The sequence below is a fragment of the Sinohyriopsis cumingii genome, chromosome 10, assembly GCF_028554795.1.
Source record: "Sinohyriopsis cumingii isolate HCF-2022 chromosome 10, ASM2855479v2, whole genome shotgun sequence".
NCBI classification, from domain to species: domain Eukaryota; kingdom Metazoa; phylum Mollusca; class Bivalvia; order Unionida; family Unionidae; genus Sinohyriopsis; species Sinohyriopsis cumingii.
The window spans coordinates 59,339,356-59,483,534 of record NC_142970.1 but is presented as its reverse complement, the minus strand read 5'-3'; the positions used below and the strand labels follow the sequence as shown (position 1 = coordinate 59,483,534).

General features: G+C 34.9%; 2 protein-coding genes across 4 annotated transcripts in view; both read left to right on the top strand.

Moving 5' to 3' along the window:
* LOC149790210 (uncharacterized) overlaps positions 1-9,461 on the top strand; it is a 17,675-nt gene extending 8,214 nt beyond the window's left edge. Inside the window, exon 2 of the mRNA XM_089972218.1 lies at positions 4,229-9,461. Coding sequence (XP_089828344.1) covers positions 4,229-5,254 — 1,026 coding nt within the window. The 3' untranslated portion in view covers positions 5,255-9,461. The remainder of the gene's footprint in view (positions 1-4,228) is intronic.
* Positions 9,462-55,012: 45,551 nt separating this feature from the next.
* On the top strand, positions 55,013-134,567 carry LOC149790209 (pleckstrin homology domain-containing family M member 2-like). 3 transcript variants are annotated; one of them, XM_089972215.1, is made up of 17 exons: positions 55,013-55,130; positions 59,225-59,334; positions 65,482-65,588; positions 71,931-72,040; positions 74,397-74,521; positions 75,216-75,278; positions 77,850-77,972; positions 78,254-79,881; positions 93,292-93,358; positions 96,404-96,559; positions 97,527-97,615; positions 99,774-99,903; positions 110,207-110,358; positions 118,179-118,410; positions 122,251-122,424; positions 130,314-130,433; positions 132,913-134,567. In XM_089972215.1, exons 2-17 carry the CDS (start codon positions 59,263-59,265, stop codon positions 133,015-133,017), a joined length of 3,453 nt encoding a protein of 1,150 aa, XP_089828341.1. In that variant the 5' UTR covers positions 55,013-55,130; positions 59,225-59,262; the 3' UTR covers positions 133,018-134,567. The 3 variants fall into 3 exon arrangements, with proteins under 3 accessions (XP_089828341.1, XP_089828343.1, XP_089828342.1); XM_089972216.1 differs by lacking the exon at positions 55,013-55,130 and adding an exon at positions 57,566-57,703; XM_089972217.1 differs by lacking the exons at positions 118,179-118,410; positions 130,314-130,433; positions 132,913-134,567.
* Positions 134,568-144,179: the final 9,612 nt, after the last annotated feature.

The following is a 144,179-nucleotide window of genomic DNA, read 5'->3' as shown; positions in this document are numbered from 1 at the left end:
ACAATGATTATTCAATGAATTTTTAAACTTTTCATTTACCTGCTCCAGACAATCCATAAAAATAATATCATAACGGAAGAAATTCAGCAGCAAAATTAAAAATGTATAAAAATAAACAGGCATGAATGCTTAAAAGTGCAATCTACTGTATGAGAATCCAACAGCTGTACAAAATAATTAGTCATTTTGCTTGATGCCACCTTGCAACGAAGTGCATTGTTTCAAAAAGGATGACATAATTTTTTTCAGCTACAATTAGCAGACATTGTGACCCAGGGTTAAGGCTCAATCCTTATGATATAGTGCATTTATATAAATATTTTGCGTAACGTGGCATTGAAGTAGTGACATTGTGGCTAAATAAAAATATGGAATCATATATTCACGATTCAATGATGAATGTCTGTTTCATTCCTTTAAAGTAACATTTCAAGATAATGCATTTTACTGTATTGAAATTACTATGTACAGAATAAAAACATATTGCCACCACGATGCCACCGACGAATGCTACATTCTTCTTGTGGTACTTGAAACAGACATTATGGGATTATTTGAGAAAGAACTGGATGAGATAATTTAGATGACTGCTTGATAATATCGAACACTATATCTACATAAGAATTCTTCTTGGAACCTAATAACTTATCTACAGCTATAAAGTTCACATAAAATTAGAGCAAAAGTAGTATTCCTTACCTGGGCATACTCGTCAAATTTTCTGGATCCCATATTTATACTGGTATTGTATTTACACAACCAACTAACACAAGTAAATACCCAAGATTTAAATGTTGTCTTGTAAAACATATAAAAATGAATATTATTTTTAATCTTGCCTAATGAGTAATAATGGGAAAATATGCACAATGACAGATATCGCAGAATTACAGCAGTATCAGTTTCAGACAAAACTACTTAGAGAACATTATCAGTCAAGGAATACCGACAGCAAAAGGAAAAAGTCCTATCAAGGTAGGTAAGCGTGAAATGATTAATCATCTTTCATTCGAATTCCTTTATTGACAACTTATAATCACGAAACACAAATATCTCCCCAATGGTTCGAACTTGTGAACATATAACTTGAGGTATTGATAACTAAAGAACGTTTTGGGAAAAAGAGCATTCTTGACATTAAGGTAATTTACAAATATGAAGATGAAAAAAAGTATAACCTGGTGTAACTAATTAATATTTACTTTATAGGAAGGGAGGCTCCGGAAACTTGATTAAGTTTTATGGAAATGTAAGATAATCAAAGTGTTATGTATATATAATTTGCATAGTTTGTTAGCTTTATATATATATATATATATATATATATATATATATATATATATATATATATATATATCTGTATTTTAGTCTAAAATCAAGCTAATGGTAAACCTAAAATTAATTTTGCAACAACACAATTCATAGCTAATAACTCTTTGTAATTATGGAAGAAATATTCAAATCATTATTATTGGAAGTAACACGTTTATTTGAATCTGAGTCTATGACATTAGTTTTCCTCTTCGAAATTCCTAAACTTGTTGACAGCTTTGAATGTTTTACAAAGCATTCTGACCTACATCCTAGCGCTGTTATTGTATCTTAGTTTTTTATATCAGTGTTGTTTAATTACAAACTTACTAATTCCTACCTTACAATCAGTAGTGGAACCAGTCTTTTCTTGTGATCAGTTCTTAGTTTGGGTGATTGATTTAAAATGTTCACTGGAATTACAAAGTGCGCATTAATACTTCTTGAACTAAATCATTCATTTGGAATTATAGTGAGTTCAGTCAATGACACTTTGGATTATAGTATTGTGATACATTAAAATATTGTTAACACATCGCCACATTCCAGGACATTGACACAGTATCACATTCAAGACTACAGGCACATCAACGCATTCAATATTGGAATTTATTTGGAATACCACTGGAATTCAATCAGAACTCTGTACATGTGGACTTTGATAAACTTTTATAACATATTGTACAGCACTTATAGTGAATAGGGTTCTGTCTAATATTTCGTTAGCTTTTTGGAACTATGAAGTGTTTTTAATGATTTCTTTACTCTTACAAATGTGTATTTGTATCTAAGTGATGTATTTAGCTGTTAGGAGATTGCTTATATCTCGCCCTATAAAGAGTGACATAATTGGCAAATAACGTATAATTGGCAAATAACGTTAATGTGTTCTTTTACAAAATTACTTTAAATGTAGTAGTTTACATCTCCCTGAAGAAAATCCATGATGGTAACAAGAAAGATATGAATGAATATATATATATATATATATATATATATATATATATATATATATATATATATATATATATATATATATATATATATATAAATCCTAGGTTTTCCTCATTGGTTAAAAGTACACAGCTTGGCCTTAGTTCTGATGTGCACCTATAATTAAAAAAAAAGTTTTTGCGCTGCATAGTCATTTTCTGGTTTCAGAGTTCAGTTTTGAAAAAAAATATCGGATAACTCGCCCACATTTTATATATTTTGTAATTCATTCATTGCATTTTCAAAAGCTAGTAGTGTCTAGTGTGGCAAAATTCATTTTAAGAACTGCTAATGATAGTATACTTTAGATTAATTCAAGCTGATCTTTTGCGCATATAAAGCACAGTCATTTCAGTTCGCTGTGTACTTAGATTATGTACAATTTCCACAAGTTCAATATCCAATTAAATTTCAACGACAGTACATGAAAGTAAAACGAAGGTATGCACATATTTTCTTCAATGTGCATGTTGGAATTAAAAACAAATTCACTTTACACCTGTCACTTTTTCTTAAGTTCATACTATACATAGAGCGCCCCCTATGTCATGTGTGGTTTTTGCGACGTGGCAATGTAAAGTAAAGTATGTGGCATAGACCAAGTAGGAAATATTGCGACGTAGAGCCGTAAGGTGTATATAAGGACGAAGACGTCTGAAAATAAATTCATTCCTACTTTCCTCTGTTTTTTGTTTTAATAGCAGACTACACATGTATGTAATGTTGTGTTCATATATAATTTGAGAGGAAACACTTGTTTTGATTATTCATTTGAAACTATAAAGTACTCATTGACTTTGGATGAAAATATTTTTTCTGGGACTTTAGTGAATTTATTCAAAACAGTTTGGGTCAATGCCTTTATAATATGTCAATTCCGATGCCATTCTGTATATTCAAGGCTCTTGGAACATAAACACATTCGGGACACTGAAATAATTCGGAACACTATTGATTAGGACTTGTGTTAAAAGCTTTAGAATTATTTTGGACTTATTTCATAATACTGTAAATTTTAATTTTATAACTTAGAAAATTCAAAATATTTGTTAAGTTCAATCAAATTTGTTGGTATTTCCTTTTGTGTTACTTAGTTTAGTACCATAGATTCGTAACAATATACCGACTATTGCGATTGCATTTGTTCATGGATGGGTTTTCCATTAACTCCTCTTTGTTTACAAAACAGTAAGTAGTTTGCAGCGATTACTGCATTTATTCCAAAGTGATTTGAACTGATGACAAACATTATCAAAACTGACAAGAGAGAGATATATACACCAGCAAATACACGTTGCTCATCTTGAAAAATCAAATATTTTATGTAATATTAATTCCTTGAGCTAGGTTAGCGTGTTAGGTTGATGCTAAACAGAAACTTACAAAAAGCGGGTGGAGGATACGTTGCTATGTTGCAAAATATTAGCTATCTTTCATTTTTTCCTTCAGATTATTCAAAACATAAATTGTAATAGGGACTATTCCTTCATTTATAATGGGACTATACATTTAGTTACAACTATCGGTTTTAGCACCTGAATCTGTGTCCAAATTGAGTTTGAATTCTGCCTTTTAGTTTCTATAAGAAAAATATCACGCGGCAGAGCAGAGTTCCTTTCAAAATAAATCTATGATTTAATTATATTATCAAGACACGAAAACATCTTTTCAACGCTTGACTGTTTTACAACCACCGGCAACTTGTAATATTATGAACAAAGAGTCAGTGATTCCATACATTTGTAATCGCTTTATAAAAAACCTTCCCCTATTCCATAAAACCACTTCTCGAGAGAAGTTTTGATGCTTACTACAGTTTGGTAACTAAAGCGTGTGGAACATAAAACTGATACATTTCATTCTGATTTATTCATTTAATCAAGTCAATTCGTTTTACTTTTACAATGTATAAATATCTTTTCAGATATTTATCATTGCTGATAGAATGATATCGCAGGTGAATTTGTACTACGAACAGATTAAAGAGAAGTTCTGTGAGACGGAGATGATCAGTTTAAATCTTGAAATTGACCCACAAATCCAGCACATCCTGGAGGAGACAGCTGATATTGGGAGCGTGGTATGCACAAAAGAACGTAGAATTCTCCATTTATCTACAGCAGAGAAACCATTAAGTGAACGTCAGGTTGATGCGGACAAGTACGTGGAGATAAAAGGACCTGATGATAAACCTCCCATGTATACAGGTGTTACGTTTATATCGGAGGGTCAAATAATGCTGGCGGACTGGAATAACAAGAGAGTTCTTCTGCTAGACTCCTCGTATCAATACATTGCCAGCTTAACACTACCAGGGGATCCATGGGATATATGTGTAGTGGATCATCACGAGGTAGCAGTCTCTTTACCGTATCAGAAGAAGCTTCAGTACATGTCTGTAACAAGTGGGATTATCCAACCCACCAGGAGTGTTCAAACCAGATTTGGCTTTTGGGGTATCGCCTATGCTGGGAAAGGGAAGATCGTTGCATGTGGTTCTTGTAATGATGAAGGCAAACATTACTGGGGTGTGGTGATGAACGATAGAGAGGGAAATTCCTGTCATAAGTTTGAGTGTCAGTGTAAACCATCATCGACTTATGCCGCTCTGAATGCATCCTTTACACGTGTCTACATAACAATATGGAATGCTAGTTCCCTTTACTGTTTTGCAATGGATGGCACGAGGATGTATGTATACAGTTCTGACAGTCTGAAGGGTCCTGAGGGTGTTTCGACAGACAGGGACGATAACGTCTATGTGGCGGGATGCTTGTCACACAACATTCATCAATTGGATTCGGACGGAACTCCGATTCGAATCATCACACACGGTATTCCTAGCCATCCAAGTGTCATTTGTTTTAACAATAGCTGTGACATGTTTGTTGTAGGGAGCTCTTATTCAGAGGCAAGACAAATCTACCAGCTAACATTTAGTCATGATTAAGTCTTTCTCATACTATATACTGGGAAGATGGAGAGATGCATTATTTTTATACATGGCATATCACATATTCTAAATGACCCAGCAAAATAAATTTATTTCATAGCAAGTTAGAACCTTTGCAAATTATGGAATGTGTAAACAGATAGTTCATAATTCGTATGTGTACACGTTTTTCCGCCGCTCCTCTCGTGGACATGTTTAAATCATTTCTGCGATATTTTTTCATAATTGTGTAGATATTTTATGTTGTGTTTTGCTAAAGTTACCCTTCATCATGATGTCAAGGCAATATGTATCCTAGTAAAACCCAACTTTCGTAAAAAGCGCCTTTTTTGAGGTCCTAGGAACGTAACCCTTACCTAGCTCGGGTAGTACCTATTTCTATATTGTGTGTATTATATTCACGAATATAGTTTGTAAGGATAATTTTGTTACTAATATTTTAAATGCTAATTGTCTTATTGAACACATTTTCGCTCTCTAAAAACGTGTAATTCTTGGATCAAGTGCATAAATTGATTTATAAAATTTCAACGTTTATTTGTGGCGGCATGCTTGTCACACAACATCCATCAATTGAAATTGGATGGAACTCCGATTCGTATCATCACACAGGGTATTCCTAGCCATCCAAGTGTCATTTGTTTTAACAATAGCTGTGACATGTTTGCTTATTAATCCTAAGTTAACATCAATTTCATCGTCGTGGTATAGTTTATATGTTCGTGTTGTAGCGTCTGGAAACAAGTGCTCATATTCACTTAATAACTGTTTTAATTCAGTATTTTCTTGTGGCATCAGATGCTAAAGTTTCTGGACTAGATTGTCCAATATTTCTGAATTTTGAAGATTGGTTACAGCAAAATCTCTGAAGTCCGATTTCATGTCATCGTTTAAATCCTCATTGGATGGGATAGCTACAAATAAATTGATTGAAAAATGTTAATTGCTAACTATATTTACATATTCTTTTGGCACATTTACGTGGCAAAGTTTGTTTCCTCCTTTCAGGTTTATTCATAACGTAGTTTAAGACACTTGCTTTTTTACTTTAACAGGACCATGATACCTAACCTAAAGAGGATCTGAACTGATTCCCTAACAGCAAACAACAACAAATGAACACACTCTTTCCAGTCTTTTCATGTGTGAAAGGAATACGACCCAATCATATTCTTTAATACGTTTGAAATCTTTCCAAAGCCCCTTGATGTTCAGGGTAATATACAGAAGGTTTGCACAGCTGGATGCCTAATTCACGCATAATTTCCTGGAAAACTTCAGATTTGACAGATTTGGGAAGGCCAAAAAACGTGTAAATCTTTATGAACATTTTTGATATGGTCCTGGTTGCTTAAAACTCCTCAAAGGAATAGCCTCTGAAAATCTTGTGGACGCAAAAATTATGTTCAAAAAGCATTGGTAACCTAACTTGGTCTTAGGTAATGGACCGACAAAATCTGCCGTTGTTTTACTAAATGGCTTGTCAAATGCAGGTATATTCTGATTGGATTTTCCTAACATTGGCAAGTGTGCCACGATCTACAGTATGTATAATTATCACTTTTAATTTTGGGTCAATAAAAGTGACAAGTCATACTGACTCTGAAATGACCAGACAACTACCTTTCAATAATTAGATGAAGTGTTTCCTGTCGATATGACATAGGAACAACAATGTGATATTGCACTTTCATTCATAACCAATTGGTACTTTAGGTGGCCTCCATTTCCCCATAAGGACCCCATTTTCACAAACAGGTTGGTACTCGTGTGGTTTCAGTTTCACTAATAGCCCTCTCAACGTAATAGAACTTTGAATCTTGTTCCTGTGAGGCAAATAATGATTCTCTTTTTATTGCGTAAAAAGAGTATCACTGTGATCGTTACTTCTTGATTGATCTGTACATGGAGCAACATCATTCTCAAGAGCTTTCTTTACCATAGCTTTAGCAACTTTACAAACATCATAAGACCCAGGGATTTCAATTTTAACAGGATCAATTCTTTGTTCCAAACAAGGCTTATCAGTTACAAGTGGATTTATCACAACCTTATCCCTGTTTAGGTCATTACCTTGTAACAAAAAACATATTCATGGGGCAAAGAAGTCACGAGTCTTGAAACTACGTCCGGTGACAAAAAAGGCACAATGGATAGGAATATTAACAAAAATCCGCACTCTACACTCTGAATAAGAAACACTTTCACTAGCAGAAAACTGATCAGAAAATGGCAAAGTACTTGACAATACACAACTCTGAAAAGCTCAACTTAGTAAGAATAGGCTTGGCATAATCACCAACAAGTGATCCAGAACCTTTCGACATAAATGGTTCATCATTCTCTCAAACAAAATTGAACTGGTTTTGCTAGATTAAACAAATGTATTTCTTTCAATACGTAACCGTGACCCTGACCTCTTAGAAACAAGAGCATTAGGAACAGCTGTCTTTATTATGTTGCCAAAATTTCAACCTGTAGCAATTACAAATTACCTGCGGTTTCTTATTACAATGTGTGCAAGTAGCAGCAGATAAGGATTTCTGATGAGACTTACCAGAAGTTGGATTCCTAATAGCTGCACCAGTTTGGAGGGAAAAAAGTACTCTCGTGAGACTCAATTTGTTTATAGCAAAAACCCGTGAGAGGAAGATTTATGAACAAATCATATGCTATTGTTTCAACCTTGTTCTCATCAAGGTAGGACTTAACGTTACTATGGACGCAATTCTTGACAACTTCAATCAATATGAGTTGTCTGTGTTTATCATAAACTTTGTCAACATTTTTGTATGTAGGCCATCTATTAAACGGTGGATCTTTTTCCCCAACACAAGTCTAACAAGTTCCTTTCCTACAATTTCTAAACTTTTCAAAAATGGAATCAGGCACCAACTCATAACCCTTCAACAGAATTCTTTGACGACATTATTATAAATATCCATTTGTTCTACCAAGAGTAAAGTGAAGACTTTACGAGCTTTGAAAATAAATGCATGTTATAATAACAATGTCCAATGCTCTATCTCATCATTAACATTTCTCTAATCTAATATTTTTCTCTGCATTTCATTTACCTCCTATATGGAGCTCTCTAAATTAGCTCAACTTCCATCTCGTTTTCAACTGCAATTCCCTTACTTTCATGTCCAAACCGGATAGATACCCTCTTATCAAACCTAATCATCAATACTACTCCTTTTCACCATATAAAGAATAAAAATATTCTTTACTTTTTGCTTTATTATAGAAGCCTTCGCTTCAGAAAGATCATAATATTTGGCACGCTCAAGCAACACATACTTTTCTAAAGAGTATAACCCTTCCTGAGTAGGCGCTTGGACAAAGTTCTATAACACTTCCTAGGTAGGTTCTGGAACAAAGTTTTATAACCTTTCCTGCATAGGATGTGGGACAAAATTCTCTATTTTTATGTCCTGGCGAAAGCTTATTAGTCCCACTGTACATTTTCCACTTGTGTGACATTAAAATACCAGAGAAAAAATATTCAAACCAAAAGTGGAAACTCAGTTTCAAAAACAATTGTAATATCTCTGCAATATTAAAATCAAACTCAAATCGCGGAACGAGCCACCCAAGTTCTTGTCTCGACACTATTGTACCATTAATCCGAAATGAACATCAAGCAACCTAACTTTAAGGCATGATTTCTGAACGGCCAGGCTGACCAAATTCCTGATTGGGTAGTGTAACCCACATGACCTGATTAGGTAGTGTAACTCACATGACCATGTTGACAGTCGAGATGATCTATTGCGAAATATTCTGTATTTAATATTTGTTATCTGTATAAGTGAATTATTACGATGAATTGGGCATTCAGCTTAGTACTACTAGCCTTGGAAATAATATTTAGAGGGTTAATATATATAATTATCATTCATTGGAATTACAGTGCTCTAACAGTCATTTGAAAACATTTTGATATTCACTAGCTGTTACTGAATTACTGTGAATTTATTTAAAAACATTTTGGGATCATGTCAATGTGATCATTTTCTACTGTTGCTCTGTCAGTACATTGCAGATCATATGGAATACTACTGGAACTCGTTTGGATTATTCAATAGCTTTATAATTGATAGAACATTTAACACTGTTACAGATTCCATTCACCATACTGTACGTTATTTGTACCTTTCCATTTTGTATTTCAGGGAAATAAATGTTGTTTTAAACTTTACCACACTTGTTTGGTTTTCGATCTTTTTTGTAACTTATTTTATGGCCGTATAATCGTAACACAATGTAAACTTGATACTGTTATCACAAATATATAACTAGTTAGACGAATTTAGTGTACTAAACTCACACTGAAAGGCTACTGCAAATTGAACAGAGATAAAACTAATTTCATGAAGATAACTGCCATTGGAAAGTCTACTTTGAATTTAATAGAAATAAAACTAGTTTGAAGAAGACAACTCATACTGTAGAATCTACAATGAATGGAATAAAACTCAAGCTTGCTAGTTAAAGATAACTCACACTGGAAGTTTATTGTGAATTAAGCTAAACTAACTTGCTGAAGGTCCTAGAAATTTCAACCCGAGGACATTTCGACGCCAAGACATTTTAACTCCAAAGATAATTCGGCCCGGACATTTTGACCCCAAGGATAATTCGGTCCGGACATTTCTACCCCAAAGACTATTCGGTCTGGACATTTCAACGCCAACAACAATTCGGCCCGGACATTTCGACCCCAAGGAAAATTCGGCCGGGACATTTCGACGCCAACGACAATTCGGCCTGGACATTTAGACCCCAAGGACAATTCAGCCTGGACATTTCGACCCCAAAGATGATTCCGTCTGAACATTTCGACGCCAGCGACAATTCGGCCCGGACATTTCGACCCCAAGGACAATTCGGCCCTGACATTTCGACCCCAAGGACAATGCGGCCCGAACATTTCGACCCCAAAACAATACGACCTCAACTTAATTTAATTTGTCCAATGTTTATGTGTGGGTCATATAATCGTGCAAAACGGTCTAAAAACGGGATAAACGAGATCAGCCAAATATATAGAAGACGACAGGGTCAGTCATTCACATTTTATGCACAAAAGAAACGTGTATATGTAAGGAATATTCGGAGAATTTAAAATGGAGCTAAATATCAACGATGTTAATGGTTAATAAACGAGTATGTTTTGTTTATCATATATAATTAAAAGATAATAATATGTTGCAGTTCTAGTACCAGGTAGACTATCAATCTTTGTAACAAAAATATAACTGTTAAAAAGATATACTACCTTTTGTATACATGGATGGTGTAAGACACATAATGGTATTTAATGGTTAGGAGCAAGCTGGACAAAACTATTTTCGATTGAAGAGAATAAAAACAAGCTTGTTGAAGATAGCTTACACTGGAAGGTCTATTGTGAACTGAACAAAGCTAAAACTAACTCGTTGAAAATAACTCAAGCTGGAAAGTATATGGTATACTAAATAGATATAGGACTAGTGTCTTGAACAAAACTTAAACTGGAGTCTTCTGTGAGTTGAATAGAACTCGTGTTTGTTGAGGTTAACTCAAACTAGACATTTCACTGTGAAGTTAATAGAACTTAGCTTAGCTTGTTGAAGAGAACTGACACTAGAAAGGTTAGGGACCGTCCATTTAGTACGTACGCACGGATGGGGGTAACCCAAATGCATACGCTCAAATAGCGGAGAACTCGCCCCATGGAGAACTCGCCCTGGGAGAACTCATCACAGGTGTCAGGAGAAGTCGCCCCATGGTGGTCGAAGAAGTCGCCCCACTTCGCCTGGAGAAGTCGCACCAAGGATCATATATAGTAACTCTGAGATGTTTTTTCTCAACTTAAAAACTTCTTAAATCTATAAAATTTGCAATTTTTCAATTTTTCCATTTGATCAACTCCGCTTCTGTACTTAACGAAAAATAAGTGTTATCTGTCCCTTTTGCTCTACTCTTCAAATCATTAGATGCATTTTATTTGGAAAAATAGAGAGGGTGTAAGCATTATGTGATGCCTGCAGTTTTATATATGAAAGAGTTCCAACCTAATAACCAAAGTCATCCTGAGATGACTTTATGGCATGGACCTCTATTACCAGAAGCCGACTGAATAGGCGATGACCGTCAATAAGCCAAAGGGTTATACTATCATCTCTCTAACTGAACAATTTAATCTGATTGTTCATTGAGATTTGCTAATTATTGACGAATGATACTTGAACTCGATAAAAAGCATCATTGACGTCTACTCAGGAAATGCGGTCGCTATCAAGTTCATCTTCATGTCTAATGCGCAGAATTCGGACGGTTTCTGAAAGATTCTTGTACTATGCCCATCGTTTGGTTTATTTCTTCTTTCTTTTTGTCAGTGTTCCTAATTTTATTATTTCTCAATGATAAACTATTTCAAGTTGAACAAGAAGTTTAAAAATATTTCACTACTAAATTACCGATGCAAAAACAAACAAGATTACGTTATTTTATTATATATAAAAACACCATGAACACGCGTACATATTGGTGGATATTAGTTTCCTTGATATGAATATTTGCAGAGATAGTGTTATCAATATTTTTTTAATTACATTTACAACTAAAAATTAAACATGCATACTAGATACGGTATAAGTAAATTTAATCGTTGGGTGAAAATGATGTAGGCAATCAATACATTTGTTCAGTTCTTCATTTGAATGCTTCCAGATCATAAATATGTCATCTAAAAATCTGAACCAAAGAGATGGGTTAAACTTTCCGTTTTGAAGAAAATCCTTTTCTAATTTATCCATGAAAGGGAAGAGTCTGAAGAAGCCATATTAATACCCATTTACGTACCCATTATTTGTATGTAATCGTATTATTCAATTGAAAATAATTATTTTCCAGGACTGAAATTATCAGATAGCTGTGGAATATACTTCAACTTTTTAATGAAAGTAGTCGTATCTTTAATGTATGAAGGAAGTGATTTCATTAAAGGTTGTAAAACACTATCAATAATTTTTGATAGGTTTTTAGTATATGAATTACAACCTGATATGATGGGTCGTCCTGGAAAATTTAAAGGTAAATTATGAGTTTTGGGTACTATGTAGAATTGAGGTGTACGTATGTTAAGAGAGAAATTATCAAATTCTCATATACGGAATTTTTTTTTTAGCGATCTCATTAATGCATGTTGAAATTTTTTATTTCATTTCTAATTGACGTTCAACTTCTTTAACATAATCTTCTTGATTCATAATAATAATAGTGTTTGATTTATCATCCTTTTTAATCACTATACTGTCGTCATTCATTAGATTATATAAAGACTTAATTTCGTCTTAGAAATATTACTATGATATTGCTTTTTATGATTACCAGTTAATATATCTTTGTAATCGCTTATATATAAAAATCTAAATATGAATCACGTAAAAGATGACTTAATTCTGTTATAAATAGGTTATTTGGGTGACATGTTTTGGGATGACTTCTCCAACCAATTGGGGCGACTTCTCCATATACGTTGGGGCGAGTTCTCCCAGGGGCGAGTTCTCCCAGGGCGAGTTCTCCGCATACCCATACGCTTGCTTATGGAGGTGGGTTGTTCCACTGATAATGTACCTACACATAGGAAATAGGTGGGGGGAGGGGACATCGATATTAATTTGTCCAATACGTAACCTGTTTGACTGGTTTCAGTCGGCGTTTGAATTTTAGCGGACACTAGACATACTTTTTAAAGTTGCACAGCTTATTTCTTTGATGCAGCCAGACATTTCATCGTCGGTGGACTATCTGTTTTATAAAACACGTTAATATTATTAATCCATGATCATTTACGCGTGGATTAATTATAGGCCGTTCTATATAATTGGGGGTGGGGGTGCGTCAAGCTTACTCACGCAGGTAGAGCGGGTGTAAAAAAGTACGCATGTGTACAGGGAGGGGCAGGGGTCAAGCTTTGCCAGATGTTTGCGTACATACTAAATGGCTGACCACTTACTGTGAAATGATTAGAACGAAAACTACTGGTTGAAAGAAACTTGTACTGGAAAGGTTTTTGTGAATTGATCAGAACAATAATTAGTTGCTGAAGAAAACTTAACTGGAATGTCTACTGTGAATTGATTAGAACTGAAATTAGCAGAGATGCTCCCAGACTTTATCTTACCTTACTTGTCAAATCAATATTTACATAACACTTCAATGTCCATCTCTCTTTCTTCCCTGTCCACTGTAAAACCTAAATTTAAATCAAAACTGTTAAAAGATGTTGCCATTAGTTGTAGAAGCATTAATGTGTATTGTTTCTGAGCGTAATATGTTCATTAACTGTGTATGAATATTGTTCTGCACTGAGAACCCCTTTCACAGTCTGCTGTCTGAAGAGGCATATACTGTACATAGCTAGCGTAGCCATCTGGAGCAAGTTTGAAAATTGTTTTTATCATTGTTATGAACAAGTTTCTACAGTTCAGACTATTGTATTCTTATGCATTAGATTTGTCGTTAAATGTATGCTATGGTTATATGGTTTTGTAGCACACGATCCTCCACGGCTACATTATGACGAGAAAAGAAACAAACATTGCACTCTACTTTTAAATTGAAATTTTGTTTGGCTTGTTTGTTGCCTTTTCTTCATGTAATTTTGAAATGCCGCTGATTTGAGGGGTTGACCAGCATGCTGTCTGTTTTCATCCATCTAACATGTACATTGGAGTCATATATAATACCATTTTCGTCGTTCAAAGTCACTCACTGGTATCTCCATTACCACTTTCTCAGCTCCAATAATCTGATATACTTCCTAACTTTAAAAATAAATTGCCTTCATCGCTATGATCAGCAAGTACTTGCCGAAAGAAATCGTCATCTTAAAATGAACCAGGCTGTCAATTAGACATTTTGGGTCTTCTAGACAGACCATATTATTAAACATGCATTTGTAAAAACTTCCTTGATGCAAGGTTCAAACTGTGACAGAGTGCATCTTAAGGGGCCCAATGGCCAATCGAATTTAGTTTAACTAAAAATCATGTCAGTCTGAAGAAAGCAGATGTGTAAACAGTTATGTGAAAATACACATCGCGACAAGCACTACACTATTTCTAACTGATTGACTTCTGTCAGGACAAGCACTTTAAGGATGAGATACAGGTTACAACTGTATACTGTGCATAGTGCATTTTCAGATGCACAACTTGACACTAATTGACAGGAGTTATCGCTCATCACCGTTTTCCACGTGGATGAATTCATACAAATTTTGTCTGAATCATGCGATTATGCCCTGAAGACATATCTGAACCAGTTAGTTAAAAGAACTAACACAAGAAAGGCTGCTGTGAATTGAACAGAACTAAAACTAGTTTCTTAAAGATAAATAGACCAATATTTTTCCAAAAGACTTTGAGAATCTTAAGTGTAAACCCATCCAACCAGAAAGTTTTATTATTTTGGCATGGATTTTAGGCTTGTAGTTGTTTCGGTTAAAGTTATAGGGCCATTCAAAGATTCTTTATGTGCACTGTCTAATTTAGGAATATCTCTATAATTAAAGAGACTCAAGATCAACTGGATCCATGTGATGATATGCATAGCGCTTCTTTCCAATTTTCTAACTGAGCATTAGTATATAGTCCACTGGATTTTAATAAATTATACATCATTTTACTTATGTAGTTTCTATTTCACAATCCTTCTCCAATCCATTTTGCGGGGCCCCGAGTGGCCGAGTGGTCTAAAGCGCTCTTCGTTACGGATCACTGCCATCTCACCTCTGTCTGCGGCGGTTCGAGTCAAAGATTCAGCCAATGTGGGCATGTGAGAAAGCTTGCCAGTAGCTTCTCGTGGGTCGGTGGTTCTTTCCGGGGTTTTCCGGGTTCTTCCTCCACCATTAATACTGGCCGCCATGTATAGCCTATCGTGCTGAAAAATGGCGTTAAACCCCACAACAACAACAACCAATCCATTTTGCCCTGGATTTTATTTTCATACCTTCCATTTTGTTTATTAAAACATTTTCTCAACTGACTCATTTTGTTTCATAAATTTGAAATTTACTAAAATTTCTTGAATTTGTTCTAAATAATAGATTTCATTAATAGGTTGCTATTCCAGTTGATGCTGTCTTTTTTAAAGGGTGAGTAGAAATGGTTTCCCTCCGATTTCTAACTTATAATTTCAAAGAAAAGTTGTTCACTTATAGTAAATAGTTGATTTCTTACAGTAAAGACTATCTCAGAAGCTGGAATTGAATTAGATGCTTCGTTAAAACAGACATATTGACATTTGCAATGATGAATTGTATTTTTAACAAGAAATATCTTATTTGAATCGCATAATAATGAGTTTCTAAATTTCCAATAAGTTTTGCATTTATCAGTTTTTTCGAAAGCCAGACTCATTTTTACAAGGGAAAGGTCCATTTTATAGCTAGGTTTAATCACATTTTCTTCAACCATAGTAAAAAGAGTTTCTAGCCTTACATAATTGGGTTGTTTTGTCTCCAGATGTATTGTGCTATGTCAATATTTCTCTTGCACCATCTGTCAATAACATTATGTTCTGTACATGTACCAACACTCTTGCCCTGGGCTTAGCATACTGGTGTTATAATTATATGTACCAAAGTATTAAAATCACCTCCAATAATTACATAATCAGTGAAGATTGTTCTGTCATTTTTGAATTAAGAATAGAACTTCAAATTATAACTTGTAACTGTTAGGACCGTATATATTAATCAGATTAGTTCTAGAAGTTTGTGTCGATATATCTAGAATTATTTTATTTTTAGTACCATCTTTCAATAATTGTCAAATATATATTTGACCCGTATCTCATGAATACTCATCATCCATTGAACGTAGTATCAATCGTCCAGATTTATATGACGTGGAACGGTATTTTCATAACTATAAAATCAACATTCCGAAGTTCTTAATGGTCAACCAGTCCACATTATGTACTTAGAATCTATAAATAAATTGCTACTCTGAAAACTGCCCAGGAGTTGTATCTGCTCAGGAGTTACCCCCTTTCGATGTGCATATGTGAGAGCGAGCTAATTAATAGTTTTAAACTTTGCAAATTTTATAATGCATGTGTGTGTGTGTCTGCGTGTGTGTGTGCGGGTGTGTGCGCGCGCGTGTGTGTGTGTGTGAGAGAGAGAGAGAGAGAGAGAGGGAGTGAGAGAAAAAGGAAGAATTATTGAAGGAAGAGTACAGTCAAGTGGATTCTATTAATCAAACCAAACTTCTTTTTTTGCACATATTTTGCTTGCTATGCTTACTTGGCAAGTTTTACTTCTTTTTTCATGACACTTACAAGTTGGTGAGTTTAGCCAAAAATTATGATTAGCAGTCTGAAATCAGCAGTTGTTTAAGAATTGTCAATGAAGCAAACTGGCCTGTTTAGGTCGAATATCAGGCTTCGTTTGTAAATGCACACAAGGACACACAAACACACACACACACACGAAAAGGTAGAAAAAAAAACTTCAGGTAAGATGAACAAATTCTAAACAGTCCTAAATGTTGAATCAGTTTCAAAAGTACAGAGTAATCCAATGAAATCCATTGTTATGCCCAATGATGTTCTGTAGAGAAGAACCACAATGAGTTAATCCTAAAATGTCTTTAAATGAATTTAGTCTTGTTAAATTGTAACAACTACTAAATATCTGAATGTCTTTAAATGACTGTTAGAGCACTGTAATTCCAGCAAATGATTAAATTAAGTAAATAAATCAATTCTCTCAATATCACTATTCCAAGATTTGCAATAATACTAGGAATACGACTTAATAATTCCCTTATATAGATTACTAAAATGCAATAAATAGTGCTGCATATTCATAATCTCAACTGTAAACAGGTTCAAGTAGATTACACTAGCTAATCAAGATTTAGGTCATCCCAGCCTTTAACAACATTCATGACCTTCATTAACATCATGTGATGTTTACTTTGATTTAACAGTACTACTCAACCTTGAAACCTATGAATGTATGTATGAACTATATAATATTGACTCATTTTTAAAGGGTGAAGTTATGATCGATAAGAAATTTAGTATTTAAACTATTATTAAAACTAAATAACCCTTGCAAACTATATTCATAACAATAATACAAAATAATAAAAAGATATACATAACATTACTGTTAGTGGCTTATACTAAGTAACAAGACAAGGTAAAACTCAACAACAATTCAATTTTCAAAAATACTTATCTCACTAAAATACGAAAGTGAAAGAATTAAAAATAACTTAGAGTATAAGAATTCCTAGAATATTATTCTAAATTGTACTGCCAATTTTGTATTAATCTGGAAATTATCAAAAGGGATTCTGAATGAAAGTTCTAATGTGCTTTGTGCTAACATGCTAGCATAACTGAATAATTCCAAACATTGTTTACTTCAAGGTATAATATCACTAAAGTCCTTGAAAGTTTCATGTAATCAACAGAAATGTATAAATATTCAAGTCCTTGAATAATTTCACATAAAAAATGTATTCACTCTGCTGGTCCAACATACCAGTATTATAAATAAATCACCATTTTTTTTCTCTCTTACAAAACTGACATATGAACTTAGCAATCCTAATGTGGTTCTTTAATTCTCTGACCTAGTCTCCATGTGTGTAATAAATCAATAAAAAGGGATTCTCTTTAATTCTCTGACCTAGTCTCTATGTGTGTAATAAATCAATAAAAAGGGATTCTCTTTAATTCTCTGATCTAGTCTCCATGTGTGTAATAAATCAATAAAAGGGATTCTCTTTAATTCTCTGACCTAGTCTCTATGTGTGTAATAAATCAATAAAAAGGGATTCTCTTTAATTCTCTGATCTAGTCTCCATGTGTGTAATAAATCAATAAAAAGGGATTCTCTTTCATTCTCTGACCTAGTCTCTATGTGTGTAATAAATCAATAGAAAGGGATTCTCTAACATTAAAATCATTAAATTGTGAAATACTTAACAATCATGTTCTGATCTTTCTCACATTAGTGAGCCAATCAAAAACTAGGGCATGCATAATATCTATATAGGACAAATGCATTCCTAGTATCATGTGATATTTTGGTCATATCATTCAAACTAATATATATATATATATATATATATATATATATATATATATATATATATATATATATATATATATGCGTGTGTGTGTGTGTGTCTCTAGGATTTTTTATGACAGCTGCATGTACAAATTAATCTTTTGACATCCATTGACTTCGTCCAGAAGAGACCCCTCAATATCTTAAGATTGTGACACAGACGAAGGTGTAACAATTAATGTTCAATGGAATCGTTCAGCGGTTCCATTCAATACTCCTATTACATTTGTTAGCAACTGTGTATGTTTTCAAATACACCAATTTTCATAGATGTTTGCTGCAAAACGTGAGAGTTAAATACACTGTTTTTTTAAAACTCATTCATTATTCACACCCAAAATGTAAATGTATCAGAGTTTTAAAGCTGCTATGAAATCTACAGATCATGCTAATATTATCAACAGGTTTGGAAATTGTCTTGAATAATTTAGGAGAATTTCTACATGCTGACTCATGAACATCAGGACATGAAACATCACAAAATCACTATGAATTTTTTGTTATAATTAGTGGTGTTAAATAACAATTTATAACAGTCTCATCACGCTAAATATGGTAGAAAAGATGACAATTCTACTTCCAGATGGTCAGTGATACCCATTTTAAGATTAAAAGTTTTGCAGCCAGATGGCTAGGATCTGATACAGACACACCCACAAATATATATATATATATATATATATATATATATATATATATATATATATATATATATATATATATATATATATATATATATATATATATATATAGGGGTGTATTAACCATTAAGCAGACTGAGCACGTGCTTAGGGCACCAGGGCCAAAGGGGGCACCACAAAGTTGAGAAAAGGGTGAAAAGAAAAAAAAACGAATGAAGATTTGTAAAAAAAATTAATAAAACTAGTGCAAATTGATCATAATGTTCTGTTTCTTGGTCATGGTGCACCCTAGGGTTATCTTCCCAGGTGTACGTGGAAAGGAGGGGGGCACCAAGATTTGTCAGTGCTTAGGGCACCAGTGAGCCTTAATCCGCCCCTGTATATATATATATATATATATATATATATATATATATATGTGTGTGTGTGTGTGTGTGTGTGTGTGTGTGTGTGTTGCTGTGCACATGAAGTAATTCTATGATTGATTCATGACATAACTTCATCATTAAATATAGTCAATGTTTTCCATAATTATTACACAGAAGATGAGAGCCATACATTGTGATTGTGGAAGTCAAGGTTCAAACATAGTTCATCAAAACATGAATAATGAAGTTCACACCCAATCAAATCATAATGAAATTATGGCTAAAATTAAGGAACTAAATCAACCTTTAACATGTGGAATTTCAGGACTGTGCAAAGGGACACTACATGGTAACTCAGGACTTTGCAATGGGACACAACTTGGTAACTCAGGATACTCAAGTCAAAGTTACTGATGACACCATATCACAGCCCCCATAAACTCTGTATGGAGCATTAGACAAGGCCTATTGTTGTAACCCCATAAACTCTGTATGGAACATTACATAAAGGTACATAAGTCGTGTATGATGCATTACAACAAGGTACATAAGTCGTGTATGATGCATTACAACAAGGTACATAAGTCCTGTATTATGCATTACAACAAGGCACATATGTCCTGTATGATGCATTACAACAAGGTACATAAGTCCTGTATGATGCGTTACAACAAGGTACATAAATCCTGTATGATGCATTACAACAAGGTACATAAGTCCTGTATGATGCATTACAACAAGGTACATAAATCCTGTATGATGCATTACAACAAGGCACATATGTCCTGTATGATGCATTACAACAAGGTACATAAGTCCTGTATGATGCATTACAACAAGGTACATAAATCCTGTATGATGCATTACAACAAGGTACATAAGTCCTGGATGATGCATTACAACATGGTACATAAGTCTTGTATGATGCATTACAACACAGTACATAAGTCTTGTATGATGCATTGCAAATTGCAGAATCAGAGTTTTAACTCAGCAGACATTAGGTACTTTGTTTCCTTGCTAGCTCTTTGGGCCAAAGATTTTATCTATGAGGGTTTGCTAGGTCACTGTGGGCTTTACTTGTCTAGACCATTTGGATGTAGAAAGAAACAAAATCATTCTAGTGACCTGTACTACACAATTTGGAATATAAACAGAAAGGACATCAGATGACAGTAACCTGTATTTGTCTATACCATTTGGGTATGAACAGAACAGACATCAGGTGACAGTGACCTGTATTTGTCTACACCATTTGAGTATAGACACAATGGACATCAGATGACAGTGACCTGTACTTGTCTATACCATTTGGGTATAAATAGAAATGACATAGGTGACAGTGACCTGTATTTGTCTACACCATTTGGGTTTAGATAGAATGGATATCAGGTGACAGTGACCTGTATTTGTCTACACCATTTGGGTTTAGATAGAATGGATATCAGGTGACAGTGACCTGTATTTGTCTACACCATTTGGGTATAGACAGAACGGACATCATCAAACATAATGCCAATGAAGAGGATCAGCCTCATGATACAACTGGATCAGAGACTGATGGCTTTATGGCTTGTTAAAAGATCATATTGCCTGTACATACTTTTATAGTATCATTGAAACTATAGCATCTTAGTATCCAACTGTGTTTTACAACAATTATCTTACTTCTTCTTTATGGCATAATTTATATGCATAAATATAAATTAAAAACATTAGCAAGATGTATAACGTTATGTTGATTTTATTGCCCTCTTTCATATAAATCTATTTTTTTTTTTAGTTTTGTCTTAAGTTGGTTGGAAAGAAGAGCAGAAGGTATATGACTAAATGTATGCCACTAACATTAGAAATAGTGTGCCAAGTGTGTGGTGATCAAAGACCTAGAAATATTGAATTTGTTTACCTAAACCAGATTTTAATAGTAAGTGTATAAATATTGAATTTGTTTACCTGAACCTGATTTTAATAATAAGCTTAGAAATATTAAATTTGTTTAGCCAAGCTTGATTTTTCACAATGAATGATTATTTGTTAAAGAAGATATTTTAATACCAATTTTTTAATATAATTGTTTTAGAGCATACTCAATTACGAATATATCATAAGTAATTTAATTTACATTGTGATTGGTCAGCAAGTAGCAGCAATAATATTAGTATAGTCATATCTCATGGAATACACTGATAATGCAAATTAATTAATAGTATTAATAAGTCGTATCTCATGGAATACACTGATAATGCAAATTAATTAATAGTATTTGTATAGTCATATCTCATGGAATACACTGATAATGCAAATTAATTTATAGTATTAGTATAGTCATATCTCATGGAATACACTGATGATGCAAATTAATTAATAGCATTTGTATAGTCATATCTCATGGAATACACTGATAATGCAAATTAATTAACAGCATTAGTAGAGTCATATCTCATGGAATACACTGATAATGCAAATTAATTAATAGTATTCGTATAGTCATATCTCATGGAATACACTGATAATGCAAATTAATTAATAGCATTAGTATAGTCATATCTCATGGAATACACTGATAATGCAAATTAATTAATAGCATTAGTATAGTCATATCTCATGGAATACACTGATAATGCAAATTAATTAATAGCATTAGTATAGTCATATCTCATGGAATACACTGATAATGCAAATTAATTAATAGCATTAGTATAGTCATATCTCATGGAATACACTGATAATGTAAATTAATTAATAGCATTAGTATAGTCATATCTCATGGAATACACTGATAATGTAAATTAATTAATAGCATTAGTATAGTTATATCTCATGGAATACACTGATAATGTAAATTAATTAATAGTATTAGTATAGTCATATCTCATGGAATACACTGATAATGCAAATTAGTTAATAGCATTAGTATAGTAGTATAGTTATATCTCATGGAATACACTGATAATGCAAATTAATTAATAGTATTAGAATGATGTGAAGTTTAGTCTACACTACCTCTAATTAACACTTCATGTTTTAAGTAAGAGTTAATTTTGTTATTGTATGACAATTAATTCAGATATAGGGGTGGGGAGTTGTGAGAATTTTTTTGTTTGTTTGTTTGTTCTAGGATTTAATGCTATTTTTCAGCACAATATTATCTATACATGGCGGCCAGTATAACTGGTGGAGGAAGAACCCTGGAAAATCCAGGGAAGAACCACCGACCCATGAGAAGCTACTGTCAGGCTTTCTGACATACCCACGCTAGCTGAGCCTTGGAATTGAACCCACACATACAGAGATGAGATGGCAGTGATCCGGAATGGTGAGCGCTTTAGACCACTCGGCCACTCAGGAAAGTTGTGAAGCAAGCAAATTCTTTTGAGGATAAGAGAAGGAAAAATACTTCTTCATCCAATTACAATGAATAAAATGTATCAATTTAATTATTATCTTAATTTAAAATGAGCAGTAAAGAGTAACTTCTATTTGTGTAGTGGTGGTGGACATTGCAAAACATGTTTATGGTGAGCGATTATAATCTCGATTTAACTTATCCATATATAAAACACATTATCATCAATGTATACATATAAAAAATTTACTATATTATTGCTATACTTACAGTCATAAAATTAATGATTATAATTGTTTTTTAATTTCAATGATAAATTTTGACTACCAATACCAACATAATGGGGACAAAAATTCAGTGCAAAATCCACACCTGTCGTTTACTGTGTTTATTGAATTATAATTACCCTGTCTAGAATTGCCACTAGATTTATTCTTGCTTGTAACTTTCCTATCTTTGGTGAATGAGTATTGTAAAGTAAAAGAAGAAAAACAATCTCTTATTAAATGAGTTATTGAAACTAGAAATTTAATAAGTTTGTATGTAAAACAAAGTCAAATTTTTAAAACAAAAATATATTGTTTATGCCTAATATATAATACTGAAAACAAATAATTTTTAATAATTTTGAAGTAAATAATTATTCAAAAGAAAATGTAAATCTTAAATAAAGCAAAATAGTGCTGTTCATAATTCTGAAAAATTTAAAATATTGAAGTGGTAGTTATATCCTTTGACAACATTGTATCTAAATCATTCTTATTTTTTTTAAACATTGGCTTATTATATTCTGCATTATCTTCCATATTTATTTAAAAGATTCAGAAACTAAACATCTTTACTGGTAGTAGAATAAATCTGCATAATTATTCACTCATCTGTACTATATATGGTCAGCATTCCCTTATAAATAGTCAGTTAATGCTGCTCACTATGTGTGGAGAATGTAGGTTCTGGTCCCCCACCCACCTGTGCTTTGGGGTAGGCACATAGTATTAATCTTCTTTACTGAAAACTGAATCATTTAAAATGAAGAAAGTTTTAGACCAAAGATTGAGAATTGCGATGATATTAATTTTTACTTTAATTTTCAATAAATTGTATGCATCAAGTTTTGTACCAGTGCATATAAAATTGTCAGTCTATATATTTACCATCCAGATGTACAATGGATGAAACAGCATCCCATGTGAGCATCGACTGCATCCTACAAATTCTGTACAATGCTTTCTGCTGGTCACCTAACCATTATGATGGCAGTAAAATAACTATAGTTGAATTTGTTTAAAATAAAAATTAATTATTTTAATAACAATATCATTCTGATTTGCTTAAAATACTTTTCAAAATTTATTAAAAGGAAATGATGTATTCTTTTTCTAAAACATGCAAAATAACCTTATCTTATTGATTGAGCATGGCATCTTTTCTGATTTGGTCATGAATCCATGGGACTGAGGTGCTCTGTACAGTGTGCAGTTAGTCTCACATGGGATTGAGGTAGTCTGTACAGTACATAGTCTCACAGCGGATTGTTGTGCTATGTACAGTGTACAGTTAGTCTCACATGGGATTGATGTACTCTGTACAGTGTATAGTTGGTCTCCAATGTTACTGACGTGCACTTTACACTGTACAATTAGTCTCACATGGGACTGAGGTGTTCTGCACAGTGTCTATTTAGTCTCACATTATCTTCAACATGCTGTATACAGTTTTTTTAATAAATACAAATCTGATATATTAGCATGAAAATTATTTGCTATTTTTAGACAATGTAAAGAGATATTATTTTCAACATTGCATAATTTTCGTTTCTGATTAATCTGTCTTAATATGCAGTGATGATGTAATAGACTTAAAATATATAATATATTCAATATGAAAGATTAGAAGAAGACAAATTGATGTCAAGATCAACCTATAGTACTACTATGACAAATAATAATAATGATAATAATAATAATAATAATAATAATAATAATAATAATAAAGAAGAATTGCATTTATTAAACTTACCAATGACAATATTATTATTATTGTTATTTTTATTATTATTATTATTATTATCGTAAGTAAGTATTCAGTCTGCCAATAAAAAGAAAAAAAGATACACATATTTTTCTTTTATTTTATAAGAAAAATATCTGGTAGGTTTGACTAAGTTTTATACACTTGAAAATATACAAAATCAGTAAAAACTAAAATTTTATTAAATGACCCATGTGGTACATTGTTTACATGCAAAAGAGATCACTGGAAGAGTTGTTTGGGAGTAGTGAATGGGGGCACCCTACGGACAATGGGAATTAGCATTAAAAACACCCCTGGAGCACTCTACGGACAATGGAAATTTAACATGGAGAAAAATCGTGGGGCACTGTACGGACAAGGGGATTTAACATGGGAATAAATCGTGGGTCACTCTACGGACAAGGGGAATTTAACATGGGAATAAATCGTGGGTCACTCTACGGACAAGGGGAATTTAACATGGGGAATAGAGTTTGGGCTTGTTTAGGGACAAGGGGAATTTAACATGGGATTTTTTTTTTAAATTTTTTTAAAAAAGGGGTAGGCAATTCAAAAGGCTATCTCTTTTCGAGAAATATGGCTGGCCCTGAAAAGGGCCTTTGGGTTTTATGTTAATGTATTCATTAACATAAATGGCACCGCATTGGTCTTCTTCTTGTCCTTAGGCTGCGTCTTACTGTTGGCCCGTACATCAGCACTCTTTTCAGGCATCCTTGTCTTTCGACGTAGATCCTACGTATCCACAGGCTGGTGTTTGTCCTGTGGACAATGGTCCACTTCGATCGGACATACATGAGCAAGTCTGTCCGAAACATCATGGAAGACACAAGGGTGGATGACTCAACTGTAGTCCACATCTTGAAGCGACGAGAACAGGTGAATCAATGCAGTGAACGGCGCTTATTTATAGGCGGAGGAAGGATTGAAACGGATTGAGTTCATTTACCAATCCGAACACGCGTTACAGAATTCAGTCAGCTCGCATCCAATCCGAAGAGAGCAGTCTGTGACGTCACGTAGTCAATATAGATTCGCTAGCGCTTGTGTGCAGTCAATCTATGCGACAGTGATTCAACATGACGGAAACTCAGAAAACGATCCAGTGGGGTGCACCAGCAGGGGAGACTGCCCAAGGGAACCCGGACTTACTTTCAGAAGAGGTGAATTGGGATTTTGTGGATTTTCTCTCCTCGCAAGAATTTGTTCCGGAACCTTCGTTACTTTCTTCTTCATTACCGCAAGTGGAGAATTTTAGACAGAGACAGAAAGAAGAATTGGAGAAATTTATACAACGACAAAAGGAAGCGGAACAGGCTTTTCTCCTACAGCAACAGCAACAAGAAGAAGAGGTAAGAAAAAAACAACAGCAACAACAGCAAGAAGAAGTAGCAGCAAAGAAACAAGAGGGTGAAAATCAAACGGTCACGGTACTGTTGGACATTTTAGCGGAGTTAAGAAGTCTGAAACAAATGTATCAGACTTCTTTATCACGACCGAAGAGAATACGACCTTCCCGAGCCAAACATGTCAACCCTGTGACTAAGCCTACCGTACCACCCTTAGTGATTTCAACCCAATCATTATCATCATCAACATTACGCAGTCCAGAAGTAGGCCTTGGCCGTGGCAAAGGCTTAAGGCAGTTAAAATTGATTGCTTAAACTCACCCCTACACCATGAAGAAAAAAGGTCCTTTTCAGGGCCACTCACATTTCTCGAAAAGAAATACAATTTCAATTTGCCAATAACTCAAAAAAACAAAAGCTCACCCATGTTACCCTTTTAGTACGTGTCTGTGTATGAGTGCGTGAGTGTAGCTTCTTATTTTAAAATCACAACTCAAAGACACTTACCTTATATCATTCATTTATTCTTTTCTCCATTTTTTACAATCCAATTCATAATTTATAACACAACACTTTGATAAAAAGTTCATTCACTTCTTCTTTTCTCCTTTTTTAGTCTCTCTGTTTTTTGAATTTCTTCACCGTCACACTCTTTTCCTCTTCTTCCTCCTCGCTTTCTTCCCTTCTTCTTTTTTTCTCCTGTTTCTTTTTCTTCACCTGTCTTCTTTCTTCCTCAGAAGAATCCCTCTCTTCCTCTGAAGAATCCCTCTCTTCTTCTGAAGAATTCCTCTTTTCTTCTGACTCCTCTTGTTTCTTTTTTGGGCAATCTGGAGACCAATGTCCTTTTTCTTTACAATAATAACAGGTATCTTGACTTTTGTCTTTTTTATCCCCTGTTTTTTTTCTTTTTTGACGGTCTGGACACTCTGAAGACCAATGCCCTTTCTTCTGACAGATATAGCAAGTATCTTGACTTTTATCTCTAAAGGAAGGAGAGTAGTCCGTCGGCTGGTCTGAAGAGAATTTTCTAATGACCCCTCGCAAAGCTCTGACGAAACGTTCCATCTGGTCAGTCTCTTCCATCGTTGTGCTCGGCTTGAGAGTGAAATGAATAGTGAAAGGACAAGACACACACCCTTTTATATACGCTGGTCTGCTATGACTATAAAGTAGTTTATGGTGTTTGAACTTGAGTCATTTGACTTTTTGCTTTCAAGATGAAACGATCCCATTCATTCGAGAAGAAAGAAGAAAGTAAGAGGCAGAAACGTGATCTATCGCCTCGTACCAGGGCTGAAATCTTGGCACAAATTCATGCCAGTGATTTTGAAGAGGACATGAGTGAACCAGAATCCGAACCCTCTAAACCAAGTTCACCACCCTTAGTCAACCCTGAAAAGTACTATTCCATTCGAGAGACGGAAAAGCGCTCCTCTAGAAAATTTAGAACCACGGCTTACAAATACACGGTGAAGTTTAAAGATTTCAAGGCTGAAGTGCCGTTAGAGAAAGCAGAAGTGTTCATCACTGAGGTGTGGGATTCTTTGCTCACTGCACTCAAGCGACAATGTCAACCCAAAGAAGACGATCGCTTGAGACTTTCCATACAACACGACGGTTTGAAATCCCCTGTTTGGATCGAGTTTAGCACCCCTGCAGAATTGACTGCTTCCAAAGTCATGGACAAGATTCAACACGTACAACAATCTAATGATCAGTTTGACATCACCGATGGTAAAGCCACACTGGACATGACCCACGTCTCTCCTCCTCAAGGGACTGGACGCAAAAAGATGTTATTGGTGGACGACCTTCGCAACACCAAAACAAGTCTCGTCCGAATTAAGAACCCTCATGACCAGATGTGTTTAGCCCGTGCCATCGTGGTGGGACGAACCTATGCCAACAAGAACGACACGGTAGAATGGAAAAGAACCTGGGACACTATTCAACGTTCCGACCGAGCCAAACAACGAAATGAAGCAGAACTCCTGTTACAACAAGCCGGACTGTCCAAAGACACACCCTGTGGCATTCCTGAGATGCAAAAATTGCAAGATGTCCTAGCTCCACGCTACACATTGAAAGTGCACCCTCAAGAAGTGCGCGGACCTCTGTTGTTTCGAGGCCAAGACTTTAAGGACGGAAAATACATTCACCTTTATCATCACGATGAACATTTCGATACCATTACCAGTATCACCGGATTCCTGAAATACAGTTATTACTGTGAGAAATGTGACCATGGTTATAATAATCGAGAGCAACACAAGCATTGTGGATCGAAATGCTCAGGATGTTTGGCCTCTTCACCCTGTCTGAGCGAAGAACCAGTGCCTTGTTCAACTTGTCTGCGCACGTTTGTCAGCCCTACCTGTTACCAACAACATCTGAAAACGCAAGGTTCACAGAAGAAATGCGCTTGTCAACTCCTGAGATTGTGCCCTACGTGTGGACAAGGCATACGTACCAATAGTGCCAAGGCACACGTATGTTCAGGAAAGAAAAAATGTCACATTTGTCACCACATCGTGGACTTGAAACATCAATGTTACATGCAAAAATACCAACCCCCACCAGAGAAAGAGGACTGTCACAAGAAGAAAGGCAATTTCATCTTTTTCGATTTCGAATGCATGCAAGAGACTGGCATTCACATTCCTAATTTCTGCGTGGCTCATCGAGCGTGCGAGAAGTGTATTCAAGAACCTATCTTCAGTCATTGCCCTCACTGCAGCAAGATTCCTGGAGGGCGTGAAAAAATCTTTCGAGGACCAAAGACGCTAGACGATTTTGCCCAATGGGTCTTAGACCCCATCGACAAGACGTGGAGCCAAGAGGACATCGAACGTTACGGAGATTGTCATCGTCATGCCACGGTGATGGCTCACAATTTCTCCGGATACGATGGACAGTTTCTTCTCAGATACTATACGGAACATGGCACCGAGCGTCCTAAAGTGACTTTGAACGGAGCCAAAATCATTTTCATGCAAGTGGGACAAGTGCAGTTTAAAGATTCGATGAGTTACTTGGCCATGCCTTTGAGTCGAATGCCTAAAACGTTTGGAATGACAGAAATGGCTAAAGGGTACTTTCCACACTTTTTCAATACGGAAGCCAATCAACACGCCGTTCTACCCCATTTGCCCGAGGCTCACTATTACGACCCCGACAACATGCGTACCGAACAACGAGAAGCTTTCTACGCTTGGTACCAGGCTCACGCCTCGGACCCTTTCGACTTTCAGGAAGAAATGTTAAAGTATTGTCGTTCCGACGTGGACATTTTACGACGTTGTTGTGGAAAATTTCGAGAACTGTTCATGGAACACGGAGGGGTCGATCCTTTGAAAGAAGCTTGCACCATTGCCAAAGCGTGTTCCTTAGTGTATCGACAACGATTCATGCCTGAAAACACCGTGGCTGTCATCAGTCCTCAAACGACCCACTTTGTCAAGCGTCAATACTCGGTCAAAGCCCTACGTTGGTTACATTACTTGTGCGACAAGGAAGACAAGTGGATTCAGCATGCTCGCAACGGAGGGGGCGAAAAGACCATCGGAACGTATTCGGTCGATGGCTGGGACTTAGAAAGCCCCAAGATCGTGTACGAGTTTAACGGTTGCTTATTTCACGGATGTCCCGTCTGTTACCCTGACCGTGGCACTAAAAATCAGTTTTTGCAACGAACCATGGAAGACTTGTACCAGGACACTTGTCAGCGACGCCTAAAGTTAGAACAGCAAGGATACCAAGTGGTGGAAATGTGGGAACACGAGTACGATCACCGTATGAAAACCGATCCCGAGTTTAAACGCCTCGTGGAAAGTTACCAGTTCATGGACCCGCTGAACCCGAGGGATAGTTTGTACGGAGGAAGGACCAATGCCACCTGTTTGCTGTACCAAGCCGACGAAGAGAAAGGAGAAGAAATCAAATACTTGGACGTGTGTTCGCTGTATCCTTACGTGTGCAAATATTGTCGCTTTCCTGTAGGGCACCCGCAATTGCTGACGGAACACATCGACCTGGTCAACATTCGACAATACGAAGGCTTGATCAAGTGCAAAGTTTTGCCTCCCACGAACCTATACCATCCCGTCTTACCTCACCATTGTCAAGGCAAACTGATGTTTCCCTTGTGCCGTACTTGTGCCGAAACGTGCAACCAAGACCAACCTTGTCAGCACAGCCAGGAAGAACGTGCCTTGACGGGAACCTGGGTCAGCGTAGAATTGTTCAAAGCTCTGGACATGGGATACCAACTGTTAGAAGTGTACGAAATTTGCCACTTTCCCAAGACACAACAATACCGCAAGGGTGACCCTACTCAGAAAGGCATTTTTGCCGACTACGTGGATGCCTTTTTGAAACTGAAGCAAGAAGCCAGCGGCTATCCTTCCTGGTGTCACACTCCCGAAGACCAAATACAATTCAAAGAGAAATACTACGAACAAGAAGGCATCTCTTTAGACCACATCGAGAAAAACGAAGGCAGGAGATCGTTTGCCAAAGTGATGTTAAATTGCTTGTGGGGTAAAATGGCACAACGACCGTGTTTACCCAAGACGGAATATTTGACAGAACCTTCCCGCTACTTCCAGATGATTCACGACAAAACCAAATACATGAAACACGTGGACGTCGTTCGAGAGAATTTGATCTTGGTCAATTACGAAGAAGATCTGGACTTTGTGCAAGACGACCCTTTTGGAAATGTCATCATTGCGGCTTACGTGACAGCCCATGCTCGCTTAAAATTGTACGAAGCTTTAGAACTGTTAGAAGAACGCGTCCTGTACTTTGACACAGACAGTTGCATTTACATCCATCACCCGATTCAACATCACCCTAACATCGAAGGAGACCGTTTAGGAGCCTGGACAGACGAGCATCCCGACGACAAGATTTTAAGTTTCGTCAGTGGCGGTCCCAAAAATTACGGCTACGAATACCGGGACAAACAAGGAGAAGTGCACACGACGTGCAAAGTGAAAGGACTGACTCTGAATTATCGTACCAGTCGAGTGGTCAACTTTGGGGTATTGAAAGAAGCCTTGCAATCGGGAGAGGATGGAAACTTTAAAGTGACCACCTATCAACCGAACAAGATTGTACGTTTACCCACTCACCACATCATCAGTCGACCCTTGGAAAAAATCTATCAAATTGTATACCAGAAGCGAGTTCGACTTCCCAATCATTTCACCTTACCGTACGGTCACGTCGGTATTGGTCTGTATATAAAAAAGGAACCCTAGGCAAAATCGATAGTTCATTGTGACTACCAAGACCGAGCGAACAAGATGAATACTTTCAGAGAAACACAGAACAAGTTGTTTAGAAGGGCACAATTCAAGTGTGAGGCTTCGGAAGTGGAATGCGATTGTGAGCCTTGCGATGGATACGATGCTGTACCTTGTGACCTGAGCGATGCCGTAAAGCATCATGGGAACTTTAGTGCCCCTACCCCTGTCATGGAAAGTGATGCTGTGCGTGTCAAACCTGTGGGATGCGAAAGCGATGCTGCTCGTCCTCTTGGACATTTTACTGGGTTTCGTTTTAAAGGGGAATGTCCACCTTCACGTTTACCTCCCTACGGATGTCATCCAGCCCTGAGCAAACTCCTACCCATGTCACTCAACCCTCATCGAAACGAACCTGTGAAAGACGAATATTCGTTCCCTGTGCGTTTGTCGGAATACTGCGACTTTGAAAATCGTCTTCAATCGTTCAAAGGAAAATGGCCAAAGTATCTGGGAGGACCGACCCCCGAAGAATTAGCCAGAGCCGGATTTTTCTACTTGGGCGAAGGAGATAAAGTCAAGTGCTTCAGTTGCGGTGTGTCACTTCACCACTGGGAACCGCAAGATTCGGCCTACGTTGAACATGCTCGATGGTCACCGAATTGTCATTACTTACCCTTAGTGGGACCGAGACATTGAAGTAACTTCTTACCATAATAATCTGTTCATGGATACTTTACAAGAGAACATTCGTGCTTTGCCTGTGGAGTTGAGAGAACGCATTTATCGAGAACTGGTCAAAATACAAGTGAAACGTAAAGAACAATTGCATCCGTTACGTCACCGGTGTTTGAACCACTGGTACCTGAAGGCTATACAAGGACTGATTCAATTGAAAGTGTTCCATTGGACAGACATTGATCAACGACCTCCTGGTTATAAAAAGGAATGGTTTGGTATGGACGATTTTATCTACTACATTGTAAACGTACTGCATCGAATTCCAGAGGAAGAGTTAACGAATTACCAACATCTTGAACACAATGTCAACTTGGTGAAAGAGGAAACTTCTGAACGAATTGTAATGTGTAGATTAGTGACTCAACGATTTAAATTCGACACTGAAGTGAAACCATGTTTGTGCAAAGAGTACATTTCTTGTGTCAGACCAAAGAGGATTTAGTATGACCTATTCATGGATACTTTGCTAGAGAACATTTGTGCTTTGCCTGTGGAGTTGAGAGAACGCATTTACCGAGAGCTGGTCAAAATACAAGTGAAACGTAAAGAACAATTGCATCCGTTACGTCACCAGATCTTTAACCACTGGTACCTGAAGGGTATAAGAGAACTGATTCGTCAGAAATTGTTTCAGTGGTCAGACCTTGTTCAATACTTCCAGGCCCCCGATGATTCACGTGTTGATCATTTTGGTTACTTCGAGATTCACCTAGAGCAACCCATTGAGGAAGACGAGGTAAAGGATTACCAACATATTTTACGTGGAATCTACTTAGCGGAAGAGGAAACTTCTAATCGAACTCTGACGTTTCGGTTACAGTATGCAAGATTCACATTACCCACTGGAAAACGAACATCACTGGCTAGAAAGTACGTGTATTCTTTTCGAAACAAAGAGACTATAAAAACAGGCAGCTATGCCACGACTTATGTCGTATGTCATCCAACAGATTCCGTGGAAGGAACTCAATGACCATATTCAAACCGTGGATCATTACCATCGATTATTGCAAGAACTGTATCCATTCAATTTGGGACGACAAGTGGTGTGTGTCTTAGTGACTTGTTTTCTGGGATTTCGTTTACCAGCCGATTCTTTGTGGACTCTTTACGATCAGTACTTACCACCTCCATGGCCTTAAATGGTCACGAAAAACTCCTTTTGCTCAAAGCCTTGCGGTTTCATCTGGATACTTCTCGACCTCAACAGGAAAAAAAGATTCGTCAACTTTTAGCTACCCAAGACGTGTATGACGATGTGTGTGTAGCTTGTGACTTACACCCTCATTGGACAGATGTTCGTGACTGGAAAAAGGGGGGTTTTGAGGTTTGGACCCAAGAAGTGGCCCAGTATGCACAAGAGTTGTTCAAGGAAAAAAGTTACTTTTCAACCTGTGTTAGTGACGGTGCCAGAAGAACCCGTCACCGAGAACAACCACTCGCTTCAGGACAGGACTGTCATGGACATTCCTGAAAGGTCATTCCGGGAGGACACTTGTGTGACAATACCTCATGTAGAGACTGTAAGAACATTACACACTGTCCCTAGGACATCTTGGTTAACCAAAACATGTTGTACAGACACTTGTTTATATTCCACTTTGATTGCTTTGCTGTGTTTTATATTCCTGTACATCACTATTTGGGTTGTATGTATTTTTGTCTTTCGTGTTCATATTTGAAACATTCAATAAACGTGTTCTGAAAAAAGTATATAAACTCTTGTCTTGTTTGTTTTTCGTGTCACAAGTGACATTTCTCACACCATGGCTACCTCTGCTGTCTCTGCTCCCTCTTCCTCTACTGTCAAAGTCATCGACGAACACTTAGATCGTGCCAGTTGGGAGGCTTTGTATCTTCGCCATCCCTTTAACATGCTCATTGCTGGACCTAGCGGTTCAGGCAAAACCGAATTCGTCAAACGTTTGATCGAGCATAAACATCATTTGATCGATCGGCCCCCTCAACGAATCGTGTGGTGTTACAAAGAGTGGCAATCGGCGTACAGCCTTTTGCGAGAAAGTCAAGGCGATTCCATCGTGTTTGTGGAAGGCATTCCTAAAGAAGACGACGGCATCGTCTCTGACTCCCGTCTAACCCATTTGGTCATTTTCGACGACATGTTAGGAGAAGACGAAGAAGAAATTAAATTGTGGTTCACGCGCAAAGGGCATCACCGTAATGCCAGTGTCGTTTACATCACCCAAAATTTGTTTCAACAAAGTAAAGCCCATCGCACCATCAGTCTCAATGCGCATTACGTGGTCTTGTTTAAAAGCCCTCGAGATAAATCGCAAGTGCAAGTCTTAGCCAAACAGTTAGGAACGCCTTGGCTGACTCAGGCGTACGACGATGCCACTCAAACGCCACACGCCTATTTACTCGTCGATTTGAAACCTACGACTCCCGAGGATTTGCGATTTCGTACCCACTTGTTTCACCACTGGTGCCAAGACGGAGGGCCTGTCCTGTACACGTCTCCGTCCTCGACTTCATTTCACTCCCCATGAAAAAAAATCTATAAAAACCTCAGACCCTTTTTCGTCTGTCTCACACTCAGTGCGAACATGACGTCCCTTCAGTCGCATCTTCCCGTCAAATTGATTCGTGCCTTGTATGGCATCAGTCGAGAAAAAGATCCACAAACACGAGCTCGTGTCTTAGAAGCTAGCCTCAAAGAAGTCTTACGATGGTTCACGGTGACGGCACGTCAATTACTCCAAGGAATCATTCAGATTCCTCATCAAACCCAACGCTTTTTCGATCGAAACAAAGTCGCTTTGGTCCAACTGGCCGATCCCCGCATCGACACTCAAACCAAAAAACAAATCATTTTGAAACCTGGAGGGAGCGGTACTCTAGGAGGGGTCATCATTCGCTCACTCTTAAGATGGGATCCTAATTACCCCAAAGTTATCCCCAAGACAAATGTCCAACGAAGCCCCAAGAAGAAAAAGAAAAAGACCAGGTCCACAAGAAGAATAACTTCTCCAGTGGCAGGACCCTCCTCTGACCAGACACCACCACCACCCCGGAAAAAGAAAAGAAGCCCCCAGAAAAAGAAACAGAGAAAAAGTCCCCAGAAAAAGAAAAGTCCACAGAAGAAAACTAGTCGCAAGAGAGGCACATCGGCCAGGACGCAACCTTACACTCGCAAGCCACGACCTGCCACAACGTCTCCGGCAGCCTCACGTTTGTCCACTTCTCCGTTGATGTCACCAGGAACTGAAGAGTACTTGGAGACGTTGATTACACCAAGAACTTCTCCGTTGATGACCCCCAAAAGAACTTCCCCAGTGGCAGGACCTTCCCATTTAGCGGCAGTGGCTGCTGCTCACAAAGTACCTTCTCCCAAAATCAAAGTTCAAGAAAGATCGGGCATGTTACAAAGTTTACTGGACTTGTCCAAGCAAGAACTGGCTCGATTTAGTCCGTTACGTACCCCTGCACGACGTGTCATGCCTGTCCTCAAACTCATAAAACGTAAAGACAATCAGTGGCGACGCGTTCCAGTATAAAAAAGGCCTGTGACCGAGTAGGGTATCAGTGTTTTTAGGTGCTCCTAAAGACTCAAAGATGTCACCCTCCAGAAAACCCCAAGGAAAGAAAAGGAAAGGACTACCACCACGTTTAGCCAAACATGGGGACCTGTTATCTGTCCTGTCCAAAGCTTCTCCACCCCTACGAAAAAAACTCATTCAAACGGCCTCCAAAGAGGTCATCGATACCGTGTGCGAATGTTGTTTGAACGTTTTGAAAGGCACGATCCCTTTGTCCAAACACCAGAAACAATGCTTAGGCAAACATCGTCACGTTCTTCGGAAAATGGTTCAAAAGAAAATTCCCATTCGTCAAAAAAAGAAGATGTTGGTCCAACGTGGAGGCATTTTACCTCTCTTGTTAGGCCCCATACTGAAAGGAGTCTTGGGAACCATGTTGGGAGGACTGGTGGGAGCAAGATAAAAAGGCCTTCGGAAGTCCCAAGATCTCAGAATTCACCCCTGACAACCCCATGGAAGGACGAAAACTAGCTTTAGTGCCTTACAAACGATGGATGGAATACCATCGGTGGCAAGAACAACGCACCCCGCATTTACCTCCCAATCCCAATTTGAGCGAGATGTCCCAGTTACAACACGAATTGCAATCCTTGCTGGATCGCCAAGATTTGTCCGAAACAGAAAAATCGCAAAAGTACGGTCAACTCTTGCAACGACTGCAACTCTTTCACCAGAAAGCTTTAGACGAAACAGCTTTACCCACTCTGAAAGATTTTAAGACCTTGATGAAAAGTCCAGCACCATCATCATCATTACCCCCACCACCACCACTACCATCCCCAAGGGTCACCAGAGATGCTACCCCACAAAGACCTGAGGAAGAAGAGATGCGCGAAGTGTTTCAAACACCGTCAGCAGCTCCCATTTCGAGTAAGATTGCAGCATCCTTGTTGACCCCGTCCCCCACACCCCAACGAGAAGAAATGAAAGCTTGGGTTAAAAAGATGATGTCCACGCCTCCTTCGACAGAAGTGAAAAAGAAAGAAGGGAAACCAGAAGCGAAAAAAGAAAAGAAAACCAAAGCCATTCCATTGCCACCTCCACCACCACCACTACCTTCTACTTCTACTCCCGTAGCCCATCGGACACGTAAATCCGTTTCCAAACCACCCTTTCGACCCACCCAAAGTAGCATCACCGAAGAGTGGGTGACTTATTAACACAGCAAAAAAAAATGGAAAAAGTCTTAGCTAGCATTTACTACGATCCCTCCCATCCTGCAGGTTACGCAGGAGTTCAAAAATTGTATCGTGCTGCCAAAACGCGACTGAAAAGTCTCCGTTTACCTCAAGTGCAACGACGGTTACAAGAACAAGCTACCTACACTTTACACAAACCCATTCGACGCAAGTTTGCCAGAAGTCGCACCCGAGTGGAAGGCATCGATCATCAATGGCAAGCCGATTTAGCCGATGTCTCTCATTTGGCCAGCTACAATCGTGGTTACAAATATTTGTTTTGTGTCATCGACGTCTTTTCCAAATTTGCCTGGGTCGTACCCTTGACTTCCAAATCCAGCAGCGAGTTAGTGCGAGCCCTGCAACGGGTGTTGAAACAAAGCGGTCGTCACCCTCTTCGATGGCAAACGGACAAAGGCACCGAATTTCTGAACCAAGCTTTCCAAAAAGAATTAAAGAAACGTGACATTCATTTTTTTACCACCGAGAATCCCGAAACCAAAGCCAGCATCGTGGAACGTTTTCAACGCACTTTGAAAGAACGCATGTGGAAATATTTTACGCATCACCACACTCTGAAGTACATCGACATCTTACCGCACCTGGTGCAAGCGTACAACCAATCTTACCATCGAAGCATCGGACGTGCCCCGCAAGACGTGACTCCCGACAACGAAGTGCTGGTGTTCGAGCGCCTGTTCGGTACGTCCCCGACGAGGGCTGTCCCCAAGAAAAGTGGAGAGTTGACCGTAGGAGATTGGGTGCGCATTGGCAAAACCAAACGCACTTTCGACAAAGGTTACTTACCTAACTGGACGACCGAATTGTTTCGCGTCACTGGACGAGTGCATGGCCGTCATCCTGCCGTCTATAAATTGGAAGACATGAACGGAGAAGTACTCAAAGGAACGTTTTATTTGCCCGAGTTACAACGTGTCACCAAAAAAGAAGACGACGTGTACGACATCGAAAGCATTCTCGAACGCAGAACCCGTAAAGTGGGCAAACGACGTGTCAAAGAAGTCAAAGTACGTTGGAAAGGATATCCACCCAGTTTCGATTCTTGGATCGACGCTTCGCAAGTCATCGACTATAAAAAGAAGAAGTGACCATCATGCCCTTTCACACATCAGACGCAGCTACGTCGACCAGTCCTTCTTCCCCTAGTTCTTCTGTGCAAGATTTACAAAAACAACCCTTGTGGGTGTGGTGTGGAGAACGTGTGCCTAAAACGCAAATCGTCTTTTTCTGCCAAATCTTCGTGGTGTATTGTGTCATCGGGGCAGCCATCGCCAATTTGAGTTTGCAACAAGGAGACAAACAATTGTGGACCATTTTATTGAGCAGTTGCATCGGTTACCTGCTTCCCAATCCCTCCCTGAAATTCTCCTCGAACGGGAACGTTGTGTCCAGTGCCAGTGCCAGTCACCACTCCAACAACAACCACAACCAGAACCCCATTTTGGACGGAGACACGCCTCTGACATCCACTAACCCCTCGGACAGCCACAGAACTCTGGAATTATGAGTCACCAAAACCAATTTTACTTAACCTTACCCAGTGACAGTTCCATGGAGGTGTTTCCCAACAACACGTTGTGCTGTTACACGGCCAAATTACCTCAAGCCATCCCCTTAGATCACGAAGCCCATTGGGAAGTGGCTTTAGTAGAAATGATTCACCCGACCCAAGTCCTCAATGTCCTTCCCAATCAAAATAAATTTGATGTGGAAGTTTATGACGAAGAACTGCAAAAGTGGATGAATGACAATAGCAAATATAAGTATAAAAACCCTAACAAAGTCAATCCAAAGTGGACCGACTATCAGTTGTTCATTCCCCCAGGTTATTATTTTAGTGGTCAACATTTGATCAACACCATAGCCACCAAGTTTAATGGCGTGTTTGGGGAAGCTTTTAAGAATACCAGGAACAAAACTGTCACCCTGGAATACCACAAAACAGCTCGTCGCTTCCTGATCAAATTTCCTGAGGGGGAAAAAATCATGGGTTTCTATTTTAATGATGAATTGTTTGACATGTTGGGTGGTGACATAAAGATGAGGAAGAAAACAGAACAAACACTAGCCCAAAAAACCGTCATTTACAGCAACGAGTCTTTTGGCCAGTATTTTCGTACCCCGGTAGAACTGAACCAAGGACTGAATTTGATGTTCGTGTATTCCGATGTGGTGGAATACAACGTGGTGGGACACACCTCCGTGCCGTTACTGCGTGTCATTCCTTTCAAAGTGGATTCTGCCGCAAACGCTGACGAGGAAGGTGGAAACACTTACCACGTCCACCGCGAATTTGTCCATCCTCACTATTTGCCGGTCAGCAAGTCGTATTTGGACACGGTCAACATTACTATAAAAGGAGATCTGGGACAAAATATTCCATTCACCAAAGGAAAAGTCACGGTGAAACTCCATTTTCGAAAACGGTTCTCTCACGACTCGTAAGCAAGTCATGTATCCAGTGTACCGAGGGGTGGCACGACAGCGAGGACACGGTTTAGGAGATATGTTAAAATCGGCCTTTCGTTCGGTGGCCCCGGTGTTGAAACCGATGGTGACACGCGGATTGCACGCCTTGAAAGATGCGGCACTGACGCAAGGCAAAGAATTTCTCCAAAATGTCATCATCGACAAACAAAACCCTAAAGAAGCCTTCATGAGGGCAGGCAAAAATGTCTTGCTGCAAACGGGTAAAGACATTTTGGGCCGACGAGACACACCTATAAATGCCCTGCACGCTACCGAGTCAGGCATTCAGCAAGGACAAGGCAGAAAGAGACGACGAAGAAAACACCCTTTCACCAGACTTCAAGCGAGAAAGGCCAAGAAAACAAGAACCGTTCGAGACTTAGACGTTTTCGATTATTGAGAAAAGAGACAAAATGATGCACCGAGAGTCTTGCGCTTGTTCCAAGACGGAACTGGATATGTTTGCCATGCCCCCCACCATGATGACGATGCAAGAATCCCAGTGGGTGGAATTTCACCCCGTCTCCTCATTGACCGATTCTGCTCCCATCGAGTTCGAAATCAAAGGACAGCCCGAAGATTACATCGATCTGAATAGCAGTTACCTGTACTTGAAAGTCAAAGTAACCGAAGCGAACAACGATGCCATAGACAATGATGATGTAGTAGCTCCCGTCAACAATTTCATGCATTCCTTGTTTAGCGAAGTGGACTTGTACTTGAATAACAAACTGGTCAGCAGCAGCATGGATACTTACCCTTACCGAGCGTACCTGGAAAATCTCTTGACGTACGGAAAAGAAGCCAAGAACACTCATCTGGATGCTTGCGTGGTATGGAAACCTGACAAAGCGACTAAGTTCAACGGCGTTGTACTTGCTGGGGATGCTTCAAATCCAACGGGATTTGTAGAACGACGAGCGAAAACTCATCTAAGTCGTAGTTTAGAACTGATGGATCACTTGCATTTGGACATGTGGTTACAAGAAAAGTATTTGCTGAACGGGGTGGATGTCCGCCTGAGACTGAATCGCAGTAGTGCCGCTTTCCATTTGATGGCTGCAGAAAATTCCACTTACAAAACCTTCATCCAAGAAGCCAGACTCTACGTGCGTCGCGTAGAAGTGTTACCTAAAGTAGGTAACGACATCAGTCAGACGTTGAGCAGAACAACCGCCAAGTATCCCATACGACGCGTGGAAGTGAAAACGTTCACCATTGCCTCTGGACTCCGATCCAAGATCGAAGATCATCTGTTCCAAGGACAGTTACCCAAACGTTTGATTGTTGGTATCGTCAAGAATTCAGCTTTCAACGGAGCCTACCACGAAAATCCTTTCAACTTTCATCATTACAAAGTGTCCAAGATCGAAGTCAGTCGCGACGGCAAGACCTTGTGTACCCGACCTTTCGAACCTGTCTTTAATACCGCCGAAAGGACTAAGTCAAATTACTTGAGATCGTACTTGTCCCTGTACCAAGCCACCGGACAGTTAGGAACCAACACCAGTCACGGCATTACGTACGACGATTATGACGGAGGCTACGCTTTGTGGGCTTTCGATTTCACTCCTGACCAGGGCAGCGACGAGGGACATTTCCACCCTATAAAATCCGGCCAGATTCGTGTGGAACTTCAGTTTGCGACTGATCTACCAGACACGGTGAACGTCATCCTGTATGCAGAATTCGATAATACCATAGAAATCAACAGTTTGAGAGAAGTCATTCTAGATTATTAGAAGCCATGGAAGACTGTTGTCCCTCTTTACCTAGTGGAGAAACTTTGGACATGGAATGTGAGGAGACTGTGGAAGGAGAATCCCAAGACAAAGACGAAGAAGTTGTCATGATGAAGTCAAGATGGCCAGAACAAGAAGCCCATTTAGTCTCCTGTTTTGCCAAACACTTGGTCGACAAAATGACGGAATTGATCAAGAAAAATTGTTATGGATGTCAAAACGATCATCCCAGTCAAATTCAACACGATAAATGCCTGATGTTAAGTCAAGAAGAAAAATTGGACGAGTATCTGGACGAAGCTTGGAGTCTCATCTCGAACAAAGACGTGTTGCACCAGTGGTATAAAGACTTGCGTGAACATTCTTGTCCACCATTAACCACTCAAGAGATCCATCGTATCGAAGCTCTCCTGAATCAGAGTGAGGAAACAGAACGAATAACCGTTTATTCCTCAGACATTTTCAAGCAAAAAGTCAGGATCGAATTGACAACGTATTATTACCTGTGAAGAAGAAAAAAACAAACACAAAACAATGGATACCTGGGAACTTTATTACCTTTTGAACCACAGTTCGTATACGTCTTCTTGGAATCCCGTCGTCTGTGCTAAAGATGAACTCCCTCATCGCAAACCTAAAGACCATCAAGCTTACGTGATCAACACGGACGATAGTCATCTCCCAGGAACCCACTGGGTAGCCGTTTACTTTCCTCAAGAAGGATGTGTGGAATATTTCGATTCGTACGGATTGCCCCCTTTGGAAGACGATATCATCGACTTTATGAGAAGAAATGCTCAGACCACCCGATTCAATAATGTGAAATTACAAGGCACAGATTCCTTGGTGTGTGGACAGTACTGTGTGTATTTTCTGCATCATCGCAGCCTGGGCTATTCCTTAGAACATTTAGTGACTCATTTCGATCCTCGTTCTTCTGCTAGAAACGATGTGAAAGTAGATCGATGGTTCTGTGACCATTATGCTTATCTTTTGTCTCAAGCTAGGAAACGTAGTGTCCATCAATGGCCTAATGATTTCCAACAGTGGAAATCACAATTTCATTCACAACGTTGTCAGCCCTGTTTAAAGTAGATTGTATTTGAAAAAAAATTGTTTGATGTTATAGTGTTGGATTATTGTTAAAAATGTTGTTGTTAGTTAGTGTTAAGTGATTTTTGAATAAAAAAATGTTGTGTTTTGAAAAAAATGCCTTTGTCTTTTGTTTAGCTATAAGAATGTTGGATTGATGCTCTTTCATTTCTTACTATCCCTCTCATGAACGTTGCGGCTCGAAAACCGTGTGGGGGATGTTTTCCTTCACGTCCGCGCTTTAACTTTAAGAACCGGGTTGTTCCCAGTCTAGCCATCCATTGTCGACTCATCCTCCTAAGAAGATGTGCTCCAAACTAGCTAAGCTCAACGAAGCCTACGTGAATTTGCATAGGGTCAGACACAGTCTGATACCGAAACCAGAAGAAATAGAGAATGTGAGAATGTTAAAAATCACTGAAGACCTGATAGAAGAGCTCTTCAGAGAAGAAATGAACAGGGAGAAAGAAGAATGGACAGAGAAGTACAGACTTCAGAGACAGCAGCAACAGCAGCAACAGCAGCAACAACAGCAACAGCAGCAACCTGAAGCTGACAGAGGCTTTGTCGATTGTCGTATCGACACCAAAGAATTCTTCTTCTCTTTCCGAAGAAGCAGACCTATCGCCAGAAAGTCTATCCTCAGAGGACATCGCATTCTTAGAAACTAAAAAGAATGCCATAACAAAAAACAAAAAAACAGCCCTTTTCAGGGCTACCAATACTCTAGAAAAGAAATAACGATCGATTTGCCAATGTGTGAAGGTAGAGTAGTGTGAAAATAAACACTAACTCTTTTTTTTAACAAATATTTTAGGGTATGTGTTTGTGTGATTGTGTTTGTAAGTGATAAAGTAGGTTGGTGTGGATAGTAGATTAAAATGATGTTTGTTTTTTTGGGCTGTTTGAGGTGTATATTTGGGGTTAGATTGGATTGCTTTGCGTATGTGGATAGTCTATTGAAGTGATGGGTAGCATAAAAAAAGTGAGCGAGTGTTTCTTTTAGGTCCGCGCGTTGTTGTTTTTTTTTGGTCATGATCTAGGTAAGATGAATTTTATGTTATTAGGGGGATGTTTTCCTTCACGTCCGCGCTTTCAGTATAAATTGAAACTCGTTCGGCAGTCCAGCTACCCTTGTTGATTGATCAACACCAAAAATGAACACGAGACTGGAGAAACTGTTGGAACTTCATGTGCATCTGGAATATGCCAGGCGCATATTAAATGAACTGGCCGCTGAAGCCATTGTCGAGGAGGGAAGGATAAGAGAGGAGGAAAGAAGAAAAAAAGAAGAGGAGGAGAGAAGATATAAAGAAGAGGAGGAGGAAAAGGAGAGAAGAAAAAATTTCAGAATCCCAGAGAGTGAAAATTGGGATTCTGAAGCGACATATCCTGCCTCTGCTCTCTCCCCCCAAAAGGTAAAAAGTAACTGGGGGATAAGATGTGTATGTGGTGCCAGGCCTGGAAGGTGCCACCATTAACCAGGTGTCCATGAAGTTCCAAACAAAACAGCCCTTTTCAGGGCTACCCAATACTCTAGAAAAGAAATAACTATTAATTTGCCAATGTGTGTAGGTAGAGTAGTGTGAAAATAAACACTAACTCTTTCTTAAGATATTGTGAGGGTATGTGTTTGTGTGTTTGTGTGTTTGTGTTTGTAAGAGCTCAGGTATGTTTGTGTGAATAGTAGATTATGGGTTTCTTAGCAAATGTGGAGAGTATAGTTAGGGTTATATTATATGAAATGAGAAAGTAGGGGGATGTTTTCCTTCACGTCCGCGCGTTGTTGGGTCATGATCTAGGTAAGATCCATTTTATGTTTTAGGGGGATGTTTTCCTTCACGTTCGCGCTTTTCGTATAAGAACCCACAGTATTAGTTGTTCAAACCATTCTGCAAAGAATACAAAGAAGATGGCGTCAAACCAAATGGACAAAATACAAACCTTGCAAGACGTTTTAGACAACTTAGGAATAATGGAACAGATGTTAATAAGACTCGTTGAAGACCATTATTCCTATAGTCCCCATCGTGTAAAGATGGAAATTAACAATTTAAGAAAAGCAAAGGACAAGATTAGTGGTGTGATGAAGGAAATAAAGGAGGAGAAGGAGGATGAAGAGGAAAAGATAAGAATAAGAACATGGAACGAAAAAATTGAAAAAGAAGAGGAAAATGAGAAGAGGAAGAAAGAAGAAGAGGAGGAAGAGAAGAAAGAAGAGGAGGAGAAAAAAAAAGAAGAGAAAGAGTGTTGGAGATAAAATAAGAAGTTGGTGGAGGAAAAGAAGAAATTAGAAGCAGAAGAAAACCCAAAGGCCCTTTTCAGGGCCCCCATATATCTCGAAAAGAGATAGCCTTTGAATTGCCTACCCCTTTTTTTAAAAAAATTTAAAAAAAAAATCCCATGTTAAATTCCCCTTGTCCCTAAACAAGCCCAAACTCTATTCCCCATGTTAAATTCCCCTTGTCCGTAGAGTGACCCACGATTTATTCCCATGTTAAATTCCCCTTGTCCGTAGAGTGACCCACGATTTATTCCCATGTTAAATCCCCTTGTCCGTACAGTGCCCCACGATTTTTCTCCATGTTAAATTTCCATTGTCCGTAGAGTGCCCCAGGGGTGTTTTTAATGCTAATTCCCATTGTCCGTAGGGTGCCCCCATTCACTACTTTTGGGTTCTAGTTGGTCTGGGCTTCAAACAGTCATGTAGACTGCTTACATTAGAAATTCTAATGTTTTAAATCCTAATTTTGATCGAGTAATACCGTATGTATCGACAATACGGTAGATGATATCAGTTTTACTTTTTTGAAATTATAATAATAAATTCATTTACTACCCTTTATCCTATTCAACGCGTCATATTTTTCGGTGCATCTCCTTCAGATGACGCCATGATTATTTACATTTGTTACGCATAACAAGCACTAGCGCCCTTTTCTTGCCTCGTCGCTGAAGAGCATCAAAATGACGTAATATGACAGCCATTCAAAAGCAGTTCCAGATAGGGGAATCCAGGGTTGTTTGAGACGCCAGAGGAACTCAAACAGTACGTCTTAGCCCAAACCATCCGTTATTTATCGCTTTTAGGTATCACATATGGCCAAATCCTGTATTTGCTCCAAAGCCACAGGAATATGCTCGAAGTCTTCCGATATTTTGTGTACAAGGAAAAAGTGCGGAGTTGACTTCCGTTTGTACTGAGTATGAGATCGGGAAATTTGAATTTTCATAGTATAATTCTCCTTGCGTAAGACAGATTCAAGAAGTTCCGACTAAAGGTTTTTGTTTTGGCGCCCTCGATGAACTTAGACATTGGTACTCTTTCCCAAGAAAAAGAATTCACGTCCGTCAAATTGGGAGCCCCTTAAAGCATGGCGCCCTAGACGACAGCGTTATTTGTATATGCCTGTTCGATAACGGCTGTTACGTCCGTTGACTTATTAAATCCCCCTAATTTTCCCATGATGCAACGCTCTTCCGGAGAGGAAATATATATGATGTGATGGAGGCCAACAAAGCGCAGAATTAAATCTATCCAACAGTATATAATGAGTGTATGTATCTTATTAATCACGCTGTAAAGGGGCTCTCTCGGTAGACTACCTTAGGTTGGGGTGGGGTGCTCCCAGTATTATCTTTAATTATTACATAAGACCTACCCTGGCTCGTTTTTGTTAGAAATTGAAGTAGTGATAGAGATGCGAAGCTTCGAGCCCCCAGTCACCGATGCCGACAGTTAAGTTACTGAATACACAAAAGGTGAAATTCACATAAACAACAAATTTAATGTCATTCCATTATAGATAATCCTTTCTCAAATGAAATTCAATATTCAAAACCCTATCACTCGTCTTTCACTCGACCAAGTGACGGCCTATTTCAACATCTGACTTAGTGTGATAGATTTTCCTCCTGTCCTGTGTTTCTACTCATCTCTTGATATGTAGTATTTCTTGACTGGTACCCAGTACACCTTCAGTCCAACAACCACGTCCTTCAACCTTCCACTTCCTCCACTTCCGTTCTCGCCTTATCTTGTCTCCAAGAGACTCTGGACCAACTGTACCAGGGTATTTACCTTCTCTGTCTCCTACAGTTCCACCGGTTCCTAATAGCTTCCTGCCCGAACACACATGAGGACATTAGTACATTCCTCTAGCTATCTAGCCAAACACTAAATAACAATATATCATCAGATAAGCCATTACCTTCTTTGGTTACGCATTCGTGCACATCGAAATACCCATACTCTCTGGTATGGTAAACACGGTATCAACTACATATCATGCATATATCAATAGATTTCATCACTTCGGTATATATAGATTCTCAATCTTATTATACAGAATAATATCACGTAATCAGACGCATTTCTGTATATTACACTTCTACAAAGTGTACACAGATATCCAAATATCCATGCGCTGATATATCCTTACACATTATACTCCTAGAAGTATACACAAATAGTCAAATACTCATATTAACTAATGTTGCACACTGCAACTATTATACAAAGTTATAATTCAATTCAACATTTGCAAATCTAGAATATCACATAACTAATTGCACTAGGTTACTATGAATTAACCAAATAGCGAATTACAATATTAATTCTTTACATAAACATTGCTCATATCGCAAAATATGTATGTAGATCAAACACTACAAAGGAATCAAACCCTACAAATGGTAATTCTACGTACTAACGATTCTAGTAATGAAGTATACATACTGCACATAATTAAAGTACAATTACCTTGCCGTAATAGATTGCGACAATCGAGCAACTAAGTCACTTACCTTTCGGAAGCTTTTGTAATTCCCAGAATAACAATGTTTCCCGCCAATTTCAAATGACGTCGGAGTAGCTTAGAACTTCCTTATGTAATTCCCGCAAGATGGTTTAGCGACTACTGACGTTTAGTTCCAAAACACTAGATTTAAACTTGCGATTCCAATGGTGGCCACGCCTTGCTCAATTCCGAGTGGATGTCGATTAACCCATGGTCTACATAATTAGCAGACATTCCCCCTCCCGACAGTCTGTCAAGGGTGGATTTACGACCCTCACTTGATGTTCTTTTGAGTCAACACCGGCAATTCCTGCCACTTACATGTGAATCGCACGCCGCCGAATAAGGCGCCAGTAACAAGTTCCTATAGCCATGTTATACACAACTGGCTTCCCCTCCGTCTTTTTGATGTCGGCGTACACTCGCAATATTTATGAAGCGACTAATTAGCCTCACGGTCTAGCATATACATGTTGAAATCTGGCTATTGTTCCTTACTTATAACGTGACACACGCCTTTATCTGATATCAATTTATAAGGTTCTCATCAGTCTAAATCGATATATTCCAATACAAATGTGTTAAAATGCAAGATAATTTTAAAAAAATATTTTTAATCAGTATCGCATGCGAATTTACCGATTTTCATATCCTTGCAACGTGCCTCAACCCATGCCATTTTGCGAAGGTATCACACATTTCTAAGTTAATACAATAAATGTGAAGCATATAATTCAAGCTAAACAAAAGTATATAAAATGTGTTGATGTGTTATTAATTCCTTCTTCATTTGTTTGTCCGTTCGCCTAATGCTTTCCTATACGAACGTTACCGATCTTCATATCCTTGCTACATGCCGCAACCCACGCCGTTTTGCGATGGTGCCGCATATTTCAATGCTAATACTATAGATGCGAAACATAGAGTCCAAGCTATACAAAAGTATATAATCTGTGTATGTTTCTTATTAAGTACGTCATCATTTCTCTGTCCGTTCTCCTAATGCATTCATACACGAACGTTATTTCTCTAGGCAGAAAAGTCGAACCAATTGTACACAACCACCGACTTGGACAAATATGATATCAATTGGTAAGTTTCTCGTCACTCTGAAATCATCTGTGTCGATAGAAATTTGTATAAATGCCAAATAAAATGAAAAGTTTGTATTTTTTTTTTATAGTTGGTATCGCTTGCGAATTTACCGATTTTCATATCAAGGCTAAGTGCACCTACCCATGCCGTTTTGTGATGTTACCACATATTATGATGATAACACGAAAGATGTGAAGCATATATTTCAAACTATGCAACAGTTTATAATATGTGTAGGTATCTTATTAAATACGTCTTCATCTGTCCGTCCGTGCGACTAACGCATTCATATACAAACATTTTCCGTATAGGCAAATAAGTCATACCAGTCTTATACAACCACCGATTATTTGGTATCAATTTATGTGTTCCACATCATTTTAGATCAATCTATGCCAATAGCAATGCGTTAAAATGCAAAAATAAAAAAGTTGCTATTTTTTACTAAGTATCGCTTAGGGTTAGCGACTAGCTAGTTGATGCACCCATAACGGGGATATTGTTCGCTGGAAAGAGGGATTGTAAATTCACGCAAAGGTTTCTGATTTCAATGCACAGGTGCTCGACTCGAGCTTGATATTGAACGAAATAAAACGATAATCTGAAGGGAAAAACAATCATACAGAGTGACAAAAATACCTTAGATTGACCCCATGACCCGTTCTGCCATAGGACCTTCTCTATCCTACTATATAAGAGAGACGGTACGTAACTTCCAAATATCTGGTTCCACCCATTATCCTCGATTTAATTCTGCTCTTTCCGCCTTTAAAGGCACACGACCATACTATATGTCTTGTTTTACTTCTGTGATATTTTTCTATTAATCAAGCCATCATTGACTTTACTGCGTTGTACCAAACTGAAGTTACAAGTTCTGAAACATGCGATTTTCGCAAATTTTGACTGCTGGGACAAGTCCGAGCTCATGTGACAACCGGTGATAAGAGCTACGTGTACCATGTGTTACGTGTTTAGGCTCCAATAAACAGTAACACAGAAAGAGTGAAAACAATAAGCTTTTAAAATTTAACAAACAAAAATTATTTTCCTGTAAAAATTCTGTAAAAATGAAAAAAGAGAACAACTTACGGTTTCAAGAATCAAATCCAAAAAATAATCTAAGAATTATCCACGAATTAAATTGCACAAATCCCAGTAATAAATGTTCTAATAATTTCTTGTTCAAATGCTGATGTAGTCAGTACTGTGCTTATCTACAGTTTCTTGTAGAAATACAAATAATGGCACTCCGGTCTTGGAAATACAAATTAAATTTGTAAGCAATGTCTTTCCAAAATTTCTATGTGAGCACTCCTCAAAATATTTCCAGAGAATAAACAATTAATTTTTTTGAAATCCAACTAATCTGAAGAAAATTATCACTCAAGATCTGGCTACAACAAAATAACTTGACATCAGTATAAAAAGCCCAAAACTGAGATCTCTCTCTCTAAAACAAAGGTTATATTGTATTATAAGACGCAGTTTCGAAATTCCCCCAAGTTGCGAAATCAGAAGGGGGTCACGTGATCATGTTTATATCATGTACACAGAATATGGCTTTGATTATACCAATAATTGTCTCTAAAAAAAAAGAAAAAAAGTTATTTACATCTTAAACCTAAAGCCCCATCATGACCTTGATAACAACCAATCATTTTAAAATAAAAATAGAACGTTGATTACTAATTCTGAATCAAGGTCAGCATCCAGGCCAACACCTGGTGTTTATGAAAATAATGATTCAGGTCAACGAATTTTCTGGAAAAATATCATCTCCATTGAATAAATTTACATTATAATAACATATAACAGAATAAAACTTTTAAAACTAGCAAACAATTAAAGTAAAATAAATATGATTTAAATCAGATATACGTAACACATGTGTGCGGCTCTACGATACATCCCTTCTTTAATTACAGAGCAGTGGTAGATGCAAAAGTAAGTTTTCACTTACCATTAACTCGATTCAACTTTAAGAATCCTGTTCCATGGAAGAAGTAGACATTGTCTTCTTCACTGCACACATCCTAAACAAGCGACTCGATTTTCAAAACAGGTAAACTATGCGGCACACACCTCAACGCCGGAATACGATTGATTCAAACGGTTATACTTAAATAACATCCATGCATCGGAGAACCTTTTCACGATATAGACTATTTGTACATACGCAAAAATAGGTAATAACATGATCGCGTCATGTTAGGAATCGTTTTAATGTTTTAAATTACTGAGTTAATACAATAAGGTAAAACCTTTTTGAGCCAATCATATTTCGCCATTGACGTGTGTGCCGTAAAGTTTACCTGTTTTGAAAATAGAGTCTCTTGTTTACGATGTGTGCAGTGGGGGTAATCTAAGGTAGTTTTGTCACTCTGCCTGATTTTTTTCTGTTCCTTCAGATTATTGTTTTTGTTGTTTTATTCTCTCAATATCAAAGCTCGCGTCGAGCACCTGTGTTTCAATGTACCAAAGAGATCTTCAAGGGAGCCTATTTTTCAGGGGCGGTAACAACCCTTATCGAATAGGCCTATAGGTCCTGCATGGTTTCAAGTGAGTATATGCATCTTTTATCCGTTCATTTGCATGTTTCAGTTAAATGTTTTTAAATAATTAAAAATACTTTATATTAATTTTATGAAATATAAATATGTTGAATTTTGTATAAAAACGATAGACTGTCAGTATTTCCCCTCTTGATTCCTAAGAGTAGTTAACCCGTTTTTTTTTTTTTTATTGGTTAATTCTATCGAGTTCTCTGCTCATAGGTGTAGGTCACCTTTTATTCATACAGCAATAACTGTTTATGCTTCTCATTTCTACAGTTAAGCCCCCTCCCAGTATGTAAAATGAGGCCTTCTACATACAACATTAAGTATATTGCAGAATTCGATTATGTGATCGCCAAAGGAGTTGCTCAACAAAGAAGTTGGATACAGAAGAAAAACATCTGAATCTCTCAGTGTGCCTGGAACGTCGGAGTTTATACGAAAGAGAATTGTTCTTCGTAGATGGCGACAAAATGCACACACTTTTCACATGGATGCTAAATGCCTCCTCGTTTGCATACAGAAAAAAATGGAGATTATTCAACATATACGGAAACGTGAAAAAATTCCAAGCAACATTTATGTCGCGAGCTGATTGAATGAAGTGATACAAATGGCATAAAAAAAAATATAACCAATTAAATTGTCTAGAATATTAGAAGAAAAAAGTGTTTTCCAGATGTATTATTGTTTTTTTATGTTTTGGTATACTCTATTACAATTAACTTATTGAAGTATATCATATACCAGGACTTTAATGACCGGTCACATTCGGTACCTTATTAAAATATATCGTATACCAGGACTTTAATCTCCATCATATTCAGAAGGATACAGTTTTTTAATTGGATACAATCTGAGATAATTTGAAATACATGTCAAAGAATTTCGTATTGTCACTGACATCAATTCATAAAAGAAAACTTTTTTGTTTAGAAAGTGCGTCTTTTATATTTACTCTTATATAGCAACCTCTTTCTTTTTTTTCAGATATCTCAAATAATTATAAATAGAAGTCGAGAGAGAACGTCATGAATATGACAGTGAGTCTCTTTTAAAAGCTAGACATTCAGTCCTCAAGGGGTCACTATACATTACAAGTTATATGGTATTTAATGAGAATGCAGAGATGAAAACTTTATAATAGAACCTACCCAAGTTGTCTACTAAATCAATTTATACTGTTTCGCCAAAGTTTAAAAGAAATATAGGTGAAATGGATAAAATATACTTTGCCCAAATATATATACCATTGGATGTAAGAAAACAGCAAAATGAAGTAATTTGAAAACAAAATGGATTCCATTTTATTGCTCATTTGGTTAATATATTGACTGACGTAGTGCGGCATTGTGGCCTGTATGATATTATGAAAATTTGAATAATCCATTTTGCTTTATGCATTGTTAATTATTACTAATAATTATTAACTGACACCGTTAAGACTACACCATAAATATTAAAACAGATTATCTGATGTTTAAAACTGATCTTAATTTAGTTTCATATCCTAGACGAGCAAATATTCATATATGATAGCTAATGTACCTTAGTTAATTAACATGTAAATGGATGAACATAATCTGTTAAACGTATTGAAACCACATATGTATTTTTTGGGGGGGGTGGGTGGGTGGGTGAATAGTCACTTTAAAGCTTATCATTCAGTCCTCAAGGTATCACTATAAATTAGGAAGGTAGCAAACTCTGGCCAATTAAATAGTATCCCATAATACGAACCCTAATCCTAAGCAAAATATTCCAAATACAAATCCTATTCAAAAATGGTGTCCCTTGTAAAGACTGGTGGGGGATGGTGTTAAGAACGCACAGCCAGAACTCTCCATTCGGGGGCTTGAAAAGCTGGTCACACAACGGGCAACGATGGTTAATCGCCATAAGATCGTCTCAATATTTCCATGATTTGGACGGCATGTTAGGTTCATCTGGACTAAAAGATCTCCCAGAGTGCAACTGGAACTGCGACAATGTGGCAAACAGTTTCAGCTTGGCTCGGTGAAAGCGATAGCAGAGAAAGGCGCAAGAAATGTAATCACTCAAACAGCAACAGTAAAAACCATGAAACGATTATGGCATATTACAATTTAGCAGGAAACAAGAGGCTTTCCTTGCGAATAAAAGACAAGCTTTTTAATACATGTGCAGTACATGTAGGGTCACAATGGAATTTCAGTACAACGGATGGGTGACAGATATCATTGAGGAGAAATGGTTTGAAGAAGTTTTCCTTAAGCAGTGGGGCTAAAAGAGACCCCAACCATTTATACTGGATTGCCATTCCTCTCAGGAGTCACTCACGGTGAGAGAGCTCGAGGAAAATGCCATGTTTGCTACCCGATACCGCTGATTATTTGCAGCCCTTTAACCGAACGGAATTGGGTCAATGTAACCACTACAGCAACGGAACTTGTTCCTGTAAGCTAGAGGAGAATCCAAAGAGCTTGATCACAAAATGATCCATTTTGGGGCTTATCAACCAGGCATGTGACAAAAGTGTCTTATCTTAAGAATGATTTTAAAGCTTTTCGGGCTTTTTCCCTTTCCGTCCCACGGCCGTCCATGATGAAACGTTCTACCATTGTTTCGCTGCAGTTGCTTACGGAACTCAGACACTCGCTTCATTGTCAACAGTGCAAACAACTGCTGGTACTAAAAGCGTGGATTTCGTGTTTTTGGTCAAGCTATGGTGGCTCTACCATGGACTGTAAATAATTTTAAAAAACCAGAATTAATTTATGTTATGTTATATAGTTAGTTTGGTTAGAAATAAAGACTGTTACTGTTGTGGATTCTCGTGTACTACTTAAACATACCGATGATGGTGATATCCTATTAAAAGCCACTGTTAACAGCTAGGGCATCGCAGCCTGTCCAGCTGTCCAACTACCGCAGTGTCCGAAATGCCATCTATCATGCCTAATCCAGCAAGCAGCAAGACGAAACAGTAGGCCAGAACAGCTTCGAAAAGGCTGTGAAAGTATTACTTCAGAGCCGTACTAACAAAGGAGAACCCTTTAACAGCCATGAGCAGTGAAATGATACAGACTATGGATGTGTGACTGTCTGATAGCTGAGAAACTACCGTTGTTTGAAGGAAGGAAGAAACAAGGGAGTGAAAAATTAAACAGAAATTAAACAAATTATATTTTAAATAAAGAAAATATATTCAGATAGTCTCAGATCGTTGCATTTGTTTGTTTTGTTTTTTGCGCCAAATGATATATTGGATAAATTAATCAGAATTATTGTCATAGCTAAATTTAAATAGAGCTGTATTTTGTTTCTTTAGTCCATAGTTCAAATTGAGCTGTCTTTTGATGCTTTAATCGATAATTCAAATTAGCTATCTTTTTTATTTAATCCATAATTCAAAATTAATCTGTCCTCTTATGATTTGATTCATAATTCAAACTGAGCTGACTTTTGAGGCCGGTCTTAGATTCAGTAATCCCAAAAATCAAACTGAGCGTTATTTGATGCTTTAACCGTAACTTCATTTGCATTAAGGATATTATTAAGAAATGTTGAGTTTGTTTTATAGGTAAGAAAAATAATAATTTAATTTAAAGATTCTAGTTACATGGAAATGCGAATCGTACATGATTTCATATTTCTGCTTGAATTGAAAATTAATCAAGCATATTGCAATCGACCTATACACGCACACACACGGTAAGAAAATGATAAAAGCCTCTCTCCCCCGCTCTCTGTCTGTCTGTCTGTCTGTCTGTCTCTTTCTTGGAAGAGTATCAGACTCTTAATCCAATGTCGAATGTTTGATACCCGCCCAAGCTAGCCCCGGTTTATTCATGGGCAAATAAAGCTTTATTCTCATTACCACGGTTTAGTCTTCACATGTTAATGTACACTTAACAGTCTCATCTCTCTCTCTCTCTCTCTCTCTCTCTCTCTCTCTCTCTCTCTCTCTCTCATTAAACATTATTTCAGAGTTTTTAGTCAGGAGTAATATATCCTGCAATCCTTTGCTTCTTCTTCTTCTTCATCATCGCTATAATTATTCTTATCTCCACCAGTGAAATAATCATTACCATCTACGTCGTCATCACTACCACCGCCGACTTTGATTGTTGCTATCGTTGTACAGTAGCAGTAATATTATTATTATTGTTGTTGTTGTTGTTGGACATCTTCGAATTTACCCATACACTTTCTGGAAGTTCCCCCATATCAGTTGAAACATGTCGTACAGATGTCCGAATTTACCCGTTTTGTTTACAGTATTGGAAATTTATGTTTTGAACGAAAGCCCCAATTAGAATGACAGAAATCTAAATTGAAAGTAGCAAGCATCACAGTTACTTAGACGCTTAATATAACATCGCTTCAACATCGAGCATCTGCAATTCTAGATAGGAACATTCATTTTGAACAGTTGCGAGAATTATCTGTAATACCCCGAGTTGAGACTATAGCAAAGTATAAATATCGCGCCCCTGCTCCAGTTTCAGGTAAGTTCAAGATATCTGAGGCAATATTATCAAACTTGTTTTAAATATACTGCATGCATACAGATCAACTGAGGGTGTTTTATGTTTTATTCGTTCATACCGTTTACACTATTTAGCAGTAAAGCTGAGTGAGACGACTTAGTTTCGTTAGGACATGTATTCGTACTTATTTTCTTAGATATTTTTTTTACCAAAGATATTTACATGTTCTGATAACAGAATTTTCCAAAACGTTTCTCAAAACCAGCGTGCAGAATACTGTGATAACCTCAATGTTTCGTTCTCGTTCTTGTGTCTGTACGTCCGTCATATAAACTAGTCGAATATATTTTGATTAAATCTAGTGGAGTGTTTCCTCACTGGTATAAACTAGTACAACAAGTGTTTTGATTTTAGCTCTGAATACCCATAGTTCCTAGGAACGTTGTCAAAATAACATACATATAAGCCTGCAAATAATGCCACCGAAATGTTTTCCAGATTGATATTTGTTTTGTTTAAACAACCAGAACATCATCTCAGACACGCGAAAATGCCAATTCAGACATGTTACCGACCTGGATACCTGGGTCGGTCCATCTGTCCATACCCTTCCCGCTAAAAGGGATTCATAACTTTGAAACCTATAGAGGCTTCCTCCCGTAACCATGCATACACTTACTAGGCTTGAAAAGACGAATTTTGATAGTTAGCTACCATATCTATTATTCATCTAGCCACCTCCGGTAATGTTCACTGAATCATAGGTATGAACTAATAATAAGGTCCTCACCCTATAACCACACGTACACGAATTGGCCAGAGAACCTTCACCCCTTGCTCTAGTCCCCACCCCTGCCATGGATTTAGTTCCTGGCTTTTAAAGCATATATATATATATATATATATATATATATATATATATATATATATATATATATATATATATATATATATATATATATATTTATATATATATATAGAGAGAGAGAGTAACTTGTGATGACATAAAATTCATGTCGAAGGTGACATTGCCCCATGTGTCTATCCACTTAGTCCTGGGGTCATGATAATTACACTATCAATAGATCAACTGTAGGACAAACGGTACTAATTATATGGAAGAACTGTGAACCAATCAGGAAGTGGAATAGAGTATATACGGGTTTGGTGGTCAATAATTGGTTAATAAAGAAAAGTAAAACTTTAGTAAACATATCTTTTGAGAGCTTATCATATCTGTAATTTAAAAAAAAATATGGACAAAATTCTTTTGATGCAATTTTAGTATTTGTACAGACTTGACTTAGGAGTACTCAATAATGAAAGTAGCACCTGATTCATTTGGTGCAGAATCAATAACATGTGTTTCATGCACATGTAGATGAACCCGGGAATTTTCCTCCACAATGTGACGTCCGAAATAATTACGTAACTGAGTCATAACTGAACTAACTGATCCTGAGTTAAATTTATCGAGTTCTAACAAGAATATTTTGCGGTTACAGTATGGATCATTTGGGTGCTTGCCATAAATATATTTGTTGGGACAATCCAAGCGCTCAGTGGATTAGATTCATCTTGTAGACTTTTTGTTTCACAGACAGCTCGAGAACCGTATTGATTTTTTTTTAAAATGGAAGATATGAAAACCAGTCTAGCGTCACAAGAGGCCAGCAAGGTGGCGTTAGAGCATAACCGCTTAGCGGATGGGCTAGCAAACTTAAACGTCGTTAAATCGAGTTATACCTGCATGAAATCGACATGAAAATTATTTATTTTCTCACAAATTGCGAGAGTATTAAAATCTGTATGTCTTTAATCTGCTGAAAGACGATGAAACTAATGCGTTGTTGAAACTTGAGCTGGTACTAACGATTTCGAAAGCATGTCGCACGGTCACACATAATCTCACATCCGTCATTTTCAAATATTATGGAAAAATATTAAATGAAAGTCGTATACTGGTTGTAATAAAATTGCAAACGCGAAAGAGCACAAAATTTATATTTATTCTGATACTAACTTCAGAGTTTTATTGTATCACGTTGACGTGTGCTCGCTCACGCAGGGAGCATACGAAGCAGGGAACCAGACAACTGTGCCTGTTGAATCAGACTGGCCAAGTTTCTTGTAGCTGTTATCGAAAGAAATATGTTGAGAATTACATGTTCTTGCTGGTTTTTACAAACGGTATCAGACTTTCATTTAATATAATTTAAATTTTATAAAGCAACATTAGAAAAGGGTTGTTGATATCACGTGACTATTGGACTTGAGATGTCGTTGTTTGAATTTGTGTGAAGTCATGCGACTATTAACACAAATGACGAGTACCGGGTCAGGTTTCACCAATGCTGAGTTTCGTCTAGTCTGTCAGCGGATTAGAGACATAACAATTATAATAATTAACATTTTTGAGAAAATAAATAATTTTCCTATCGATTTCATGCAGGTATAAGTCGATATAAGCTAGTTTAAATTTGCTAGGCCTGCTGGTAAGCTATGTTTCGGTGGCGGCAGATTCAAAATTTTTGATATGTAATTGCTCTGAACCCACACTCCATCCAAAATGTCCAAATGTGAAAAATGAGGTTAGAATATTTGGCGAAAACCCGGCTTAGAAAAATTTCGATTCTTAGCTGAACTTTGGTGCGAAACTATTACACAGTGACATGTAGTTTGAAGCATTGGTTTCAGATCATAAATAGGACACATGGGACATGAGGAATTGGAATTGGAAATTGTCGTCCCTTTTATTATATATTAAGAAACGATAAGATCACACATATCAGTACAGGTTTGGTGACTGGTTTATTGAACTACAAGAAGACAAGTTGATTTTATAGACAATTCAGTCCTTGTTTATACAACAAAAGCTAATTTTGAAGGTTTTTGTCAAAATTTAAATCATCCCTTTTGTAAATGTCTTTAAATGATGGATTTTTTAATCAAATCGTCTAAAGAAGTTTAGTTTGGTTGAAAAATCTTGTTTGAGATTTTATTGGCACACATAATTTCAGGTTAAACCTTTTTTGTTACAAGATAAGATTCTAATACTTTGCATTTATTGTTTTTTTCATACTGTGATAGGAAATGTTTACCTTGTATAATGTGCCCTCATATTGATCTAGAATTCTTTGGAATTGAAAGGAAACAAAATAATGTATGCTCATTATGTTGTTTCAATGTAACAACATAATGCAGGTCAGCAAAGTAAAGTTAGAATTTGTATTCTGTATATTGAAATGGCTTTAAATGCCAATTTATGGGAATATAGTCAAATTGTTTCATGTGACTCATTTTGTGGTTTTCTACATGGTCATCTTTTCTGGCATATATGTTTTGGAGAGTCTTGAAAGAGAAATGGAAATGCATGTTTTATAATCCAAAATGTTCTTTAATTCCATTCAGTAATGGTCAGTTGGTAACCATGAAAAAATTAATTTTAGCCTGGAAAAAACCTGGAAATCTATTTTTAGAAATGCATGGGAACCATGATTATCACGTATACACTTATTCTGCTTTATCAGATGGAGTTTTGCTACACGACAGAAACATTGGCCCCTGTCTCTGTTGTTACACATAGGGACTTGTCCATTGGAATATTAATTGACCTCTAGCTCTGTTGTTACACATAGGGACTTGTCCATTGGACTATGAATTGGCCTCTGTCACTATCATTATGCATAGGGACTTGTCACTTGGACTATGAATGGGCCTGTCTCTATCTTAACACATAGGAACTTGTCCATCGGAATATTAATTGGCCTCTGTCTCTGTTCTTCCACTGGAATAAGGACTTGTTCACAGGCATATGGACTTATCTACTGGCATAATAATTTATACATTGGAATAGGTACTAATTATTTCCTGGAATATGACATAAAATCTATGAGATCCACATGCTTTAAGCACATATTTAATATTGAGCTTCTAAATTGGCATTGAAATATACAATCAACCATAGTCTGTGTTCATCCTTGTATACAACAAAAGTGGAAATAGTTGATATTTGCCTTTGAATATATTATATTTGCCTTTGAATAAATGCAGTAACATATGTGCACCGTTGTCATTGATTTTTACAGGGTCATACGTTATCTTTTCTTCAGGCAAGATAGTAGTGCTGTTGTGAGTTACCTGGTTAAACATGAGCGCCTTTAGTGATAGGATGGGTTTGAAGGACGACATTGTGTGGAATTTATCCAAAGCAGTTAAAGCAGTAAGCCTGAATTTTTGTTCTTTTTTAAAGGGATATGTGACAAATACAATGATGTCACATTTGACAGCTGTTACATGGTTTAGTTATTGCACATAGTATCTAAAAACCATATGTATAGCATGGTTGGTTCAATATGCTTAGTCTGTTTCAATATATAGTGTCTGCTTCAATAGGTATATATTGATTCAATATGTATAGCCTGCTTCAATATGTATTGCCTGCATCAATATGTATTGTGCTTCAATGTATTGCCTGCTTCAATGTATTGCCTGCTTCAATGTATTGCCTGCTGCAATGTATTGCCTGCTTTAGTATGTATTGCTGCTTCAACATGTATGTCCTATTTCAATATGTATAGCCTGTTTCAATATGTATAGCCTGTTTCAATATGTATTGCCTGTTCAATATGTATTGCCTGCTTCAGTATGTATATATTGATTCATTATGTATATCATGCTTCAATATGTATTGTCTGCATCAATATGTATTGTGCTTCAGTGTTTTGTCTGCTTTATTATGTATTGCTGCTTCAACATGTATGTCCTATTTCAATATGTATAGCCTGTTTCAATATGTATTGCCTGCTTCAATATGTATTGCCTGTTTCAATATGTATTGCCTGTTTCAATATGTATTGCCTGCTTCAATATATATTACCTGCTTCAGTATGTATATATTGATTCATTATGTATATCATGCTTCAATATGTATTGTCTGCATCAATATGTATTGTGCTTCAATGTTTTGTCTGCTTTATTATGTATTGCTGCTTCAACATGTATGTCCTATTTCAATATGTATAGCCTTTTTCAATATGTATTGCCTGTTTCAATATGTATTGCCTGCTTCAATATGTATTACCTGCTTAAATAGGTATTGCCTGCTTCAATGTATTGCCTGCTTCAGTATGTATTGCCTGCTTCAATATGTAGTGCTGCTTCAATATGTATTGCCTGCTTCAGTGTATTGCCTGCTTCAGTATATATTGCCTGCTTCAAAATATATTGCCTGGTTCAGTGTATTGCCTGCTTCAGTATGTATTGCCTGCTTCAATATGTATTGCTGCTTCAATATGTATTGCCTGCTTCAACATGTATAGCCTGTTCAATATGTACGGCCTGCTTTAGTATGTATTTCCTGCTTCAATATGTTCAATATGTATTGCCTGCTTCAATATGAATAGCTTGCAAATGTATTGTCTGCTTCAATATGTATTGCCTGCTTCAGCATGTATATCTTGGTTTAGTATGTATTGCCTGCTTCAATATGGATTGCTAAGATTAAAATGTATTGCCTGCTTCAATATAAACTGCTTGGTTCAATATGTATTTCTGTTTTAATATATATTGTCTGCTTCAATAGGTATATTTTGGTTCAATATGTATTGCCTGTGTATTGTATATATATATGTATGTTTGATATGTTTTGCCTGCTTCAGTATGTACTGATATTTCAGTGCATATAGTCTGTATCATATACATGCATCGTGGTTCAATATGAATTGCTTGCTTCTTAAGGTATTGGTTCAGTATAGATTGCCTACTTCAGTATGGATTGCTTGGATCAATATGTGTTGCCTGTTTCAATATGTCCCGTACATAATTTGCCAGGTGGATTTAAGGTGGATTTCAGATGGAATTTTTGAACTGTTTCCTACCTAAACCATAAACTGATCATAATAAAGAAGATATGCAAATTTTAAAGCAGATGTAAGGCAGATTTCTGTCAGAATTTGTGGAGAAACATGCAAATTAGTTGACCTAAGATTCCGCTTAAACAAAAAAATCCATCTAAGATTTCTGTCTGAAATAAAAATCCACCTGAGATAAAATCCCGTCTGAGATTTCTGCCTGAAATAAAATCCCACTTGAGGTTTCTGCCTGTAGAAAGTTTACCTAAATGTCCACATAAAAATCATCCTATAAAAAATGCTTCAGATTTCAATTAAATAACCTAATGATGCTTAGGAATTATTGGGTTAAATGCATAATAATTTTTACATTGGATCATAATTTTTATTTTGACAGACATTATAAACAATGATACGGTTTTTCTTGACCTCATTTGCTTGATTGCATACAAAACCTGTTCCGTGATGGCATCATTGATGTCTTTTTCATTTCACTGAAAGTTTTGTGAGATTTCACAAATAATTTGCATTCCTAGTCACGTGACTACACAGCTCTACCAACCTACATGTCAGTGACATCAGAGGTCATACAGTCACATCATATCAATAATACCCCATTTCTAGTGCTGCTGTAGGAAAACAAATCGAACATATAAATAAAAGTCACATAATGTTTATAGAAAAATGAAGAACCCCCCCATAAACTTTTCAAAATATTTATTGTGAAAACAACGACCGTAAATATGTAATTGTTGCCGCAATTTGAAGAAAATGTGATTTACTACGCTGAGAGAACATCTCAATATGGTAGTCACGTGACACCAACAAAAACGTCGCTGACACGTGATCGGTACTTCTTGAAAATTCGAAACACTATTCCAATCAGTTTCTGTTACGTAAGATTCAGTAGGCAAGTACCAACTTTTGACCAATCAGAAAGCTCTTTACATGAATCATCTGTTAAATAATATACGAACAAATATTTACTACCGATCACGTGTCAGCGAATTTTATGCAGATGATACTACACTGTCTGAGACTGGTAAAACCAAAACAGTACTTGAAAATAACTTACAAGATGCTCTCAACAGACTTCAAGTATGGTGCAAGGAAAACAGTATGATCATAAATACAGAAAAAACGAAAGCCCTACTAGTTACAACACAACAAAAATGAGCAAGCTAGATAGTGACAAACTCCAGGTTCTATTTGACAGTGTGAGCCTCAATAGACCTCTCAAGATAGAATTCTTGGTGTATTCTTGGATAACAATCTTACTTGGTCTATTCACATTAAACATATTTCAAAAAAATTAAACTCTTATCTTTGGCTACTGAGGAAAATCAAAACATACATTCCTCTTCAGTATAGGGTCATCTTTTATAAAAGTTATATTCAGCCATATCTGGACTACTGTAATGTAATTTGGGGTAATACCTCTAATTCAAACATAACAACACTTTTAAGACTCCAAAAGAGGGCTTGCCATTTAATTCTAGATCAAAGTATAGACAATTTTCAGGATGCAGTGAATAATATAAAGATTTTAACAATACATGAAAGAATATTTCTTAGAAAGGCCAAACTGACGTATAAAGTACCCAGAAAAGACATTCCTGTCTATCTAAGCAATATCTTTCACCAAAGAGATGCTGATGGCACTCCAAATTTAAGTTCCATAAGAAGAAAAAATTACATTATACCAAGGCCAAAGAAGAAATTGTTTAAAAAAAGTTTTCAATATACTGGTCCACTGGTATGGAACAACATTCCCAGTGACATAAGGCAGGCTTCTAGCATTTCATCTTTTCACAATCAATGTCTTAAATGGATGAAATTTTTAGAAAATTGAACAGTTCTAGTACAAAAAATACCGCCTGCTTTTCTGTAATTTTACATCATTTTCATAGCTGATTTTTTCAATGCAGGATTATATTTTACGTTTTAGATATGTTTGTTTTCACTGATGCCTGTGAATGTGTTCCAGGCTTGATACTTTGAATTTTAAAATTACTTAATTATTTAGTGTCAAGCCAGACTCTTCACATCATGTTGTATATACTGTATATATTATACATAACAGATAGAAGGCCTCAAGGTAGATTAGTTCTGTAACTAATTGAGTTACCTTCTCTAAATAAAGTCTTTATTATTATTATTATTACTAAAAGGATCATTGCGGAACTGGACTGGTTAGAACATTTAAAAAAAAAGAAAAGTTTCGGAGATGATATTAAAAAAGTAGTAACATATCGAGGAAAATAGGATTCAAGTCAGGAGAAAAGCAAAATTCTGCTCTGAAATGGAAACAATCCGATAAATCAACCCCACAAAGCTGTGTTGATATTGATGGACGATTAATTTCATCGTGGGTGAAGGGCTGATTTATCAGCCTAGTCTGAGGGGAGTTAAAATAACCAGGAAAGATGTGGAAGGGAATTATTGTTCCCAACATGAACATTATAATTAAAGATATCAGAAATGGTAAATAAAAACTTTCTGGAAAACCATTCAAATTGTATAAGAAACCAAAAATAAATTAGATTACAATAGAATAAAGTTTTTTGTTATATCAGTGAAGTACTATGTCTTGTTGATATTTTTATTGAAATTTCAGTGATATTACAATGACAAAATATCACTATATTTCCAATGAAATCAAATTTCAATCACAAAATCTCACTGATATTTTTAGAAATGTTTGCAGAGTCATTGAAATTTCAATCGCAAAATCTCAAAGATATTTTCAGAAATTTAGGCAAAATCTCACTGAAATTTCAGTCAAATTTTCACTAGTGTATGATTATTTTAGAGCATATTTTAATAGGAAGCCAACAAATTAGTTCTCAGAGTAAACATCACATTAAGTCCAAAATCCATTTTGCACCAAATTTTCTAACTCAATAGATCCATCTATGCTTGTAGTTAAAGTTCAAAATTACGTCTAAAAGTTCTGCTAAATCCGTCTTACAGTAGGAAAATGAACTGGACAATCAGAACATTTATAATAGTTATCCATTAAGAGGAACATGAGAAATAGTATGCTTAAGTATTAAACAGATTCAGTCTGTCACCTTAGCTGTATTTGCAGTCCGCCTAAAGTCCATCAGAAATTTGGGATTTGTAAGTGGAATACACTGAATATACCTGAACTCCAGCCAGAATCTGCATAAAATGTTTGTACGGTGACTATTGCCTGCTTCAATATGTGTTGATTGGTTCAGTATGTATTACCTGCTTCAATATGTACTGCTTGATATAATATGTATTGTCTGGTTTAATATGTATGTGTTAAGCATGTATTGTCTACCTCAAATTATATAATTGGGATACTCAGCTCTCAAAATATCATACAGCTTAGAGATTGTATGTAAACTACTTCCCCACTGGGCCTCTTACCTTTTTGAGACAGTAAACCAGGGGTCGGCAACCTATGTTGCATAGCGTGCCACCTTTGTCCTGATTAATTACAAAAAGAACGAGGCACGTGTCATCAGTATGACAGTAACACTTAAAATCGAGATGTTTGGCTGCCGTAAGTTGCTGACCACTGCAGTAAACCTTACATGTCTATTTTGTTGAATTTGGTATTGCATATCAGTATATTTGGAGAATTATAAACTACAGAAATGTTTCACAAGTTTCACACAGAGGTAGCAAGTACATGAGAATAAAATATCACCAAAACATGGTACAAGCGATTCACATGTAACAGCCATCGATAAGTTGAGTATAACATTTATGTTCCCGCCCCCCCCCCATTGTCTTGTGAGGGGTTGACCATTTGAATATAGAAGCATTAAATTAGTGTAACATGCATCCACTTCCAGCAGAAAGACACTTCAGCTATGTAACGAATTTTGGATTACGAACCATACTTTACTGTTTGAAAGAGATGATCCAAATAATTTTAATGGTGCAGTTGATTACATTATATTAAAAATGTGGGAATAGACCTTTGCAAGCCATGAAAGTTAAATATAAAATATTTAAAAGCTTCCATGATAATAGAATCATCCGTAACATTTTCAATTAAAGGTCCACCTGTAATGTTAATTAATGGGCGGACAAAGAGATAATAGTAAGGGGATGCATTTTAGTTTGCAGGTTTGAAACTATTGGTTCAGAAAACAGTGTTTCCTTAATTGTCTATTACTTACTAATCATTCATGTAAATAGCTTGCCTGACCTTTTGCATCTAATGTGAGATTTCTTAGTTTCAAGAAATGTATGTAATTTTAATATTATAATACCCTTCATCTGTCTGTCATCGACCCATTAATATATATGTAACTCTATCTGTTCCTTAGCTGCCAGGTGGAAACTGGTTAGACTTGGTAAAATAGGTTTAACAGTACATATGATGACCATTTACGAGAATGGCATGCTTTTTACGGGAGGGTAAACTGTAACTAAAAGTGCTGGAGTTTGCCATGGTGAGCCCTGTAAGTAGCTTTACATTTACTAAGCCTGTACAGCTGTTCGCAAACATGTATTATGTTTTGGTCGTCTTTCAGATTCAGGCAATACAAGTAAGTTCCAGAGGAGAACCTGTAGTCTTCAGAAACAGCCATTGGCAGTGCTACCAGTTGTCAAAACATCTTGATCGTGCTTTTCTTCATAGGTAGAACTAATGGATACCTATGTTTGTTAATGTTTATAATATGATTACAAGATCATAATTGCAATGACATTAGTTGTTAAAGGTAAGTAAGATTTCCATTGTTCAGAATGTTACCACGTGATCAAAAAGAATTGCGTTTATTTCTATATAATCTGTGAAGAGAACTACTTTTTTTAAATAATACCCACTTCTATAAATATAGTGATGTGTACAACAAAAGGTAAACACTACAAGTGAAGCCAGACATGAAGTAAGCTTGAAAGGAAAACAACATACTTATGATTTTTAAACAATTAAATAAACTGAATTTGAAAGACTTAAGCAAGAAATCTTTCTGATCTTTTCTGAAAAAATCACTCCTTGTTGAAATTTGTGAAAAACATCTGGATAAATATGTTGGAAGTGCGCTAGGTCAAGGTCATAGTCTACACTATTATAGGTATCCGACTGCTGAAACCATAATGTCAGAATTTGGAGAATATTTGCTAAATTTGAATTATCAGATAGACTTACTGCATAATGTTGAAAATGTTTACCCATCCATATTCAACGAGCATTTTGAGCGGAAAAAGTACCACAACTGAGTTATTAAGAAGTTCCCAGTTGGACATCAGGATGACCAAAAACCAAAACACTTCAAATCACTTAAAGAGGATAATCTCATAAACATCACTTAGCAGCCGTACTCAAAATCTATCAATAAAAACTCAGTTGGGCAGCAAAACTTTCACGGGTAGATTCGTTTATTCATTCACTGAATAATCATAAAAAAATAATTGTAACAACACAAACCAGCATAATACTGGACTATTGATTAGTTGAAGATTAATAATCATGGTTAATTTGCTCATACTTATCATTTTTATACATCCCACACTAGGAAAAGGCAATATTTTGTTAATTTGTACGTACAAAGGAAGAAAAAAATAATTTTTAAATCATTAATGCCTAGTTGTATAAAAATGAGACTTAACTTTATCTGCAATGAAGAAAATGTAGTTTTTCTTAACATTAATTGTTGTGACAGTATAACAATTTAACAAATCTGTTATATAAATATTTAAAAACTACCAAGATGAAAACCATATGAATTTCAGCCTGGTGCAAAGAGAAGAATAGAGAGGTAGATCTGAAGTTAGTTGAGTCTGCGCATTGGGCCCAAAAGCGAGCCATATTTTATGCTGAATCAGCCCCCAAGGTCACCGCAACATGAAAATGATGATGTTTCATGAAACCCAAGCTGAAGAATGCCACAAAAACTCTTAAAAAAATATCAGGGCTGCTATTCATTGCTACGTATAGATTGAATATTGTCGCTCAATCAATATTTTACAGAGCCTTAATTTGAAAAAGCAAATGACATGTTAGATGGGAAATTAAAGTTTAACACCAACAATGGCTTATTAAGATCAACTCAAGACAAACCTAATATTCCTCCATCAGACATGTATGCAAAGATCATCCTGTCACACTCAGACATGTATGCAAAGATAATCCTGTCACACTCAGACATGTATGAAAAAAATCATGCTGTCACACTCAGACAATTGTATGCCCAGATCATCCTGTCACAGACTTGTATGAAAAGATCATGTCACACTCAGACATGCATGCAAAGATCATCCTGTCACACTCAGACATGCAAGCAAAGATCATCCTGTCACACTCAGAGGTGTATGCAAAGATCATCTTGTCACTCAAACATGTATGCAAAATTCATCCTGTCACACTCAGACATGTATTCAAAGATCATCCTGTCATACTCAGACGTGTGCAAAAATCATCCTGTCACACTCAGATACAGGGTTTGGTGATACATCTCCATCCACTATGTTACATGTGGATTAGAATTCCACAGCCAATTAACACCTACCATGCTTGAATTCAGGCTTGATGAAACGAAGGCTGAATATGTCATTTTGAGCCATCAGACTGTGCAGAAAAATCATCAGAGGGACTTAAGTGTTTAGGAAAAAACTCTGACAAGAGAATGTATGCAACTGGTGGTCAAACTGCGAAGGCAGGTCAGTACATTACTACAGCACACACATTAATCCAGACGCTGAATCTTTCATGTGTCATATTGATCAAAATTATTTTGAAAACCCCAATTTTGTCAAATATGGTATGTAGCTAAATGTGTTGGGCAGAGACCATTTAACAGTGTTGTGCCTGACATATGTAGAAATGCAATATATCTGCAAGATATACCACCCAGTCTCTTTGTGCCACATCTTTGAATGCAATGACAGATCCCAACCTTTCTGATATGCACATTATGTCTTTGTTTGACCACTCCAATGAGCTTTCATTAAAACCTTACACAAGGCCCAGTACTCAACATAAACAACATATGAGTTACATTCTCTCCAACGTATGTTCAGATGTGGCATTGTCTGTTGAAATGACCCTTACTGACCCAAGCAGTACTACTCAAGTAAATGTTACTGCATCTGCACAAAATACCATACAAGCACTATCACAATGAACTCTGTGATAGGTTTCATTATTCAATCCAAATGCCATTTCAATAAATGCACCTGCCAGTTTAATTCTAACTAAAACAATTAATTGGCCCCAACACGTTATGGAAATACTTTCTTTTAAGTTAAGTGTCACCTGTCCATGCCAGAATAATGATTTTAAAAAAAATGTGTATCACTTCTGGTTGTTATTATAATTTAATGGCAATTTCCAATGAATAATTATATACAGATCAAGAAATTGCATAAGAAATAGTTCAATACAAGTATAAATTAAAAACAGTAAATACATGAAGTGCTCATACATTTTATTTTTATTTTAATGTGATATTACATTGCTGTGTTGTAATAAGTATTACAATATATTTAGAAATGTGTGTTAACAGTAGACAAAAATTTCACAAACACATTACATTGGCTCGCTGTTTTTATTTAATGGTGGGAATATGGCTAAGAAATCCAGCAATATACTGATATGAAGAACTCCAAAATGTCATTTAGTGCCATTAAAGCTTTTTATGGTCAGGATCCACCCATATGCTCTCAGAAGATGGCACCTCGAACATCAAAGACATGGAATGGTTGAAAGCAGCTTGGAACACTTCAGCCAGTTCCTCAATCACCCATCCACTGTCGACAGAGCAACACTACAACAAATCTATCAAAGACCATTTTGTGAAGAGCTGGACTTGCCCCCATCTGAGGAGGAGGAGGTTTGGAAGGCCATTGAACAAACGAACTGTGGCAGAGCACCAATCAAAGATGGAATCCTTGCAGAGGTATTAAAGGTGCTTGGCAAAGAAGCATATGCAGTTTTCCATGACATCCTCACCAGCATCTGGGATGAGGAGAAGATTCTTGCAGATCTACGACATGCCACCATCATCTCAGTGTACAAGAATAAAGGTGCTAGAGCTGACTGCAACAACTATAGAGGGATTTCTGTGTTCTCTGTTGCAGGGAAAATTCTTTCCCGCACTATCCTAAACAGACTTGTCGCACAAAGGCAGTTGAAGTAGTGGAGAATGAGCACCGCCAATGACTCACAGCCATGAGAGAATAACGGCACATCTCAGCATCCCAGGCAATAACGTCTGCAGACTTCATGTGCTCAACCTGTAACATCCTGTGTGCTTCCAGCTTTGGACTCATGAGTCCTATACAATGTCACATGGGCAGCACAACTGGCATCATCATTGGACATAATGGACAACCGAGGATTAAAGTAAAATATAAAACTCATGATTGTTCCTTTTAATGGCTACCATTGATTGAAGTACTGGTATGATGATGAGGTTGTTATTACGATCAGCTAGGACAATCACATCTGCTGTAAATAGCTATGTACCAGAAACCCCAAACTGGGATTAAAATGCTAGATTCAGATTTTTTAAATGATGCAAACCAAATAACATAACTAATAATTGAAATGAATTGAAATTTTAATTATAAGAGTTTAACGTGTTTTTGTTTAGTTTATTGTGGTTTAAACTGTCAGTTGCTGACTCACACAGCTTACATAACACCATCCGGACATTATTTGCTGTGAGAGTTGACATCAGACAGTTTATACAATGATAAACTAAACAAACAACAACATTAAGCTCTTAAGTTATTATCTAACTATTCCTAAACTGAAGGGCAACCTTTTGGTTGCCCATTGCACCTCTCCTGTGATTTTTTGGAGGACGGTTAATGGTCAAATACACGAAAAGGTAAAGAGACAGTGTTGAATATTGTTATCCAACCTGTTGACATACAGTAATGTGATGAGGACATATAACAAAAATAATGGACATCGGTTACGACCACCTGATTAATGTGGGATGGTGATGGTTTGGGGTTGGGGATGACATTGGCGTTGAATAAAATGCATGGGAATGTGTCAGATATTTTTTATGCAATCTTTGGATTTTTCCAGGGTAGTCATATTTTTACATTTTATTTTTATATTGATACACATATATGACTTAATTATTACAAACCTGACGTGTTGACTGCTGTCGTTGTACCTTTAGTTAAGTTTTATACACCTGCTAATTACAAAACTTGAGCAAGATCTCGAACAAAATTCCATTATTCCGTGATTTCGTGGACAAATGAGCATGAATACCATTATTCTAAACTTTGCTTTCTCCAGCTTTATTTTAGTAAACATACTTGGACTTAGTCAATCTTGACACACAACATTAATCTGACAAGATCTCAATCGATTTTGATTTCGGAGCTGTTTTTCAACATTCACATGAGTTATGGCTGCTGCTTTTCAAATGTGCTAAATCTCTGTTTGGATGGTACAGTGTTTCTTTATTGTTAGAATGCAACTTCCCACATCTGTTTCAGTCTTTAAATAGAGGAGACATTGGATGAATTTGGTTCTGAGGCATGTACATGCTGTAAGAATAATTTTCACGAGAACTTGGATGAATTTAGTTCTGAGGTGTATACATGCTCTGAGAATAATTTTCACGGGACGGTATATACACTTGGTTATGATGTGTATACTTGCTGTGAGATTAATTGTCACTGGACAGTGTATAAACTTGGTTATGATGTGTATACTTGCTGTGAGAAAAATTGTCACGAGACAGTGTATAAACTTGTATACTTGCTGTGAGAATAATTGTTTTGAGAAATTAAATGAATTTGGTCCCGAGGTGTATAACTTGCTGTAAGAATAATGTCATGAGACATTGGATGAATTTGGTATTGATGTGTACAATTGCTGTGAGAATAATTGTCTTGGGACATTGCATGAAGTTTGTTCCAAGGCGTATATTTGCTGTGAGAATAATTGTCAGCAGTCAGTATCGTTAGGTAGTGTAGTGATGCTAAATAATTAGGTAGTTTAGTGATGCTAATCATTAGGTAGTGGAGTGATGATAAATCATTAGGTAGTGTAGTGATGCCAATCATTAGGTAGTGTAATGATGATAAATCATTAGGTAGTGGAGTGATGATAAATCATTAGGTTGTGTAGTGATGCTAATCATTAGGTAGTGTACTGATGCTAATCATTAGGTAGTGTAGTGATGCTAAATCATTATGTAGTGTAGTGATGCTGCATCATTAGGTAGTGTAGTGATGCAAAATCATTAGGTAGTGGAGTGATATTAAATCGTTAGGTAGTGGAGTGATGATACATCATTAGGTAGTGGAGTGATGATACAGAATTAGGTAGTGGAGTGATATTAAATCTTTAGGTAGTGGATTGATGATACATCATTAGGTAGCTGAGTGATGATACATCCTTAGGTAGTGGAGTGATATTTAATCATTAGGTAGTGGAGTGATGATACATCATTAGGTAGTGGAGTGCTATTAAATCGTTAGGTAGTAGAGTGATGATAAACCATTAGGTAGTGGAGTGATATTAAATCATTAGGTAGTGTAGTGATGATAAATCATTAGGTAGTTGAGTGATATTAAATATTTATGTGATTGAGAAATGTTACCTGGATTGTCCATATTTTCAAGATTAGGCTTCAGCTGTGTAACATTGTCTTGGGTGATTGAATTTCAAATATATTAGTGCACATGTATGTATATTGATGAATTCATGTATGGACATTATTTTAACTCTTGCGTTGCGTTTTATATAGGGTTATATGGGCTACATATACATTTAAGTTTTCCATCAACAAAGGACTTAATATAATACAGCGACCTATTCTTCCTCAATGAAGGCCACTTTGACTTTTACATCAATAAAATATTATTACCATATTTTTTGGCTACAGTTTCTTGGAGCTTCTCATTCTGCCGTATATTATGCTATCCAAACCCAACATTGCTTACGTACAGCTTATAATTACAACATGCCCTGAAAATGGGTAGTAAGTGCTGTATACCGTTTCAGGCGCAGGCATGTGCGAAATGGCTACTGGAAGATAGTGGCTGAATTCACACCCAAGGTGTCTGTATTGGAAATCAGGAGATTAAGAAATGTCACTACAGATCTTGGTAGAGGTAAGCTCTTTTTTATGACAGAGTTTAGACACATATTGGAAAAATGTGGATTGATTTTGTTTCTTCTATTAATTTAGCAAATATTTAAATTTTGGAAACCATGTATAACCTTAATTTTTACATAGTGAATCTTCATAGGGTTAAGTATGCTAGACCGTTGACATATGTGTAAAAATTTTCTAATGCAATCCATTGAACGCAATTCACACTTGTGTAGATGGGTACCCGCAGCATAGCTCAAGAAGAGTCGCACGACCCCCTGGAAATTAAAACCCAAATAAAGATGCACAGAATAATGTAACCTAACTCTCCCGCCCATGAATGACTGCTTCCCCCCACCTTGCAAAAAATTCTGCGGGCGCACATGCTTGTGTAGTGTTATTGAATATCCTTTACACTGCTCCAAACTAGACACTTTAAATTTTGGCCAGTGATATTTATATAGATATACATTTTGTCAACTCATTTGAAATCATGATCTCATCAGTATAAATGGGGCCGGAGAATATTGGTAATTTTAAATATATTTCAAATAACTGGAGTTGCTGGTCTGATATCAGAACTGGCATATTTGATCATTGACCAGTTTGGCATCGTATGATAGTCACTGTAGACATCACAATGATTTGTTAATAGCCTCCAGCGTCTTTGCATGGATCCTTATCTTTTAATCATACATACAATGCATGCATTTCGAATGTGCAAATACAGTTGATGCCTAAGGCGAGTCTTACTTCTGGAACTTTATTGTATTGGTACAGATCCTTGGAATCGACATGGGAGAAAAACAGGGCAGAACAGTGAAGTGTGTTGTACAAACAAGGCAACACAGTGAATTTTGTTATATAAACAGGGCAGCACAGTGAAATGTGTTGTACAAGCGCTACAATTGCCAAATAATTTGTTTTAAAGTAAGCTCTGTTTATATTGATGTATAAATCCCTAAACGTTGTATAAATTTAATATGACATTGCTGTCTAGATCACTAAATGTGGTATAAATTTCATATGATATTGCTGCGTGTACGTTGTATAAACTTAATGCTATTGCATATCCCCCTGCAAGATTTAGTACTTTCCCCTTGGTATGGTGTACATTTTAACATTCTGTAATATCCCTTATAAGCCTTGCTTTGTGTCATGAGACTCCAGGATGACTGATACTTGGATAAGAGTTAATTAGTGCGTTCATATACGAGTGTGCCAAAATACACAATTTTGTTCCAGTGCTTTTTTTTGGTGGATCATTGCTTGGCTGAGGGGATGAACAATTCATTGTGCGAAGGCATTATGATGCATTCCTGTTTCTAAACATGTCAGAGTTAATAATTACTGAACAAGTATGTCATTTTTAACTTTCTGTGTTGGGTCCGAGGTCCAATATTGTCCTTTGAAAGATTCTTTATGAGACCTGATTTCAAGAGGCATATGCTGCAATAGAATTTTTTGTTTCATGGGTATCAATTTTCGTGGTTTATTAGCTGTTGCAACTATAGCTATGTAATCTTTAGTAAGGACAGATTCAGCTGAAAATTGTAACCCATGACAACACATGACAGTACAAATGGTACCGATGACAGTACTTGAAGACAGCTGGCATCCCCAGGTTATATAGATCAATTATATTGCAATAGCCTGACTTATGGTTGAATTAAACTCTAATAATTATGCAATGCATTAAAAGTATAGTAGAAAATGAAATTATATTTTCATCCTTTGTCTGGTTCGTATCGGTGATGACTTCTTGGTAAAATGCAGATATGTGCCCATATATAATTATACAGCATTAATATTTGCTTCTTGAATTGTCAGTTTACTATTAGATGCATAATGCCCCCTCACATCATAGAAATTAGATTTATAAAATATTCCCCAAGGTAAATTACTATAATATTACTGACAGTATGTAATACCTCGCAAACAAGAAGTGTCCAATGCATTAGTGTAAGTTGTGAGTACTTTTCGTTGAAAGTTTTATTTTATTATGTCATTGAGGAGAAATGCCTCAAAAGATAGAAGGGAAATGCCTCCAAAAATATCACTAAATACATATAGGTTAAATCCCTTCATAATTTTCACTCAGTACATATACGTAATATGCCACCATAATATCAGAGCAGTACATATTGGTGAGATGGCTATATACACATAGATAGATATATATATATATATATATATATATATATATATATATATATATATATATATATATATATATATATATATATATATATATATATATATGTGTATATATATATATATACGGCGGTGAACTGTCACCATATGTATGACTTGATAGATAGTCTAATAGGTGATATGTTTTAATCTATATCAGTTTATTATTTCTTATAAAACAGGTAGAGCCTGGTTGTTCATGGCCCTTAATAACTGTTTACTGGAGAGTTACATCCGCTGCTTTCAGCAAAATCAGAAGCTATTGAGTAAATACTATGTTAGAGATGCCTTAGTTCGAGACCAGGAGGTAATTATATATTTTCCATCTAGATTGCATGTATGTGAGATATCAGATATAAACTTTCAAAACTTTTTTTATAAAAATTACTGTTTAAAGTTTCACCAGATATATCTTTGTGGATTTCATGATGTAACGTATGCCTTTATTCCCGTATTTTAAGTCATGTTTTGTTATACAGATGTTATTTTTTAATTTGTATGATTAAGAATTCAGTGTTACTAACATGCACAAACATATGTATAAATTATAAAGAGATTTAAAATCAAACGTATATGGATTGCCAGAGTTATGCATTAAGATACTGCTTTATTTACGTTCTAGAGGAAACCACTTTTATTTACAATGCATACACTATTAAGTTTTAGGCCCGACAGTAACTCAGGCCTGTAAATCACGTGTGTATGTGGTCATTTTTGTAGTTGAGTAAAAACTTGTTTTCAGTATATTTGTTTTTAAGATTGAGGACTTTTATCATGTCAAGTGTAGGAAATTAGCAGTGCTTCTTATAATACCATGTATACGAAAGTAGTAACGCTTCTTTATATTGATAATAACATAACTCATGTGTTAATGTAGGAAATTAACATCCTTCTTTACATTGATATTAACATAACAGCTGAAATATTGACACAAATGTTATTCTTATTTAGTTTTATTTTGTACAAGTTTCAACGCTATTCTTTTTTTTAAAACTTTTCAGAGATTGAACATTTTATTAACCCTAGCAGCAGGCCTTGAAAATGCTGTGTTTCGGTTGGAAATGGTAAAATGTCTTATATCAGATTCATTTATTTCGCCAATTACAAAACTACTTCTCTAAATCAGGCATGCATTTTGAGACTTGACTGTGCTTTTTGTAATGCTATCGATAGCAATTAATATTAAGTCATACATGAGACTTGACTGTACTTGTTGTAATGGTATTGATAGCAATTAATATCAAGTCGTACATGAGACTTGTCTGTACTTGTTGTAATGTTATCGATCGCAATTAATATCAAGTCATACATGAGACTTGTCTGTACTTGTTGTAATGTTATCGATAGTCATTAATAAAAAATTTGAAGTCAGTTAATTTCAGCTCATAACAGTAAACCTAAGTGAGGAAAATATTGACTTTTTGTGTCTTCCAACATTAACTGACATTCTTTATTTACAGTTGGTCCGAACTATCAATATCGTAATATAATATAGTATCATGACCACAGAAGTGTTTCAAGTCTAATCCATAGATTCTTTATAATATGTGTTATGCAGTACACTAATTATCTAACCAACTGTAGAAGTTTATCTAGTTAAAATGGCTCATCAGATTTTCATGCCATTTTGCCACCACTTGTGACATGCAAATTGATTAATTATTATACTTGTCATTCATGGAGTATTCAGTGTTTTCCTTTTTAGTTAATGTGCATGATGTTTGTGGAAGAATCATTTATATATTTGTAATGCCGTATCCGGGCTACAATATGTTTCGGTCCTCCTTTCTATCTTTTGATTAGAAAGAATAATACAAGACCATATATAATCAACATCAAAGGTGATCGACTCCCATTGGGGAAGGTGCAATGGAGCTTCAAATATAATTGCACCTTCTCCACCTCTCTCTGAGTGGATTTAAGAATATATTTGTAACAACGTATATCATATAGAATTCACTTTATGGAAGTAAAGGAAAGAGTTGGCTTCAATCAGGGCGGTGAACAAGGTGAAGTATTAACCTTTTGGTGTTGAAGGTGTTGAGTATCGTAAGGTGAATAGTGACAGTTTAGTAGCGACTTAACATTAATAAACTTATATATTAGTTCCTGAGGGAACAGTTTGTGTTTCTCAGGATTATATATATCGTAATGATCTCTCACCCTCACTTACATAGGTTAACCTTGGTGATAATTAACTGAAGGTGAAATCAAATCAACCAATACGGTAGCAGACATCACCTCGTGAATAATAAACAAATTCTGGAATTCTCTTTAGTGTCAAGCAAGCACATAAAACTTCATTAGAACTAACCATTGCAACTTTATATTTCTCGAACATAGCTTGAGACATTATAGAATAGATGAAATGGATACAATGTCACCCAATGCTTTACTTCTGTCTGCTCCAAATGCTGGACAAGATAACATTTAAGCTGTTCACTACATGTATGTGATGCTGGTTTATAGAAAAATGTCATGTGACCAATAGCCAATCAGATTCCATAGCACTCGGTGACCAAAAAGAGTGCATAGTATATATTGACAGAAAGTGCACATCAAAACATTGGAACTATGGAATAAGTTGGGCATGTCCTGGTGGAATTATACATGATACAAGGTAACTTTCTTGTACTGATACAACTAACACGTAAAATATGCACACAAAATTCATGCAAGGTTACAATACCGAATCTGTTTATCACATGGTGTCATAACATCGCGAGTCAGTGTGTTCCAATACACAATGCAGGTAACAAATTTCACTTGCTAAATGCTGAAAGACATGTCCTAGATAAGTAAATTATACATATTACCGTACATAAAGCACACCTCTCATCTTGGAAATGATGCATAGTAATTAAATGAGAGGTAGGTAATGTATCGTCAACATTAATAGGCAATGAGAGATAGGTAATATATCGTCAACATTAATAGGCAATGAGAGATAGGTAATGTATCATCAGGATTAATAGGCAATGAGAGATAGGTAATGTATCGTCAACATTAATAGGCAATGAGAGATAGGTAATATATCGTCAACATTAATAGGCAATGAGAGATAGGTAATGTATCATCAGGATTAATAGGCAATGAGAGATAGGTAATGTATCGTCAACATTAATAGGCAATGAGAGATAGGTAATGTATCGTCAACATTAATAGGCAATGAGAGATAGGTATCGTATCATCAACATTAATAGGCTATGATAGATAGGTAATGAGTAATTTGCTGCTGGTGGAAATGTTGCTATAAAAGTGGCATGTTTTGGGTTAAAAGTTCATATTGATTTTGAAAATCCTACAATATTTGATAAGGTATGCTTTATCCTCTGAGACATGAACTGCTAGATAGCCTTGTCGGAAGCCCAATAAAGTGATCACTCTGGTGTTTGTCTGTGTCCTCACCTTAAAACTGCAGTATTAAAGTAGTTTTCCTTCCAGCTGTTTCAATACCATACCATCCCACTTTCTTTGGTTATGGAAAATGGTTTCAGTATTAACTTACCTTAATGAAACTCAATAAAAACCTTCATTATTGAAGCTGAAAATTGGATTGATATGCATGCCATGACCAGACTCCTCTTTGTTTGCTGTTGCTCCCTTGGATATCTATCAAAGTGCACTTATTACAGGACATGCCATATTTGGATCTTTGTTCCTATCAACCAAAGAACTATACATTATCTGAATCATCGGAAGAGAAGATCGTGTTATGCAGCATCAACAGGGTGGTCTACAGCAGGCACAGTCTGCCGGTAAGTTTCTGTAACATCTTATATCAGTCATTCATTCTGAATAGATCATACTGTTTTACTTTTCAACAATTTAGTGTTGGACAGACCTAGTGTCAATTGCTTACGAATGTAATCAAGGAAATTATAATGACTAATTTTAATTAAAATGTCCAGCCCTCTTTCTAGTTAATTAAATTACCTTCCGTTTTGCAGTATAACCAATTAATCCTATTTCTTTATCAGATCATATATTTATTTCTTGGTATTACAGATTGAAATGAGATTTTTTTATACTTTTACAGCCTAATCCTCAAAGTGAGAACAACATTTGTACAATTTCTACTGACATTGGTAGTGTAGCATACAAAGACACTTGTTTGTTGAGGCCACAAAGAAAACAATATTCCCGGTCTCTCAGTCTGGGTTGCTACAGCGATGTGAGTTTTCGTGAGCATATAAAAGTACCTGCAGAGTATGAAGGAGATTATGAACGGGAGGCTCGTTTACGTCGAATAGAAGCCCTAATGAATTCAGATGATGGTGTGATTGATAGCAACTCAAAATTGGTGGTAGTGTATAGCAAATACGGACATAAATGCAAATTAAAGACATGTACTAAAATCAGGACACATGCTCTAAGCAGAGCATCTCTTGGTAGTCATTTGCAATCAGAGTCGGAGGGAAATTCAGAAATTCAACATACTAGCTATACAAACAGACCATCAAGAAAGAGAGAAGTGAAATCAGTTAGTCCTAATGATTCAAACAAAGCTAGAAGCAGCACGAGGTTAGTTAAGTCTGGTTCTGATTTGTGTGGATCGACTATAGATGGTTTAACTGGACAAGAGAATAGTGTTGATACCATACAATCCAGGTTGAGAAGTTTGAGCTATTGTGAATTAAGTTTAGAAATGTCCAATAAAGGGGACAACACAATATTCACAGAACAGTTGAACTTTGATAACAAAAGTACGATAATGAATGTTGTCAGTGAACCTCCTAAAGAAACACATTCCAACCATAAATGTTACAGTGAAAATGACATTTCAAAGGTCAAAACTGGTTGTAAATCACTGCATAATGATAGACAAATGTCATCAGATTGTGATAACAATATTTTTCCAGGCTACACTATGACTCAGATAGAGCCAGATGTGCAATATAATGGAGACTTTTCATATTGTCGTCAGGATACAGAGCAGCGAAAAGCAAACCCTGTGTGCTTGTGCTACGATACTGACGATATTTATACAAGTCGTGCTGACCATGCTGAGGAATTCTCAATATCATCTGCACAAACCTCAATGACAACTATTTTAAAAACTACACAAACTTTGAAAGAAGAAAATAAGTCCCGCCAGTTAAAGGAGGCAAGAGATTATGAATTAAAAACCTTTGAGGACATAAGTGCTAGTAATAAACTAGCCTATAGGGAACCTACAGAGTTGCGTTTATCCTATACAAGGTTAAAAACTTCCTGCGACCAAACAGAATTGAAGAAATCTTCTCAGTTAGAAAATGCATATTCAGACAATGTTCAACTTATAAACGAATCTGCCTGTGAGAATACAGCTGAGAAATCCATTGTTCGATCAAATGAAATGAATTCCAATTCAAGCATTTTTACAAACAAAGGACTCATTCTATCATCTGACCCATCAAAGTTAATGAACTCGTGTAAACTTGCAGATGTATCGTCTAGTCAGAATGTGTGTAAGCCGGAAGACATAATCGTTGACAAGTCAGCCAGTGATAATTTGTCAACAGAGATATCCACCTTGCACATTCAAAACAGTGATACTGTCAGCATCACTAAACCAGCTGCAAGCCACTACTTTTGTTCTGTTACGGAAGCTGATGGCAATGTTGTTGATTTGAAAGATCCAGTACAAGAGAATGGAGATAACACACTATGCCCTGGAGAAGTTAGGTAAGATAACTGTGGATCTCTTTTTATATTTTCTAACAAAGTATGACATGATTTGATTACAAGCTGGTGTTTACAATGAGAGCTTTGGTAATGGTAGGAGTAAACCCAATGTTTATATTATTCTTAGTATTAGTAGTATTAGTAGCAGTAGTAGATGTTGTTACAGCAAAACTTAATGTATGTGGTGTCTAGTGGTTGGAGCTCAGTTGAATGTACAGGGATAGTCCTGGCTATTAAAAAGTTGTCATCCAAAAAATCGCCAACCTCAATATTTTGTCGCCAATTTTCAAGAAAATGTCACCAGAACATGTAGTGAATATTTTTCCAAGTCTATTAATGTAATAGGCAATGAAAATTTAAAAAGATGGGATAGTTATTACTTTATTGACAACAAGCAATACAGCTATAATATTACAAAATAAATCATTACATGAGTGTTTTGCACTATTAAGCCGCAAAGAAAGTGTTCCTCATGGCACTGATAATGGCATTTTTACTTTTACTAATAGCAGCGATCTTTGCTACTTCTGTGGTCTTTGCATCCCGCATCACCGTTAGTGCATAATTATGACTGTTGTCACCTGAAAAAATGCATTATCAAATGTAAAATATCTACTTTCCTGACATCTACAGCGTCTCGCTAATTTTTTTAATAGAAATATCAGGTTTTTAGCAAATCTATATGATGTATATGTCACGGAATGGTGTAAATGTTGTTCATTAACTACATGTACTTGGGTTTCGTTTTTTTCGCTGTACAACGATACCCAAGGGTGATTATATATATGGTCTATTGTATTTCGAAATCGTGAGTACTATTTGTCCTATGCCACACGTGCAAGGTGCTTTCGATACGGCAAAACGAAAAGTCTAAAGGTATAAATACGTTACTGCATGTAAAGGGTCTTTACAATACTAATGGTTTTGTCAGCAAGCGGCCTGCTTAAAGGATTTGCACAACTCCAGCTGTAGGGCTGTTTTTGAGGGTAGGAATATCCGGGGTGTCCGGTGTTGTCTGAGGGTAGGAATATCCAGGGTGTCCAGTGTTGTCCGAGTGTAGAAATGTCCGTTTGTCCGGAGCGTTTAAGGTGCCGGAGTGTCTAATATCTAGCTACCGGAGTGTCTAATGTCAAGAGTGACTAAGGTGACCCAGCTGTAGAGCCGTCAAAGGACCAGGGTGTCTGGAGGGTCTAATATTTCAAGTGTCCGGAGGGTCTAATGTTCCGAGTGATCATAGTATTCCGAGGGTCCGGAGTCTATAGCAGTTGTGAAATTTATTCGTAGGAGCTGTGGAGCGGATATGGTGCACGGGTAACGGAGTGTATCTCCATACATGTATTTTATTAGCTATAGGCTAATTTTGGGTTAGTAAGACCCAGTGTATCATTCAGGACTGGAAGGATAGATGGTATATCCGTTCTTGTGTTTAGTGACATAATTTCACTACCTGAGTGAATACATTTTTACTATGTGTAAAAAAACTTACATTGTTTACTATTTGAGTGAAGTATATTCATCTTTCCATTATTGAATCATTTGTGAATCATTTATCCTGTGTTTTAGTGTTACTGAACTAATTTATTTGTATTTTTTTTTCCATCTTTGAAACTGTGCGTCTTTATGTTAAATAGACCCAATATTTGGATTATAAATACGCACTCATCTTCATAATCTACTGCTCATATAAATCACCACATTAAACCATATATATCTGTGTCGTCAAAACGTGTTCTGTTGTCAATCCGAAATACCCACCCGGTTATCTTGTTACAAATGGTGTCAGAAGTGGGATCATAACAGAGCACTGAAATTGTTTTATTATATTTGTATGCTTTTGGTGTGTTTCAGACGCGTTTGACAAAGCACCGAGGTTAGGTAGATACCTAATATTACTTTATTTTTTGTATTTATTTGTGTTGCATTTCGAGAAAGAAAATACGGTTTGTGGTAATTACGTGGTTTGTTTAAAACTGTACTTTAAGGTTGGTCACCACCAAACTTTTGAAATGTCTTCTATGAAAGAACTGGTAGAACTGGGGAAACAGTTTGGTTATGAGGGGGAGTCCCTTAGAAATTTCGTTCGTGAAGAACAAGCCCAGGAGAGGGACCAAAGATTAAAGGAGAGGGAATTAGAAAGGGAAAAATTTGAAAGGGAACAACAAATAGAAAGGGACAAAGTTGAAAGGGAACAACAAATAGAAAGGGAAAAATTTGAAAGGGAACAACAAATAGAAAGGGAAAAAAAGGAAACCAAGAAGGAAATGATTGAACTAGAGAAACAGGCTGAGAGGGAAAGGATAGAATGGGAAAAGGAAGCAGAGAGGGAGAAGTTAGAAAGGGAAAAACAGGTAAGGTTAGAAACTTTGGAGATGGAAGATAGAAATCGGCAGAAGGAATATCTAAGAAATTCTGAGCTATTGCTAGCTAAAAAAGAGGGGGAACATGATGTTAAACTGAGAGGTCCAAAATTGCCCCCATTTGAAGACGATAAAGATAATATGGATAGTTATCTAAATAGGTTTGAGAGGTATGCTACAGTACAAAAATGGAAGAAAGACAATTGGCTGCTCCATCTTAGCGCGTTATTGAATGGTAAAGTGTTAGACGTGTATTCACGTTTATCCACGGCCGATTCGCTCAATTACCTCATGTTGAAAGAGGCACTTCTCAAGAAATATGAACTAACTGAGCAAGGGTTCGCAAGAAGTTTAAGTATAGCAAACCCGAGAGAGGCGAAACATTCACCCAGTTCGTCAGTAGGACTTGCAATTATTTGCAGCGATGGGTGGAATGTGGTAAAGTCGTCAAGACATTTGAGGGTCTTATCGATTTCTTGCTTCGTGACCAATTGTTAATAACTTGTGGCAAGGAGTTATATTTATTCTTGAAGGAAAGGTCCTTCAGAAATATACATGAAATGGCCACACAGGCGGAAATGTTCGCTGAAGCTTGGGGAGGTTCATAGAATGTCATCACGCGTGATGTCAAAGGTGGGAATTAGGTCAAAGACGGAAAACCCAGGGAACCTGATAAATCTGGTAGGAGTAACCAGGGGAAGTGGAGTGACACGCAATGTTTCATTTGCAAGGAAGTGGGTCATATCTCCCACTATTGCCCTAAGCGGAAGGGACCAGTCCAGAAAGTCGTGGTAGCCATTAGAGGCAGAAGATCGGTAAATGGAAAACTCAATGTTTCTCAGCAAGTTAAGCGGGAAGCGGTGCATGAACCAGTGGTGCGTTCAGAGACCAGGCGCGATGTGATCCAATCAATCGGCACGTGTATTTTTCCAGAGGCACGGGTGCCAACCGCAAACGGCACTGTCAATGGACAAGAAGTCACCATTCTACGAGACACGGGATGCACTACTGTAGTCGTGAAACGGAGCCTAGTCCACGATGATCAATTGCTTGGGTTTAAATCACCTTGCATGTTACTTGACCAGACAATCGACCATGTTCCAGTTGCAAGGATAATGATAGAAACACCTTTTTTGATTCGGACTGTGGAAGCTTTATGCGTAGCCAACCCGATCTATGAACTGACGATTGGCAACGTACCGGGTTCTAGACTCCCAACCATAGCAGATTTCCGATTCCCTATCATCCAAGCAGTGCAAACTAGGGCTCAGGTAAAGGAGGAAAATAAACCTTTGTGTAAGTTAAAGGTACCGGAAGCCATTACTGATATATCCCGCAAAGAATTTCAAAATGAGCAAAAACGTGACGCGTCTTTACGTGCAACCTCTGAGAAAGCATTAACGGGTACCGTGAGAAAGTGTAAGAACGGGGTTCCTCTAAATTCCTTACTCGAAAGGGTTTAATGTACAGGGAATACTCTACTTCGGATAGGAAGTTCTTGCAACTAGTGGTTCCCCAGAAATTCAGGTCACATGTACTAAAGGTCGCGCACGAGTCGAGTATGGCAGGTCATTTAGGCGTAAAGAAAACAACGGATAGGGTATTAAGAGAATTTTATTGGCCTGGCGTCAATAGCGACGTAGCGCGGTTCTGTCGCTCGTGCAATGTTTGCTAGAAGACGATCTCTAAGGGCAGGGTACCTAGAGTACCGTTAGGTCAGATGCCCTTGATAGATACTCCGTTCAAACGAGTAGCCATCGACATTGTAGGACCAATATTTCCGCATACAGATCGGAAAAACCGATACATCTTGACACTGGTAGATTACGCTACTAGATATCCTGAAGCCATAGCTTTGCCATCAATTGAAACCAAACATGTAGCCGAAGCGCTCGTAGGCATGTTCAGCAGGGTCGGAGTGCCCGAAGAGGTTCTTACAGATTGTGGAGCGCAATTCATCTCAGATCTCATGGCAGAAATTAGTAGCTTGTTGTCCCTTAAACAGTTACGCACAACACCTTACCATCCTATGTGCAATGGATTGGTCGAGAAATTCAACGGGACATTGAAGCAAATGTTGCGGAGGATGTGTGCGGAAAGACCGAAGGATTGGGATAGATATCTGAACGCCCTTCTGTTCACATGTTGTGAGGTTCCTCAGGAAAGCTTGGGTTTCTCCCCGTCTGAACTATTGTATGGTAGGACAGTTAGTGGTCCTATGCGCATACTTCGCGAACTGTGGACAGACGAGGTCGCGGATGAAGAAGTTAAGACCACATACCATTACGTAGTTGATTTGTGCGAAAGATTAGAAAGTATTTGTCGAATGGCGCAAGACGAACTCGTGAAATCTAGTCGTAGGTATGCCAAGTACTACAACCGAGGAACTCGGAGTAAAAAGTTTGACGTAGGCGATCAAGTGTTGGTGCTTCTCCCAACAAATAACAACAAGCTGCTAGTCCAATGGAAAGGGCCATATGAAGTCAGACATGTGAAAGGCGAAATGGATTATATCATTGATGTGGAGGGGAAGTCCAAGACATTTCATGCCAATATGCTTAAACTCTATGTAGCGAGACCTGGACAGACGATTGATAAAGGGATTTTGAATGTAGTATGCATAGCGGTGATAGAGGATAGGTCTGGTGACGAAGCGGAAGTTGTCTCCACACACAGAAATGCCCCTTGAATACCCCATGGACGTAGGTAAAGAAAGTATTGACCAGATAAATGTATGCCCTGATTTATCAGAGGGTCAGCGTACACAGATTATGGAGGTTTTGTCCAAATACCCAGATGTGTTCACGGACAGACCAGGCCGTACGGGTCTAATTCGACACGAGATCAAACTGAATACCACTGAGCCTATCAGGATAAAAGGATATCCGATACCCTTTAATGCACGGGAGACAATCAGCGAAAAAGTGACGAAAATGTTAGATCAGGGAGTGATCGAACCTTCAAATTCCCCATACTCGTCCCCTGTGATGTTAGTCAGAAAGAAAGACGGGACCAACCGGTTTTGCATCGACTTTCGGCAATTAAACAAGATCACCGTATTTGATGCAGAACCAATGCCAGATATGGAAAGTGTATTTTCAGAATTGGCAGGTCATAAATACATTTCCAAATTAGATCTAAGCAAGGGATATTGGCAGATACCCATCGCCGATAATGCCCGCGAGTTAACGGCATTCGCGACTCCCAAAGGACTTTTTCAATTTAAAGTTATGCCTTTCGGTTTAGTCAATGCCCGTGCGTTGTGCGTTCGTCTCATGCGCAAACTGTTAAACGGAACGGAAAACGTCGACAGCTTTGTAGATGACATCTTTGTTTACACGCATACATGGGATGAACATGTTAAGGTATTATGGGATCTGTTCGATAGACTTCACATTGCAAATCTTTCAGTTAGGCCTACTAAGTGTAGCATAGGGTATTCCAGTCTGGAATGTTTGGGACATCTGGTAAGTGGACTAGGCTGGTTGCAACCTCATCCAGATAAAATGGGAGCAATCAGGGATGCCCCTAGACCAGAGACAAAAAAACAAGTAAGATCTTTCCTAGGTCTAATCGGGTTTTACAGGAAATTCGTCCCCAACTTTTCGACTATTGCCAGCCCATTAACGGATTTGACTAGGAAGGGGCAACCGAATAAAGTTTCATGGGGTGTATGCCAGGAAAAAGCTTTTAACGCTCTAAAACACAAACTGGTGAGTGCACCAATTTTAAAGTTGTCGGAAATAGATAAACCTTTTGTACTGAGGACTGATGCATCCGATGCGGGTCTTGGGGCTGTTTTGCTACAGGTGCAAGGGGGGATGAAATTGCCCATTGCTTATGCAAGTAGGAAATTGCTCCCTAAAGAGAAAAAGTACTCCGTGATTGAAAAGGAGTGCCTAGGCTTAGTATGGGGAATAGGAAAATTCCATACGTATCTTTTTGGGAGGGAGTTTACCTTGCAAACGGACCATCAGCCGCTTTTATACTTGAATAAAGCAAAGGTCACCAATGCAAGATTGATGCGTTGGGCATTGTCTTTGCAACCATACAGTTTCCGAATTGAGGCAATTTGAGGGTCAGAAAATGTGGGAGCTGATTTTTTAAGTAGGGTGTAATTAGCAGATCATTTCGTTCGGTCTGAAAATTGGAAGTTTTAATAATGATTCATTGTTCACATTCCGTGATTGTTTTAAAATTGATACCACTTTTTTTTAGGGGGGAGGTATTGTCACGGAATGGTGTAAATGTTGTTCATTAAATACATGTACTTTGGTTTCGTTTTTTTCGCTGTACAACGATACCCGAGGGTGATTATATATATGGTCTATTGTATTTCGAAATCGCAAGTACGATTCATCCTATGCCACATATGCAAGGTGCTTTCGATACGGCAAAACGAAAAGTCTAAAGGTATAAATACGTTACTGCATGTAAAGGGTCTTTACAATACTAATGGTTTTGTCAGCAAGCGGTCTGCTTAAAGGATTCACACAACTCCAGCTGTAGGGCTGTTTTTGAGGGTAGGAATATCCAGGGTGTCCGGTGTTGTCTGAGGGTAGGAATATTCGGGGTGTCCGGTGTTGTCCGAGTGTAGAAACGTCCGTTTGTTCGGAGCGTTTAAGGTGCCAGAGTGTCTAATGTCTAGCGTCTGGAGTGTCTAATGTCAAGAGTGACTAAGGTGACCCAGCTGTAGAGCCGTCAAAGGACCAGGGTGTCTGGAGGGTCTAATATTTCAAGTGTCCGGAGGGTCTGATGTTCCGTGTGATCATAGTATTCCGAGGGTCCGGAGTCTATAGCAGTTGTGAAATTGATTCGTAGGAGCTGTGGAGCGGATATGGTGCACGGGTAACGGAGTGTATCTCCATACATGTATTTTATTAGCTATAGGCTAATTTTGGGTTAGTAAGACCCAGTGTATCATTCAGGACTGGAAGGATAGATGGTATATCCGTTCTTGTGTTTAGTGACATAATTTCGCTACCTGAGTGAATACATTTTTACTATGTGTAAAAAAACTTACATTGTTTACTATTTGAGTGAAGTATATTCATCTTTCCATTATTGAATCATTTGTGAATCATTTATCCTGTGTTTTAGTGTTACTGAACTAATTTATTTGTATTTTTTTTTCCATCTTTGAAACTGTGCGTCTTTATGTTAAATAGACCCAATATTTGGATTATAAATACGCACTCATCTTCATAATCTACTGCTCATATAAATCACCACATTAAACCATATATATCTGTGTCGTCAAAACGTGTTCTGTTGTCAATCCGAAATATCCCACCCGGTTATCTTGTTACAGTATATCATTTTCCAAATAATAGTTTTGTAAGGAACTTTAGTTAATTACATTTTAATGCTAAAACCCTATGATCGTACTTTGCAGTGTAAGATAAGTGGCATATAATGCGACCGTTGATTTCATGCAGTTGGTACTTAAATGATCCCCCCCTTTTTATGGTAGCTTCACAAAGTACATTTCCGTCAACCAGGAGTTCAGAAATGTATCTTTGCCGTGCTTTACATGCTTTGCTTATAGTGAATTGCTTCCTAAATCCCAAGAATGATACCTGAATGCTGTAGAATTGTTCTCGACAAGCAAACTAGGATCTCCATTCCCACCAATGAAACTTATACGAGTCAGCACCTGGCATTAATGTACTGCATATATATAAAAAAATTGTTACCGAGTCAACATTGTTAAATGCATGTACAGTGTGACCCTGCTATAGCATGCTCCATTATAACACAAATTTGGATATAACACAATTGTGGCATGGCTCCTGAAATTTTATATACATGTATTTTTCTCATACATGAAAAAAAAACTAAAAAGTTTGTTATCATTTTGTGGAAGAGATCGTGCATGAATAATACAAGACGATCATGGCATGGCTCCTGAAATTTTGATGTATTTTTCTCATATATGTAAAAAAAGTTTATTCTGGGATCGAATAGGGCTTCACCAATGTCGCTAACTGCGATTTTATTTTCCTTATTGGCGGCAAAATGTACAACAGTAGAACCTGTCTTGAAGGACCACCCCTTCTGCCAAAAAATAATGGTCTCTCAAGACAGGCGGTCTCTCATAACAGATTGTAACACTATATAATCAATAAAATCTGTGCATGGAGATTCTGGTCTCTCAAAACAGGTGGTCTCTCATAGCAGTGGTCTCTCAAGACAGGTTTTACTGTATCTGGCGATTTGTTTTATTGGCAACATCATTGCCAATAAACTTGTATATACAACTATTGGTTTGGAGTGGAGAAATTCAGAGGCCCCATGACAGGAAGCCTCAAACTTGATATAAAATGAACTGAAATGTATCTATTTCTTTGTCCATATTGACAAACCATCTACAGTGCATTGTTATATCGTAATCCGGTTATGTTTACATTGAGCATAAGTACTGTATGTTGTGAGATATCTGCTTTTTTTGTTGTTGACATTTATGATAGCGGAGATCAATCGGACGAGGCATTATCTTGTAATCTATCTTTCATCGAATTTTTGGCCGCTCACTAGTAATTAATATATTTACATAGACTGACATTTGTTTGTGGATCGTAATTAAAATTCCTCTTCTTTTTACTCAGAATTAAATCCTTCAGAAAAATCAAATGTTTGGTACTAATCATTTGCTAAATTTCTGACGCGTGTGTGGAAGTCAGCATCACTTCACTGCCACAAATGTAAATAATTAAAAAAGGTCTTACTTGTTGGTCTCTTCAATAGGCAGGGAGGAACAGTAACTACAATCAACCAAACGACGGCCAATTCCTTTTTTTTAAAATGTACTCAGCTAAAATAGTTTGCTGAAATTTCAAACAAAATTGATTACCTTTGAAGCACTGACTGTTATGAAAACGTACTAAGCAAATGGAGAAATAAAAATCAGTCTCAATCATGCAATACAATTATTTGATGTTGCTGCCACAATAAGAAATTGGCATTTGTTTGGTTCTTCAAAGCTGACCTTTAGCGGCGACTTCAATAGTGCATGCACTTTTCATCAAAGAAAGCTGACTCCAATCTTCAGTAAAAACAAAGAACCTTTTCTTCAAAGGAAGTCAGTACTAAACTTAAATAACAGCAATGTAATCTGCTGAATTCTTTTTTCATATTCCAACCTGACTGGAACAAGTTTACTGTGCCATGAAAGTTTCCTTTTTGCAGTGAAAATGTTTATGCTTATGAAAGCTACCAATGGCGGCTTAAAAGGCAAACTAACTTTACTGACTTGGGAAGTACTGAAAAGAAAATGTGCTTCATCATTCGATATGTGATTGTGCTATGTTTATCCACTGAATTCAGACCGATATGACCTGTGACCAAATTATTGAATATTTTAACTCTCTGTGTGTGCATATTTTTGATGGAATTACTTGTATTGTTTTTTCAATGTATGTGATTAGATTTGCGGGTGAGTTCACGATGTTGATACTCTAGTCATACTATACATTAGACATGTATATATAAACAATCCGTGGTTCTCTAAACAAAGTAAAATATATATATGCCTTCTCTGTTTTCACTACAGGTGTATTTCCCATTTAATGTGCATCAATTTAAGATGGTAACTGTGCCAATGAAGCACGTATTTTACCACCATTTATTACACCATCCCACCCCAACCTGCACAATTGTTTTTGGAGTATATGTATCATATTCTTCAGCTACCTGACCGGGTAGCTTATAACACGATTCGGTCTATAACACGGTCGGGTTCTATGGCTTCCAACTACCAATAGTTGTATATACAAGTTTAAACCATGGTTTATTTGTCAATCAATTGCTAGTGATTTCACTCACTGTAGAACATGTGGTTTCTTTGAAGTAGGTCAAAGAGGCTTAAGTCTAATCTTAAGCTATGGTATAGAATATGAAACGGGGGCATGTGTGTGTGTGTCGGGTAAATAACGCACTCCACAGGGAGAAACGGCATGTCCTTTTTTGAGAATTTCATGTGTATTGAACCCGACAAATCAGAGAAAATTTAGTGAAAACGATGCTTAAATATGCTGTAAAAACTTTCTAATGGTAGGTCCCAATTTTGTGTTTTTGGATTCAATCTCCTGATGACTTTTGAAAAGATTTATTATTTGCATGACATGCTAGAATAACTGTACAGTATTAACTAAATTCATTCAATGACTGTTTGAATTCTTTCAGAATTATTTAATTCTTTCTGTACATTTGAAGCTTCAACACAGAAGGGTAATTTTTCGCTGGAATGTATTCAGATTTCTTGGAACTATTGGAATTGATAGGACTTTTAGGAAATAGGAATTCATTCACCATGCTGTAAGTTAATTCTTTCACTCCTGTATTTTGAGAAATAAATGTTTTTCAGTTATACAAAACTTGTTTGTTTGCTATTTCTGATTGGCATGCGTAGTTTAAGTCCCTGCAGTCGTAACACGGGATTGACGGCAAAAGTAAAAGATCAATGAGCAAAATTAACATATATTACTTACCCTGCCTGGATTCATGTTTGGTGACATTCTCCTTCTTCAGACTATCACAGTCAGTTGTAAATGATTTGACCACTTGTGCCTTGATACATATATCACAGAACATCAGCTTTAAGTTTGTATCATATCTCAGCCACAGACGACCAAGTTTCCAGCTGTCGATAAATTTTCGAGAACTTTTGACCTGTTCATCATGATGCGGTGTTGCACTTGAAGCATTGCTACCATCACTACATGTAGATGATGTTGGACTGCCAGGTATAACACCAGGTTCAGTGACTGTGTTGTCTGATGACTTTGCACTAAATCCAACTGCTGTTAATTTTATTAACTTACTCTTAGGATGAGATGATGAACATAGAATGTGTAATTTATGTTTATCTATGATAATGTTGCACTGTTGACAGTATATAATTCTGTCCATTTGCTTTGTATTTGTACTTCAAAGATACTCAGTTTTCTCTGAAGGTTCTGCAAAAGTATTTTATTGGTATATTTTATATTAAAAAAAACAAGGATTTGCTGGCATTCTGTTAATTGTAGCTGTTTCTGTTTGCGTCTTCAGAGGTCGGTTGATTGTAGGAACTATTGGAATTGACAGGACTTTTAGGAAATAGGAATTCATTCACCATGCTGTCAGTTAATTCTTTCACTCCTGTATTTTGAGAAATAAATGTTTTTCAGTTATACAAAACTTGTTTGTTTGCTATTTCTGATTGGCATGCGTAGTTTAAGTCCCTGCAGTCGTAACACGGGATTGACGGCAAAAGTAAAAGATCAATGAGCAAAATTAACATCAGTTACTGTGACTGTGTTGTCTGATGAATTTGCATTAAATCCAACTGCTGTTAATTTTATTAACTTACTCTTAGGATGAGATGATGAACATAGAATGTGTAATTTATGTTTATCTATGATAATGTTGCACTGTTGACAGTATATAATTCTGTCCATTTGCTTTGTATTTGTACTTCAAAGATACTCAGTTTTCTCAGAAGGTTCAGCAAAAGTATTTTATTGGTATATTTTAAAAAAAAAAACAAGGATTTGCTGGCGTTCCATTAATTGTAGTTGTTTCTGTTCGCGTCTTCAGAGGTCGGTTGGTTGTAGGTATAGTCCCATAGCATGACTGAGTGTATCACAGCATACAGTACTCAGGCCAGATGTCAATATAAGCGGATTATGATGTAACAATGTACTCTAAAGATGGGGTTGTCTATACGAACAAAGGATTTGTTCATGTAACAGATAGATTCCAGTGCATTGTGTATCCAAGTTTGTGGATTCCTTTTGTGGTCCCTTTGAATTTCTCCACTCCAGATCCATGACTATGTATAAATTAAACAGTCAAAAAGGCTGTCGCCCAAATATTCTCCATATGGTATATTTTGTCGCCAATAAGGAAAACAAATCGCAATTTGCATATTGGCAAAGCCAAGGATGAACCCTGAATGTATGAAGAAGGACTTCATTATGATCTTGGTGGGATAAATGCAACAATTTAATGTTATGCCAAGTCTTGGATTCACATCTACATATTATAGTATAAACTACCCATCTACATGTTATAGCATAAACTACACATCTGCACATTGCATCATAAACTACATGTCTACACATTAAAGTATAAGCTAGATGTATACACATCAATGCATAAACTACACAAGCTACACATATGCACATTACAGAATAAACTACACATCTACACATAGCATAAGATATGTCAACACATCAAGACATGAACTACACATAAAATACATGTGTACACATAGCATAAACTAAAAGTCTACACATTAGAACATAAACTAAACATCTACATATTATATCATAAACTACACATCTACACATTATAGCATAAACTACACATCTACACATTATAGCATAAACTAAATGTCTACAAATTATAGGACAAACTACAAATCTACACATAACAACGTAAACTACACATCTACACATTGTATCATAAACTACACATCTACATTTTATAGCATAAACAACACACCTGCACATTACATCATGAACAATACATCTACACATAGCATAAACTACATGTCTACACATTATTGCATAAACTACACAAACTACACCTCTACACATTATTAGCACAAGCTACATGTCTGCATACCATAAACTAAACATCTACACATGATAGGACATGCTACGAATCTACAAATTTTGACATAAACTACACATTATAGCATGACCTACATGTCTGCACATGATAGCATAAACTAAATTATAGACATAGCATAACATACACGTTTACACAGCATAAACTACACGTCTACACATGAAAGAATAAACTACAATTTTGTCTACACATTATATAATAAACTACACATCTGCACATTATAGCACACTGAAAGAATAATGTTCAAGTTTTCACTAAAAACGGCTATTTAAATTATTTCAATGTCGGTACTTTATCACGATCAGTTTTCAGTTCTACTTTCAGTTCTTAAAACCTCGTTGAGTTTTGTAATATGCAACACATTCTAATGACAGATATGATTCAAATTGAAAAGTATGCACTGAACCATTTTGATGTTGCATATTTACCTTTCCAGGCTTGACATCCATAGCATGCTCTTCTTAATGCTAGATGTGATGGACACAGACGAAAGCTTCATGAAGGTAAAAGTTAGAATTGGGTTTCTTCTTTCTCGAGGTATTAACTCTCTTAGTAAATAGATGCAATTTACTGACTGATCTTACCTTTGATTAATAACCAGTATAAAACTACACCTTCTCACACTTTTGGGCCAATTTTGGTTGAAGCTGAAATAGGAAACAGTATTTATGGGGCAGTTTGGACCTTCAACCAAAATTATGCACATAAATTGTTGTTAAGTACTGTTGATTGTACTGAAAGTGACCAGATTGATTTAGCACAAAGGTATACAATATATTTAGCACAAAGGTATACAATATATTTTCTTGAAACATGTAATAACTGTGTCCTACAGTAGCACAACATATATTTTATTGAATAGCATAACTACAATACATTATTGCACGTATTTTGATGCTTCTGTAACGATGTGTCATTTTGCATTATTTCGTCTTACCCATAGTGTGTTAGCAGAAGGAAACCTGTTGTTTTGCTTATGCCTGTCTTGTATGTTTTGTCTAACATTTTCAGCAAGATACCATAAAAACTATTAAACCATAAGCCAGGAAATATTGAATACTTTTAACAAGTTTACTTTTTGTAACATTTTTCCAAAGCATTCAATATTTTGTTTTAATTTTATGGACACTTTTACTATGCTCTTGTCAAATATTATAAACATCCAAATTTACACCCGTTATAAACTTATCATTTTAACAATATTTCAAAGAAAATTTTAGAACTGATTTTCATTTGTCTAGCTTAAAGAAATCAGCAGCCCTGAAATCATTTAAGAGTTCAAAGAGATGGTCAAATCTTCTATATTTGTCCCTTGTGCCCATTCCTTCTATATGTGGCAAGAAAAATAAAAACATTCTTGCAAGCATTTCTGGGTGAAGGCCCCATGCTTCCGTTCATGGCAGATACTATTTTTAAAGATGGGGAGGGAAGCTCTTGGATCTTTTTGTCACTTCAGAACAACTGTATTTGATAAGTCTCTTCCAAACTGACAGACATCAATTTCTCAAAATCGAAAATTTGAAGGAGGCCGCAAAAGTTGAAGTTGGTTTTGTTACCAAAACAGTCATAACTGATCACAAGCAAAAAGGAAACCTCTCAGAAAAATACATTCTGGCTTTTAATTTGGAGTGCACAAAAGTTCTTCAGGCAATTGTCATGAAGATAATTTGCAAAAACACCGGTGAGGTATGCTCTTGTTAGGAAGATGATATGCCTGAACCCTGAAAGAAAGCTTGAAGACATTAAATGCACTGTATGTGCATTTCAGTCACCAATGAAAAGCTTAGCCAATAATGGAAGACTGGAATGTACCAAGGTGGATGATGTCACTAGGAAAGTTACAAATTTCCTTGAGACTGCTATCGAGACCATTGACTTGAACACATTTGCATTAATCACAAGTAAGAAAGAACTTCTCTGTGCATTTTTTAACTCTCTTCTAGCACATAAAAATGGGTAGTGTCTTTGGTGGCCAGAAATAGAAAACCCAGCTGACTCCTTCTCATAGACCGGCACAGGTTGATAGAGGCTTTGCACTGAACAAAGAAGCAATTATGTACAAACAAGGCCACTGTCCCTTGCTGTTAGTAATGTAAGTATGGAAATCAAAAGAAAAGGAGGTGTTGTTGAAATGTAGTGCCCACAAAGAAGATGATGAACTGCCAATATTGGACAATCCTACAAATTGTGTTTAGAGGAGGAGAGGAGAAAAGCTGAAGATCTAGAGACAGACCGCATGCTGAAGAAAAGAGCTAAAGTTGAAAAAGACATCTAGCAGTTGTTAAGTCTGATGTTTGCCATATTGAGAAAGCAAAAATGGATAGCAACCTCAGTCTTCAAACTGTTTCTAACACATTTCGCAAGTCCGTGAAACTCAAGCGTGTTTGAAGGACTTGGATACAGAAATATAACAGAAGAAATCTACTCCATCACAGTGAAGAAAACATTTCATTATTAGAAGTATATTGTGTAAATAATGTTAAGTACATATGATTGATTTTGTATTTGCTTTGAATAACATTTAGATAATAACTTGCCAGCCCAAAACCTGCCTTTTCGACATGGACCTATGAGAATGTTTTTTTTTTGAAGTCTTGAAATTTCTTGAACATTTCTGCCTTCACCATGCCCATAGTACCTATGGGTAAATTGCCTGCCACACAAAACCTATGGATATTGTCCCCCACCCCCAAATCAAGACCACAGTAAGTAAGGACGTAGTTTTTTCTTTACGTTCAAACATTTTAAAAAAACAACTTAAATCGATTTAAAAGCAGCAGTATATGAAGCATACCGCTATAGTACTATTTGTTTTGTGACATAAGCTAACTAAAACGTATTATGTTTTGCTTTATATGTAAGGGTTAGTTAAGTATTATGGTTCATAAGGTGATGTAATAGATACTCTTGAAATTGCATAAAGGTCTTGCAAAAGTTTTGGAAATCTTATGGAACTACTTCTTTTTGAAAGTATTAAAGTTGTCAACATAACACTGTTTTTACAGGCATATTGAACCCATGTTATAATGGTGCTTTTGAGATAGATCAAACAAATGTAATGGTGCTTTTCAGACAGATTGAGCCTATATTAGTGTTGGCATGGACTGGGAATTCCTTGCTTTGTGTGTGTGTGTGTGTGTGATTTGAATTTTTAACGTAGCTTTAACAACTTTTCAGTCTTATCGCTATGATGTCTACAGTGTGGCAGCTTAAAGTGATGTCTATCACTGGGGCATCATGCCGCAAACACGTAGCATGATGTCCCACACAGTCACATTATCCTGACACCAGGCTGACCAGTCCTAATGCTAACCTCTTAATGCTGAGTGCCAAGCGAGGCAGCTGTTAGTACCATTTTTGTAAGTCTTTGGTATGACTCGGCCGGGGATTGAATATATACTCTTGAAATTGCAAAAAGGTCATGCAAAAGTTTTGGAAAACTCGTGGAGCTACTTTTTTAAAGATTGCAGGAACCCTAAAACATTTAAAGGAAAAAATTAAAAAGGATAAATATGTACCCTTTCATGTACAGTACTCTCTCATTTCAGATGTTCAGTTGCCTAACAGGGCACACAGAGGGGGAGACTAGAGTCATTTTCCTCCTTATTTCCTCACGGTCACTATACCTCCTCACCCAGGAAAGGAGAGATGGAAAATTTACCAAGGTGGATGAAATCAGGTTCCCAGAGGTTGACTTTGTCTCAGTATGTACAAAGCATTTACAAAATGCGGGGTTTTACCTAGCTACTTCTTTGCATCACATTCCAAATCATTTGAATTTCAATGCTAAGTGGTGTTTTAGTTTTGGATGAAACATGCAGTATTATTAGTGCAAACCTTCAAGTTGACAGATGATATAAAAGACACTTTGTGACCAGAATTTTGAGATTTTGAGCAATATAATTGGCAGTGATATAATTAGTGAAATTTTTGAATGATTCGATACTAAATCTGACATAATTATTGTTATACATTGCTCAGTTTCTAAGAAAATTTGATATTTATAAAGTTTCACACCTAATATGCAAGTTTTCTTACCTTATTGTGTCTCCACTACGTACAGACACATACCATTGTATGGAAGGGAACACAGATGCATCCTTGTCTACAAGTATATTTGCCACAAATACCCTGCTTGTGTTGTGGCTCGTTAACTTTGGAAGAACTGAATAAGTGCCAAATACATTTAGATACACACCTTTGTTTTATACCTTTCCATCACAACTAAAATTCATTGTTGCCTCTTTTTGCCCAGGTTATACAAACTTTGTATTTGCCAGATAATCTTTGAAGGTCTGTCTAAAATGGACCCATGGGGTCTAGAATGGACCTGTGGGGTCAGTAACGAAATTACCCAAGTCTAGTATGATATCTATGTCATTGCTTTTGAATTAGTTATAGCCATTGTTTGATTTGGAGTTTAATTTTTCACTCTTAGCCAAAGTTTCCTTAGCTATGTTATATAGCAGGATGCATAAGTATTTTCTGGTCACATGTTATTGTGTAAAATATGCTTTAACAAGCTTTGTAAAATAGTTTATGGCATAATAAAGTATTTTCGGAAAACAGCTTAGTGATATTCCCAGACTAATTAAATGCAATAGTAGCAGATGATGAGAAAAGGACTGCATATAGATTTTATTTTTGTACATTTCATATACCCTATTTCAGTTGGGTATGAACTACCAGTTTGTCCATATCACGTGTAAGAGACGAAATAAGCAATACTGTCTGTCAACTGGAGATGAAATGTCTACAAGGTAAGTTTATAGTTTAGGAGTAGGTTTTAATTTTTACAAATAAATAACTACCCTTAAACAAATCTTTGGCGTTATTTTTTTAATGTAAATAAAACAAACTATATTTGAATTTAGGGTGCATTGTCTCACTTAAGAAAATGACAAGCTTATAGTGTGATCATACAAATTAATTAGTGACACAGCTTTTAGCTTCGATTAAACATCATTTGTACTTCACAGAAGTATGTAACAGAAATTTGTTTTCAGCTTCCCCAGTATCCTGCTATAAGTATTAAACTATGCCGTCCTGTCTAGTTTATAGCCCATGTGCCTGTTTGACCAACCATACTGTGACGTATTATAGAAAGATTGCTTAAACACCAATGAGTGTACAGAATATCTGTATCCAGGAGTTTGTGGCGTACTACAATGTTCTAGTTATTACAGGAAATATAGAAATTTTCAATTACTTAACGCATATTTGATTGTATGTGGATAGTTCTGGATATTCTTATGGCAAACCTTGATCACACTGCATATTGTGCATTTTATATATATATATATATATATATATATATATATACAGTTGGCTCCACTTAAATGCATATCGCTTAATTGCATATATCGCTTAAGTGCATAGCAACAGTATGGACCAATTTTTCATTGTAAATATACATGAATTCCACTTGAATGCATACTCTGTTTATATGCATACATGTGGTCCAGTCCCAAGGCTATGCACATAAGCAGAGTTGACTTTATATGTATATATGCCAAATTATTGATGTCTGAAACCACATAAGAGTCACTGAGGACAACAAATGTAATCTGTCCAGCACTTTTACTTTACGTATAGGTCACTGTAAACAATAATTCAATTTTTGCTGGAGTGGTCAAGAGTTATGCTGAAAGTGGTTTTATGACATAAGAGTTTGTGAGGTAATTTATTGAGCACAATGCAGGTAGTCCACAACATGATCAGTTTGTAATGTAAAATATGTATAACAAACGGACATACTTTTAATTAGCGACATGTCATTTAGCTTATATACACTATTGAACATCGTGTCAATATGAGATTTAAAAGATTCAGTGCGGGATATTGTGGGTTTGATCCCTGGCCAAGTCATACCAGAGACTTACAAAAATGGTATTAACAGCTGCCTCGCTTGATGCTCAGCATTAATTAGGAGGTTAGTTAGAACTGGTCGGCCTGGTGTCAGGATAATGTGACTTGGTGGGACATCATGCTACATGTATGTGGCATGATGCCCCAGTGCTAAGACATCACTATAAACTGCCACATTGCAGACATTGTAATGATTTAACTGACAAATTGTTAAAGCTACATTAAAAATCCTAATCACACACGCACACATAGAAGGTTCAAACTTTATGTTTTGTAATCAAACTTTCTATCTTATTAAATCAATAGAGTTAATTAAAGAAATGATGCATACCAAGAATGCAGAATTCAAGGTAAATACATAGTTATAATCATAATTTACAGTTGCATGTGTCGTCCCTTTCTTCCTGGCCACTCTCCAAAATTACCAGTCACAGTAGTTGCTTTTATGTAATGGACACCCATTTTAGAAGCAGTGTTATGCACGCATGCACATTATAATCAAATTTGTATACTGTATAGACCCATATTTCTCCGTGTATTTTGTGTTGATAGAAATGAGTCCTGGCACATATGCTGCACGTTACATGTGCTGTAACGTGATTCTTGTATTTCATGATTAAGACCTAAACTTTCACTTATATTAAATAGAAAATCCTTATATTCACATTCAGAATAGAAGATTTTCTTTATCACGTGAAGAAGAAATATAAATGTAATAAGATTATAAGTGCCATAGTATCATTCCCAAAATGACTTTAGTGTAGATTACATTTAGATGTCTCTGTGATTATTTATTACATTACATGAAGAAGAAATATAAATGTAAGAAGATTATAAGTGCCCTAGTATCATTCCCAAAATGACTTTAGTGTAAATTACATTTAGATACCTCTGTGATTATTACTTTTTTTAGTGTATGTGAAGTCATCCCTTATTTTGCAATGTCAATATATGTTTTTAATCATTTATAATATTAACAAATATTAAATAGGTTTAGGAAACACTATGCCAATAAACCTGTATGATATGATACCTATGGTATGCTTTCAGAGCAATAGTGCACTGCCTTGTTTCAGCCATGGAGAATGACTATCATCCAATCAAATTGACAGTGTACACCGAAGCCACTACTCAGAGAGAAACCTTCAGAAAATATATTGCACATGAGAGTAAATGTGATGTGAGTTACAGTGATTTTACGCAAGATATATATTGTATCTGGGTCTAAATTGTTCCGAATTCAAATGTTCTGTAAACATTATATTTGCAACTTAGAAACATGGACAACAATTGAGGTGTCCCCCCACCCATGTTTCCAAAATTTATAAAGGCTTTAATATGTTCATGTTACTCTGAAAGATCTGAAGTGTTGTTTTTCCATAAAAAGTTCCAAAAGGATTTGGATTAAAAAAGTTGTTTAGATAATGTTTGCTAATTTGGGGGTGAATTTCCTACTCTGGTACTGGCCTAGGGGCCCAGGCTGGTTCCTTGATGTTCCCATTTTTTAAGGATTGGGTTCTGGAGACAAAAGTGTAGGGTTGGTCTCCGTCCCCGTTTCCTTAATATGTGATCTTTGCCATTCTGTGTGTTTGGATGTTTTTTGTAAGGACAAGATATATATATATATATATATATATATATATATATATATATATATATATATATATATATATATATATATATATATAATCATATTTATTATGTTTTAATAATGCATTTAAAAAAGACATTAGTTCGATTATTTAAACTTGTTGTTTTAATATTTTTTTTCTTTTCCTCTCTTTTTATTCTCTCTTTTATCTCTTTTATCCTTCATATTGTGTTATATTTTTTGTGGACATACCCTCAATCTTTAACTATTATAAGCTAAATGGCATCGGTTGTGTACCCCCATAACTCTTCCAAAAATTGTTTTTGTGTAACCACTCCCAGTGTTATTTTGGTATTTCCCGTTAAAACAAATCACAAATATTTCGTAAGAAAATTTATTTATTAAATCATTTGGGGGGGGGGATTATTCTAAGAGTTGTACTCCAAGGTCCCCACCTCCACAGGTTCCCTGTTTCCTCCTCTACATGGAAAATTTGTATTCCTGTTTATTCATGTATTTTCAAGATGTTACATACTCTGCCAAAATTGTCTGTGGTATGTTTCTGTATCGTGGTCCCTTATTTCCAGTGATCATGACTAGTGATCCTCCTTCTTTCCGTGAGTCTTGTGTATATGCTATAGTGTATTGCTTGCTATAGATTTTCATATTTGGACCAGCCTTTGTTTTTTCAAATGACTGGTTTGGTTAATTAATTTTTATATGATTAAACAATAAAAAGGTAATTTTTACTGTATTCCATTTCCATAGGTACATGTGTATGCATCGTTGACCTAGGCTTTAATAATCATTGCATGCATATGTACATCTTATCTCATAAAAAGTTTGAATTTAGAGAAGAGAGTTGCACTGGTTTATGTGCATACAAAATAAATAACTAGTAAATTAAAATGTATGTATTAGTCGTATTTTTTTATTTTATTTTTCATATGTGCTCAGTTCCTTTAATCTTTATATTATCAATCATAAAATCTGCCAAAGATTTATCAATTGATTCTTTTAAGAACAGAATAGATTAATTCCTACCAAAGTGACAGGGTATTTAATGTTTCCGTATGTTTGTGATTCCATGTGCGTGGTTTTCATTGGCTCCCTCACAATACTGTCTACCTCACTTTGAGCCACAAAATATAGCATTATGAGAACCATGCCTCTTACTTCCCACCACATGTGGAGCCCTGTCCCATGTTAATTCTTGTTTTTTACATAATGTGATGTTGGACTTTAGTCTTATACCAAGGAAGGAAATTTTTCCTTGGAATAGTTTGTAGCTTATTTCTAATTAAAGTTAAAAACGGACCACTGTAGAACAATAAAAACAGTATCTTATTATATATTTTTATTATACATCTACATTCTTCCATACTGGCCACCATGTATAGCCTATCTTGTGCTGAAAAATGGCGTTAAACCCTACAACAACAACAACAACAACCATTCTTGAGAAATACTTTCAAGGCTTCTCTTGAGGAATCCCTAAAAAGGGATATGACCCCTAAAACTCTGTCTCATTTCTGGTCACTTGGGCATAAATACCCAATAAAACCACATTTTCTATCCTAACCCTGTGATCTATTGTTCTCTGTTGTCCATATTTCAGCATATTGTTTATTATAAAATATTTAACTTTATTCACCATTGATTTATTTGTTATTTTGTCAAGATATAGAAATACTTTATCCTGTATTATCCATTTCGAAATTTCCCTTTCTCCTTTATTTTTCTCCGAGTTTAATATTACATGCATCTTACACAATGGCATTATTCATATACCGTCACATGTTTACCTCCCCTGTTAGCCATAGATGATGTATATATTTCAGTAACATGCTTTATTTCTTTGATCTTATTGCCTCCCAATTTTTCCAAACTAATTTCCAATCCACATCTCTTTTCCTATATTGAGACTTCAAAGACTATCTTATCTAAAAGGTCTTGACCAATTAGACTATATAAATGTTAATATATATATATATATATATATATATATATATATATATATATATATATATATATATATATATATATATATATATATATATATATATATACATATATATATATATAGGAGACATCCAAACGTTTGGCATTTCTCTTTACTCAAGAATAACATTTCTTGTATATTGCATCCTTCTTGGACAATCTATTACTTTTGTTAACCTATTATTTCCGTATATTGATGGTTTATGCTTTAAAATAAAACCAAACTAATAGATATACAATGCTTGCCATGCATATATAGGTATCACATTTAAATTTTTGGCTCTGTTGGTAATATTAGCCTTTTTTTAATACATATTTCATAAAGCCAGAAGATTTATTCCCCTTTCCTTTTTACTCTTGTACAGATATTGATGTGGTAAGTAGAGTAAATTTCCTTCCCATACAAAGTATATGATCTTTATATCAAGTATTTCCAATTGCTCATTTTCAAAATCAGTTCTCCTCAATGTAAAGCATATGTTTATATATATATATATATATATATATATATATATATATATATATATATAATATGTCTCAAGATGTTAAATTCCAAATCTATATATTCTTTTTCTACTGCTTCTGTCTTTTTATAATTCCCTAACTATGCATTACATCGAAACATCTTCCCCAGAGGTTTTTCTTTATCCTTAATCAGATGAGTCGGTAAGCCAGGGAGCTTTCATCGCCATTTCCTATAAGTACAATTTCAGTTTTATCATGATTGGTTCTTAATCCTGACACTTTACCAGATTTGTTAAATTCCTTTTCAAGATGTTTAAATGACAGATGGTCAGTTATAAAGTTAGAACAGTAATCTGCATGTAGTAGCATCTTTACTTCTTTCAGATTGGGTATCGTAACACCCTTTATCATTTTATTTTCATTTTTTTTACATAGTGCCTCTGTCGCTACTACATATAACAGCATTTACAGTGGACAGCCCTGTCTAGCAATTTCAGAATTCCTAGTTAATGCTTCATCTACCTGTACGTGCATAAAGATGTTCCTATTAAGTATTCTTATCCACTCTCTAAAGACTCGTCCAAGACCAAATTTCTCCAAAGTTTTCCCTACATAATTAAATTCTAATCTATCAAAAAAACATTTTGTGGTCAAAAAGTATTAATGCCACTTTATCCCTTTTTATTTCCAAATGATCAATAATAATCTATATACTTAAAGCACTATTGTATTTATCCTTTCCCTTCTCTACACAACTCTGATTAATATTTATAATCTGACCCATACAGTTTTTAATCCTTCAAGCTAGAATATAACTCAAAATTGTATAGTCTTGTATTCAATAGTGATATTGAACTCAGTGTTTAAGATCTGTTTGTTCTCCCTTCCCCTTAAATAATAGTTATTACTCCCTTTCCCTTATATAATAACGTTATTACTCCCTTCCCATTATATAATCAAGTTATTACTCCCTTCCCCTTATATAATAAAGTTATTATTCACTTCCCCTTACACAATATAGTTATTACTCCCTTCCCCTTATACAACAAAGGTATTACTCCCTTCCCCTTACATAATAAAGTTTCTACTCCCTTCCCCTTATATAATACAGGTATTATCGTCTAATAAAGTTATTATCATCAACCCGCTCATTTCCCCTTTTTCGTTATATATCATTATAAAGAAACTCCAATATTCAGGCCAAGCTTTGACTAAATGTTTCATAAAAAATCCGAAGTTAAACCATCTGACCTTGGTTGTTGAATTGCATTTTCAATTTCTTTTCCATTGATCCTTTCTTCACACATATATTTACTTATATCGTCAACTGGATCAACACCCCTTTACCAGGTATTCATCACATCTCCCATCTGGTATATTTTGTGATGTATGTAGTTCCCTGTAATACTTCATTACTTGTTCTAAAATATCTGTATGACTAATATCATTTCTAAGTTCCTTTTCGATTGTATCTGTCCTTTCCTTATTTCCTCACCAGTATATTGTCATCTAGCCCTCATTATATTTCCCCAAACATCCCCACCCTTATTTTTACACCCCTTGTCTCCTCATTTGGTTTTCTTTAAACTCTTTATTATATAGTTGTTTTTTTTCTCCCTTGTCGTATGTCTGTTAATCAAATCCATTCAAATATTTGTCTTGATTATTTGTTTCTTTTTTCTTATTTTACAAAATGTTTTTGTTATCATTTTTATCTTTATCTTTAAGCCATCCCGTTATCATCTCCTTATATTCCTTCTCCCTATGTATTTGCTTATCGAGTTTCCAAAAACCATTTGCTCGTTTAGTCTCTCATTTAGTCTCTCATTTAGTCTCTCATTTAGTCTCTCGTTTAGTCACTCATTTAGTTGAACTTTGTACATAGGAAGCAGAGGGATCGAAAATTTTCACATTCTGCATTTTACCCCCAGTTACATTTTCAATACCTACTTCAGATAGATACGTTCTATCAGTCCGACTTCCTTAATTCTCATACTAAAAAAGACGTATTATTTTTTTTAAATATTGCATTTCCTATAAATGTCAAACAACGTATTACTTGTTAAAAATGTATTATTTGTTTCCTTAAGCATTTTATCCCAGTCAGTCGTGTACTTCTATGTCGTATAATAGCCATATATAGTCCCCTACTAAAATTAATTTTTCCATTCAATAGATATTCACATAATTTATTCATAAATTCAGTTTTAAATGTGCTGTACTTATAAAGTACTACAAATATACCATATGCTACCTATTTATTTTTTGTGCAATACCCTCCCTTTGAAAGATTTCCCAGTAACAAAAGTTCCCAACATCTGTATGCTGTATTATCCTACAGTTGTATCATACTTGCCATTCCTCCATGGACTTCACTAGTATTTTCACTTATTACCATATCATTCAAGTTTTCCTCTATATATTTTACAATTTAATCTTGAATATTATGTGTCTCATATATTTTGTATATCATGTTTATTATATCATATTTATTATGTCATAGTTATTATATCATATTTATTATATCACATTTATTATATCATTTATTTTTTCATATTTATTATGTCATATTTATTGTTATATTTATGATATCATATTTGTTATATGTATTATATCATGCTTATTACAGTGCCCCCCCCCCCCAATTATATGGCAACCCCTTCTGCACCAGGAATGTGGCCATGTAAGACGGATGGCCTTTCCAGATGGAGAGTAAATTTTTTGTGAGAAGTATATGTAATGTATGTAGTAAGAAAGCTACTTACTTCAAAGCATTAATATCTTCGGCCAAAAGTAGCATTAATTATTAAAAGGTTCTTCTTGTTATAATAACAGACTTATTTCAACTGAATATACATTATTAGTTCTTATTCCTGGCGTACATGTGATATGTGAGCGGGTATTGTTGTCATGCACATTGCAAATTCAAAAATGTCATCATGGTACATAAATCTTTTTCCATTTTCTTTTTTCTCACTGCTGATGATAACCTCCTTATCGGTTTTGGCATTTATTTTAGTCTTTTCAATGTAAAATTGTTGTATTCGAGTCTTTTCTACATAAAATTGTATGCCAAGTCTACCCTTCCCACCTCACCTGATATCGTTGAGTAGAATAACCGATTTTCTTCTAAAATAATAGGTCTCTGTTTACATGATGACATGTTAATGTTTGGTAATGGTTTATTTGGATGTTGTGAACTGAATGCGATTTAATTATGCAGACGAAACTTTCGTAAAGTGGACGAAATGCCTTCTTCATAAAGGAATCAATAAATGTGTTGTCATGTGATTTTTCGGTCTTTATCTGGTATCCTGTTTTGTTCAAGGTTAAGTTCTGTGTGTGTGTGTTAATGCACAAAATCTATTTTTAGCCTATGCTCACCCTGTATGATCTTGACAATTACGTCCAGTTGTAATCATCAAAGAGAAGAACTCGACAGATGTGTGAATCACAAAACTCTATCATAACATTGTTATGCTCATTTCCTGTAAATGTCGGCTTTTATAAATAACAACAATAATAATCTTAGTGTTACATGTACTTTAGTCAACGTTTATTTCAGTAATGGAAACTTAACATTAGGAGACATGTATTGATGATAGAGATAATCTGATTACTTACCTTACATCACAATGTGAATTAATTATTGGTTCTGGATGCATTTGAAGAAAAAAGTGGCCGCTAGTGAGGGGAACATTTTACAATTTTGTACTAATACGCTGGTTGCTGGTTGCATTGTGTGGTGGCTGTTCTTGAGGGGTACTTTTGAATACAAATTCGTAGGTGCCAAGGGATTTAAGAAGTGGGTGGCCGCTGGTCAGGAGGCCGTTCAAGAGGGGGACTACTGTATATCATATTTATTATATCACATTTATTATGTCATATTTATTATATATTTATTATGTCATATTTATACTGTCATATTTTATTATATAATATTCCCTAAAACTCTACCTTATATGATCAACTTTATTCTTTTGATGACCCCTTTACATCTAGCTACCAATTTTAGATTAATTCCCTTGTTTTACTTTATTTGACTATGATTATTTTATTTTCATAATATTTATTAACTGGTTTATTTGAAAGACATATCAAAGACAGACCCTGGCACATGCAATTTGAGATTGTACATTTTCTTTTTTTCTTCTTCTTTTTTGGGGGGAGCACCAGACAGATGCCCCCACCCAGTTCCCCAAAAATAAGAGTGCTTTTATGTTATTGTAGCCCCTAAGATATGTAATACTGTGTGTTCTATTAAAAAGAAATTTAGTACAAATATATATATATATATATATATATATATATATATATATATATATATATATATATATATATATATATGTGTGTGTGTGTGTGTGTGTGTGTGTGTGTGTGTGTGTGTGTGTATGTGTGTGTGTGTGTGTGTATTTTTGAACAGGGGTATTTGTTTCCCTTGTATGTGAAGAGCCCAGGCTGGTTCTTCTGTCTAAGAGTCTGTTCATCCAACCATGGGTTTCAATGTCATAGGCAGATTCCTTCCCCATGTAATTTCCAGTGATCTTTGTCAAGTATCTCCTAAGGCCTGTGTTTGCTGTGTGTGTGTGTGTGTGTGTGTGTTTTGCTATATTGGTTGCTTGTTATAGATATTGTTGTAAGGATAACATATATATCAAATTTCACTCAGGCTGCCTATTTATATTCTCATTATTATTAAAAAAATAAAAAATAAAAAAATATAAAAGGAAAGAAAAAAAAATAAAGATCTACTAATTAAATTTTCTTTTTGGATTTCTACCTGTGGTATTCATTTAATGAGAAACAAAAATTACTACAAAAATAAATCAAAATCCTATTGTTTTATGTGTTTGGAAAAATTTATCTAACGTTTCTCATTTTTTCTGTGTAGGTATACAAGGGTGGTCACAGTGTGTCCTATTTAACACATTAACCCTTGCCAACGAGTTTACGTGAGAGGAGGTAGTAACCTACTGCCAAGCTCTGTAGCGTCAAGGTCATGTATAATAAACTAAAGTGGGTGGTATTATTGAAAGGTAGACAGATGTAGCTCTACAATGATACCAAATAATCTGGAAGTTCTAGTTGCACTACAAAATACAGAGGGAAAAACCTCATTTTTTGGACCCGATTTTTTCCACCCAAAGTTCGCCTGTGGTTGAAATCCGATTTTGTGTTCAAATTTAGACCTTTTCGTCTCAGATCTTAGGCAGACTGGTATGAACTGCAAACAGACAGATGAACCTTTGCAAAAAGTTGGATATGATGGACATTTGGAATAAAGAGTGGTCTTGATATGAAAATAGCCAATGAAAAACGATTTGTCTAATACAGCTAGGCATTAGGTTATTTGAAAATCACCTGGAAGTTGATGTATTAGGATGTATTCAGAAATAGCTTTCAAAATGTGTTTCCTACTCGAATTTCAAGCGAAAACAATAAAAACATCCAGGGGTTAATGTGTTAAAGATTCGCACTATCTTTATTTTGTATTCATCATGCTTCTCTTTGTGTGTGGACACAGCCTTATCTTTCACCTTGAGTGTCACTGCAAAGATCTTCACTAACATAGCCTGATGTAGAATTTCATGGTTTTTCTGGAGCAGCTATCCATTATATTTCTCATTTTCTTGTGTTCAGCTGATTTGTTTCTACTGAGAATTATGTGTATTCCTCTCTGAAACAAGTTATATAATTAAAATTATTACCTGCATAATACTGTTAGTAATATAAATATATATGTATTCTTTAAAATAAATATTTAAGATTCATTCCAAGTTTAATTTTAATATACGATTTAGATATACAGTCCGACCCGTTTATGTCAACATCCTCGGGCCGGAGGAAATAGTGTTGACACAGGCGGATGTCGAGATAAGTGTTGTGGGCGGTCTGAAAAAAAGATACAAGTTAAATTCATCAGTAAGGGGTGACCTGTCATCAGTGACTAGCATTTACACTTTGAGAAAACAAACAATGGAAATTTTGAGTACATGAAGACAAAACCAGTGTGAAATACATTTGTATATTGACAAATTACATTGGTTACCTTTGTGTAATAAAATCCACAATAAAATATTGCATTGGTCACATCCTGATATTAAAAATTTTCACTACGATATTCAATGTCTGCATTAGCATATGGTCGTATAGTTGTTATTTACATTTACATGCTTCAAGTATAAGTAAAAAAATTGGCCTAGATTTTGGTCAGTCTGTTCCCATCTTATTGAGGCTACCAGGGGAATGGGGCTATTCACATGGAAATGAAAACCTGTCAGCAAGTTAGTTTAAACAGTACATGTATTTAGTTACAGAAGTCATCGTGAAAAGCACATAAAAGTGAACAAGAGATATGCAGCTGATATGATTAATGAAGACATAATATTGTATACATTGACACATGCTAATGAGGTATTAAAAGAAAATTATTTTTGCAATACAATATTGTAACAATGTCAGCTCAAGTGATATATATTTAAAATACATCCCGGAGATAACAAGTTATGAATTCTCTCAAAATACAAATACATGTATCACTACATGATTTTAATGACAAAAATATATATACATGTAATTGAGATTATTATCTATATTATAATTCATGCATAAAATTACAATAAAATTAAATTTATCAAGGACCAAACAAAAGCCTGTTTGATTTTTTTATCCGACTGCGACATTAAAGCCTGGTGGCAAGATCAACTAATTGTTGAATAAAGTACAGGTCGGATCTGTACACCCTGCCAACATAAATGATTAGGCGGAAAAATTAAAGCCTGGTGGCAAGATCAACTAATTGTTGAAAAAAGTATGGGTCGGAACTGGCAGCTGGTCGACATAAATGATTAGAAAACAAAGGATTTGTTGAAGCTGGGACCAAGGGGTTCTGTCGATATGTACGTTTATTTTTTATCTCGACATCGACATAAGCATGACAATTTTTGTAGTAATAGTAGGCCAAGGGACCGGGACCTTGCTTTTATGTCGAAATAGGTGGCTTGTCGACATAAGTGATGTCGATATAAGTGGGTAGGACTGTATTATTGAAAGTATTGTTATGTTCCTAGTTTAAACACTTTCTCATTCTTTTAAATTCATTTTATTAAATAGAATAATATTTATTTATTATTCAATAATTCCAGCAGGGGACATAACTTAATTTCACTCTTTCACTTGGTTTAAAGAACTGCATTACCAATTAACTATTGACATATATTGAAACAAATTTGGAAACGTGAATATTAAAATGTACAATCTTCAATATGTAATCAAGTCAAAATGCATTATAGATAATATAAATAATACATTGTACATAATACAAAGTTAATAAAGCTGGTTCTATTTATTCATAGCTGCAAATTGTCACTTATAGTTTTATCTATCAATATTTTCATTTAATTTTAATTTTTTTTTCTCTTTGCAGTCAACAGAAGTGAAGCTTCAGTATTATGCTCTGGTTTACTGGGAGGACCCACAAACATGGAGAGGTCGAGCTGGATCTTCAGAGAGGGAAGGTTATCTGGAGTATGGATTACCACAGGGCAACACATGGAATCCAGCCTATGCTGTACTAAGGTAAAAGAATTTCAAGGTTGTTGCTATACTTTGTGTAGATGCAAAAACATCAGGCGATTAAAGTAAATTGGAATTCATAAACGTTGGCACTTCGTTTTCAGTATTCTGGTATCTGAGGATATTGCTGCAGATTAGATTTTTTATGAAAATGCAAAGAAAAGAATACCCGAATCTCCAATTAGAACAAGTCAAAAGTTACATAGAGAAGAAAACATTTCTAACATTCGTTAACAATGGCACAGCAAATGTTTCCACTGAATATAAAGCCAGCATTACTTCATTACAAAGCAAGACGTAAATGATGGCATTGGTTATGCATATATTATAATATATAAATCATTTGTTTCAACCATTTGACAGCGAGAAAATATAGTAATGGTCTTATCAGTTAGTTTGTCGGTTCTTTCTTCCATCATGCCGTCTTGTGAATGACCAGAACACCAACTGACAAAGTCAGCAACACAGTTTAACCAGTTCTGTCTGACTTTATATCGCTCATTCGTCAGGTATTTGGTTTCAGTAAGACGTTTCAGCTAGATACTGTTACTTGAAATTGGTTTGACTAAATTGTGCATGCATCAATATATTCATAATGTGAATGAAACCAAGAAGTTCAATATAATGAATTAAATTTCCAACCTTTGTCTATCCAGCTTGCCTTGTTTCCACAGCATAAATTCCATAGTGATTGCTTGAATTAAACCAAATAATGGTGACATATTTATGAGATCTTGAATGCATTCAATTCTCAGTAATGTTTTCAGATTTCTGACTTTGCTGTTTGCAATATTACTTTTTTATGGGCTTTTGAATTTGGCAGCCTATTTAGTATGCAGTTTGTGTGTACTGAAGACACCTTAAAAGAGTTTGTTTTTCAAGATGGCATACCGACATTTACACCAGTATTATCACAGAGCATGACAAGTCTTTGGTGGGATATGCTGACATAATGCAACAAGGTTTGTTTTTGTGACAGCTCTCTAAATACAAGTAAAAACATGAGTGAGCTACTATCTGGCAGTTTCATGTATATTGACTTTTATTGATGAATGTAATTTCTGGCTAATTAGATGCTAACTGTTGAGAGATGAAGTAGTTGAGTTTTTCTGTCATTTTGAGAGATTTAAATTTCCATCATGTACCTATTTCCTTTTTGATTGGAATAATGCCTCAAATGTAGGCATGTGGTCAGTGTTTCAACATGATGTTTTGACATCTTCTTCATCCATCAAAATGTACTGGCTGCTGAATATGGGCAGTCATATGCTAAACAATGGCGTTAAACTCTACAAAGCCACAAAACGAAGACTTGTGCCATTTACCATCTTGTTTCCTATTAAAATAGCATGCCACAGTCATAGTTTGCAAATAATTAAACGTGTCAGAAATATAACGGGATTAAATCATGCAGAATAATTCTAGAACTATATGTGTTGAAGCAGTAATTGCAAAAAAAAGATTACTCAGAGCACTTGTACACAGTATTTGATGGCCTTCTCTTTATTCACCATGTGCATTTTGATGCCTTTATGATTAGACAAAATGGGCTTCTGATGTCTTATATTTAGACAAAATGGGCTTCTGATGTCTTATATTTAGACAAAATGAGCTTTTGATGTCTTATATTTAGACAAAATGGGCTTCTGATATCTTATATTTAGACAAAATGAGCTTTTGATGTCTTATATTTAGACAAAATGAGCTTTTGATGTCTTATATTTAGACAAAATGAGCTTTTGATGTCTTATATTTAGACAAAATGAGCTTTTGATGTCTTATATTTAGGCAAAATGGGCTTTTGATGTCTTATATTTAGACAAAATGAGCTTTTGATGTCTTATATTTAGACAAAATGAGCTTTTGATGTCTTATATTTAGACAAAATGAGCTTTTGATGTCTTATATTTAGACAAAATGAGCTTTTGATGTCTTATATTTAGACAAAATGAGCTTTTGATGTCTTATATTTAGACAAAATGAGCTTTTGATGTCTTATATTTAGACAAAATGAGCTTTTGATGTCTTATATTTAGACAAAATGGGCTTATGATGTTTTATATTTAGACAAAATGAGTTTTTGATGTGTTATATTTAGACAAATTGAGCTTTTGATGTCTTATATTTAGACAAAATTAGTTTTTGATGTCTTATATTTAGGCAAAATGGGCTTCTGATGTTTTATATTTAGACAAAATGAGTTTTTGATGTCTTATATTTAGACAAAATGAGCTTTTGATGTTTTATGTTTAGACAAAATGAGCTTTTGATGTTTTATATTTAGATAAAATGAGCTTTTGATGTCTTATAGTTAGACAAAAAGATCATATGATACAACTATATTCAGACAAAAAGAAACAATACTGTGGCTATATTATGCATTAACTAAATCAGAACATTTATGCCCTTGTATTAGAGAAAAGAGCATTTCATGCCCTTATCTTTAGACATGAAAGATCTTTACATGCCCTTATCTTTAGACAGTACCGCTCCAGTGGCCTAGTGGTTAGAGCGTCTGCTTTGGATGCAGGAGGTCATGTGTTTGATTCCCGGCCGAGTCATACCAAATACTTACAAAAATGGTACTCATATCTGCCTCGTTTGACGCTCAGCATTAAGAGGTTAGTGTTAGGACTAGTTGACCTGGTGTCAGGATAATGTGACTGGGTGGAACATCGTGCTACATGTCTGCGGCATGATGCCCCAGTGCTAGACATCACTATAAACTGTCACACTGCATACATCGTAGCGATACGACTGAAAAATTGTTAAAGCAAATATAAAAATCAAAATCACACACACGCGCATCTTTTGACATAAAAGCATTTTATACAGTTATATTTAGAGGAACAGAACGTTTGATGCCTTTATATTAGACAAAAGTGCATTTGATATATCTAAACAAAAGGAGTGTTAGATGCTGTACCTTTAAACAAACGGTCGTGTAATGACCTTATTTATAAAAAAAGAAGTTTTTGATGCCCTTACCTTTAGAAAAAGAGAGCTTTTGATACTAATTATATTTATACAAGAAGAATTTTTTATGTCCTTATTCTTGACAAAAGTGCATTTGATGCCGTTATATTTAGACAAAAGGTCATGTGGTGCCCTTATCTTTAGACGAAAAGATCGTTTTATGACATCATTCAACACAAAAGAGCACTGAATACCCTTAGCTACAGAGAACATGAAATAACCTGAGTGATCTTACGTATTAATTCAATAACTTTCACACCACATTTGATGCCCTTCTCTTTGGATAAAAGAGCTTTTGATGCCCTTACCATTAGAAACAAAGTGCATTGGATGCCCTTATCTTAAGACTAAAAGAGCTCTGATGCCCTTACCATTAGAAACAAAGTGCATTGGATTCCCTTAACTTTAGACAGGAAGAGTTTTTGATTCCCTTATCCTTTGACATAAAGAAAATTTGATTCCCTTATCTATAGACAAAAGGAGCATTTAATGTCCTTATATTTAGACACAAGAAATAAAATGTCATGGGTATTATGTATTAATTAGAATTGCTGAATATAATTAAAATCAAATGGATGTTGCTTTACACCGTTTGACAAATAAAGAAAAAGATAATTACAATTTATAACATGTTTACAACATGAAGACAAAGGCAAACACTCAGTAGGTTATCCTTGCATTTATAGTGATCTGACAAATAAATACAATCTTTTGAAAATAGATTTTAATGCCTACTTTCCTTAAATGTGAATATATATATATATATATATATATATATATATATATATATATATGAGGCTATATTTTGGTGCTTTTGCCTTGCTAAACAATGCATATTGTTTTCTTTTTCTCTCTGATTATTAGAATTTAAATTTAAATATATGGTTAAAAACAAATAACAAAACCCCGAATTCCATTTAATGTCAGAGAAACAACATAGATAAACAGTCTTGTGCTTGAAACTTTAAATAACAGAAGTCAAGAATAGTGTCGTACAGACTGACCTAATGTGAGTTGCCTTGAATAAATTATGGCTTGAATCCTGGTTTTCTCAAGTTATGCCACCTGGTTGCACAACCTGCTGACATTGGCACCAGCAGCATAACATTAGCAAAATGTATTGCCTCTTAAATTTTGTATGCAGCTTTATATTGAGGTGACTTTGAACGAGGTTCTGCATTCCCTGACATCCTTTACAGCAGATATGGTACCTGAATATCTGTCCTCACGATTGATTTGCAGAGCTCTACATTGACAAGACCATAACCGCATATGATTTTCAGCATTTTACGATAACATTTTGCAGGAATTATTCTCCTGAGCCCATGTCCTCATGGTGGTGTTTTTCAAAGCGTAACATCATGAAGATGTTATGAAATCAGACTAAATTGCTATGGGACTTTATATTTGTGATAATTTGAATTAGTTCGGGTTTTAAAGTTGTAAAATATCATTTACATGAGTTATGCATATGATTATACCTCTTGCTGACTGTTTTCTTTGATTTATGGAAGAATATTCGATTTAAATACAGTTGACATGCACAATTATGTAAACTTTTGTTTAACACTCTCTCCAGTAAGGGGGGGGGGGGCGAGTGGTCTAAAGCGCTTTTCGTTACGGATCACTGCCATCTCACCTCTGTCTGCATGGGTTTGAGTCTCAGATTCGGCCATTGTTGGTATGTGAGAAAGCTTGCCGGTAGCTTCTTGTGGGTCGGTGGTTCTTTCCAGGGTTTTCCCGGCTTCTTCATCTACCATTAATACTGGCCGCCGTGTATAGCCTATAGTGTGCTGATAAATGGCATCAAACCCCACAACAGCAACAACTCTCCAGCAAGTTGTAGTGACTCAAGAACTTTGAGAGGAAGTAAACACTAACAGGTCTTTTTAAATTTGAGCAAAATTTATTGTTTAGTTTCATCTAAACAAGATTTTATGACACTTGACTGACATAAAGGAATCACACATCCCCATATATTTTGTACACTGTACTATACACATGTTTTGCTTGATGTAAACTGAATTTCCTTAAACATTTTATCTGTACAAGATTTTGAGCAATTGTTGAGGATAATTCAATCAGAAACATACTTGCAAAATTCTGGTTCTTTATTAATTTAAACTGTTTTAATGGTTTGTGAAAATTATTCATAATGTCTCTCGAATCGTATCTAATTTCAACAAAACAAGTGTAAACTCTAATCACAAATAGTTTCCCACAGACTGATTTAAAACAGCAATGAATTTATTTATCAGATTCATATTTATACACATTTTCCCTTGACCTATGTTGTAAAGAAATTGAAGGAATCCAACAGGAAAATGTAGTCTAGTTGTGCATAGGCCTGGCTTTGAAAATATATGAAACAGTTAAGTACACAAAACAAATTACATATAAATTTAACTTATGCAGTACAATAGACTGCTATAGGAACTGAATTATTAAGTAAAAGAAATACATAAGAACCCAAAATTAATCACCTTATCCGTGTGTGTGTATGTGTGTGTGAGTATGTGTGTGTTAGTATGTATGTGTGTGTGTGTGTATGTGTGTTTGAGTAATAGTGTGTGTGTATGTGTGTTTGAGTAATTGTGTGTGTATGTATGTGTGTATGTTTGTGTGAGAGTATGTGTGAGTGTGTGTTCCTTCCATCTGCTGCTTATCCTTTTTCTAGCCAGCCTATTTTGAGCAATTTTTTGAAACCATGCAACTTGCACATAGTTTTGAAAACCTGACATATAAGGAAGGGATCTTTCAACATATTTTCATGCAACAATGGTGCGACCTTTAGATCAACATACATGCTGGATTTTGCATGTTAACTCAGTTTTTGAAAGCATTTTCACCTCTAATATTGTATCTACCTAGTACGAGTTACTTGTGCCCATACAGCTCAAGAATCACTAAAAATATGCTTTTGCAATCTACATGAACACATACTTGCCACTTAAACACAACCTGCCTTTTGTGCATTTTGTCTTGTATACTCCTTTGGAAAGGTAATGTTGTATTTGTCAGACAACGTTCATTCTTGTACAGATGATGCTTCTTGAAGTTGTCATATCTCAAGGACCTGTCAACATATTCTTATGCAATTTGGTATGAAATTGTTTCCTGGACCTACATGTGTTTCTTATGGACCTACTTGTGTTTTTATGGACATGCATGTGTTTATTATGGGTTTTATATTGCTCATAGTACTTACGTCTTTATTACTCGTCATGGCTTTGGTTTCTGCAACATACCATTATTAAGGCTATGTTATGTTTAATTTCAAACAAAGAATCTGCCGTGTCATAAGTATGAAACCTAAAATGACTGATTTTCGACCTTCTGCTTTATTATTTGTAGGAGTTACATCAACTAAAATCATGTCTACCTGACTTAGCTTTTGCCACATTTCGATTTCAACCTAATTTGTTTTTCACCTATATTTTCCTATCATTTTAATAAATTGTTTCATTTATGATCATTCCAGATATATATTTCTGGATTATTTCACCTTGTCATAGGTTGTATTTAAAGCTGACTTTTGACTTTGTACCATTGTAATGTAATACAAGTGAAATGTACTGCTGCAATGTAAGACAAATGAAATATACCATTGTAGTGTAATACAAATAAAATGTACCATTGTAGTGTAATACAAATAAAATGTACCATCGTAATGTAATACAAATGAAATATACCATTGTAATGTAATACAAATGAAATATACCATTGTCGTGTAATACAAATGAAATGTGCCATTGTAATATAATACAAATGAAATATACCATTTTAGTGAAATAAAAATAAAATGTACCATTGTGATGTAATACAAATGAAATATACCATTGTAGTGTAATACAAATAAAATGTACCATTGTAATTTAATACAAATGAAATATACCATTGTAGTGTAATACAAATAAAATGTACCATTGTAATGATATACAAATGAAAGTTTTAACACTGTAATTTATATGTTATATCATTTCATTACAGTGAATTTCCTACCTCCATTAGTGGAGTATTTTGGCATAATTATTTATCGTTAATTACACACAATAACTGAAAACAGACAGTTTAAATAGAATACGTTGATGGGTTGGAGGTATTGGTGAGGCATTGATAAACAAGTCACTAAACATTCTGCACTTTACATGTAGTTCTTAATGACATATGAAATACGTGTACAATAAACATTCAGCATTAACTTAACAAGTGAATTCTTCTTCATCTTAATATAAATTACATTTCTCACATATCTAATTTCTACAACATCTGTTCAGCAACTAATTTTTGAATTAATGGGGTATGCTGGAATTGTCCTTTTCAGCCAATAAAATAATTACTTACGTCTTTGTTAGTGAGAAACGTTTCATTTAATGTCGAAAAAATATGAAGGTATATGTTGATTAGGTTTTGTTTGTTGGTAAATGGTGTTGTTAAAAGTTCTTAAAATGGCAGCAGATGTAGCCATTTGGACTAAGTTTAAAACCCTTTGACCTACAATGCTTGTTTTGCCTTGAAAATAGAAACATCCATTTTATAAATTATTTTGGCTAATGCAAAATCTTTGTTTCCTATTTCTTCACAAGCAAGGATATGATAATGGTTCTTATGATATGTCACTCTTTTATTAATTATCACATGTTTATATACATGTGGCTATGAAATTTATATGGAAGTTACCGTTATATCAGGCTTGACCATATAACAATGATTTTACATTTTATTCCTAGTTGCATCCTGATAAAATTGGTAGAGTGAACAAGAGCTGCCGTATCAGAAGTTATATACTTTGTATAGATACTAGTACTTTTATATATTTATATATGTGTTTTTATTTTTATTTTAAGGGACTGCATGTTATGCATTTACAATGACAAGAACGATCTTAAACCACATACATTTGTGAATCTGGCTAAAGCCGAATGTGTTGGGTGTAAGCTGGACCAGAACTCCGAGCGTCCCCATAGTATTAAAATCATCCTTGCTAGTGGTGATTTCTTCTGGTTGTCTCTGTCAATGGAGATGGAGGTCAACATTTGGTTGCAGAGTTTATGCCAAGCCTTATCTGAAGGCCTACAGGTTAGCTTTATCTGTGTGGACGTCAACGAGTGCTACTTTTTAAGTAGGTACATGTATTCATGTAATCGATGTGAACCAAGAAAATAATATGAATTTCATTTGTATCTCTTGAGTGTAGAAACACACATAGGGTATCGCACAAGACTCAATATTCATGGGACATAGGCCTTTGAATTTTGGGCATGACTGCTTCCTGTGTTGCATTCCAACATTGTTAGGGTATTCTGTTCCTAAAGGTTAATCTCTACCATTCATGATACAATGACATGTTGGCCTCTACATCCAAAGATCCAGCATGCAGCCACACTTGTTTGTTCCATATCTGAATGCTTCACTTGAAATTTAAAATGGACACATAGTGCTATGATATATCACCAGTAATGCTTTTTTAATTTTAAATGTGTGTATTTATCCATCAGATGAGTCTGTATTTATTTGTCCGTCATAGGACTGCAAACCTGCTTTACACTAAAGAGGTTAAACTTATGAGACAGACGTTATTCCATATTCTTCACACAGACTGCTGCCAAATTGTTAGCCATGACAATAGCATTCAAGTGAGTCTCCAGATCACATAGACTACTGCCATGTTATTAACAGTGCCAGTAAGATACAAGTGAATTGCCTGAGCACACAACTGCTCCCATGTTGTTAACAATGCCAGTAAGATCAAGTGAGCTTCCTGAGCACACAGACTGCTGCCGTGTTGTTAACAATGCCAGTAAGATCAAGTGAGTCTCATGAGCAGACAGACTGCTGCCATGTTGTTAACAATGCTAGTAAGATCAAGTGAGTCTCTTGAGCACACATACTTCCTGAGCACACACCCTATTTTCTCACCTGTATATACAACTCAATTTAGTGGAAGCCATCTACTCAGAAAACCAAAGGAATTGTTCAGTCCCTCATGTATGAAGTTCACACTTAAATATATTCATAACCCTGAAACTTCCTCAGATAAAATATGCTAGTTTAAGGTCTTTAAACAAATCAAAGTACAACAGAAGAAAATAAATTCCAACTTAGAATTCAAATGACATGAAATTATAACTTGTGCATATGTTTATTGTAAACATTTATTAATGATGGATGCATGATCAATAGTATATATATTTACTTGCATGAAAATAGACACTTGATTACCTTTCATCTTTAAGTGAAAACAGTGAAATTTAGTAAACCAAAATTCATAAGGGAGTCCATTTTGAATATTTTCACTGTGTGTGTGAGAGATCTATATGATTGGTGATTGACTCAAGCACACATCACCTATTGTGCAAGTACAATTCCTGCTTGGAATGGATGATAACTGTAACTCGCTGCATTATTGTTGTGATATGAATTGTTTGATGAATGATTTGCTGAGCATAACTTTCCACATAAATAAGCATTTTGCACTATATCGATAATGTAAAGGCTTATTTCTACACTAATCCACACGCTCTAATAACATTTGACTGAATGTTGAAGCTCTGCCGGTCAGGTGATTTCTATGGAAAATGTACTTAAATATGAAATAGGCAAGCCATTAGAATGTAAGATCAGCTGACTGCCTTCTCATGATACCATGTTTAATGTGACTTACACTGCATGGAACACTATAATGATTTGTCATACTACACAATACATGGGCATTTCTAGTCTGTTAAAAATGATACTGCATTCCACTGCATTTATTTATCCTTCTTACACATGCTTGTTTTTATGCATTCCAAACAATTGGTTTGTTTTTGAGAAGGTATACTTTAAAGTATTTTAGAAAATAAATGCTAGCATCATTCTAAGCACGTTTTTTTTCACAAGCATTATTCCATTTTATGATCATAACAAATATCCGGCTGATGAAACTTTATCAGAGCATACTCAGTGCACTGAGAATACACAGCATACTCAATGCACTGCGAATACACAACATACTCAATGCACTGTGAATATACTCAATGCACTGAGAATATACAGCATACTCAATGCACTGTGAATATACAGCATACTCAATGCACTGTGAATATACAGCATACTATACAGCATACTCAATGCACTGTGAATACACAGCATACTCGATGCACTGTGAATACACAGCATACTCAATGCACTGTGAATACACAGCATACTCAATGCACTGTGAATATACAGCATACTCAATGCACTGTGAATATACAGCATACTTGATGCACTGTGAATACACAGCATACTCAATGCACTGTGAATATACAGCATGCTCAATGCACTGTGAATACACAGCATACTCAATGCACTGTGAATACACAGCATACTCAGTGCACTGTGAATACACAGCATACTCAATGCACTGTGAATATACAGCATACTCTGCACTGAATATACACAGCATACTCAATGCACTGTATATATACAGCATACTCGATGCACTGTGAATACACAGCATACTCAATGCACTGAGAATATACAGCATACTCAATGCACTGTGAATACACAGCATACTCAATGCACTGTGAATATACAGCGTACTCAATGCACTGTGAATACACAATATATTCAATGCACTGTGAATATACAGCATACTCAATGCACTGAATATACACAGCATACTCAATGCACTGTGAATACACAACATACTCAATGCATTGTGAATATACAGCATACTCAGTGCACTGTGAATACACAGCATACTCAATGCACTGTGAATATACAGCATACTCAATGCATTGAATATACACAGCATACTCAATGCACTGTATATATACAGCATACTCAATGCACTGTGAATATACAGCATACTCAATGCACTGTGAATACATGACATACTCAATGCACTGTGAATATACAGCATACTCAATGCACTGTGAATATACAGCATACTCAGTGCACTGAATATACACAGCATACTCAATGCACTGTGAATACACAACATGCTCAATGCACTGTGAATACACAGCATACTCAATGCACTGTGAATATACAGCATACTCAATGCATTGAATATACACAGCATACTCAATGCACTGTATATATACAGCATACTCAATGCACTGTGAATATACAGCATACTCAATGCACTGTGAATACACTACATACTCAATGCACTGTGAATATACAGCATACTCAATGCACTGTGAATATACAGCATACTCAGTGCACTGAATATACACAGCATACTCAATGCACTGTGAATACACAACATGCTCAATGCACTGTGAATACACAGCATACTCAGTGAACTGTGAATATACAGCATACTCAATGTACTGAATATACACAGCATACTCAATGCACTGTATATGTACAGCATACTCGATGCACTGTGAATACACGGCATACTCAATGCACTGTGAATATACAGCATTAGAAGAGCAGATCCCGTTGATTGTGTGAGAGGACTGATTCTCTCAAACGCAAAATCCATTATTTCCATGCCTGGATAGTTTCATTTGGTTATCCTATTAGCTTGTTATTTGTGTGTACGTTTCTAAAAACAAGTATTTTATGTTTTACTAAATGTTAAGTTTAAGATGCATTTTTAAAAAAATATTTGCCATTTTGCTACAAATGTTACTGTTACCTTGGTGATATTCATCTTTTGCTTGTGAAGTTGATATTATAGATTTTGTTGTTTTGGCAAATAATGTAGATCTATTCTTATTGTATGTAAGGTTATTATTGTTTTGTCAAATGTTGTTGCTCTTTTGCTGGTAGACTAAGTGATGATTTCCATTTCTTGAAACAGGTTCCATAACAGGCTTAAGTACAATATTACATGAAATAATGACACAAATATATGAGCACAGTAATAAACTTTCACCAGCACTGCTGCTCATGCATTTTCACGTAAGAATGACATTTCCTATTGTCTTGTTATTGCAGATTCGTCCAGCCCGTACAAGTTGCCTCCCTTTCTGCCTCATAATGACCAGCCAGAAACTGCTAATGTGTCATGAAAACCTGCAGACTAGGTCTATTAGAACCATGGGTAAGGCCAGTCTCGAGGACATAAAAGCTGTCCTCACTGACTCTACCATGAAAACCTTTTGTGTACTGGTGAGTGTTAGTGATACTTAGTATAGGATCAAGCCTGCCGTTAAGCTTTTATTTTATGAAAAATATGTTCAATTCATATATTCTTTCTGGTTTTGTATGTATTGCGGTACAGCCAAAAATGATATGTCAGTACACAAATGTATGTATTTGGATAGGAATCCAGTTGCTTTTACAGACCAATCAGTTTTCCTTTCGCATTTACCATACCACCAAAAATGGGACACCACAAAATAAAAGCGATTTCCTAGTAGGTAATGTTTTTATGGAGATTATTGTGTTCTGCCTTAATTACCTAATGTAGAAGAGTGGGATAAACAATTATGAGTTATGTTTGTACTGTCTTTATTGATGTATGTTTAAAATTTTGTAAATCAGTCAAATCTAGCCTCTGTGATCACCAACACTGCTTCTGTTGAGTCTTGACCTTAGAGATTTGATTGGCCAATGTTAAGTCAGAATTAGAGTTCAGCCAATCTGATTGTTGAATTATAAACTTAAATTTAAATCAAAATCTGTTGTTGAAATTCAGGCCTGATTGTTAATGTTGTACATGAATCAATCTGAGTCTAAAATAATATGAGACCTTACATACTGGTATTTGAAAAATCCAGGTAATTTATGCATTACTTTATAATTCTGACTCAAATTAATGCTTTAAATTGATGGAATATTCACCTATCTGCTCTCATCATCTGTATTTATATCTGATGCATTTTTACAGAACCAAGCCCTTTTAGTACTCTTCACACTGCCAATTTTATGACTATAAAAATATGGAATTATTAGCTATTACAGTCACATATTTATTGAAACCGTAAGTACAATAAACAGCGCCATATGTCATGCAAAGGTGACATTTTAAGATTGCTTCGATTTTAATATTCATGCCAGGCATTGATAGGCATTCAATAGAAGATAATTATACATTCATGTACTAGTAAACCAGTTATAATTTCGATTTTAATATTCATGCCAGGCGTTGATAGGCATTCAATAGAAGATAATTATACATTCATGTACTAGTCAACCAGTTACAATTTTTGATAACATTCATCAATAGCAATTCATGAATTGTGTTTTATAATAAATAAAATGCATGACAGTCATTTATCGAGTTTATTACCTTTCTATCTGCACTACTATCATCTGTAGTAATGTCATGTCTGATAACATTCATTAGACTGTGTTGAATAACAAAAACCCCGAAATAGACACTATCGTCTGTTGTAATGTCACGTCTGATAACATTCATTAAACTGTGCAGAATAACAAAGGCCCTGAAATAGATAATATTGTCTGTAGTAATATCACGTCTGATAACATTCATTAGCCTGTGTGGAATAACAAAACTCCTGAAATAGATACTATTTCTTTTCAGTGGATCTGTTATTGAGATTCTTCATGTCACTATCCGAACCGTTGATAGTTTGTTTTCAAAATATGCCAGCTTTACTATTCAGATATTGATATTTCTAGTGCTTTACTATATAATTTCAAGGATTTTACAGAATTGAAGTTGTAACAAATTGATAATGATAATAAATAACTTGGTCTGTATTTAATGTTGGCATAATTTATTGTGGATCCAAAAAGTGATTGTGTCTTCTTGTTCTTTTTCCATACCAGCTTTTGGGTTTTAATCAAAGTGATTATGTCTTCTTGTTTTTTTTCTATACAAGCTATTAGGTTTTAATTGAAGTGATTTTGTCTTGTTCTTTTTCCATACCAGCTATTGGCTTTTAATCCAAGTGATTATGTCATCTTGTTCTTTTCCCATACCAGCTATTGGGTTTTAATCAAAGTTATTATGTATTCTTTTTCTTTTTTCATACCAGCTATTAGGGTTTAATTGAAGTGATTATGTCTTGAACTCTTCTTGTTCTTTTTTCCATACTAGCTACTGGGTTTTAATCAAAGTGATTATCTCTTCTTGTTCTTTTTTCGTACCAGCTATTGGGTTTTAATGTATCATGGTTATGAAATTAAACCAGTTTACTGCAGTTATGTGTATGACTAAAACAAATCTCTTCTTCTTTTAATGTAAAACAAAATGTCTGCATACTTACATGATAAAGTAAGACTTCAGATTGCGATATATACATAAAATGGAGACAAATAAATCGGGCAATACAGGCTTTTTGAAAAAACATGAAAGCTCAGAATAATCTATGACAGGTAACAATGGATGATGTAAAAACCTTCATTTGTCCAAACTTGTGGAACAAAAAAAAGTTTTAATTTTTTTCACCGATAACTGTTGAGACTTGAGGATAATTTTTCTTCTTTGATGGGTTGTGGCAAGACAAATTTTTCTGAACATGTTTTCATAAATTCCCATGGAAAAATCAAAAAGTGGGTTATCAGTAACTTATTGCCTCATTTCTACACATTACAAATTTGTACACATTAAAAGCTTTGAATGGACACTGATATGGATGATATCTAACCACTGTTATTATTCAATCTTTGAAAAGATGTCATTATTTAATTGCAATGAAGAATTCATTGAAATAACAACAACAACATAATAATAATAATAATAACGATAATAATAATGATAATAATGATGATAACAGTACTAATAATAATAATCATACACATATAGTCTTTACTTATGCAAAATTATCAGATCATTATCATTCATATAAAATAAAATTATCATATTGCACATTCTCTCTTTCTCCCCACCCCTTTGGCAAATGATGAATTTACAAGTATACACACATGCATGGTATTATTAAAATTCATTAGGCAAGAAGTTGAGATTTAATAACATCTATAAAATTTTATTTCATATTTTTTATGTTTTGAAATTCATAAATGTGGGAAGTACATATGGGCTTGTTTGACAACTTTAGAATGCATATCATAGTAGTGAGCTTGGGTCATGAAACATGTTCTTGAATAGCTCCGTGGATGGTTTAGGCTTTTGAAATTTCTGGCAGTAATTAAATATAGAGTTGATATATTTATAAAGTTTCTGTAATAAATCATATTTATTTAATATAAAAAAATGTTGTTTGAAACATTGTCTTTGACTTTTTGATATCTCTTCTTTGACAGAGAATAAGTTGAAAGTAGTGATATGATATGTGTTACAGGTTTATGATAATTTGTTACAGGTTTATGATATGTGTTACACATTTATATGTGTTACATGTTTATGATGTGTGTTACAGGTTTATGATGTGTGCTACAGGTTTGTATCTGTTACGGGTTCATCCAAAACATATTTGTATAAGCTGTTTTTGTAGTCTATAAATCTTCATTAAATTGTTCTCACATCAATTTCCCCAAAACATTATTGCAGTGCTTAATATATAGATGAATCTGTTATAAAATATATGGATGAATGAATATTAAATAATATATGGGTATATGTATCTGTTATTAAAATATATGGATGTATGAATCTGTTAAAAAATATATGGATGTATGAATCTGTTATAGAATATATGGATGTATGAATCTGTTATAAAATATATGGATGTATGAATCTCTTATAAAATATATGGATGTATGAATCTGTTATAAAATATATGGATGTATGAATATCTTATAAAATATATGGATGTATGAATCTGTTATAAAATATTTGGATGTATGCATCTGTTATAAAATATATGGATGTATGAATCTGTTATAAAATATTTGGATGTATGCATCTGTTATAAAATATACGGATATATGAATCTGTTATAAAATATATGGATGTATGAATCTGTTATAAAATATATGGATGTATGAATCTGTTATAAAATATACGGATATATGAATCTGTTATAAAATATTTGGATGTATGCATCTGCTATAAAATATTTGGATGTATGCATCTGTTATAAAATATACGGATATATGAATCTGTTATAAAATATTTGGATGTATGAATCTGTTATAAAATATATGGATATATGAATCTGTTATAAAATATATGGATGTATGAATATCTTATAAAATATATGGATGTATGCATTTGTTATAAAATATACGGATATATGAATCTGTTATACAATATATGGATGTATGAATCTGTTATAAAATATATGGATACATGAATCTGTTATAAAATATATGGATATATGAATCTGTTATACAATATATGGATGTATGAATCTGTTATAAAATATATGGATGTATGAATCTTATGAAATATACGAATGTATGAATCTGTTATAAAATATATGGATGTATGAATCTTATAAAATATATGGATGTATGAATCTGTTATGAAATATATGGATGTATGCATCAATTATAAAACATATGAATATATGAATCTGTTATAAAATATATGGATGTATGAATCTTATAAAATATTTGGATGTATGCATCTGTTATAAAATATACGGATATATGAATCTGTTATAAAATATATGGATGTATGAATCTTAATATATGGATATATGTATCTGTTATTAAAATATATGGATGTATGAATCTTATAAAATATATGAATGTATGAATCTGTTATACAATATATGGATGTATGAATCTGTTATAAAATATCTGGATGTATGAATCTGTTATAAAATATGTGGATGTATGAATCTGTTATAAAATATGTGGATGTATGAATCTTATAAAATATATGGATGTATGAATCTGTTATAAAATATATGGATGTATGCATCTGTTATAAAATATATGGATGTATGAATCTGTTATAAAATATATGGATGTATGAATCTGTTATAAAATATGTGGATGTATGAATCTTATAAAATATATGGATGTATGAATCTGTTATAAAATATATGGATGTATGCATCTGTTATAAAATATATGGATGTATGAATCTGTTATAAAATATATGGATGTATGAATCTTATAAAATATATGGATGTATGAATCTGTTATAAAATATATGGATATATGAATCTGTTATAAAATGGATATATGAATCTGTTATACAATATATGGATGTATGTATCTGTTACAAAATATATGGATGTATGAATCTGTTATAAAATATATGGATGTATGAATCAGTTATAAAATATATGGATGTGTGTATCTGTTATGAAATATATGGATGTATGAATCTATTATACAATATATGGATGTATGAATCTGTTATGAAATATATGGATGTATGAATCTGTTATACAATATATGGATGTATGAATCTGTTATAAAATATATGGATGTATGAATCTTATAAAATATATGGATATATGTATGTGTTATTAAAATATATGGATGTATGAATCTGTTATAAAATATATGGATGTATGAATCTGTTATACAATATATGGATGTATGAATCTGTTATACAATATATGGATGTATGAATCTGTTAAAATATATGGATGTATGAATCTGTTATACAATATATGGATGTATGAATCTGTTATAAAATATATGGATGTATGAATCTGTTATAAAATATATGGATGTATGAATCTGTTATAAAATATATGGATGTATGAATCTGTTATACAATATATGGATGTATGAATCTGTTATAAAATATATGGATGTATGAATCTGTTATAAAATATATGGATATATGAATCTGTTATACAATATATGGATGTATGAATCTGTTATAAAATATATGGATGTATGAATCTGTTATAAAATATATGGATGTATGAATCTGTTATAAAATATATGGATGTATGAATCTGTTATAAAATATATGGATGTATGTATCTGTTATAAAATATATGGATGTATGTATCTGTTATAAAATATATGGATATATGAATCTGTTATACAATATATGGATGTATGAATCTGTTATAAAATATTTGGATGTATGAATCTTATGAAATATATGGATGTATGAATCTGTTATAAAATATATGGATGTATGTATCTATTATAAAATATATGGATGTATGAATCTGTTATAAAATATATGGATGTATGTATCTATTATAAAATATATGGATGTATGTATCTGTTATAAAATATATGGATGTATGAATCTGTTATAAAATATATGGATGTATGAATCTGTTATGAAATATATGGATGTATGAATCTGTTAAACAATATATGGATGTATTAATCTGTTATAAAATATTTGGATGTATGAATCTTATGAAATATACGAATGTATGAATCTGTTATAAAATATATGGATGTATGAATCTGTTATAAAATATATGGATGTATGAATCTGTTATAAAATATATGGATGTATGTATCTATTATAAAATATATGGATGTATGTATCTGTTATGAAATATATGGATGTATGCATCTATTATAAAATATACGGATATATGAATCTGTTACAAAATATATGGATGTATGAATCTGTTATAAAATATATGGATGTATCTTGGCATCCGTCCGTCTACAAGAGACGATGGCATAGCTCCAAATGGATGTATGAATCTGTTTTAAAACATATGGATGTGTGTATCTGTTATGAAATATATGGACGTATGTATCTGTTATAAAATATATGGATGTATGAATCTTATAAAATATATGGATGTATGAATCTTATAAAATATATGGATGTATGAATCTGTTATAAAATATATGGATGTGTGTATCTGTTATGAAATATATGGATGTATGCATCTATTATAAAATGTACGGATATATGAATCTGTTACAAAATATATGGATGTATGAATCTTATGAAATTTATGGACTTGTGTATCTGTTATAAAATGTTTGGATGTATGAATCTTATAAAATATATGGATGTATGAATCTGTTATAAAATATATGGATGTGTATATCTGTTATGAAATATATGGATGTATGCATCTATTATAAAATATATGGATATATGCATCTGTTATAAAATATATGGATATATGAATCTGTTATAAAATATATGGATGTGTGAATCTGTTATAAAATATATGGATATATGAATCTATTATAAAATATGTTTTTGTCTTGCATTTTCAAAAAATCATAGCTTTATTAAAATCCTCAAATCTGAAATTATTTTCCTTACTATGTAAACGCCGTTATGAAACCATTTTTTGTTGCCAAATATGAAAATATTTTTCTAGTTACTTGAATGATATACTGATAAAATTTTCAGTTGTCAAGTATGAAATTATTTTCCTCATTATTTGGATGATATACTGAGACCATATTACAGTTTTATATGAACATTTCTCAAGGAGAATATACAACTCCACGGGTCATAAGTATGACATATCAAAGTTTTATAAAAGGTTTCTGAAAGGGAATATATAACTGCAACGGCCACAGGTATGATTTATATTATGGTTTTGTATTAAAGCTTCATAATCAATTATATGTCTGCAAGGATCACATGTGTGACATATTTTACAGTGTTGTATTCAAGTTTCTGAAAGGGAATATAGAACTGCATAGGTCACAACTGACATATGTACATTACAGATTTTTATTAAAGAATCCAAAAGGGAATTTATAAGTACACAGGTCACAGATGATAGATGCATTATAGTTTTCTTTTAAAGTTTCTGAAAGGGAATAAATAATTCTGCGTATCACAAGAGACACATAGATTTATTTTTCTGGTACATTTTCTGTAATGGAATACATAAGTGCTTGGGTCAAAGGTCACCATGACACCACATTCTGGTGTTTGTGTGGTGTGATAACATTTACAGTTATGATATGCACATTCTGAATGAGCATTTTAAACTTAAACAAAACCTTCATCCTACATTCTTTCAAATTTAGAAAATTATACATGATAATATAATCCAAAATGTTCTTGTCTGAATTCATTATAGTTCCAAATTATTGTTTTAGTCTAAGAATATTATCAAACACTTTGTAATTCAAGTGAATAATAATTTGATGAAAATAAATTCACCCAAATTAAAAACTGTACACAGCAATAAAATTGATTCTACTTCAGATGTTAAGGCAAGAATTACATTCATTGAAATTTAGAAAATTGTCCATGATTTTTGCAGGAATTTAGGTCACGTGAGGCAAGGGTTAGCAGTGATAAATGGGTGTTTTACTTCAGCAGTGAGAAGGAAGCTAACAAGTTCCTCGAAGCCCTATCAGCTTGTTTGTCTGAACATTTCCAGGTATTATATTTTCAGATTCAACCTTGTGAGTATGTGTTAGAGAAAATCAAAATGACCATCAGTTTATTAAATGGATACAAGGTTAAGGGACATTTATCTGACTAGTGTGGACTAAAGTATAACATCTGTTCATTCCAAAAAGCTCATTTTATATATCAAACTTTTCAAACTTGAACACCATTAGTAATGAGAAAAGTATCCTTAATTTCTTAGATTTCCAAAACATGGAGTTTGATATTTCCTCATAGAGGGCTCTGCAGCCATACCACATAAATAGCACTTTCAGGTACAGCAATGCTAGCAGTCTTTTTCTGTTATGAAAGGGAGAAGATGTCTATATACTTGTATTACAAGTACAAGTAAATGAGTACAAGTTTTGTAAAATTCAACATAATGTATTACCCTAAAGTGAACATAAAAAATAAATTACAGTGTTGCGAATTAAATCCCTAATGGTCCAGAAAGTTATATTACCAGTTGTAATGACTAAAGTTTTAATTAAATTCCATAGGTATTCACAATAAGATCCAACACTGAATATGTTCTTATGCCTTTAGTAGCCTGTGATGTGGAGATGTGCCAAAAGTCTTTTGATTAATCACAGTAATATAATCCAAGATTTCCTTGTCTGAATTCACTATAATTCCATTTAAAAGTTTCTGTCCAAGAATATTACTGAAGAGCAACTTGTATTTCCAGTGAGTAATAATTCGAATAACTAAATTCCACCCAAATCAAAATCTTAACAATAAGATTGAATCTGCTGCAAGATGTTAAAGCATGAATGAGTAATTTCTCAAATAAACAAGATTATAAACCCCTCTACCTGACCTAGGTCACAATTAGCGTTTTGTGAAAATTGTCATTTTAGTGGAACTTGCATTCTAGAACATTTTAGGATGTTTACAAGATAAAATCTGTTAATAAAATTATAATATAGAACATGTTCAAGATAATGTCCTTGACTCGGACTAAAATAATGACCCTCTTGTTGAGAAATACTATGTATTATTTGTTTACCAAAATCAAAACATCAGTGTCCTTATTCAGGTAAAACATGAACTTGGTTTTGGACTAACAACAATACAAATTAAATGTACATAACAATATAGCATTTTCCATACTCATTTGTGTACTTGTTCTTTTATTTCAAAGAGAGTTTATTTAGTTCTCTTGGAGTCACCTGATGAAATCAACCTTTGAAACTCTTTACAATACCTTAGAATTAAATGAAGATTAATATGGTAAAGGTTCTATGACAAGTCCAAATGTATGAAGTTCCAACTGAATTCCTGTGATATTCCAAATAAATTCTGATATTGAACGTGTTGATGTGCAAGTAGTCTCAAATATGCTAATGTACCAATGACCTGGAAAGTTTTGATGTGTAACAGTCTTTGATGTATCAAAATAATATAATCCAAAATTTTCTTATCTGAATTCATTATAGTACCAAATTATTGTTTTAGTCTAAGTATACTATTAAACACTTTGTAATTCAAGTGAATATAATTTGAATAAATAAATTCACCCAAATTAAAAACTGAACAAAGCAATAATATTGATTTTGCTTCAGATGTTAAGGCAAGAATAAATAATTCTTAGGTAAACAAGGTTATGTAACGATCTAGGTCACAATTACCATTTTCTGGAAATACTGTCAACTTAATGGAAAATTTACATTATGAAAGTTGCTACAGACAGAATAGATAGTTTGCAAAAGACATAAGCTGCCATATTTGTGATATGCCGTCAGATTTAACGTTGAGTTTATTTGGTATTTGGAAGTTGAAAAAAATTCAGTGAATCTCAAGATACTGTAACAAAACAATACATACATGAACATAATGCAAACCAGGCTTTCTGTTAGAATCTATACGTGCAATTTATAAGCTGCTTTTGCTTCAGTGTGCCTTGTTCAAAGTAGTCAATTGTTGTGGTCACATATAGGAGAAAATGCCAAGTTAAAGGTAAACTGGTCAGAATATTGTCTGCTAGTGACCTTATCAGGAAGAATCTGTCAAGACTGTATCTCAAATAAAAATTGGAGTAAACATATTTACAGTTAATAATGATCTGAATATTGTATCCACAATCATAGAGAAGTATGTATTATGTTGTTTACAAAGTAAAGGTCTCTGGTCAGGTACACCATTAACTTGATTTTGGACAAAGGTCATGTACACAGTATGGATATACATGATATATAATCATGGACAAAAGCCCACAAACAATACAAATGAAATATATAAAACAGATGAAAGTTTGACTCAAATGAGAATTGATATGGTGAAAGTTTGAATTAAATGAAGATTAATACAGTGAAAATTTGTAGGTCAAAAGTTTCCTTTGATGTGTATGCACCATAACTGTCATCTTTTGATAGATCTAATTTCATTGGCTCGTAATTGTAATTGTAGCTCTTTTGATGTATTTCTTTTTCAAGTATGGAATCTCTTTGAAAACTTTCTTTTTCCAGATTGAAATTCCACAGCTTCCTATGGATGATGTCACTCTGCAGAGAAAATGTAAAGAAATGGCCATGTTTCTGAAAAATGAGCTAAAACCAAAACCTGTTCAGTAAAGGCAGAACAAGTCCATATCTATATGTAACCAGGAAGCAGTACAGTAAAAACTGCTATGAGAGACCTCTGCTATGAATGACCACCTGCCATTTCTGACTACAAGCATACTGCAAGGATCAATTTTATTATACAAACGATCTGTTATGAGTATCCACCTGCTGAATGCCATCAGCAACTGCGATACCTATGCAGAATATGCATTTTGACACTGCTATGAATGACCACATTGAAAAAACGAGGATAAACTCCTTTAATCTTTATTTAATCTATCTATAAACAACCGTTGATACCATTCTAAAAAAACGAAAATATGAAAAAATAGGCTGGATACCGATGTCCAGATTTATTTAGCTATGCCTATAGTGTTTTATAGTTTCTGTCGTAAACCAGACTAAAGTATATATAGATTATTTTCTCTCTGGTTCCCTGCTTCCTTTGCTCCCTGCATTATTCTCCACTATTTGTATTGGGGTGTGCAACGCAGGGAGCATGAAAAGCAGGAAACCAGACTTATAATTTCCACACTGCCTGCTTTCTGGCCGTATCATAGGACCTGGCATCCCTATCAACGACTGTTTCACGAGAACAGACAGACACCACTAACCTATATGTAATCAATTGTTACAACAACCACTTGATTAGTAATGATTGTTCTGATAAAAAAACAAATATAAAATGACAATTAAAAAAAAGGATTGTTGCTACTGGTGATATATGATAGTGTATATACCAGGCTAATGTACATATCATGTATTGCTATTGTAGAACCACAGTTGATGTTGTGGTCGTGTATATTGTTTGTCTTTAGAGTTAATCCATATTGCAGGGGGGTGAATAAAGTCATTGTCCATCAAACAAGCAAGAGAGAATAGTTTGCTAGATTTGATTGATAGTGTTCAAAACTTGTGATGTTTGTTGTATTTCCTCTGAAGTTAAGTGATTTCATTCCAATCACAGAACTGTCGTCTATTCAAGTTGGTGTGACCGGGTTACACACATTGCTTATAGAGTTAATCTATGTTTATTATCTTTGAATGAAGCCGTTGACTTTTGTCTCTTGAGTAAATGGTTCTGTTTCGGGATGAGATTCTTTTTATTTCTTTCATTAATTGTTAGATATGCAATGCACATATATAGATTTTCATATTTTCCCACAGCTCAGTCAATCCGTCTTTACATTTGATATTACAACGGATCACCTTTAATTTTAACACATAGAACCTTAATAACAGTGGACATACCCCCAACTAAAAAGAGAATTTTTTTTAAGGCTGTTGAAAATAATTACTGTAACTGAAAGAAGTGAAAATGAGCAAACCACTCCACAAAAAATCGATTTAAACATCTGTAAAACAAAGGTTGTTATAAAGGATAACAAGTAATTCAGAAACGATTTTTTATGCTAGGATATGTGACCTTCAAATGCAAATGTGATTTCATGTTTAATGATGGAAGTATATCTTTATTGCTATATAATTTTGCTTTTAGATGAATGCATACAATATTTTTATTTTCTTAGCAAGAACTATTAATAAAGAATAGAATATAATGTACAGTGACTGTGGTTATTTTTCTGAAACTGGTCCTTTTGTACAACTTCATTTTCCCATGCATTGCCTTTTTAATCTTCACTTTCACATAATGCTTTTTATGTATCAATCGTACTTACTGTTTTAAACTTCACTTTTGCATTAGGAGTGTTGTATATCAAAGAATTGATCTGAGCAAGTGAATTATCTATTGAATCAATGGTAATATTTTGTTTATTCATGATCCACACATTAAATATGATTAGTGTAGTTTTAAATATTTCGCTTCTTAAATCGCATACCGGCTGTATTATTTGGCATAAATATCAATACGTCATAAATGCCTTGAATTATATACAATAATATGATATTTTGATGTCCTTGCCAATAATACATAGCAATATGATATTTTGCCAACATTTTTAGTTTGTGCTAATATTTCATAGTTGCTGGAAATATCACATAAACTGTTTTTTTGTTTGTTGTTGTTTTGTTTAAGGAAAGATGAAACTTGAAAATTAACTGTTTAAGCCAAGTAGTAGGAAACATCATTTATGTAGTTGGCCAAGTGTGTGATACATAAAATGAACACTAATTAACTGTTTAAGCCAAGTAGTAGGAAACATCATTTATGTAGTTGGCCAAGTGTGTGATACATAAAATGAACACTAATTAACTGTTTAAGCCAAGTAGTAGGAAACATCATTTATGTAGTTGGCCAAGTGTGTGATACATAAAATGAACACTAATTAACTGTTTAAGCCAAGTGGTAGGAAACATCATTTATGTAGTTGGCCAAGTGTGTGATACATAAAATGAACACTAATTAACTGTTTAAGCCAAGTAGTAGGAAACATCATTTATGTAGTTGGCCAAGTGTGTGATACATAAAATGAACACTAATTAACTGTTTAAGCCAAGTAGTAGGAAACATCATTTATGTAGTTGGCCAAGTGTGTGATACATAAAATGAACACTAATTAACTGTTTAAGCCAAGTAGTAGGAAACATCATTTATGTAGTTGGCCAAGTGTGTGATACATAAAATGAACACTAATTAACTGTTTAAGCCAAGTGGTAGGAAACATCATTTATGTAGTTGGCCAAGTGTGTGATACATAAAATGAACACTAATTAACTGTTTAAGCCAAGTGGTAGGAAACATCATTTATGTAGTTGGCCAAGTGTGTGATACATAAAATGAACACTAATTAACTGTTTAAGCCAAGTAGTAGGAAACATCATTTATGTAGTTGGCCAAGTGTGTGATACATAAAATGAACACTAATTAACTGTTTAAGCCAAGTAGTAGGAAACATCATTTATGTAGTTGGCCAAGTGTGTGATACATAAAATGAACACTAATTAACTGTTTAAGCCAAGTAGTAGGAAACATCATTTATGTAGTTGGCCAAGTGTGTGATACATAAAATGAACACTAATTAACTGTTTAAGCCAAGTAGTAGGAAACATCATTTATGTAGTTGGCCAAGTGTGTGATACATAAAATGAACACTAATTAACTGTTTAAGCCAAGTGGTAGGAAACATCATTTATGTAGTTGGCCAAGTGTGTGATACATAAAATGAACACTAATTAACTGTTTAAGCCAAGTAGTAGGAAACATCATTTATGTAGTTGGCCAAGTGTGTGATACATAAAATGAACACTAATTAACTGTTTAAGCCAAGTAGTAGGAAACATCATTTATGTAGTTGGCCAAGTGTGTGATACATAAAATGAACACTAATTAACTGTTTAAGCCAAGTAGTAGGAAACATCATTTATGTAGTTGGCCAAGTGTGTGATACATAAAATGAACACTAATTAACTGTTTAAGCCAAGTAGTAGGAAACATCATTTATGTAGTTGGCCAAGTGTGTGATACATAAAATGAACACTAATTAACTGTTTAAGCCAAGTAGTAGGAAACATCATTTATGTAGTTGGCCAAGTGTGTGATACATAAAATGAACACTAATTAACTGTTTAAGCCAAGTGGTAGGAAACATCATTTATGTAGTTGGCCAAGTGTGTGATACATAAAATGAACACTAATTAACTGTTTAAGCCAAGTAGTAGGAAACATCATTTATGTAGTTGGCCAAGTGTGTGATACATAAAATGAACACTAATTAACTGTTTAAGCCAAGTAGTAGGAAACATCATTTATGTAGTTGGCCAAGTGTGTGATACATAAAATGAACACTAATTAACTGTTTAAGCCAAGTAGTAGGAAACATCATTTATGTAGTTGGCCAAGTGTGTGATACATAAAATGAACACTAATTAACTGTTTAAGCCAAGTAGTAGGAAACATCATTTATGTAGTTGGCCAAGTGTGTGATACATAAAATGAACACTAATTAACTGTTTAAGCCAAGTAGTAGGAAACATCATTTATGTAGTTGGCCAAGTGTGTGATACATAAAATGAACACTAAGAGGACACATGAAACAACAGGAATGAGCATGGTTATGATTACATGGAATAACATTATTAATACATGGACATATGGTTATGATTACATGGAATAACATTATTAATACATGGACATATGGGTATGATTACATGGAATAACATTATTAATACATGGACATATGGTTATGATTACATGGAATAACATTATTAATACATGGACATATGGGTATGATTACATGGAATAACATTATTAATACATGGACATATGGGTATGATTACATGGAATAACATTATTAATACATGGACATATGGTTATGATTACATGGAATAACACTATTAATACATGGACATATGGGTATGATTACATGGAATAACATTATTAATACATGGACATATGGTTATGTTTACATGGAATAACACTATTAATACATGGACATATGGTTATGATTACATGGAATAACATTATTAATACATGGACATATGGTTATGATTACATGGAATAACATTATTAATACATGGACATATGGTTATGATTACATGGAATAACATTATTAATACATGGACATATGGTTATGATTACATGGAATAACATTATTAATACATGGACATATGGTTATGATTACATGGAATAACATTATTAATACATGGACATATGTTATGTTTACATGGAATAATACTATTAATAGATGGACATATGGTTATGATTACATGGAATACCATTATTAATACATGGACATATGTTATGTTTACATGGAATAACATTATTAATACATGGACATATGTTATGTTTACATGTAATAACACTATTAATACATGAGAATATGGTTATGTGTACATGGAATAACATTATTAATACACATACATATGGTTATGTTTACATGAAATAATATTAATACACAGACATATGGTTATGTTTACATGAAATAAAACTTAATATATGGTTATGTTTACATGAAATAAAACTATTAATATATGGACATGTGGTTATGTTTACATGACAAAACTATTAATATATGGTTATGTTTACACGAAATAAAACTATTAATATATGGACATATGCTTATGTTTACATGAAATAACACTATTAATACATGGATATATGGTTATGTTTACATAAAATAACACTATTAATACATGGATATATGGTTATATTTACAAAAAATAACTATTAATACATGGACATATGATTATGTTTACATAAAATAACACTATTAATACATGGATATGTGGTTATGTTTACATGACAAAACTATTAATATATGGTTATGTTTACATGAAATAAAACTATTAATACATGGACATATGATTATGTTTACATGAAATAACACTATTAATACATGGATATATGATTATGTTTACATGAAATAACACTATTAATACATGGATATGTGGTTATGTTTACATGAAATAACATTATTAATACATGGATATATGGTTATGTTTACATGAAATAACATTATTAATACATGGATATGTGGTTATATTTACATAAAATAACACTATTAATACATGGATATATGGTTATGTTTACATGAAATAACATTATTAATACATGGATATATGGTTATGTTTACATGAAATAACATTATTAATACATGGATATGTGGTTATATTTACATAAAATAACACTATTAATACATGGATATATGGTTATCTTTACATGAAATAACACTATTAATACATGGATATATGGTTATATTTACATGAAATAACACTATTAATACATGGATATATGGTTATGTTTACATGAAATAACACTATTAATACATGGATATGTGGTTATGTTTACATGAAATAACACTATTAATACATGGATATGTGGTTATATTTACATAAAATAACTATTAGTACATGGACATATGATTATGTTTACATAAAATAACACTATTAATACATGGATATGTGGTTATGTTTACATGAAATAACACTATTAATACATGGATATATGATTATGTTTACATGAAATAACACTTAATACATGGATATGTGGTTATGTTTACATGAAATAACACTATTAATACATGGACATATGATTATGTTTACATAAAATAACACTATTAATACATGGACATATGGTTATGTTTACATAAAATAACACTATTAATACATGGACATATGGTTATGTTTACATAAAATAACACTATTAATACATGGACATATGGTTATGTTTACATAAAATAACACTATTAATACATGGACATATGATTATGTTTACATAAAATAACACTATTAATACATGGACATATGGTTATGTTTACATAAAATAACACTATTAATATATGGTTATCTTTACATGAAATAAAACTATTAATATATGGTTATGTTTACATGAAATAAAACTAATAATACATGGACATATGGTTATGCTTACATAAAATAACACTATGAATACATGGACATATGGTTATGTTTACATAAAATAACACTATTAATACATGGACATATGGTTATGTTTACATAAAATAACACTATTAATACATGGACATATGGTTATGTTTACATAAAATAACACTATTAATATATGGTTATCTTTACATGAAATAAAACTATTAATATATGGTTATGTTTACATGAAATAAAACTAATAATACATGGACATATGGTTATGTTTACATGAAATAACACTATTAATACATGGATATATGGTTATGTTTACATGAAATAACACTATTAATACATGGATATGTGGTTATGTTTACATGAAATAACACTATTAATACATGGATATGTGGTTATATTTACATAAAATAACTATTAGTACATGGACATATGATTATGTTTACATAAAATAACACTATTAATACATGGATATGTGGTTATGTTTACATGAAATAACACTATTAATACATGGATATATGATTATGTTTACATGAAATAACACTTAATACATGGATATGTGGTTATGTTTACATGAAATAACACTATTAATACATGGACATATGATTATGTTTACATAAAATAACACTATTAATACATGGACATATGGTTATGTTTACATAAAATAACACTATTAATACATGGACATATGGTTATGTTTACATAAAATAACACTATTAATACATGGACATATGGTTATGTTTACATAAAATAACACTATTAATACATGGACATATGGTTATGTTTACATAAAATAACACTATTAATATATGGTTATCTTTACATGAAATAAAACTATTAATATATGGTTATGTTTACATGAAATAAAACTAATAATACATGGACATATGGTTATGCTTACATAAAATAACACTATGAATACATGGACATATGGTTATGTTTACATAAAATAACACTATTAATACATGGACATATGGTTATGTTTACATAAAATAACACTATTAATGCATGGATATATGGTTATGCTTACATGAAATAAAACTAATAATACATGGACATATGGTTATGCTTACATAAAATAACACTATGAATACATGGATATATGGTTATCTTTACATGAAATAAAACTAATAATACATGGACATATGGTTATGCTTACATAAAATAACACTATGAATACATGGATATATGGTTATCTTTACATGAAATGACACTATTAATACATGGATATATGGTTATATTTACATAAAATAACACTATTAATGCATGGATATATGGTTATGTTTACATGAAATAACACTATTAATACATGGATATATGGTTATATTTACATAAAATAACACTATTAATGCATGGATATATGGTTATGTTTACATGAAATAACACTATTAATACATGGATATATGGTTATATTTACATAAAATAACACTATGAATACATGGATATATGGTTATGTTTACATGAAATAACACTATTAATACATGGATATATGGTTATATTTACATAAAATAACACTATTAATGCATGGATATATGGTTATGTTTACATGAAATAACACTAATAATACATGGACATATGGTTATGTTTACATAAAATAACACTATTAATACATGGATATATGGTTATGTTTACATAAAATAACACTATTAATGCATGGATATATGGTTATGTTTACATGAAATAACACTATTAATACATGGATATATGGTTATATTTACATAAAATAACACTATTAATGCATGGATATATGGTTATGTTTACATGAAATAACACTAATAATACATGGACATATGGTTATGTTTACATAAAATAACACTATTAATACATGAATATATGGTTATATTTACATGAAATAACACTAATAATACATGGACATATGGTTATGTTTACATAAAATAACTATTAATACATGGATATATGGTTATGCTTACATAAAATAACAGTATTAATACATGTATATATGGTGATATTTATATAATACTCTTAATATATGGACATCATACTTAGACACAGATGGTTATCGTAAATAATTCCTCTCATCCAATATTGATGTAGTAAAAATAAACAATTTACCTACCCAATAGCAAACCATTGTTGATAGCACAAACATTAGATATCTTATCTGATTCATCTAAATTGTTCCCGGAGTATTCTGTAAAGCAAACTAGGAAAGAGAAATGACTGATTCAAAATAGGAGTGAAAAGTGAAGGACCAATTGATGAGAAATAGGAAAGAGAACTGAAGGATTGACTGATGCAAAATAGGAAAAAGAAGGGAAGGACTGACTGATTCAAAATAGGAAAAAGATGTGAAGGAATGACTGATTCAAAATCGGAGTGAAAAGTGAAGGACCCATTGATGTGAAATAGGATAGAGAAATGAAGGACCAATTGATGCAAAATAGAAAAGAGACATGAAGGACCAATGGATGCGAAATAGAAAAGAAAGAAAGAACCAATTGATGTAAACAAGATAGAGAAATGACAGACCAATTGATGCAAGATAGGAGAAAGAAAAGAAAGACCGATTGATGCAAAATAGCAACAAAAAAAAAATGAAGGAAGGGCCAACTGATGCAAATTAGAAAAGAGGAAGGAGAAATTTATGCAAAATAGGAAAGAGAAATGAATAAGCAATTGATGCAAAATATGAAATAAAAGTAAAGGACCAAGCAATGTTTGCATAATAAGCTTAGAAACTAATTTCAAAGTCTCGCAAACAAATTTCATGAATTGATTTCTCCAGCTTGTAGTGTTGCAGAATGCGGCGGCAATGGAAGAGAAAGTGGAAGTGTGCTCATGAATCCCCCAGAACAGCTTCTCCCTCCTGTAAGTGTGGGATGACAGACTTCTAAATCATTCAAGCTTTCATGGTGATCTGGAATGCTAAAATTCTAACAATTCAGGTTTCATGATAATGTGGGATGCCAGACTTTACACTCATTCAAAGTTTCATGATCATATTGGACACTAGAAATCTAATGTGGAATGGTAGAAATGAAACCCATGGTTTCATGATCATGTGGAATGGCAGAAATGAAACCCATGGTTTCATGGTCATTTGGAATGCTAGAAAATCAACTCATTTGAGGCTTCACGATCATATCTGATACAAGAAATCTAACTCATTCAAGGTTTCATGATCATGTGGAATTCTAGAAATATACCTTTGTCAAGGTTTAATAAATATATACTTGCATAGCAAGTTTAGATTTTTAAAAAGTACTTAGCAAAATTATTCTGCCAATAGCAAATGCAAGAGAATGGAAAAAGGGGGCGGGCACGACCGCTGTAATGGATGTCATGAAATGCAAGAATTTTACTATACTCAATGTCTGATGAATATAAAGCCTAATACAAAAATCTGATTGAAATCCACAAGACATTGGTGACAAATTGATGGCTGTAGTAAAATGAAGAAAGAAAAAAATTATAATAGGAAAATAGGCACTCTTGGAGAAAAACGTTTGCAAATATTGTTGTTAAATGATGATAAGGAAACTCGTTCAAGATCATCCACATAAAGATGCATGTCAAATTTCGTTGGAAAAGAGGAACTCTGAAAACTAAACTTGTGGGTATGAAAAAACATTTACAAAAGCCCAGTAACTGATGTAAAAAAACTCAGTTTTGTTTCTTCTTCTATTTATATGCCATCAATATTTCTGAATGCCAACTTTAAAATCTAATCATTCCTGTTAACTTGCAGAAACCAGATTATTGAATGACAGATGGACAAACAGACAACATGATTACTAAGGCATTAATCTTCACAGATTGTGGCACTCTAAGGGAACTAATTTGCAGAAACTATATTAAGTGGGTCAGATAAATTGAAGGCTATATAATGCTGCTAAATGCTGACAGAATTCTGACAAGCAACAATACACACAAGCTAAGAGAGTATCAAGTTAAAACTGTATATTGACTGAAACGAGGTGATACATCATGAACTCCGCCAAACAAAGGCACGTACTATTCTCCAAGTCGAGCTGAATGCCAGATTCGGTAGACATCCAGTGACAAGGAAAAAGTAAAATAAGTGAAATAATATAATAATCAATCTACATGGATTGGACCCATTCGGAATCTTGCCCACATTAGACCTCAGACAATAATGGCCTATTACTCCACTAAATAATATAATAATTAAGTCTACATGGACCTGACCCATTCTGAGTCATGCCCACATTAGACCTCAGACAATAATGGCCTATTACTCCACTAAATAATATAACAATTAAGTCTACATGGACCTGACCCATTCTAAATCATGCCCACATTAGACCTCAGACAATAATGGCCTATTACTCCACTAAATAATATAACAATTAAGTCTACATGGACCTGACCCATTCTAAATCATGCTCACATTAGACCTCAGACAATAATGGCCTATTACTCCACTAAATAATATAACAATTAAGTCTACATGGACCTGACCCATTCTAAATCATGCCCACATTAGACCTCAGACAATAATGGCCTATTACTCCACTAAATAATATAACAATTAAGTCTACATGGACCTGACCCATTTTAAATCATGCCCACATTAGACCTCAGACAATAATGGCCTATTACTCCACTAAATAATATAACAATTAATCAACATGGACCTGACCCATTCTGAGTCATGCCCACATTAGACCTCAGACAATAATGGCCTATTACTCCACTAAATAATATAACAATTAAGTCTACATGGACCTGACCCATTCTAAATCATGCCCACATTAGACCTCAGACAATAATGGTCTATTACTCCACTAAATAATATAACAATTAAGTCTACATGGACCTGACCCATTCTAAATCATGCCCACATTAGACCTCAGACAATAATGGCCTATTACTCCACTAAATAATATAAC

What these genes read in the sequence shown, in the direction of transcription:
- LOC149790209 (XM_089972215.1), top strand. Translation starts at nt 59,263, where the DNA reads ATGAGCGCCTTTAGTGATAGGATGGGTTTGAAGGACGACATTGTGTGG. An exon ending in CCTTATCTGAAGGCCTACAG is followed by an intron (nt 118,411 to 122,250) that starts GTTAGCTTTATC and finishes TTGTTATTGCAG; the next exon opens with ATTCGTCCAGCCCGTACAAG. An exon ending in TGAAAACCTTTTGTGTACTG is followed by an intron (nt 122,425 to 130,313) that starts GTGAGTGTTAGT and finishes TGATTTTTGCAG; the next exon opens with GAATTTAGGTCACGTGAGGC.